Source organism: Zingiber officinale, chromosome 8A, assembly GCF_018446385.1.
Source record: "Zingiber officinale cultivar Zhangliang chromosome 8A, Zo_v1.1, whole genome shotgun sequence".
Lineage (NCBI taxonomy): Eukaryota > Viridiplantae > Streptophyta > Magnoliopsida > Zingiberales > Zingiberaceae > Zingiber > Zingiber officinale.
The window spans coordinates 132,470,573-132,614,751 of NC_056000.1; positions in this window are offsets into that span (position 1 = coordinate 132,470,573).

Here is a 144,179-nt window from a genome sequence, read left to right on the forward strand (position 1 = left end):
AGGATTCCCTGATTGAAAATCTAGGTCGGGTGAGATGATTAAGAAATTTAAAATTAAAATTCAAAATTATTTTAAAATTAAAATTCAAAATTATTTTAAACTTAAAATTCAAAATTATTTTAAACTTAAAATTCAAAATTATTTTAAACTTAAAATTCAAAATTATTTTAAACTTAAAATTCAAAATTATTTTAAAAACTTAAATTTCAAAATTATTTTAAACTTAAATTTCAAAATTATTTTTCAAAATTATTTTAAACTTAAAATTATTTTAAAAACTTAAATTTCAAAATTATTTTAAAACTAAATCTCGAAATTATTTTAAAAACTTAAATTTCAAAATTATTTTTTCAAAATTATTTTAAAAAATTATTTTAAAAACTTAAAATTATTTTAAACTTAAATTTCAAAACTTAAATTTCGAAATTATTTTGAAAAACTTAAATTTCAAAATTATTTTAAAACTAAATCTCGAAATTAAACTAAATTTCAAAATTATTCAAAACTCTTTCAAAAATTTATCTCTAACAAGTTTACTTCAATTTAACTATCATGAAATCCATTAAAACAATTCAACCACTTACTATGTAGGAATTGGATCAATGGATGCTGGATAGTGGCTGCTCCAGACACATGACTGGAGATAAATTGAAGTTTACTAAACTAACGTACAAGAACTTAGGATCAGTTGCATTCGGTAACGTGTAACGACCACCCTTCTTACTACTACTATTCTCTAAGGATGACCGTTACTTAACTACTAACTCTACTTAACCGGTGTGATTAAAAATCACGTGGAAACCCTACCGAAAAATTTCGGCGGAGTCTCCCCTGTACCGGTGACCATAATCATTAATACATAACATAATATACACAGCCACAGGCGGCTGGAACGCATATCAAGCACACAAAAGGAATAACATCCCACGCAGTTTAATGAAATCAAATCATGCAAGCAATGAATAGAGGAAACAAAATAAAAACATACAATTAATTAACAGCGGAAGACTAAATGACTCATCTAATACATTCTTAATAAATGACAATCTTAATAAATTCCTAAACTAAGTCCCAAGGCTTCCATAGTCCTGGCATCACACACCATCCGCGCCACCTTGTCGCCTTCCTTGCTAAATCTTCTCTTTTCCTTTATCTGCAGTAAGAGGAAGTGTAGTTTATAAGCAAAATTTGCTTAGTAAGCGCTATCTAACTCACAAAAACTCGATATGCATGTGTATAAATAAAAACATGCTAAAACTGAATGCTAACATGAAAAGCTACTCATGCTCATAAATAGCAAATAACAGTAAGCTAACTCATGCTCTTCTAATAGTAAAGAAACATACTGAAAGGCTAAACATGTAAGACAAGTCTATACTATCATGCTAGCATAAAGAATTTAACTTACTGAATTCTAAACAGTTTCTGATTCTTATTAAACTTACTTAAAAACTTATTCTTTTATTTCACTTATTTAAAACTTATTCTTTAATACCTGTAAACTTTTGTAAACACATTGTTTTATTAGTTCAAAAGCTTATACTTATAATACTTCAAAATAATAATCAACTTCTTCTTGGGCCCAGGCGTAGTACCATCTTATGCGCGTTCCCTAATAGGTTGGGGTAGCGAGCCACCAATCCTAAAAGATCAGACCTCGGTCTACCAGGGCCAAGACCTCGGAATTGGACACCTGGATTTGTTTAACGACAAGCTCTTGGATGTCGGGTACTAGCCTCTTCTTAAAAGTAAAATACTTATTAGCTTATTTACTTCTTCTTTAAATGCCTCGGCATTTTAATAGGCACCTTGTGTGCCAAAAATCCCTAAAGTCTCGACTTTGGGATCTACTTAAGGCCTCGGCCTTTTCTTTCTTTTCTTTATCTTTCTTATACTTTTCTTTATCTTTCTTATGCTTTTCTTAAACTCAAAATACTATTAGGGTATCTTTCGTATGCATTTATGAATGAAACTAACTATGTAACACATAATCATGCACAGAATACAAAAGAAATCTACCCATACAATGTTTATCAAAATCTGCACTAATGCTTAACAGAAATCTGCATACTAGCTTAATAAAAATCTGCATAATAACTTAACAGAAATCTGCATACTAGTTTAACAAAATCTGCATACTAAAAATTCTGCATATTCAAGCTAACAACAACTCTGCATTTAAGCTTAATAACAATCTGCTCTTGTAAAATCTGAAATGCTAATCTACAATGCTAACCATTCAAAATCTGCCATGCTAGACAATAAAAAATCTGCAATGCAAGCTCTAAAGCTAGGATAGGTTTAATGGGCTATCCTTGTTCAACTTATAGCACAAAAGGTTTACTCTTCTCCAAATCTAAATAACTAACTTTTGGTTTCATGGCAGCAAACTTCAAGATAAACCGAAACTAAGAAGGTAGGTACAGCTTAATCTGAATCAAAGAAGGAAACTAAAACTCAAACCTAAGCTTAAAATCTGAAAGCATCATTAAGGGTTCTAATCAACCGTGAATCCGATCCAACATTTGCTCAACCAACTCATGAACTGAACACATAAAAAAAACATCTCTAAGCACTTCAATCCTATCCAAAAAACTCCAAACCATTCATGCCCATTCCAAAGCACAAACCGAAACTTCCCAAAACTCCTGTTCAGTGCCACTGCCAGAAAACCAAAAAGGGACCGAGAATGCTAGGTCTCGGGAGTAAAGAAAGGATCAAATACAACAACGAATTCGATCTCAACAAGAACTCAGAACTAGCTTACTCATTCCTATCCGAAAAACCAAAATTCGAAGCTATTCTACAAGAACAGAATACAAGATCAAAACCAAACTGAAAACTAGGGTTCATGCATGCTTCGGATTGCAAAGAAAAGAAATAAAAACCCCGGAGCTACCCTTACCGCAGGTGAGTAGCGACTTACCTTGCTGTTCTTGAGCTTACTACCGAAGGAGAAGGGCAACTCTAGGGTTTCCGAGATACTTGAGTTCCCGGCCTCTTCCTCGTCCCTCCGAGCTCACCTCAACGAAAGGATCGAAATCATCAAGGTTTGCCGAAAGGAAATCTTCGCCGGCCGCCGGAGGGAGGAAAAACCTAGCTCGGCTTTGTCTTCGCCCGAGAGGAGAATCGCCGACGCTCGCGTGAGGTGAGGAAAGGAGAGAAAGGCTCGGGTAATTCCAATTATCCCACCCTAAGTTCCTCTTTTTATAACCTTAATATTCTGTTAATTAACTAATTCTTAAATAAATTTGCTACCAATTCTAAACAGAAAAATCCCTTTGCCCATCTGGTGAACCGGGTTTGGACCAAGTCAAAGGTCGTGGGTTCAATTCTCGGCTTGGATATTTTTTTGTCGAAACTTCCTTCGTCTAGTAAAAATACCAAACGACTTCCAAAAATTGCATAAAAATATTCTATAAATTCCTAAAAATCTCTAGAATTTTTCTAAAGTATTTCTAGATTTTAATAAGGTCTTTTAGGACTCCAAATCATAAAATTTGGGGTGTTACATAACGAAGGTCAACTTAAGGTAATCGGAAGAGGTAATATTGAACTCAACTCCGATTTTATTATTCGAAAAGTCCTGTTAGTTGAAAATTTCAAGTTTAATTTATTAAGTATAAGTCAATTGTGTGATAGCGGATACTTAGTAACTTTTGACAAAACCAGGTGTTTAGTTAAAAACATTGAAAATCCTGAAATCTTACTTAAGGGACTTAGGATAAATAATATGTATTCAATTAATCTACCGACATCCTCAAAAAGGTGTTTTCTAACACAAGAAGAGGAAACTGATTTGTGGCACAGAAGATTGTGTCACATTCACACTAGACTCATTTCAAAAATGAGTCATAATGGTTTGGTTAAAGGTTTACCAAAACTAAAATTCATTGAAAATTCTATCTGTAATGCGTGTCAACAGGGAAAACAAACTAAGTCAACACACAAATCAACAAATCTTGAAAGAACCAGCTCCTTCACCTTGACCTATTTGATTCACATGGAGCTAAGTCACTAAGCAAGAACCAGTATTGCTTAGTAATAATCGATGACTACTCTAGATTTTCATGGGTAAAATTCCTAAAAACTAAAGATGAAACCTATGAAATATTTAGTAACTTTTGTAAATTAATAGAAAATGAAAAAGATACTAAAATTAAAAGAATAAGAAGTGATCACGGAGGGGAATTTGAAAATCATAAATTTACCCAATTTTGTAAAATAAATGGATATCAACATGAATTTTCATGTCCTAGAACCCCCCAACAAAATGGTCTGGTGGAACGTAAAAATAGAACTCTACAAGAAGCCGCAAGAACCATGTTAAATGAATATAATTTAAATCACCAATTTTGGGCAGAAGCAATAAATACTGCAAATCATATTCAAAATCGAATCTTGATCAACAAATTTCACAAGAAAACCCCTTATGAACTATATTATCATAAAATTCCTAACTTAAATTATTTAAAAGTATTTGGATGTAAAGTTCACATTTTAAATACTAAAGATTATTTAAGAAAATTCACACCAAATCTAACAAAGGAATATTTTTAGGATATTCCTCAAACAGTCGAGCCTATAGAGTCTACAATCAAAACACCCTAAAAGTTGAAGAAACAACTAATTTAATATTTGATGAAGAATATAATCTACCAAATATAAATGAGAATGTTGAAGTTGACCCAAGAAATATAGAAGATGATGAAATTCAACCAAATCTTAATATATCAGAGGAACCAGCCCCTGACCCACTTATCAGACCAACTAGGGTCAGTACCTCTCACCCATCTGATCAAATTTTGGGTGATCCAAATCTAGGGGTAAGAACTAGATCCTCCTATAGAATTCACAGTCAGATTGCCCTAATTTCTAAAATCGAACCAAAAACAATAGAAGAAGCACTACCTGACCCGGACTGGATCATAGCTATGGAGGAAGAGTTAGCCCAATTTGAGAGAAATCAAGTCTGGGAACTTGTATCTAAACCCTCAAATAAGTCAATAATCGATACAAAATGGGTATTTAGAAACAAGCTAGATGATCAAGGCGAAATAATTAGAAATAAGGCTAGGCTTGTAGCTAAAGGATTCAGCCAAGTTGAAGGTTTGGACTATGATGAAACCTATGCCCCAGTAGCTAGACTAGAATCCATTAGAATGTTGTTAGCCTATGCAGCAAACAAAGGATTTAAACTATACCAAATGGATGTCAAGTCAGCATTCTTAAATGGATTTATTAAGGAGGAAGTATATGTAAGCCAACCCCAGGATTTGAGGACTTAGGATATCCTAATCATGTATTTAGGTTAAAAAAGGCCTTGTACGGACTTAAACAAGCCCCTAGGGCATGGTATGAACGATTGTCAAATCACTTAATATCCAAAGGTTTCAACCAAGGTCAAATAGATCCAACTCTATTTGTAAAAACTGTAGACAAAGACATCTTCATAGCTCAAATCTATGTTGATGATATAATTTTTGGATCAAATAACTCTAAATTTTTAAAAGAATTCACTAAATTAATGGAAAATGAATTCGAAATGAGTATGGTTGGTGAACTTAATTTTTTCTTAGGCTTACAAATAAAACAAACTAAAGATGGAATATATATTTATCAAACTAAATATGCAAAGGAATTAATTAAAAAATTCTGCATGGAAAATTCAAAAATAATAAATACACCAATGGCAACCAACATTAACATAGACTCTGACCCTGAAGGAAAACCAGTAGATCCAAAGTACTATAGGAGTGCCATAGGAAGCCTGCTTTATCTAACTGCAAGCCGACCCGACATATTATTTGCGGTTGGTATGTGCGCAAGATACCAATCTTGTGCAAAAGAGTCACATTTAACCTATGTTAAAAGAATACTTAGGTACATTAAAGGTACTCTAAATATAGGACTCTGGTACCCTAGAACTTGCACCTTTGACCTTCTTGGCTATTCTGACTCAGATTACGCCGGATGCAAGTTAGATAGAAAAAGCACAAGTGGTAGTTGTCAATTTCTAGGACAATGCCTAGTAAGTTGGTCAAGTAGAAAGCAACATTGTGTTGCTTTATCTACCACTGAAGCTAAATATATAGCCTTAGGTGAATGCACATCTCAATTGCTTTGGATGATGCACACTCTTAAAGACTATCAACTGAACTATCATAACACAAAAATCTCAATTGATAATATAAGTTCCATAAATTTAACAAAAAACCCAATTCATCACTCAAGGACTAAACATATAGAAGTGAAGCACCATTTTGTAAGGGATCATGTAGCTAAGGGTGATATTATACTCAACTATGTTGAGTCAAAATCAAATCTAGCTGACATCTTCACAAAACCCTTACCTGAACTTGAGTTCAGCTCACTTAGAAGACAAATAGGAATGTGTTGGGTAGAATAGACAATGTTTTTTGGTTATCATTTGCTTTTAAAATTCTAGGAAAAACAGTTTTCAAAACTCCAATTTTGTTAGATTTTTAAAATTTGGATTTAGCTTAGGTTTTCCCCTAAATATCATGTACCCCTAGATTAAAGCCAGAGCATCTCACAATCACCTAGGTATACCTTGCTTGTGTTTTGAAAAACTTAGAAAGGCGTGAGATGCATAGGGTATTGCCTGGACTCAAGAATGCTTATATCTGTGCATCAATATGAGTCTGGGCGTTAAATATGCAATAAACATTAATCAAGTTAAGTTCTCCAGCTCTAGTCAAGTCTACCTGGATCAAATTAACTCAACTTGACTAACCATGTGAAAGCTACTGCCCTCTAAGCAATCAGCAAGTAGCTAAAGGTTAGACAATTGGGAAAAGTGTGTTTCAATTTTTTTTAAGCATGATTGTACTTTAAGGTTCTAATCAAATTACTTTACCTGATTATTTCAAGGCTCTGATACTTAATCAAATTAAACTCAGTAATTTAATTTGACTCATGCTTGGACTAGAAAACAAACTACTACTACTCCCTGTGAACCAAAACTATATATTTTTTAATATCAAAGTTTCTTCAAAATGCATATTCAAAACTTAATTACAGTTTTTTTTAAAAACTTGCCCATGTAATTAAGTATTCAAATATTTTCAAAACTAGTCAACTTTTCATAACGTTTTAAAGTGACCTCATATCTTACAACTTCTAAGCAAATTCCTTTATTGAAAATTCAAATACTCATATTTTCAAACTCAGTTAATTTTAAAGACTATTTTAACTAGACTTAGTTAGATTGTACTCTAAACTTAGCTATTTGGCAAAATATTTTCTCAATACAAATCATTTTGAAGCTAAATATATAGCTAAGTATTTTCAAATTTGGCAATCTAAGAAGAAAATTCATTGTTATCCCTCTTTGAAAATATTCCTTCAGAAAAAATACAAATCTACTTTCAAACTGGTTTATTTTTGATATATGGCAAAGGGGGAGAGTAGGTAAATTAACGTTAAAAGAAAATTCAAAATATTTAATAAAAGGAGGGCTTTTATTAAGGGGGAGTCTAATATTACCAAGTTAAAAGTTTCCAGCTTAACTGTTATTGCATTTGAAGTTTATTTACTTAAGCTTGGTTAACTTTATGCATATGTTTTTTTTCTCTTAACTTTGAATTACGTATTGCCATAATCAAAAAGGGGGAGATTGTTGGTGCGGGAAGCATCCGACGATCGAACCTAAGTTTTGATAATGGCAAAGGATTCAAAGTTAAGGTGCTTTGTTTTCTGACAGCGTTTGCTGAGTGTTTCAGGAAAGCCCTAACTGCGGTTAGGCAAGGTAAAACCCTAGGGGGTGGTAACCCTAGGTCATAGGGGGTGGTAACCCTATGCGGAAAGCCTTGGCAGGTCGATGGCTTCAGGCAAAAGTCCTAGGGGGTGGTAACCCTAGGTGGAAAGTCCTGGTGTCGCGAACCAGGTGAAAGTCTGAACTGGCCGGTGAAGCGGATGTTCAGCAGAAAGTCCGGGAGCATCGAGTGCCGAGCAAAAGTCCAGTCGATCTGGAGGATCGTACTGGCAACAGGTAAATCTCCTGAGTGGAGTAGGTGAGGACGCGTTCCCCGTAGAGGGAACAGTAGGCGTCGGGTCGACCTAGGGTTTCCGGAAGGAAATCCGAAGTCAGACCCGGACAGTCCGGAGACTGTCATAATTTCATATTCATACTATTATTGTGTGTTAACTTTGTGTTGCAGGTATTTTTGGATTAACATACTTGCAGGTACCAAAAACACAAAGAAGAACTCGGATGAACAGTGTCCGAGGCGCCTCCATGGAGCTTGGAGGCGCCTCGGGTGCGAGCCAGGAAAAGGCCAGCGCAGCAAACTGGAGGCGCCTTGAAAGGAGTTCAAGGCGCCTTGGACCGGAGGTTGAAGGCGCCTTGAACCAGATAGAGTTTGACCAGGTCCGTGCTGATCCACGCGGGTGACTCGGCTCGTTCAAGGCGCCTTGATGAACAGTTAAGGCGCCTTGAACACCCTTTATAAGGGGTCTCGAGCAGTAGCACCAGAACAACAACTTCCAAGCTTCCATTCTGTAACGACCCACCTTCTACTGCTAGGCTGCAAGGCGGACCGCTACAGTTTCTTTGCTAACTGCAGCTAAATTTCTAATGCGGAAAAACTGGGCTGAATAAAAATTTTACTAAACTATTGTAGTTGCCTCTGTTAACTCTGTGAGAGTGAGATTTCATGTCCCACTACCTTCTAGATATTCATAGCTAGGCTGAGGAGGCAAAATTGGAGCTTTGGATCGGTCCGTGGAACGATCCATTGACCCCCACGCGAACACTGGCTGGATCGGTCTGGGGACCGATCCAGTATAGGCTGGATCGGTCGGCAGACCGATCCAGGTAATCCTGGGTTCGCTACTGTCCCGTGATGGATCGGTCGGCAGACCGATCCAGGTATGTCTGGATCGGTCGGTGACCGATCCAGGCACCTGGAATACCGGGATCGCTACTGTATCACGCTGGATCGGTCGGTGGCCGATCCGTGAGGATCTGATAACATATCAGGATCTCGGCGGATCGGTCCGACTGCTCCAGATCAGATCGTCCGGAGACCGATCGAGTCTGATTCACCGGAAGTTCGATTTCAGCACTTTGGCGTGCCAAAACCTCACACAGCAGTTCTAAATCAATTGAAGCTACTTCTAACATGCATTAACAAACATTCCCATAATGACTACTAACAATCTAACTCATTATTTCATAGTTTAGTACGTTCCAAAACTAAAGGTGCATAAAAATGAAAGTATTAAACCGTAAACTGTAAAGTGCTAAGGTAAACATGCTAAAGAGTCTAATGTTCATCCTGCTATGTCCCCTAAGGACCTTTGATTCCAGTTCCACACACACACACCATCTTCGCATTGTCCTCCAGCCTCCTCTGCTAGTCCATTTTCCTGAAACCATCTACCTCACAAAAACATGCAACGATGCAATCATGGATTTAAATCATGCTATTTGAAAACATGCACTGAAAAGCTAAACCATGGCATACTGAAATCTAATGGCATAACATATAAGCATGGCATATACACTGGAATCATGGCATAGCAAGTAATAACACTAAGCTAATCATAAGTTAAGCTAACTGGAACTAAAGCTGTAACTGAAACAAACTCCACTAGCATATCTGATTTTGAGTTTGAAACTAATACATAATAAGTGAAAATAATAAACATGCTGTAGGGCCCGGCAACCGTACTTTGCTGTGCGCGCATCCCTAACTAGACCCGGGTTTGCAAGTCCCGAATTTAGTAGGGTTAACTAGGTTATCTAAACCTAGGGACGACTGTGGGAGCCCAACCCAATGGATATCTAATCCAGTACAGTGCCAACTGAAAGTAAAATACTGAATAGCTAATCTGTTTTGCTGAAACTAGGTTATCTGAACCTAGGACTAGGTTATCTGAACCTAGAGGCGACTATGGGAGCCCACCCATTGGATATCTAATCCATATTAGCTGAAATAACTATTTTACTGGTTTAAATGCTTCTAATGCATTTATCTAAGCTGTTAAAATGCCTGAGTTGCATTTTAGCTGATCTAATCATTTTATCGAACACTTGGTGTGCCTAAACCCTCCTCTCCATTAGGGAATCGCTTCTAGGCACCCAACAGCGTCTATGATCCCCAACTGAAGGAGAACAGACGTATTCGGCCCATCTAAAAGCGCTAAACTAATCCCTAATTGGCGAAGAGAGCTAAATACACCCTAGGTATCGATAAAAATCTGCATACATCCTAACTAGAGCATAAAAATTCAAGCGGAAACTATTATACTGCAGGTGAGGGGTTTCTTACCTTCTAATCGTAATTTCTTACGATTCTATTCGCTAGAACTCCGGTGGAGGTGGTCCTCTCGACGATCCGCTCACGTCTTCGCGTTCCTCTCGCGGAGGAGAGCCTCTTTCGTGTAGGAGTCGTCGCCGGAAGATGGCCCTAGGGACCTTGGGGCTTGGTGTGCCGTGCGTGAGGGAGAGGAGAGGGTGGCGTCGGCGTTGAGGGTTTGGAGAGGGAGAAGGTTGTCGAACCAAGCAAAAATAAACCAAACCCACTTAAACCTTCTATTTATATTAAGTGGTTAATTCGGCTAAACCCAACTTAAATATAATCGTTCCCCTCCTCTTTCAGCACAGCCCTGCTGGGTCAACTGGTTATGACATTGTCCCTCTAAATCATAGGTCTCGGGTTCAATCCCCGCCTAGGCCGTTTTACGCTTATATTTCTTTTTGCTACTTCCGCTACTCGAAAAATTCCGGAAAAATATCTAAAAATTCCAGAAAAATCCTAGAATATTTCTAAAATAAATTTGGGAATTTTTTTCGGGCTTTACAATCCCCCATACCTTATAAAAAGTTCGTCCCCGAACTTAAAACAATTCTGGGTACTTCTGTCTCATGCTGGCCTCTGTCTCCCAAGTCGCCTCTGCTGCTGTGTGATTTTGCCAGCTGACTTTGACTAATGGTACTTCCTTGTTCCGTAATTTCTTTCTCGGTCTATTATCCGAATAGGCCGACTGTCATAGCTGAGATCATCACGGACCTGTACCAACTGGGGCTCAATCACCTGGGTGGCGTCTGGAATATGCTTCTTCAGCATGGAGACATGAAATACGTTGTGGACAGCTGACATCTCCTGAGGTAGCTCTAGCTCATATGCTACCTTGCCCACTCTCTTCGTGATAAGGTATGGTCCCACATATCTGGGAGCTAGCTTGCCCTTCTTCCCGAAACGCATAACTCCCTTCATGGGAGCTACTCGAGGAAAACCGTATCCCAACCGAGAACTCTAGGGTTGCGTGTATCGATAGCTCTTCCGACGGCCTGTCTCTATCCTCTGGCGAATCTGCTGTGGTAGCCGCTACTAGATCTGTCTGAAGTTCTAGTTCCTTCCATTCACCACTCTCATACCAGTAGGTGATCTGCACCTCCGCCCATAGAGTGCCTCATAAGGTGCCATGCCGATAGTGGCTCGATAACTGTTGTATGCAAATTCTGCTAGACTCGGATATTTGCACCAACTTCCTTGAAATCTAGGGCACAAGCTCGGAGCATATCTTGAGTACTGATTTACTCGCCCGTCTCGACCATCATGCTCGAGGATGGAAAGTCGAATTTTAATCGGGTGCCCATATCACACTTCCGGAAGTGTGATGTAAATCTCTTGTCTCAAATGATGGTTCGTGGGACTCCATGTAGTCCGACGATCTCCGGAGATACAACCGAGCTAGCTTCTCCATGGAGTAGGATATCTTGATAGCTAGAAAGTGGGCTGATTTAGTCAACCTGTCATTACCCGGATGGCATCAAAACCATTTGTGGTTCTGGTAGCCCCACTATGAAGTCCATCGAGATATCCTCCCACTTCCATTCTGGAATCAGATAGGCCGCAGAACTCCTCGGTCGCGATGTTACGCCTTGACCTCTGCGGGTGAGGCATATGCTAACATATCTGGCGATGTCTCGCTTCATCCCGCCACCAAAACGCTTCTTCGTGTCTTGATACATTTTGGTGGAGCCTGGATGCATCGTAGGGAGTCCTGTGAGCCTCATCTAAAATCTGTCTCCGTAGCTCCTCCCGATCTGGAACAGTCTGTCACCAAAATACAACACCCCACTGCGGACACTCAATTCTCCACTTTCTGGTTTCGCTAGCCCTTGCTTGATTTTCTGAATTCCTGATCCCGAGCTGACTGAATATCACCAAGCAAGGTAGACTCTAAGGTCATAGTAGAGCTGTCCCACGATGAGCTCGAGACCGAAATCCACGATCTCCTTCGTAGGGGCGGCGACATGGCTGTAAGAGACAATAAGGTAGCACCGGATTTCCTGCTAATGCATCGCTACCTTATTGGCTTTCCGATGGTAGAGGATGTCTATATCGTAGTCCTTGACCACTCAAGCCATCTGCCGCATATTCAGATCCTTCCGAGTGAAGAAGTACTTCAGACTTGATCTGTATACACTCTGCACCGAGCTCCATATAAGTAATGTCTCCAAATTTTGAGAGAGAAGACGACTGCGCAAGCTCAAGGTCATGAGTAGGGTAATTCTTCTCATAATCCTTGAGTTGTCTGGAGGCATAGGCGATCACCTTGCTGCTTTGCATCAGTATCGCTCCTAGTCCCAACTTAGAGGCATCACTATAGATGTCAAAGCCGCTGTGTCACCGCGAGCCAAAATAGAGCACCGGTCAATCTCTTTAGCTCACAGTCGCTCTCCCTCCGCCCACCGGAATTTCTGTTCTTTCCGTAAGAGCTGGGGAGGCTACCCGAGAAATCCTCTACAAACTTCCTGTAATATCCTCGCTAATCCCGTAAAGCTCACGATTTCACCGCGCTTTCTTCCGCTTCCAGCATTTATCGCTTCTATCTTGCGGATCCACCATAATACCATCCTTTGAGATGATGTGACCCGAAAGGACACCTGATCTAGCCAAAATTAGCATTTCGTGGCGTAAAGCTGGTTCTGCTGAAGTGTCTGCAATACTAGTTTCGGTGCTCTGCATGTTCTTCCCGAGTTCTGAGTAGATAAGAATGTCATCGATAAACACAATAACAAACTTATCTAAATACTCCCTGAATACTCTGCTCATGAGATCCATGAATGTAGCTGGAGCATTGGTCACGCCAAAGGGCATGACCACGAACTCGTAGTGTCCGTATCTGGTCCTAATTTGGTATATCCCCTTCTTTAACCTTTACTTGATGATAACCTGATCTGAGATCTACCTTAGAGAACACCGATGCCCCTTCAGCTGATCGAATAGGTCATCTATTCTGGGAAGAGGATACCTGTTTTTGATTGTGACCTGGTTCGGTGATCTGTAGTCTATTCACAGTCTCCTGCTTCCGCCCTCCCTCTTCACGAACAACACAAGCGCCCCCCATGGTGAGTGACTCGGGCGTATGAAACCCTTGTCAAGCGGCTCCTGTATTTGCTCCTGAAGTTCCTTCATTCTGCTGGAGCCATGCGGTATGGTGCCTTGGAAATTGGATTTGTGGAATAAGCTCTATCTCCCTGTCTGGTGCTAAGCCTGGTAGCTCTTCAGGAAGACTGCTGGGTAGTCACAAACGACTCGGACCTCTGCTAGCTGTTGGTCCCTGTCCTGACTGGTGCTGACTACGTGTGCTAGGAATCCCGTGCATCCTGAATCCAGTAACTTCTGTGCCTTCATAGCTGAGAGAAACCTCTTGGCCTTTCTCCTTGGTTCCCCGACGAATTCGAACTGTGCTTCCGCTTCAGGTTGGAACGTGACTTTCTGTTTACGACACTCGATAGAGGCACCGTATTTGACCAAAAAGTCCATTCAAGATAATGTCATAGTCGGTCATTTCTAGCACTATCGGATCGCAAAAGAGCTCCCTGTCTGCTATAACCCTGAGCCAGTGCGTGGACGCCATGATCTCTCCCGAAGGTAAAGCCGCTGAGTATCTCTGGAGGTACCTCTAATTTTTCGGAGAACATCCGGCTATATATGAATGGGTTGCTCCAATATCAAAACAGTAGCACTATACCGAAAAATGCTAATCGACCTGTGACAACCGTCGAGGCATTGGCTACGTCCTCTCCGGTGAGTAGATCCTCGCATTCGCTAAAGCTGGAGGGCTTCTAATCTGCCTGGCCGATAAGTGGACCTTCTAGAGCGGCCTGCATCCGATGTAATCGAGCTGGCTGCATACTGAATCTGTGTGGCGAGGAAGACGGTCTTGCTCACCGCTGCCATGTGCCCTTCTTGTCCACATTCAGCATCCTCGTGTGCCTTGCGACAAACCCCTGGGTGGAATTTCCACAAGTGACACACTTTGGATAGGTCGCTTGCTAGATGGTCCTCCTTTTGAGTCACTCCCGATTTGCGCTTGTTGTTGGAGTTCCTTCCATTGGGCCGTGGCCCTTGCTTCGAGTGTGAGCTTCCTTGGCCTTTGAACTCGAGGAGACTTGCTTCGCTTCATGCTCGTAATGCTCGTGGTCAAGGCATCGCCACTAGCTCCTCCGTGGTCTCGTGGCTCATGAATGCCCCACCACGTTCATCGCGATCTCGGCCTCGGATCTTGAGCATCAACCGACTCGTTCCTTCTCTCGGCCGACTAACTCGGACATAGACGAGCCAACTGTTGAATTTCTTCACGGCTTCCTCCACCGAAAGGTTGCCCTGACGAAACTCCGTGAACTCGTCGTAGTGGCGGTTTGTAACCCGCATGTGAAAGAACTCCTCAAAGAATTCCTTCTCGAAGTCCCCCCATGACATCTGATTCACTGGGCGCTTCGTTCTGATTCTTTCCCACCACATGCGTGCGTCTCCTGTCAGGCAGAAGGAGGCACACTTCACCTTCTCGTGTTCTGGCCAGTCCAGAAGCTCCATCGTGCTCTCCAGTGTTTTGAACCATGCTTGTGCATCCCATGGTTCACTAGTGCCTGAGAAGTTCTCTGGCTTGACTCGCTGCCACTGGATCAGATAGGCTTCCTTCCTTGGCTCAGCTGCTGGGACTGTTGGTGCTGGGGCTGGTGCTGCAGGCTGAGCTGGTGGAACCTCTAAAACTACTGGAGTCGTCAGGTTTGGCTCCGGGGTGACTGTGGGGGTGTTCTGCTGATTAGCCTTTAAGGTGGCTATTTCCTGTTGCTGTTCAGCTAGCTGCTGCTGTAACTGAGCCACTAATGCTGTAAGATCTGGAGGAGGCACTGAACTGCCTGCCTCTTGCTGGGGCTCACTGGCTAGTGCCCTTTTTGCTGGGCGTCCTCGTGCCATTTCTAATGACCTAGAGAACATATGTATAATTAATACTATCACAGTTATAAAATTTCTGATATCATGATTAAACTACCATGTACTAACAAGCACAAGCATATAACATGAACTGTAATTATAAGCAAGAAACATATAACATGAACTGTAGCTATAAACAAGAACATTAAGGAGAGTAGAGGTATCCTTACTTGGAAGCTGCAGGTACAATGCTGATGTGTGTGTAGGAAGTATGGAACACGGCTCTGATACCACTCTGTAACGACCCACCTTCTACTGCTAGGCTGCAAGGCGGACCGCTACAGTTTCTTTGCTAACTGCAGCTAAATTTCTAATGCGGAAAAACTGGGCTGAATAAAAATTTTACTAAACTATTGTAGTTGCCTCTGTTAACTCTGTGAGAGTGAGATTTCATGTCCCACTACCTTCTAGATATTCATAGCTAGGCTGAGGAGGCAAAATTGGAGCTTTGGATCGGTCCGTGGAACGATCCATTGACCCCCACGCGAACACTGGCTGGATCGGTCTGGGGACCGATCCAGTAGAGGCTGGATCGGTCGGCAGACCGATCCAGGTATTCCTGGATCGGTCGGCTGACCGATCCAGGAACCTGCAGAATCCTGGGTTCGCTACTGTCCCGTGATGGATCGGTCGGCAGACCGATCGGTCGGCTGACCGATCCAGGAGGATACAGTAGCATACTGTATCTCGCTGGATCGGTCGGCTGACCGTTCCAGTGGCACAGCTCAGACCCTGATCGGTCTGGAGACCGATCAGAGTCTGATTTCACCCGGAAGTTCTGATTTCAGCACTTTGGCGTGCCAAAACCTCACACAGCAGTTCTAAATCAATTGAAGCTACTTCTAACATGCATTAACAAACATTCCCATAATGACTACTAACAATCTAACTCATTCTTTCATAGTTTAGTACGTTCCAAAACTAAAGGTGCATAAAAATGAAAGTATTAAACCGTAAACTGTAAAGTGCTAAGGTAAACATGCTAAAGAGTCTAATGTTCATCCTGCTATGTCCCCTAAGGACCTTTGATTCCAGTTCCACACACACACACCATCTTCGCATTGTCCTCCAGCCTCCTCTGCTAGTCCATTTTCCTTTTACCTGTATCTGCAGTATAAGGAAAATAGTATCTGTAAGCTAAAAAGCTTAGTAAGAAACCATCTACCTCACTAAATCATGCATACGGTGCAAATATGCTTTTAAAACATGCTTTTGGAAAACATACTGAATATGCAAGCATGGCATATACACTGGAATCATGGCATAGCAAGTAATAACACTAAGCTAATCATAAGTTAAGCTAACTGGAACTAAAGCTGTAACTGAAACAAACTCCACTAGCATATCTGATTTTGAGTTTGAAACTAATACATAATAAGTGAAAATAATAAACATGCTGTAGGGCCCGGCAACCGTACTTTGCTGTGCGCGCATCCCTAACTAGACCCGGGTTTGCAAGTCCCGAATTTAGTAGGGTTAACTAGGTTATCTAAACCTAGGGACGACTGTGGGAGCCCAACCCAATGGATATCTAATCCAGTACAGTGCCAACTGAAAGTAAAATACTGAATAGCTAATCTGTTTTGCTGAAACTAGGTTATCTGAACCTAGGACTAGGTTATCTGAACCTAGAGGCGACTATGGGAGCCCACCCATTGGATATCTAATCCATATTAGCTGAAATAACTATTTTACTGGTTTAAATGCTTCTAATGCATTTATCTAAGCTGTTAAAATGCCTAAGTTGCATTTTAGCTGATCTAATCATTTTATCGAACACTTGGTGTGCCTAAACCCTCCTCTCCATTAGGGAATCGCTTCTAGGCACCCAACAGCGTCTATGATCCCCAACTGAAGGAGAATAGACGTATTCGGCCCATCTAAAAGCGCTAAACTAATCCCTAATTGGCGAAGAGAGCTAAATACACCCTAGGTATCGATAAAAATCTGCATACATCCTAACTAGAGCATAAAAATTCAAGCGGAAACTATTATACTGCAGGTGAGGGGTTTCTTACCTTCTAATCGTAATTTCTTACGATTCTATTCGCTAGAACTCCGGTGGAGGTGGTCCTCTCGACGATCCGCTCACGTCTTCGCGTTCCTCTCGCGGAGGAGAGCCTCTTTCGTGTAGGAGTCGTCGCCGGAAGATGGCCCTAGGGACCTTGGGGCTTGGTGTGCCGTGCGTGAGGGAGAGGAGAGGGTGGCGTCGGCGTTGAGGGTTTGGAGAGGGAGAAGGTTGTCGAACCAAGCAAAAATAAACCAAACCCACTTAAACCTTCTATTTATATTAAGTGGTTAATTCGGCTAAACCCAACTTAAATATAATCGTTCCCCTCCTCTTTCAGCACAGCCCTGCTGGGTCAACTGGTTATGACATTGTCCCTCTAAATCATAGGTCTCGGGTTCAATCCCCGCCTAGGCCGTTTTACGCTTATATTTCTTTTTGCTACTTCCGCTACTCGGAAAATTCCGGAAAAATATCTAAAAATTCCAGAAAAATCCTAGAATATTTCTAAAATAAATTTGGGAATTTTTTTCGGGCTTTACACATTCTGCTGTGTTCTGCTCAAGTGCTGCTTCCGAAGTACTGTTGCAACATTCCGACGACCCGAAGCTCAGATTCCCTTTCTACTACTGTTGTCGGTATAATTTTAATTGCAGTTACATTTTTGTAATTAATCTGTAATATTCATACGAAATTATAGTTGTTGCCCACGGAAAGCGATCAAGGATCGCGGGCCTTTGAGTAGGAGTCGACCTAGGCTCCGAACGAAGTAAACCACTGTGTTCTTGTGTTTGTTTCCTTTATTCCGCTGCTTTAATTACTCTACGAACGTTTTACGATTTCGATAATCGAACGAAATAGCCGCGAGCGCTATTCACCCCCCCTCTAGCGCGTCTCGATCCAACAGATATTAGTTTATCTTAACTATAAAATTACACTAGTACACTATGTGTGTATTGAACAGGACCATTTGAGGAGTTTCTCTTTATACTGACTACATAAAAGAACAAAATATCTGTTATTATGGATGTGCGCACTCTTAATCCCGATATAATAACAAGAACATATACTTAGTATGTATTTCTTTAATTTATCAATGGGTGAGATTTAGTTCGTTAAATCAAGAGGCCCGATAAGTTGGGAAATAATATTATTTATATGGTATGTTATTGATTATAAATGAAAACTGTGTCCTAGTAAATCTAGGTTAAAGATGTCCCCTTGAGGAGCTCATAAGGATTGTCATGTAAATCCTGCAGGTGAACTTAGTCCGACATAATAATAAAGTTGAGTGATACTACTCTTGGAGCTAGATATTAATTAAGTGAGTTGTAAGTAACTCATTTAATTAATGGACATTCGATATCTTAAACATAGAGAGATTAATGCACTCATAATAAGAAGGAGCCTATAATGTAACTTGGGATTAGTGCGGTAGTTCAATAATAACTCTTTAATGGTATGAGTTATTATTGATGAACTTGAGTTGGGTGTTCGGGGCGAACACAGGAAGCTCAAGCTCATCAGGAGACCAAAATCAATTTCTCTTCTCGGTCCTTGTTGTAGCCTCTATAAAGCCTTGTATCCAAAAAGTCCACTTCTTACCCAAGTAATGGGCCAGACACATCCTTGCTTGGAGCAAGGGGGGTCGGCCAAGCATAGTTTGGAGTCCAAAAGGTGGTCGGCCCAAGCATATCTTAGTGTCCAAGATGTGGTCGACCACTAGTGGAAGAGAAGGAAGTTTTGTTTTAAAATAAAATTTTGTTAAAATCTTTCCTTTTTTGTACTTATCTACAATGGTTAAAAGAAAGATTTTAATTTTATTTAAACTTTCCTTTTTAGCATCCACTAAACGAATAAAAGGAAGATTTTATTTTTGTTAAAATCTTTCCTTTTATAGCCATCCTCATGGTTTTAAAAAGAGAGTTTTAAAATTTTAAAATCTTTCCTTTTATAGCTATTTACAAAGTATTAAAGAGAGATTTTAATTATGTTAAAATCTTTACGTATTTGTAGTTATCTATAATGTTTAAAAGAGAAATTTTAATTTTTGATAAAACTTTCCTTTTTTGTAACCATGATTTAAAAGGAAAAGTTTTAATTAATCCTTCCTTTTTTGTAGTTGTCTACATGTTTTGAAAGAGAGAGATTAGTTTTAAAACTTTTCTTTATTGCCATGTACAATAGGAAATTTAGAAAGGAGAGATTTTAATTGTTGTTAAAATTTCCTTTTTTAAAAGGAGGTCACAAATAAGGAAGTTTTAATTATGTTTAAAACTTTCCTTTTTTGCCATGAGCGAGGATTATAAAAGAAGAGGAGGTGATGCCTTATGGTGTAACACATATTATTATTCTCCTCTTCTACTTGCTTGTGGCCGACCCTCTCCTTCTCTCTTCCCTTTAGGCCGGTGGCATCTATATTCCCTTCTTCCTCCTTTCTTCCTTCTAAGGCCGAAGCTTGAAGAAGAAGAAGGAGAAGACAAGAAGTACCTAGGTGGTCGGTTGCTTGGAGGGGAAGAAGAAGAGAAGGAGTTTCCTATTTTTGCATCCCTTGGTGGCTCAAGAGTCTTGGAGGAGAAGAAGTGGTTAGGGTGGATTCCATCTTGGTAGATCGTTGCCCACACAACGTCCAAGAGGAGGAGAGGATTACAATAGAAGATCAAGAGGTCTTTAGCTACAAAGAAAGGTATAACTAATTAATGGTTTCCGCTTCGAATTAATTAGTTAGTTTTCTTTGCATGGATTCTGAAACACCAACACAAGAGGGTAGTGATTTTATGTTTCGATTTCGTGCTATCGATTTTGTATTTAAATTTTGCGTTTTGATCTTATGTTTCTATTGTGGTTTCTGTAGTTAACCCTAGGGTTACTGTAAGAAGTTAAATATCCAATTTCTTTGAAAGACTTTGTCTAGGAAGTGGTGGATAATCCCATAACCAAGAAGGCCTAGTGTCTCGCCATGTTTAACCTGGAAGCCAATCTTTGAAATAGATATTTAATCAACTTCTGTAATATGATTTAACTTAGGAAGATCACATCGGTTAAACTTGGAGTAAAAATGTTAAGTATCGTTTCCAATCCAAGTTTAACTTCTAAAGAGCAACTTGGATTAATAATGTTAAGCATCGTTTGCAATCCAAGTTTAACTTCAGTAGAGCACATGGGTAGCTAGGTAAAGTTCTGTGCTTGTACAAATTTTTATACAGGGGAAACAGAACGGTGTTCTGAGTAGCAACCAACACGAGGGACGTTGGAAATAGGTTGTGCCACTAACAGACTTCATAGAGATTATAACTATTTAATTTATAGAGGTGTAGATCAAAGTCCTTTGCCGATTATCTTCTGCAAGAGAAAACCGGCAACTTCCTACAAAAACATATCAAATGAGGATATGAACTGGAGAACCATGATATATCAATGAATATCACAAAGCAACTGAATTCCTGTAATATTCAGAAAACCAAATACTTCATTTCATTTCCTATTTCTATTTCTAGTTGCTTACTTGGTACATTTCCTTACCTTGTTAATTGTTTAGCTAATTCTACGTGAGATGTCTCTGGTGCTTATAACCAATCCCTGTAGGATCGATAATCTTTTATTACTAATGACGAAACCATGCACTTGCAGTTGTGTAAGAAGTTTTTGGCGTCGTTATCAAGAATTACGTCTATAACATTAGAGATAATCATTTGAGTTAAACTAAACTTTTTCTTTTCTATTACATAGTTATAACTAGTCTTAGAAATTATGTTTTTTGAAATCCTACCTTGCATTTCTTATTACTTTTTCTGCAATTTTCCTTGCTACAATTCAAATTCTATATTTTATATTTTCAGCATTTCAGTTTAGTTTGTCTTTCAAGTAAAGAGAAAATTTTGAAAACTTGTGATCTTGTTTTTTTTTGTATGCGAAGATCTAACCTTGCATGTGATTTGTTACCTTTTGATCCTGAAATTGATAGAACCTTTCATAAAAGAAAAACCTCACAAAGACATCTAGAAGAACAAGAACACTCAAATATGGCAAACCAACCACTGAAAGATTATGCAGCACCGTATGCAAGAGGACTTCGTTCTAGCATCACAAGGCCATCTGTTGAAGCCAATAATTTTGAAATCAAGCCTGTGATAATCACTATAGTTCAACAAAATCAGTTTGGAGGCGAACCACACAAAGATCCTATTCAACATCTTGAAGTTTTCTATGAAATATATGGTACGATGAAAATGAATGGTGTTCCAGCAAAAGCAATGCGATTATTATTATTTGGATTTTTTTTGAGAGACAAAGTCAAACAGTGGCTAAATTCTTTGCCTTCAAATAGTATATCCACTTGGGAACAATGTGAGCAATAATTTCTGAACAAATTCTATCATCCAAGCAAAATTGCTCATATGAGAAATTTGACAGCAAGCTTCAGACAGTCAGACTCTGAATCATTATTCAAAGCATGGAATAGATACAACAATATTCTCAGACAATGCCCACACCATGGACTGGAAAAATGGCTAGTTCTATATACATTTTATAATGACATCAATTATCATACAAAGGTGTCTCTAGATTCTGTAGCCGGAGGGACACTTATAAACAAAAACCTAGATGAAGTCGAGAGCATTATTGAAAGTGTAGCACAAAACCATCATCAATGGGCAACAAAAAGGAGTGGAGGCTATTTATATACAAGCCCAATTAAAGCATCAGGAAAATTCGATGTAGATGCAATCACTTTGATGTCTGCAAAATTGGATGCTCTTACTAAAAAGAAGGAAAATATGGGAACAACTTCTAGCACGGTCAATGCCATAGTGTGTGTTTGTGAAACATGTGAAAGCACAAATCATGCTAAAGATTCATGCCCATTGGGAGCCATCTCTGTACAAATTAATCAACTTGAGAAGTGTGATGCTATCATGAGTTACAATCAGAAACAGAACAATCCATATTCCAACACATACAATCCTGGTTGGAAGAATCATCCAAACTTCTCTTATCATAATAATCAAGAACAAGGACCATCCACGGGGGCTAAACTAAGCTACCAGCCTGGGCAACAAAATTTTCAACAACAATCTTCTCAAGGCTATCAATTTTCTAAATTGGAGAAAATGCTTGAAGAAGTCATTTCTGGTCAAAATGAATTGAAGCAAGACATCAATATGTTAAATTAGAGAATGGATAATTTAGAGAAACACTAGAAAATGCAAGATATCCAAATTGCCAAGATAGCTTCTTCATCTTCAAGAGCATCAGGACGATTTCTTGGAAAACCTGATGTCAATCCAATGGAACACTACAACATAATTGAGATTAGGAGAGGACGAACCTTGGGAGATCCTCAAGTGACTGCTCCAAAAGGGATGAAAATTCAAGAAGAGCTCTCTCCTCAAACACTTGAACCAGTTCAGATTCAAGATGATGAGGAGAATACCAAAATGGTTGAAGAGACTTTTCCACTTTACCCTCAAAGCCAAGCAATCCCTTTTCCTCAAAGATGAGTCATGTTGAAGAAGGATGAAGGATTTGGTACATTTCTTGACAAGGTTAAAGATTTGTGTTGAGGTCCCTCTAATTGATGTAATTCAGCAAATGCCAAAGTTTGCCAAATTTCTGAAGGATATTATGTCCAACAAAAGAAGAAAAGGAGAGATTGAGACCGTAGCTCTAACTAAAGAATGTAGTGCTTTATTTGAAAAGAACACTTCCTCGAAGCTCCAAGATCCAAGAAGTTTTTATATTCCTTGCACTATAGGATCTAAATTTATTGAAAAAGCTTTTTGAGATTTGGGGGTAAATGTTAGGCTTATTCCATACTCAATTTGTAATAAGCTAGATCTCAAAAACTTTAAACTTACTACTGTGACACTGTAATTAGCTAGTACCCTATGAGTATAGCTGAAGATGTGCCATTAGAAGTGGGTGGGAGTATTATTCCCATAGATTTTGTTGTGCTTGACATGGAAGAAGACTCAAAGATTCCAATAATACTGGGAAGACCTTTTCTTGCAACAGCTGGAGCTATAATCGAAGTGAAAAACTATAAACTTCATTGGTAATCGGTAAGGAAATGTTGGAGTATGATCTATCTAATTCTTCTGACCGTGTCTCTTCTTTCTTAGTGAGCATTTACAGTGGGGCAGATGCCTACAAATTGGAGGATTGGGACTTCCATCCTCATGGGAGGTTGCCGGATGAGGAACATGATCCGACAAGTGTTGGGAGAAGACCCCCAATAAAAAATGAGAAGTACATCTACCCTCCGAGGGCAAGAATGAGGGAAGAAGAAGCACACTCAACCCTAGGAGAGAAATCCGTGTCTCCTTGGGTATAGTTGCGAAAACGGAGACGGGGTCGAGCTAACGACCTTAAACAAGTGCTTCTTGGGAGGCAACCCAAGGATTCCTTTAGTTAGATTCACTTGTAGCTTTCATTTTCATTAGTTAATGTTTTAAAATTATTTTTGTTTTTGTTTTCAGGTTGTACATTGCTTCCATGAGTAGGCCATGATGATTTCATGGGCATGGAGGCATTGGAGAAGTCGAAAAGGAGGAAATTTAGCAATACTGGACCAAACAGAGCCCGGTTGTATGCCATACACGACCGTGTGACACTTACAGAGGTAGAGAAGTAGCTGGCCGTGTGAGCTCACCCAAGAAGAAGAAGGTCAAGGCCTTGTGTGTAACGACCCGCCTTCTACTAACTAGGCTGTAAGGCCGGACCATCACATTATACTGTGCTAAGCTATATCCATGACCATCACTAAATCTAGATGCGGAAGTTGTACTAATTAAAACTTTGCTAAGCTCTCATCATTTCTTTATTCTATATGTGCTAAGGGGTGTAATCTAACTATTCATGACATATTTTACATCCCCCATGGTCAAGGAACTGAACTAAGGGTCTTCCGGCTGTTGTCAGGCCTCCCAATCGATCCATGGATCGATTGGAATGGTCTAATCGATCCAGTGATCGGCCCAGCATGCTACTGTATGCGGAACTTAGGTTGGATCGATCCAGTGATCAATCCAGCATGCTACTGTGCTTGGGGCAATATTCTGGATCGATCGGCTGATCGATCCAGACTGGCCAATCGATCCAGTGATCGATCCCAGGGCTTTCTGTTCGCGACAGAAGGCATCCGGATCGATCGGCTGATCAATCCAGGAGCTTACTATTCGCGGTACGAACTTCTCAATCGATCAGTCGTCGATTGAGAAGCCTCCAATCGATCGGCCGATCAATTGGGGTTTCTGATTTCGTACCTGAAGTCTGATTTCAGCACTGTTTCGTGCCTCAATCACACATACAAGTTCTAAAACAACTAGGAAACATACTAATAACACATAACTAGGATTATGAGCATAAATACTAACAATCTAAGCAAGTCTTTCATGAGTCAAGGCATTAAAATAACTAGAAATGCAGAAAATAACATTATATAAAAAACTAAAGTCTTAGTTTGCTAATTTCCCCAAGATCTTTATTCCAGGTTCCATCCACACACATCTTCACCGTTGCATTGACCTCCAGCCTCCGCTAGTCCATCTTCCCTTTACCTTTATCTGCAGTATAGGGAAAATAGTATCTGTAAGCTTGAGAGCTTAGTAAGAAACCATCTACCTCACTAAAACATGCATACGATGCAATTTATGTTTTTAAAACATGATATTTGAAACATACGAATACTGAACATGTAAGAGCATAGCATGGCATACAAACAAACTAGTCATGGCGATAAGTGCTAACATAAACTATCATATTGTATCAATAGAGAACTGAACTGATACAAAAACTTAACTAAGTTAATTCTAACCAATGCTAAAGCTGTACTGAATCCACATAACTATTTGTGAAGTTTTGAAAACTATTTTCATAAATAGATTAAAATAATAATCATGCTGCTGTTTGGGCCCGGCAACTGTAGGTGCTATGTGCGCATCCCTAACTAGACCCGGGTTTCCAAGTCCCGAATTTAGTGGGGTTACTAGGTTATCTGAACCTAAGGACGACTATGGGAGCCCAACCCAATGGATATCTAATCCAGTACAGTGCCATTACTAAAAGTAAAATACTGAACATAAGCTAATTTTCTTATCTTGCTATTTCTAGGTTATCTGAACCTAGAGGCGACTGTGGGAGCCCACCCATTGGACCGTAGTCCCATATCAGCTGTAGTAACACTGCATATACTAAATAAATGCTTCTATCGCACTTAGCTAACTATTAAAATGCCTAAGTCGCATTTTAATGGTGCTGAACATACTATCGGGCACTTGGTGTGCGCTGTTGCACACCTTATGTGCCACCACTCCATATACTACTTAACTAAAGCATGCAATCACACGAGAACTACTTATACTGCAGGTGAGGGGTTTCTTACCTCTTGTTCAGATTTTCTTACAAATCTTATCGCTAGGTTTTCCGGAGGAGAGATCTCTTCGACGATCTTCTCACGTCTATGCGTTCCTCTCGCGGAGGGGAGCGTCCTCGTGTCAGAGTCATCGCCGGAAGGTGCTCCTAGAGCCTAGGGGACAGAACCCTAGCCCTTGCTTGGTGCGCCGAGAGAAGGAGGAGGAGAGGGAGGGGGCGGCGTGAGGTTAGGGTGAGGGTGAGGAAAAGTTACGTTAAAAATAACTCTTCACTTATTAATTCCCTATTTATATTAAGTGGTTAATTTCGCCCAACTCTAATATAAATTTAATTGCCTCCCTTTTCTTTCAGCACGACCCTGCTGGGTTCACTTGGTTACTAGAGTCCGCTATAAGTCGTAGGACCCAATAGGTCTCGGGTTCAAAACCCGCGAAGGCTATTTTACGACTCCATTTATTTTTGCTACTTCTGCTACTCTAAAAATTCCCTAAAAATATTCTAAAATTCCAGAAAAATCATAGAATATTTCTAAAAATAATTTTGAGAATTTTCAGGTGTTACATTGTGATTTCACATGGCTGTGTGAAAAGTCCAGAGAAGAATAAGAAGGAGGTCGTGTGACACACACGACTGTGTGAGGCCAACCAAGAAGAACATGAACTCAATCGTGTGACACATATAGGCCATGTGAACCTAGCAGAGAAGGAGACATCACCGCTTGTGCCATTTGGCACGGCTGTTTGGATCTGACCGAGAGGAGGACTTTTTGGGATGTGTAGATCTACACAGCCGTGTGGAGCATCTTGACCTGACCGTGTCTATAAGACATGACCATGCCGAGGCCGTGTCGGCCACACCCCCAAGCCAAAGTTCTTCTCCAACTCTTCCTAATCTTCAACCTTTCTTCTTAAACTCTCAGATCTGGATCTCTTACTCATACTTCTCCATAAATCACATCTAGATTTAGATCTAGACAACAATTCTCCTCTCTTACATTCAAGATCTACAACCTCCTTCCCTAAGATCTTACTTCTTAAGATCTATTTTCTCAAGATCTCATCTCTCCAATTAAACAACACTTTTCCCCTCTCTGAACTTGACATCATGTCTAATCTTTTGAAAAAACTGTGAAAAGGAAGTGGGGGATCAAGCTGAGAAAAGGAAATACCAAAGGAAAAGGGCAAGGAGAAAGTCACATAAGGCAAAGGCAAACAGAGGGCACGCGATGAAGGTAACGATAATGAATTCAATATCATTTTAGAAATGATTATCATAAAACTAGATTTGATATTCTTATCTCAAGAAGGATAATGTGTACACGATACATGAACTCAACTATTTTGAATGTTTTAGGAATTAGAGATGATATAAATTGGATGATTAGTTATCTACATTGGGATGATATTATGCACACACATCTTCCTACTATTAGAGTGTATACTAAAAGCCTAGTTTTTGTAAACATTTATTTTTGAAATAAAAGAATCACATTGGTCAAATGTCTATATTTATTTGTTAAATATAGTTGTTCAATTAATTTATAAAGTAGATAACATGGTGTATAGTGTCACACACAGAAGATCATGTCATCAGCTTTTTATAAATTATAAACAGTTGCTCACGACTAAGATGGAAAGGAACAAACCATTGGTATAGTCATAGTGTAATTAGTTATTAGTTTATCTTGATTAATAAATTACACTAGTACACTCTAAGTGTATTGAGTAGGACCATTTTAGGTAAGTTTTTTTTATACTGACTTAATAAAAGAACTAGACCTTAGTTATTATGGAAGTGTGTACTCTTAATCCTAATATAATAACAAGCATATATATTTAGTATCTATTTCTTTAACTTATCAAAGGGGGAGATTTAGCTTGATAAATCAATAGGCCCGATAAGTTGAGAAATGATATTACTTATAGTGTGTGTTGTTGATTATAGTAGGAAATTATGTCCTAGTAATCTAGGTTGAGAATGCCCCCAAGAGGAGCTCATAAGGATTGTCATGTTAAACCCTACAGGTGGACTTAGTCCGACATGACAATGAGGTTGAGTGGTACTACTCTTGGATTTAGATATTAATTAAGTGAGTTGTCAGTAACTTACTTAATTAGTAGACATTCATTATCTTAAACACAGGGAGACTAACAGACTCATGATAAGAAGGAGCCCATAATGTAATTTGGGATTGGTGCGGTAGTGCAAAAATAACTCTCTAGTGGAATGAGTTATTATTGATGAACTTGAGTTGTGTGTTCGGGGCGAACACGAGATACTCAAGCTCATCGGAAGGCCAAAACTAATTTCTCCTCTAGGTCCCTGTTGTAGCCTCATTAGTGTCTTATAAACCACTCATTAAAAGCCCATCTTGGTGTCCAAGAAAGGGCCGGCCCAAGGCTTGGTGACCAAGCCAAGGGTTGGCCACCATATCCTCTTAAGGGGTCGACCCCTTGCTTGGTGCCCAGGCAAGAGGGGGCCGACCATATTAATTCAAATAAGGAGGGGTGTTTTGAATTTTTAAAATCTTCTCTTTGTAGAAAACTATAAGTTTTAAAAGAGAGATTTTAATTTTAAAAACTTTCCTTATTTGAATTATGCCACATGGTTTAATAGAGAGTTTTAAAAGTTTTAAAACTTTCCTTTTTTAACCATCCTCATGGTTTTAGAAGAAAAGGAAGAGAAGTTTTAAAATTAAAATTTTCTATTTTTTGTAACCATGTTAAAAAAGAAAATTTTTAGAAGAGAAGTTTTAAATTTTAAAACATGGTTTTAATTTTTAAAACTTTCCTTTTTAACATCCACTTTAGGAAAGAGAGCTTGTAAAATTTTATAAGAGGGTTTATTCTTGTAAAATTTTATAAAATTTTTTTTATTCTTTCCTATAAGTGGCCAGCCACCCTTGCTTGGTGCCCAAGCAAGGGGCCGACCAAGATTAAATCAAGCCAATCATTGATTTGGTGATTGATTCAATCAAGAGGAAAGAAAAGGAAAAATAAAAGGGAAAAAGAAAAATTAGAGGAAGATATAATTTTTATAAAAATTCTTCTCTTATTTGCCTTGGCCAAGTAATATAAAAGAAGGGGTGAGGAGGCCTCATGTGACACAACTCTTATTCTCTTGGTGGAGACTCTCTTGGTGGCCGGCCCCTCTCTCCCTCTCTTTTCCCTTTGCTCTCTTTTGCTCCTTGGTGGTAGTGGTGGCCAAATTCTAGAGGAGAAGGAAGAAGGCTTTGGGTGGTGTTCATCTTGGAGGATCGTCACCCATACGACGTCCAAGGCGAGGCGAGGAATATGCATGGCAGAAGATCTTGAGGTCATTAGCTTGCAAAGAAAAGAAATAATTAGCAATTATTTTCCGCATCATGCTAGTTATTTTTATTTGTATGAATTCCAAACACAAGAGGCATTAGATCTAGTTTTTCGAGTTTGTGCTTTTCTTTGTTTTTCAAATTTATGATTCGATTGTTCTTTTTGGTTAAACCTAGAGTTATATAAGGAAATTAAATATTAGCTTTCCTTAATTGGCTTTGTCTAGGCAGTGGTGGATGCTCCCATAACCAAGAAGGTCATGTGCTTTGCCATGCAGTCCTGGAAGCCAATTTTGGAAATTAATATTTAATTAAATTTATAATGTAGGTGGATTTGGATCAATAGTGTTAAGTTCCGCTTACGATCCAAGTCTAAACCATTAAGAACAGATAAGTTAAATTTGGAATCAATAATGTTCAGTTCCGTTTGCGATTCCTAATTTAACTTCTAACGAACAAAATAGGTTATTTAAGGAAAGGTTCGACACTTGTACAAAATTTTTGTACAGTGGAACCGGTACGATTTTCCTAGGACTAACCAACACCTACATATCCTTGTATTGTACTTGAATTCTTGAGCTCATTAGATGCCCACTATTCAAATGAAGATGATTATATTGACAAAATTTCCTTTAGATTAATGAATCAAGAGTTTCAATGGGCATTTAATGACTTCAACAGTTGTTTTGATTTTTATACTAGCGGCTCTCGCAGGTTTGACCCTAGATTTAATTGGAATAATTTTTGGAGTTTAATCACCAGATTGGATCAACCTTATGAGCCTTCTAGAGCTAAAGCTTCCCACATGAAAACCCCCATATTTAGATACTTACACCGAATCATGAGTAAAACTATTTTTAGTAGAGGGGAAAGCGATAGAGTCGTTAGAAAAGTGGAACTTTATGCTCTTTGGGTTATGTTACATAAGGTTAATTTTGATTTTGGTTTCCATTTCTTGCAAAACCTAGTGAGAGCTGAGAAGGCATCCTCGGGATTGATTGTCTTTGGTGGCTTGATCACCCAAATAGCTATAAATCTGGGTTGTGATCTAAATGAGTTAGAAATCATCCATGGCAATGACATGATCGATATCGATGCATGTCTTACCATGAAGATGATTTGTCGGGATGAGAATGCATTGCCTTTCCTAGGAATGATGGTTTTCCATTACCCCTTCCTTGTCCCGAGCGGACCTCTGTTCATAACCCCGCTAATTGGGTAATCACTGATATAGATCCCGAGAATGCCCCTTCCTTATCTAGAGACACCGAGCCCTACCTTGAGCTCTCATCATCTGGACACTCGTAGTCATCCAGACATCCGGAACCTTCTAGGCACTCTTTTTCCTATGGTACGGGTCACTCCAAATTTGATTTTCTGATTTCCGCGCCTCTCTAAACTCGCTTCATGATAAGCAAAATACCCAACGAGTAATGTTGGAGGGTCGCTTCACTTTGTCAGATGACCAATATAGAGAGGTGCGAGATTATTTTCAGTTCACGAGAAACTTTCAAGGTCAAGTGGTTGAGTGTGTCCAGGATTATGATACAGAACAAGCTAGAATGAGAGACTTCATAGAGGGCATGAGCGTTACACGTCAATAAGTTGACGACCTCTATGAATATCATAGGATCTTGAGCGAGACTCCTGGCTTTCCTAGTTTCCCTGTTGGCCGACCGCATAGACCTCCATTTCCCTGCCCTCCTCCACCACCACAACTATATTGATTTCATTTGGATGATGAAAAGTTGAAGTCTGTGGGGGGGGGGGGGGGGTTGTAACCTAAATTTTTTCATTTTCTTTTACATTTTTAGTTGTTCTGCATTTTGTTTTGTTTTGCTTGCATTCAGTTTTTGCTTTTGTCTTGTATTTTTCTTTTCTTTGTTTGCTATATTTGATTTTGACTGTCACTTGACTGTATTTTGAAACATTGTGGCATACTGAGAACATCATTCCTCACTACTGCTGACTTGTCTACAAGGAAAATTGTTTGCACGTTTATATCCTAATTCATGATGTTGTAGATATAATGCTAGTATGTTTAGTGTACCTCTTTTCTCTATCTTAAGTAACATGATATGAGCTAAGTATTGTACGGGAATAAACTTGAGTTTTGACTTAACCTTAAGGATTCTATTATCACTTTACGTAAGCTTGAATAGTTGACATCATTAGAATAGTCATGATTCATCCTATTTATTTAGTACTTAGTTCCTATGGTGATTTCTCAAACTACATCTTGGTTATTGGATGATGCTCGAGTCATGTAAACTCATTGGGAAAAATTAAAATATCCCAACATTTGCACTTATAAGTATTTGTGTTCAAGTGTTGCATCTTGCAATCACTAAATAAAAAAACAAAAATTGAATAAGGGATATAAAAAAACAGTTATCATGAGTAGAAACTAGCAAGTTACCCCTTTGAGACCAAGTTAGGTTACTGGGGAAATTACTCCTATGTTTCTCTTGATATTGAGTATGCTTTTGAGACCTTGGGTGGATTGAGAAATATGAACCAAGTGTGTGGCAGGTAAGTGCCTATCACCGGGAACATTAGGAACTCAATTAGATGACAACTTGACTAGGACAAAAATTGAGACTTGAAGATTTTGGGTCACTTATTGCATTGTGCACAAGAACCTTATGCTTAGGCCATACTTGAGTTATTTCCACGATCATGCTCATTAATGAAACTTGTAGATAGAGCTAGGAAAGTGCACTAGGGATTATGATGCATTATAGAGCACATGAGTTTAGATTGCAGCATTCTGCTTGAGGATAAGCAAAAGTTTAAGTCTGGGGATGTGATGTGCGTAGATTATATACACTTACTTAGCATGTTTTGACGCATATTCATATATTTTACACATGTTTTGTCTATGCACTTTCATACTCTTTGTCTTTCTTTTAGCATAATTACTTTTCTTTGTTCAGAGATCTACTCTTGTGTAGTTTCTATTTGCAGGAGTCAAATTCGGAGAAGAAATGATATTCGCAACGAATCTAGGCAACAAGCAAAGGAAAATAACACTAGCCATGTGAGCCACACGGCCATGCCAAAGGAGCAAGGAAGAAAATGACTTTGGTCGTGTGGTGCAGACAACCCATGTAGCTTCACCAGAGGAGGAACATGACATGGCCGTGTGGATCCACATGGCCGTGTCACCCCAGCAGCGCAACCAGAACATGGCTGTGTAGATCTACATGGCCCAAGCAACACTTCCACCTGGCCGTGCAACATTTCCAGAGAAGAGGCAAGCCTAGGTCGTATGTGCCACACAACCGTGCAAGGTTTCCAGCGGCCAAGATTGGCTAGGCCGTGTGAGCCACACGGTAGTGTGAGCCAGCCAGAGACAAAGCAGTACATATCCACGTGAGGGCCACACAGCCGTGTGACCTTGGCCAAGGGCAAAATGTTTGAGGCCGTGTGTGCCACACGACCGTGGCATGGGCCGTGTGGTGCCCGTGCCCAGCCCTATATAAGAGGATTCTTCCTCTTTTGAAAGGGGAGGAAGGCTCTCCCTTTGGGAAGATCAAGTTTGGGGTTGATCTTCACCTTCTCCAGCCTTGATCCATCATTCCAAAGCCATTTCCATCTCCGATTCAACTCCAGAAGCTAAGGATTGGTTCCGAAGATCACTCATCGTTGCTAGATAAGTATTTCTATTCTCTTCTCTTGATTGGGATTGAAATATTTGTGATCTCTTTATCTTCGGATCTCTATCTTTATATTATGAAGTAGATTCATTGTTCTAGGACTAAGGGAGTATTTGTGGTGTGATTTGATGTAAGAATCTCATGGATATGTCATTTTCCTATGTAGATGATGTTGGTGTGTTTTGTATCTATTTGATCTTGTATGGATTCTTGTGTTTGGGCCTAATTACCATGTTTGATGGGATGTTTGTGATGCTTATGGATCTCGTAGAGAGATTCCCTAGATCGTATGACCAAGGGGCGTCAGTGACAGGCTGCCCTACTAACAGACATCTAGGGGGTTACCTTGAGGGGTGAAGCTAGTCTCCACAAGAGGTGGGATAGTTGAATACGCTTAGTTCCTGCACCTTTATGTAGTTTGAATGGTGATGTGTTTCTGTGTCGTATGACCGAGGGACATTGGTGACAGGCTTTCCCGCTAACAGACTTCATAGGCATCATAACTATTTAATTGATGAGGTGTAGATCAAAGTCCCTTGCCGATTGTCTTCTGCAGGAGAAAACTGACAACTTCCTACAAAAGCATGTTAATTGAGGATATGAACTGGAGAACCATGATACATCAATGAATATCACAAAGAAACCGAATTCCTAGAATACTCACAAAACCAAATACTTCATTTCCTTTCCTATTTCTATTTCTAGTTGCTTACTTGGACATTTCCTTAACTTATTAATTGTTTAGCTAATTCTACGTGAGACGTCTCTAGTGCTTATAACCAATCCCTGTGGGATCAATAATCTTTTATTACTAACGACGAAACCGTGCACTTGTGGTTGTATAATAGGAAAGTGACTTTCATAGCCATGGAAGACGTCTTCTATGAACAGTATAAGGTGCCTTCACTGCTTGAAGGCACCTTTGGACATTGTTTATCCGACGGTAATTTTCTTCTTTTTGTCCTGTAAAATAATGTTTGTCCAAAAATACCCTGCAAAACAAGTATTAGGACAATTTGATAATAACACAGAGTAGTAATTAGTTCCTGTCCTTCCAAGACTAAGAACTACTCAAGGTTTCAGCTTAGGGATCCCAAATGGACCTAAACTGGACCAATGCCTACTGTCCCTTCAACCGGGACGCGTCCTCACTTGGTCACTCTCCTCCAGTGACTTACCTTAACTTACCAGTTTGTTAGACATCCGGTCAGTCCGTCGACCTGTCTAGACTTCATGTCAACTATCCGGTCGGCCCGTTGACTTAACTGATCTTCTTATCAGATATCCGATCAGTCCGTCGACCTATATAGACTTCGTACAAGCTATCCGGTCAGTCCGTCGACCGAGATGGATTTCCTGTGCACTTAATCAAGTGGTTAAATCACGACGGAACCTAACTTAACTTGTTATTCATCAAAATCCAAGTTAGACCGTTAGTGTGAATCACACTAACAATCTCCCCTTTTTTGATGCAATGACAACTTGGGTTAAGTTAGAGAAAAAAATGCAAGCATGAATAGACACATGATTTGATTTTTAAGTTATTCGGATTTTGATTTGTTTCAACTTAACCCTTTAACCATCCCCCTTTGGCATTCATAAAAAAACATGAATAGATAAAAAAATTTGCTAGGGAAAGTAAAAAAAACATTTAAAAAATATGTTGAAAGATAGTCTTGAAACCCCTTTAGTACTTCAAAATGATAAAGAAAACAACTTATTAACAAAAAATAAGTTTTGAAAAGAATCTTTTCAAAACCTTTTCCAAGGTGTTTTCAAGATATTTTGTAAAACAGATTTTTCAAAATGTTTTCAAAACCTTTAAAGCACTGTATATAAGTATTTCCACAAGGCTAATAAAGTTGAAAATACTTTAAAATCTACTAATTTTAGAAGCTTTAAAGTTTTAAAGAAAATGTTAAAAATGCTAAGTTTTTCAAACAAAACTTAAAGGATTTAAAGTTACAGTTCTGTAAAAGAAATTAAAATACTATGTGTTGTAACATTTAAAATTATTGTATTGAAAAAAATTAAAGGATTTAATTTTTTTAAAACATGTGATAATTTATTAAAAAATGAATTTGTTGACTTGTTAATCCTCCCCCTGAACCTGAGCTTATTTTTAAAATAATCTAGTCAACTATAAATTATCCTTAACTATCTAACCGTTAGTTACTATCTAACTATCAGAAGATAGCAGTGTTTACTTGGTTAGTCAGGTTAGGTCTTTGTATCCAATTAGTGTTTGACTGACTTGGATTACTTAACCTGATTGTTATAGATTTGGTATTTAATGCCCAGACTTATGTTGATGCACTGATATAAGCATCTTAAGGTTAGGCAATCTGCCTATGCATCTCACCCCTTTCTAAGTTTGGCAATCACAAGAAAGGTAACCCTAATGTATTGGTGAGATGCTCAAGTACTAGATCTATAGGAGCATGTTTTCTATGGGTTTGATCTAGACTAAGGCTAAAACTGATATTTAAAAGTCTAAAAATAAGGGAATTTTGAGAAAACTGTATAAAGAATTTACCCCTAGAATTTGAAAATAATTTTTGAAAATACAGATCCTAGTCTTTGAAACACATTCCTAATTTTAACAATCAGACTAAAGGACAATAAACTAAAAATAGTGAGTCAAGGCATATACAATGCATAATAATGTATGTAACACGATCAAGTCTGATCATCATCAGCAGGTGGCCATAAGGGTCGCTTAGGAGCACGCAGAGCCTGAAGAATCTGCTCAAATCTGGTGGTTATGTCATCTTAGAGGGAAGTAAACCAGTGGCCATCTCCCCCTAGAGTGTGCCGAATCCATCTGAGATTGATTGCCAAAGCTGAGCGGAGGACTCCTCAAGTCGAGTGAGTCGATCCTCGATAGATAGAGAAGTTGAGGGCTGGGTCGAGGCGAAGGCTGGTCCGAAGTCAGAGCATACCCAAACATCTCCTCAGGCATAAACTCTGGCTACTCCTCTCCCTTGGCTGGAATAAAAGGTGGGAACTCCTCCTCAGCCTCAGCTGGTATGGCTGGCTGAGGCGCACCTCTCCAAGCTAGAGTCCCCTGAGCGGTGATGTCTATATGCACTAATGCTAGCTGACGCTGATGAAACTCGTCATATGTACTAAGGGAAGTAGTCCTCCCTTGGGTCATATCTATCTCTAAGGTCGAAAATATGTATGTCAAAATATGACAATAGGGCATGTGGACCTCAAACCTAGTGATAAGACTGGATGCATGTTGACATTATGAAATATATGTAATGAAATGTCGATGTCTAGACACTGACAGAGGGCATACAAAAAGATGGAGTGGGAAGGTCGCATCATCACAACGTCACGAGATGTGATCGAAAAAATGCATGTAGTCAGGACTTGATACAGGATATAGTCTTGGACCCTGAGGGAGAGTGACCTAAATTCAGTCACTGTAGGTACTCTCTCCTCCCCCAAAAATATATATGCTGATAGTATCTAATGTAATATGGGAGTAGGGCTCACCAAATGACATATCCCTACTAGGGTAACACAAAAATGGACATACATATGTCCTGAGTCCTAGGCTAGTATATAATAAAGTAGGGGAAAAGTGAAAATCCTTTACACCAACTCTGGTGGTGTAGGTCAGGTCATCTATCTGTTCTAAGTTATTATTGAACTGAGCACATAAATCAAAATTTACTGCATGACTGTAGTAAACCAATTTTTCTAACTGGTAATGCTCAATGACCTGTGTAATAGGGGTGCAATACTGGGTAAAAAAAGTCCTATTCAAGTATCTATATTTCAATGGAACATATATATGCTTAATAAAATCTAGCCTAAGCCGTTCAGTGGGAAACCTAGCATTAGCAAATAGAGAATTACTAGTGCTAGGGGCAACATGTCATCTTTTCCTAATTTGATACACATATAGGCATAAATGGACAAGAAAAATGCATATAAACTAAGTATTGAAGATACATATTGAGGTAGGGTATACCTAGAAGGCATTTTTGAGACTTTGAGGATGAAGTTGTTAAGAAAACTGGGCTGGAAGGCCCCTTGTTGATGTCGAATTTGCGAACAGAACTCGGTTCTATTCGCTGAGAAAAAATTGTTGAAGGCACCTTCAAGCTTCATGGACGGTGCCTTCCACCGCTTAGGCGGGAATTTTCCCGCATCTCTTGAGGGCGCCTCCGATAGTGTCGGAGGTGCCTTCAGGATTTTGTTTTTTTAATCTTGAGTTTAATTTTATGGTTAAGTTAAATTTTGAGTTTAATTTTAATTTTAAGTTTATTTTATGATTTTAATTTTTAAAATTTAATTTTTAAGTTTAGTTTTAAATTTTTAAGTTTAATTTAAATTTTTAAGTTTAATTTATTATTTTAATTTTTAAAATTAAAATTTTAAGTTTATTTTTTATTTTTTAATCTTTAAGTTTAATTTATGATTTTAATTTTAAATATTTTAAGTTTAATTTTTATTTTTAAGTTTAATTTTTATTTTTATTTTTATTTTTAATTTTTAAGTTTAATTTACGTGGTAGTTAGTTAAGTATGAAGGTTAGACATTTCATTATAAAGACATTTTTCTAGTTTTTAAAATCATGCTTGGATTTTTAGATACTTATCAATTTTAGGAGAGCATTAATAATATTTTCTCAATTATTTTTCGAATTATTTTCAAAAATATCTTTTACATATTTTCAAAATTTTCAAACTTTATCTTTAAAAATATTTTCAAAATTTATTTTCAAATCTTTCTAAATTTTTAAACTCGCATTAAATCTTCAACTTAAATTGTATTCACTTTCATTTTTTTTCTCTCTTTATTTTCAACTTAAACTTTAACTTATCAATTTTTAAAATTTTTTAAAAACTTTTACCCTAAGAAATTTTAACTTATCAAATTTTTAAATTTTTTCCTTAACAAATTTTCAATTTTTTTTCATTAACTTATCAAATTACCCTACCAAATATTTAACTTAATGTTTAGCTTTACCAAATGTTCCTATTTTTTGGCTTTAGAAAATTTCAATCTTCCTTTCAAAATGGATCTTTCTATGTTTTCAAAGGTCTACTTTTCTTACTTAGATTTGTTTCAAAACCTTATTTTCAAAACCATATTTCAAAACTCTTAAGTTATGTTTCCCCTATTTTTGATGTATGTCAAAGGGGAAGAGATGGTGAATTCAGGGGGGAGTTGTTAAACTCAAGGGGAGTAAAAGTAACAAAAAATACTTGTTTACTTATATGTTTACATATGTTATTAACATCACTGTGAAACTTGATTGTCAAACATCAAAAGAGGAGATTATTGGTACAGGGTGTACCAGAATTGAACCTGAGTTTTGATGTTGTCAAAGGTTCAAGTTAAGTCTTGTTGTGATCTAATAAGTTGCCTGAGTGTGCAGGCTATTTTCTAAACTAGAAAGCCCTAGTCGTGACTACGCAGGAAAGACTTTGCATATCGTGAAAGCCAGGCAGAAAGATCAAGTGGGTCGAGAGGACCCGACACTTGGCAGGGAAGCTCAATAGGTTTGGAGGACCAAAAATCGAGGGAAAGTCCTGGTGGGCCGATCTGATACTAAGCGACAAAGTCCAAATAGGTCTGGAGGACCAAGGTTTGGTAGGTTAGTTGAGGTAAGCAACTGGAGGAGTGACAGTGAGGTCGTGTTCTAGGAAGGAACAAACCCTAGGTTACTGATCCAACTAAAGAAACCGGGAAGGTTTCTAAGTTGAGATCAAGACAGTGTTACTATCTTTTACTACTCATGCATCTCACTATATTACTGTGCTAAAATTTTCTTTGCAGGGAATTATCTAACTCTGTTTTATAGGGAACGACCTAATCGATCGATCGAACCAGAGGATCGATCAATTGAACAAGGCTAACTCAGACCAGAGACTAGTTCAGACCAAAGCAGAGCACAGTCCGATCAAAGCTTGATCGGTCGACCGAACCAGAGGATCGATCGACCGAACCTTCATGATGTGGCACAGATTAGACTAAGCCAAAGTAGAGAAGGAAACCTGGCTGATCGGTTGACCGAATCATAGGATCAGTCGACCAAAAGATCTCTCATTATTGGAGTATTAAGTGTGAATCTTGTCGAACAGAGAAAGTTCAATGTTTGGTCGATCGAACATGGTGATTGGTTGACCGAACCATTAAACATCATTAATGCTCGAAGATTGGATCTTAGTGAGGAAGGAAGGGAGCGGGTTCAGTCGACCGAACCTGAGGATCGGTTGATCGAACGTTAATGATTCTTATAAAAAGGAGCTCGAGGTCCAAGGAAAAATATCAAGTTTTCAATTCACCTCTGTGCAAAGGCTCTGTTCGTGCTATTGTTCTACGACGCACCTTCAAGCAAGCTACTGCTCCAACACAGTGCCGACAAACTTCATCAATATTCCTTGTTCGATATAATTATTATTTATTAGCTTGCATAGTACTTAGATTAAAATAAGATAGTAGATTGTTATTATCTTATACTTTGCATCTGTATGAATTGCTTCTCTCTAAAGGATTTCGGAAAGAATAGTTTTAGTGGATTGCCCAACGGTGTGATCAAAGATCACGGGTCTTGGAGTAGGAGTCGACCTAGGCTCCGAATTAAGTAACCAAAATAAGTCGTTTATTTTCCGCTGCACTGCTCTTGCTATTATGTTACGAAAAGAAAATTTCTTTTTATGAGCAATATCCCCCCCCCCCCCTTCTATCGCATTCTTCGATCCTTGAATTTGAATCTTTTGATTTACTTTTGTGTTATACTGTTAGTTATGATGGTTTAATTTTTATATGAATGCATCTCAGTTTTCTAAACATGTTCATTAGTGGGAAGTTCGTATTATTTTATATTAATCAAGTTACTTGCAATTTTGAGTTTATAAGAAATAAGTTGTCATTTTTATTTATTTATCTAATTATCTATTGTTAATTATGTATATTGAAAATTAGGTAATATTATTATGTTTACTAAAAACAATTAATTATAGTGTTAGTTTCATAATCTCATTTGTTTTTCAGGTTGGTTGTTTTTTTTTTACAAGAAACTTGCAAAAGAGTGTTTCCTTTTATCAAAGAATGGTATATCGTTTCATTTTAAGTTCTAATATTTTATTTATGTAAAATTCTGAATGTTGTTTTAATGTAGAAAAAAATATATGTTGTATTTGTAGGATATAATCTAGGTATTTATGAAATGTTGATAGAAGCATCAAGCCAAATTATTGGCTTTAAGGGCATCATGCATCAATCATTCAAAAGTAGACAGGAGGCAAAAAAAAGTTTTTCAAGCACACTTAGATAAAAAATTTACACCAACTCCATTTCATCACGTGCAACTTCAAATTCAATTTCGAGTTCAAATTCAAATTCAGACAAAAAACTTTCAAAGTCTAAACAAAACTAAGTTGAAGGATACATTGAGAAAAATAGCGCATTTTTTTATTCTTTAGAAATAGTGATAGTGATTAGACATGTTATATTGTTTCAAGTTGTTTGAGTTGAAATTCAAACACAAATATTATCTGAGTTCAGGTTAAAACAATAGTATTGAAAGTGGTGTATCAAATTTAAAACATATGTTATCTTAATATATTGTAAAACATTTGTTATGTTTGCAATTAGATTATCTTGTTAATATGATATTTATGATATCTTTTGATTTTCACAGTATGTTTTCCCATCTGAGTCGTGGAACTCCTACTTCTCTACTTTCTATTTTCTTTTATTTTTTTCCTTTTCTGGGGATTGTGGGAAGACAATAGTAGAACGTCAGTCATGTAGATAGTGTTGGTCCCCATGATTGTTTTGGTGTGATCAACCAAGTTAAAGTTAGGTCTTGTTTTATTTTGATCTCTGTGTCTAAGAGTGTAGGAGCTTAGAAGCATAGGAAGTCGAGCGGAAGACGTAGCTATCAAGAAGGATGACACGAGAAGACAATAGTAGAACGTCAGTCATGTAGATAGTGTTGGTCCCCATGGTTGTTTTGGTGTGATCAACCAAGTTAAAGTTAGGTCTTGTTTTATTTTGATCTCTGTGTCTAAGAGTGTAGGAGCTTAGGAGCCCTATTTCGGTTGGCCGCAATCACCCAGGCGATTGGAGCAGCGGAAGAGTGAAAGAAGCTGATGAAGATTAGTGGAGCCGCCCTCAACAAGGGTTGAAGGCGCCTTCGAGGCGCTCTCGCGCCTCTGCCACCTTCATGTGGAAGGCGCCCTCCATAAGCATGGAGGGCACCCTCCATGAGTATGGAAGGCACCTTCAGCTAGTTAAAGTAGCCATTCGCAGTCGATAAGGCTTTATCCACTGCGCCTCGCTTGTAACACCCATAAATTTCCTTTCTTCCAAAAAGAACAAAAAGAAATAGAAGAAGAGAAAAAAATATATATATTCATGAATGACCCGGGCTAGGATTTGAACCTGAGACCTCTTAGTTGAGATTGGATTAAGTAGCCATTAGGTGGTGGTAAAACATCACATGAGCAATATGAAACAATTCATTATATGTAGATTATGTGTGAAGAGATGCTTCAACTTCCACTAAGTATAAAAGGGGATGGATGAGATTAAAAATCTAATTTTCATTTCCTCTTCTCCTCTATCCGAAATTTCTCCTTCGTCCTTTCAAGTTTCGGCCAAGAGCCCTAGGGCTCCAAGTCTTAAGGCTTTTCAAGAGGAGAATCTAAGTGGAGGGTCTCTCCCAAGGAGGTAGTTCGCGCGAGGAAGGGTGGCTTGGAGATTTAAAGCGTGCAAGAGAAAGGATTGTCTTCCCTACACCTTATAATAGTAAGATCTAGCGAAAAGAGGTAAGTGTGACTCACCTGCAGTATAAGTTGCTTCGAAGATGCATTTTGTAATGTCTTTTATGCACGATTTAGAAGATACATGTTGAGATATGCTTTAGACATGTTAATAAGGATGCATGTCATGTTATGTAAGATGCCTCTAAAGTTTTGGGGATTAAGAGCTTGTGTAGGGACTCTTGAATTGCTTCCCATTTAAGTTTGGGGCTAAGAAGCAGATTCAAGTGCCCTAAAAGGCTTCCCTATAAGTCTGAGGAGATTTAAGCACATATAAGGTGTTTTCTTAAATGACAAGCAAGTGCAAGTACAAGAAATCAATAGTTAAAAGAAAGTATTTTACATTAGAAAGGCATGTACTAGACACAAGGTCCATGGGTGGGCTCCTAGATCGCCCCTAGGCTCCTAGACCGCCTAGTAGTACCTTAATGGATTCGAGATTAGCTACCTCGGATCTTATTAAGGATGTGCACAAAGTGGTACAATGTCGAGCCCAAAGCAAGTTATTTACTATTTTCACTAGTTATGTAATATAAAGATTTCCAAACTTCATGGTTTGTCTTAGTAGAAGTTTCCTAAGGTTGAGAATTTGGGTTATAAAGTACAACATTGATGAACTCGATAATATGCTAAGATTCCTGTTTTTAATTCATTACTAGCATGTTTGAGGTTGATGTTTTGCATGATAAAACTGTTCAAAAATACATGGCATGCATATATTCTGAATTATGCATTTTAGCGTGACTTATCGCCAAGCATGAGTTTTGTATTTTCCCAAAAAGATTTGAAAAGACTATTCTAGTTTTAAAATGCATCGTTTTGTGAGTAAATGGTACTTACTAAGCATTCACTTATAGATTTACATTTTCCTTATACTGCAAATAAAGGTAAAGGAGTAGAAGGAGGCAGCAGGAGCGGTGCATTGTGTGTGTGTGTGTGTGACGGAACAATGGAAGAAGATTTGGGAACTTGTGAACAACTGAATATGTTAGAACTGATGTTAAAGTATCTTTCTCTTTTTTGCTTTACATGAAATGTTATCATTAGTTTCTTAGGATAAATTTAGCGATTTGGTAGTAATTGGAGTCACAATGATAAGTACAAAGGGGAGGACAAACCTTTTGTAGGGTGGGGTGTTGATAGATCGTTTGAAGCGATAAAGGGGGGGGTGAATATCGCTCATTTTAAAAACTATTTCTTTTCTTTTATATCAAAGTCGTGCAGCGGAAATAATAAATGAGACAAGGTTATTTACTTCGTTCGGAGTCTAGCTCGACTCTTACTCGAAGGCTCGCAGTCCTTGACCGCACCGGTGAGCAAGGCACTATAATCCTTCTTTCCAAAATTCTCGGAAAGAAGTGAATCGTACAATGGAGCAAGATAGTAACACACTACTATCTTGCTTTAAAAGAAATTACAATGCAAGCTTTAATTAAAATATACCGACAACGAAATTGTAGATGGAGCTTAGGTCGGTGCTTTAGGATGCAGTAGCTTGCTGAGCTGATGAAGGTGAGTTGTTCGCAGAGCAGGAATTTCTGATCAGATCGTTGTTCTATTAGCTTCTGACTTCGAGCACATTTTATAAGAATCTTGGACGTTCGGTCGACCGATCCCTCTGTTCGGTCGAGCGAACCTGCTCCCTTCCATTCTGGCTGAAGTCCGAAGCTGGCTTGATCTTTTGCATTTACTGATCTTTAATGGTTCGGTCGACCGAACCCCTTTTTCGGTCGACCGAACAGTCAATTTCCCTGTTCGTCGAAATCTACAGAAATCTTCATTAATGGTGCAATTAACTTTGATTGGATCGGTCGACCGATCCCTGAGTTCGGTCGATCGATCAACCCTTCTCTCCTTTGCTGCTGATCGGTGCTGATGAACTGGCTAGGCTGAATCATCATGGTTCGGTCGACCGATCTTATGGTTCGGTCGACCGATCTTACGGTTCGGTCGACCGATCAAGCTTTGATCTGACTTGGACTCAGTTTGAACTAAACTGATCTCTGGTCTGAGTTAAGCTGGTTCGGTCGACCCATCCTCCTGTTCGGTCGACCGATCAGGCAAAATATGTAAAATAGAGTTTAAACAATATTCCTGCAAAATAAGTGTTAGCACAGTAATATAATGCATGAGTAATATAGACAGTAGAACTGTCTTGATCTCAACTTGGAAACCTTCACGGTTTCTTCGGTTGGATCAGCGACCTAATGTTGTTCCCTTCGGGAACCCGACCTCACTATCGCTACTCCAGTTTGTTTACCTCAACCCACCTGCCAAACTCTGATCCTCCAGATCTAGTTTGGACTTTTCACTTAGCCTTGATTGGCTCCCCAAGACTTTCCTTCGATCTTCGGCCCTCCAGACCTCTCAATCATACCACCAAGCATTGAGTCCCCTTGACCTGCTTGAATTTGCACCTGGGTTCCACAATCTGCTAAGACTTTTCTGCCTAGCCTCCAGCTAGGGCTTTTCCAGTTGAGTAAACATCCTGCACACTCAGTTAACTTGTTAGATCATAACAAGACTTAACTTGAACCTTTGACAACATCAAAACTCAGGTTTGATTCTGGTGCAGCTTGCACCAATAATCTCCCCCTTTTTGATGTTTGGCAACCAAGGTTCAAAGTTAAGTTTAAATTAATTTATAAAAGTATGCAACAAGTAAATAAACAAGCAATTTAACTTTTAATTCACCCTTTGAATTAACTAACTCCCCCTGAATTCACTATCTCTCCCCCTTTGACACACATCAAAAATAGGGGCAGAACCAAAAAACCAAGTAAATTTGAATAGACTTATCAAAGAATTTACTAATATATTGAAAAACATTACTAAAAATATACTAAGTCAAGAAATTGAAAACATTTACTAATGTTTTAAATTTGAAAGATATTTAAAATTATAACATTTTATATTTTTAAAAGAATAAATTTGTGAACAACATTATGAAAAATTATACTTTGAATTTTGAAAAATAATTTAAAAAATATATTGAAAAATGAATTATAAAAAAATCTTTTAGAAAAACATTTTGAAAATAACATTTTAAAATAGTTTGAAAATAACATTTTGAAAAATAAAGAGATTTTTTTTTAATATTTTGAAAAAGGATGAATGTTGAAAAACATAAAAAAATTTTGAATTTTGAATAACATTTTAAAATGTTTTGAAAAGAATGAATTTAAAAAAAAATATTTTGAAAAGAATGATTTTTTTTAATATATTTTGAAAATGATTACTAAGTAAAAATAATATAAGCTTAAAAAATCTTGTTTTGAAGCTCCCCCTAAAATTGACAAATTCCTAAAGTCCAAGCATGAGTATAGAAAAACTAAGGAAAAATTGTCCTTATGATGAAATGTCCAACCCTTGTCCAAGACTAGCTATCACAAGATAGTAGTAATTTGACTCAGGTTGGTCAATTTGAGCATTTATAACTAGCAAGGTTTTACTTACTAGTCAACTCAAATTGATCAATGTTTGTTATTTAAAGCTTAGATTTATAGCGATGCACTGACATAAGCATCTGAAATCTAGGGCTAGGACCTAAGCATCTCACCCATTCTAAGTTATCAAATAAGGGATCCTACTGTGCTTGTGAGATGCTGGCTCCTAGAACTATAGGATCATGCAATTCTATGGTAAGACCTATGCTATTCCAGAAAGTGAAAAATAATTTCAAAGAATTTTGAAAAAATTTAAAATGGGGATTTCTACAAAAATACATTTGAAAAATAAACTAAGTAGTAATTTTCGAAATCAAAAAACCTATTCTACAAAACATAACCCTAATTGTCTTCGTAGATTACTAAATTCCGCTTCAGGTAAAGGTTTAGTAAAAATGTCTGCCAAGTTAGATTTGGATTCAATATAATTAAGTTCAATATTCCCTTTAGACACATGATCTCTAATGAAGTGATGCTTAACCTCTATGTGTTTAGTTCTAGAGTGATGTACTGGATTTTTAGTAAGATTTATAGAACTTATATTATCAATGTAGGTTTTTACATTTTTATAATCTAGATTAAAATCTTTTAATGTATGAGTCATCCACAACAATTGAGCTACACATTCACCCATTGCTATGTATTCGGCTTCAGTGGTAGATAAGGCAACACATTGTTTCTTATGGCTAAACCAACTGACTAAAGATGAACCTAATAGTTGACAACCTCCACTTGTACTCTTCCTATCTAACTTACACCCAGCATAATCCGAATCCGAGTATCCGACTAAGTCAAAATGTGAGGTTCTTGAGTACCAAATTCCTACATTAATAGTGCCTTTTAAATATTTGATAATTCTTTTAACTAATGAAAGATGGGTTTCTTTTGCACAAGTTTGATATCGGGCACACATACTAACTGCAAATAAAATGTCAGGTCGGCTTGCAGTTAGATAAAGTAAACTCCCTATCATGCTTCTGTAATACTTTAAGTCAACAGGTATACCATTTTCATCATTATCAAGGGTTAGGTTACTTGTCATTGGTGTTTTAAGCCCTTTACAGTTTTCCATACCAAATTTTTTAAGAAGTTCTTTTGTATACTTAGTTTGAAGTACATAATTACCATCTTTAGTTTGTTTACTTTGGAGACCTAAAAAATAATTTAATTCACCAACTAAACTCATTTCAAATTCATTTTCCATTAAGGTTACAAATTCTTTTAAAAATTTTGAATTGGTTGAATCAAATACAATATCGTCTACATAAACCTGGGCTATAAAAATGTCTAAGTTAAAGGTTTTAATAAAAAGTGTAGGATCAATTTGGCCTTCTTTAAAACCCTTGGATTTTAGAAAACTAGATAGACGTTCATACCAAGCCCTAGGTGCTTGTTTTAATCCATATAAAGCTTTTTTAAATTTAAAGACATAGGTTGGATTTTCTAGATCTTCAAAATCGGGTGGTTGACTAACGTAGACTTCCTCCTTAATAACGCCATTTAGAAAAGCGAATTTAACATACATTTGGTACAACTTGAACCCTTTAAATGCAACATAGGCTAGCAACATTCTAATTGATTCAAGTCTAGCTACTGGGGCATAAGTCTCGTCGTAATCTAGTCCTTCGACTTGACTAAACCCTTTCGCTACTAAACGAGCTTTATTTCTTAAAATATAACCTTGATCATCTAATTTGTTTCTAAATACCCATTTAGTATCAATGACCGTTTTATTTATTGGTGGAGGTACTAAGTCCCAAACCTGATTCCGTTCAAATTGGTTTAACTCTTCTTGCATTGCAATTACCCAGTCAGGTTCTATTAATGCATCATTTATATTTTTAGGTTCAATTTTAGATATTAATACTATTTGACTTAGATTTCTAAAAGCAGATCTTGTTTGAACCCTTAATTCAGGATTTCCTATGATTTGATTAACTGGATGGTGAGGGTTAGATTTTAATAATTTTGAATTTTCAGATTCTTTAAGGTTGGGCAATTCTTCATCGTCTTCTTGATTACCGTTTGAATGAGGTTGAGTAGTAGAAACGTTATCAATTTCATCAAATGTTACATTTGTCGTTTCCTCAATTTTCAAAGTAAATTTATTATAAACTCTATAGGCCCTACTTGTAGATGAATACCCTAGAAAAATTCCTAGGTTAGTTTTTGAAGTGAATTTGCCTAAGTGATCTTTAAGATTTAAAATATGTACACTACAACCAAAAACTTTAAAATATTTTATGTTAGGGATTTTGTTGAAATAAATTTCATAGGATGTTTTATTTTGATCTTTATTAATTATGATTCGATTTTGAACATAACAAGCTGTGTTAACAGCTTCAACCCAAAAGTATTTTGGTGTATTATATTTATTTAACATGGTTCGGGCAACTTCTTGTAAGGTTCTATTCTTACGTTCTACTAAGCCATTTTGTTGTGGTGTTTTAGGGCATGAAAACTCATGGCGATAACCATTTTCTAAACAAAAATTATTAAAATTATGATTTCTGAATTCTCCTCCATTATCACTTCTTATTTTTTTTATTTTAATATCTCTATCATTTTCTACTTGTTTACAAAAATGCTTGAATATTTCAAATGTTTCATTTTTATTAGATAAAAATTTTACCCAAGTATATCTAGAGTAGTCATCAATGATTACTAAGCAATATAGATTTCCATTAAAAGATTTTATTACATGAGAATCAAATAAATCCAAATGTATTAGTTCAAGCTTTTATTCGTTCTATTTTGATTTGTAAGTTTATGAGTTGATTTAATTTGTTTACCTTGTTGACAGGAATTACAAAATTTATTTAAAGGATTTCCTAATTTTGGCAAACCTTTAACTAAACCATTTTTGCTTAATTTTAATAAATTTCTAAGGTGAGTATGAGCTAATCTCCTATGCCATAACCAAGTTTCATCATTATTTGCTAGAAGACATTTAGATATTGTTTTAGGTAGATTAATGGAGTATATATTTTTGTCTCTAAAACCTTTCAGTAAAATATTAGTTGAGTCATTGTAACTTATTAAGCATTTAGAAGACAAAAATTGAACCTTAAAATCTGAATCACAAAGTTGACTTATACTAAGTAAATTATAATTAAAATGTTCAACAAGTAAAACCTTTTTAATTGAAATGTTTGACTATAATTGAATTTCACCTGTACCGATTACCTTTAACTTGCCATTGTTTCCAAAGGCAACGGACCCTAAATTTTTGAATTCAATGTTGATAAATTTGTGTTGATCCCCAATCATGTGTCTGGAACACCCGCTATCCAAGATCCATTTATCCAGAGCTTTGGAATCCTACAAAATGTAGGATGAGACCAAAGTGTGGTTAAAGGATTAAGTAAGTAGTTTTGAACTTTAGTTGATTTACATGAATTTAATATGTATTATTTATTGTTCGAATCAAGTAAAGTGATTAAGTTTTAAATTAGTTTAAAATGATTTTTAATAAGTTTAAAATGATTTTTAATAAGTTTAAAATAATTTTTAATATGTTTAAAATGATTTTTAATAAGTTTAAAATAATTTTCTTTAATACGTTTAAAGTAATTTTTAATAAGTTTAAAATAATTTTTTAATAAGTTTAAAATAATTTTTAATAAGTTTAAAATGATTTTTAATAAGTTTAAAATAATTTTTTTTAATAAGTTTAAAGTAATTTTAATAAGTATAAAATAATTTTTTAATAATTTTGAAGTAATTTTTAATAAGTTTAAAATAATTTTTTAATAATTTTTAATAAGTTTAAAATGATTTTTAATAAGTTTAAAATAATTTTTTAATAAGTTTTAATAAGTTTAAAATGATTTTAATAAGTTTAAAATAATTTTTAATAAGTTTAAACTAATTTTTAATAAGTTTTAAATGATTTTTTAATAAGTTTAAAGTAATTTTTAATAAGTTTAAAATGATTTTTTAATAAGTTTAAAGTAATATTTAATAAGTTTAAAATGATTTTTTAATAAGTTTAAAATAACTTTTTTTAATAAGTTTAAAATAATTTTTAAAACGATTTTTTTTAACAAGTTTAAAATAATTTTTAATAAAAATAATTTTTAATAAGTTTAAAGTAATTTTTAATAAGTTTAAAATAATTTGGTTTGAATTAGATTTGAATTAGGTTTGAATTAAGTTAGAATAGAGTTCGGTTTGAATTAAGTTTGAATAGAGTTAGGTTTGAATTAAGTTTGAATAGAGTTAGGCTTGAATTGAGTTAGGTTTGAATTAAGTTTTATCTTGAATTAGTTTTGAATTAAAATTAATTTAGTTTGAATTAGAATTAATTTAGTTTGAAAGAGGTTATTGAACCCATGTTAGATTCAAACTTAGCTTTGTGTTAATCAAGCAGGCGTCCTAAGGATAAGTTTCAGTTCAGTGGCGAGGCATATGACCTACTTGAATATCATTAGACTACTTGCTGAAGACTTTCCAAATTGTTCCTGCCCAAAAAAACTTAATACTAAATTTTGGTCTAACTAGCCCATGTTTGACTGGGGTAGCTTCGGTCATATCCACTAAGTCTAGTGCACCAGGTAGAATTCCATATTCAACCTAGACATGCCTTCGACAGAGTTTCCTTGACGTACTATCATCCCAATCCATTCCGGTGCTATGTTATAGGGTTTGGTAAACCTTTTTCATCTAACCGTTCTAATAATCCTAATCCTAAGTATTGAGTTTGTTTTAATTAAGTTGGTTGGATTGTTTTTCTAGTTGCTCCCCCTGAGTCATGGCTTAGATAAGGTCTATCTAAGTAATGGACTTGACTCTTAGGAACCAAGTAGAAATTTGGTTTAATTGGTTTGATTAACTGTTTTGTTTGAACCCATGCTTGGACTTGCCTTCTAGTATTTTGACTGATTAAGGATAAGTATGATTTGTTTGTTTGTTTTGGTTTGTAACCGAGTCCCGATTTGTTGTACATGGCTCGTTGCGATCCAAGTACCATATTTAGACACTTGGATCCCATTTCGAACCTTTCCAACGTTTTCTTGAGTCGCTCGACTTGACCTTTCAAATCAGAATTTTCTTCCTCAAGTTTTTCAACTTGAGTTGAAGTTCCGACTTGAACTCGGTTAGTCGAGTCACTCAAGTTAACTTGTTGCTTAAGGTGGTATATTTTCTTAAGTAACAAGTTATTTTGTTTTTTCGATTTTGCTAATTTTTTAAACAAACATTTAACTACTTTAAGTAAATTTGACTTTGAATAAATCGTTACCATATTCGGATCTTCCGATCCGGGGCTTCTCTCGGAATCGAGGTCGATCTCGGACTCATATTCTTCATCAGACTCGGACTCAGAATCTTCGTTTCTTGCCATAAATGCAAGGTGACTCGAGTGCTTCATTTGCTTCGCGTCGGATTCGTCGGAAGAAGTTTCGTCCCATGTCGCTTGAAGAGCCTTCTTCCGTCTTGGCGATTTGGGTCTTTCTTCTTTTTGATTTGGGCATTCATTTTTAAAATGCCCTTTCTTGTTGCATCCATAACAAATCATTTCTGATTTGTTTTGGATCTGGTTTGGTGGAATCTTTTTGGAGCTTCTTCTAAACTTCTTCTTAGTCAACAGTCTACGGACCATGTTGACTAATTCTTCTTCATTGGTTGAGTCAGGGTCTGATTCGCTTTCTAACTCGATCTTCGTTTTTGATTTTGTCTCCTTGCTCGACCCTGCATATAAAGCAACACCTTTCTCGCCATGGCTCATGTTAGATTGCTCGTGTAGTTCTAATTCACAGAATAACTCATCTAACTTAAGAATTGAAAGATCCTTAGAAACTTTGTAAGCATCTACAATTGATGCCCACAAAGTATTCCTCGGAAAGGCGTTCAAAGCATACCTTATTGTGTCACGATTTTCGAGATTGTGTTCGATCAGGTGAAGACCATTGAGGATGTCCTTCAGTCGGGCGTGTAGTTGCGAGGTCGTCTCTCCAGGAAACATTTTTATATTTAACAAATTGTTTAAAAGTAGATCTCGTTTGTTTACCTTCGAGTCGTCCGTTCCTTCGTGTAGTTTGACTATCGAGTCTGACAATTCTTTGGTGTTGTCGTAGGGACCAACTCTATTCAACTCCTTCATCGTGAGCCCGCACTGAATGGTATTGATTGCTTTGTAGTTCAGTTGTGCCTTCTTGATCATCTAAGGTGTCCATTCTTCTGGTTCTAGGATTGTCCGTCCTTCATTGGAGGAGTATAGCCTTTCAAGACCGTGAACCAGAGCTCAATGTCGGACTTTAAGTAGCACTCCATCCTATTCTTCCAGTAACTGAAATTCTCTCCTTTGAATAGTGGAGGTCGAACCGTACTATAGCCTTCTTGATATGAGTTCGACATCTTTACAAAACAAAATTAAAGAATAAAAATATTTCCAAGACTTTCGTCTTGGGATTAGTAGTGTTTGAATAAAAAATATTCTAAAAGAAAATAAATTGAAGAAAAGAGAAAAAGTTTTTTAAAAAATGCTTTGAAAAATGGTTAAAAAATTTCAGAGCTAACCTGGCTCTGATACCAATTGATAGATCGTTTGAAGCGATAGAGGGGGGGGGGTGAATATCGCTCCTTTTAAAAACTATTTCTTTTCTTTTATATCAAAGTCGTTCAGCGGAAATAATAAATGAGACAAGGTTATTTACTTCGTTCGGAGTCTAGCTCGACTCTTACTCGAAGGCTCGCGGTCCTTGACCGCACCGGTGAGCAAGACACTATAATCCTTCTTTTCGAAATTCTCGGAAAAAAGTGAATCGTACAATGGAGCAAGATAGTAACACACTACTATCTTGCTTTAAAAGGAATTACAATGCAAGCTTTAATTAAAATATACCGACAACGAAATTGTAGATGGAGCTTAGGTCGGCGCTTTAGGATGCAGTAGCTTGCTGAGCTGATGAAGACGAGTTGTTCGCAGAGCAGGAATTTCTGATCAGATCGTTGTTCTATTAGCTTCTGACTTCGAGCACATTTTATAAGAATCTTGGACATTCGGTCGACCGATCCCTCTATTCGGTCGACCGAACCTGCTCCCTTCCATTCTGGCTGAAGTCCGAAGCTGGCTCGATCTTTTGCATTTACTGATCTTTAATGGTTCGGTCGACCGACCCCCTTTTTCGGTCGACCGAATAGTCAATTTCCCTGTTCGTCGAAATCTACAGAAATCTTCATTAATGGTGCAATTAACTTTGATTGGATCGGTTGACCGATCCCTGAGTTCGGTCGACCAATCAACCCTTCTTTCCTTTGCTGCTGATCGGTGTTGATGAACTGGCTAGGCTGAATCATCATGGTTCGGTCGACCGATCTTACGGTTCGGTCGACCGATCAAGCTTTGATCTGACTTGGACTCAGTTTGATCTAAACTGATCTCTGGTCTGAGTTAAGCTGGTTCGGTCGACCCATCCTCCTGTTCGGTCAACCGATCAGGCCGAATTTGCAAAACAGAGTTTAAATAATATTCCTGCAAAACAAGTGTTAGCACAGTAATGTAATGCATGAGTAATATAGACAGTAGAACTGTCTTGATCTCAACTTGGAAACCTTCACGGTTTCTTCGGTTGGATCAGCGACCTAAGGTTGTTCCCTTCAGGAACCCGACCTCACTATCGCTCCTCCAGTTTGTTTACCTCAACCCACCTGCCAAACTCTGATCCTCCAGATCTAGTTTGGACTTTTCACTTAGCCTTGATTGGCTCCCCAGGACTTTCCTTCGATCTTCGGCCCTCCAGACCTCTCGATCATACCACCAAGCATTGAGTCCCCTTGACGTGCTTGGATTTGCACCTGGGTTCCACAATCTGCTAAGACTTTTCTGCCTAGCCTCCAGCTGGGGCTTTTTCGGTTGAGTAAACATCTTGCACACTTAGTCAACTTGTTAGATCATAACAAGACTTAACTTGAACCTTTGACAACATCAAAACTCAGGTTTGATTCTGGTGCAGCTTGCACCAACAGGTGTGACCTCTACACGGTCCGTGTCACGGTTGTGCAGATTCACACAGCCCCCTACCTCCTTCTCTCGGCTAAGATGACACGATCGTGTGGATCACACGGTCGTGCACCTCCTCCTCTCGGCTAAGGGGACACAGCCGTGTGGATTCACACGGCCGTGTGGATTCATATGGTCGTGCACTTCTTCTCCTCGGCCAAGGTTACACGGTCGTGTGGATTCACACATCCATGCACTTCTTACCCTCGGCCAAGGGGGCACGACCGTGTGGATTCACACGGTCGTGTACCTCTCTCTCTCAGCCAAGGGGGAACGACCGTGTGGATTCACATGGCCATGCAGCTTTGGCTTGGCTTCAGGTCATGTCCTAATAGTCAAACAAGTTAGAGTACACCTATGGGCTGAGCAGTACATAAAGTGTAAGAATCAAATAATTTAAGATGTACAGCTAAGGGTAACGTCTGTACCATATGAGGTAAGGGTAGAAGGGCGGACGTTACAGTTTGGTATCAGAGCCAAGTTCCATCCTTCCGTCACACACATCGAGCATTGATCCTACAACTTCCAAGTAAGAAAGTACCTTCTCACAACTTTTATGCATTTTATTTCTGTTATGATTAGTAAGAACTATTTGTTAAGATTAAGCATGCCTATACATGTAAGTATTAAGGGCAGTAAGTAGGAATGAAGATAGGTTGGCGCATTGTCTCACTGGTTGGTTTGTGAATATGTAGATGGTCAGAGGATGGCCTACTAGACAGCCAAGAGTTAATGAACCTCAACCAGAGACGAATGAATATGCACCATCGCCCAACCTTTTAGAAGTAGTAGCTCAACTGTAGAGACAAGTGGTAGAATAGCAGCAGATTATAGCCACCTTGATGGCTAACCATTAAGATTCTACTGTAGTCCCACCGGAAGCCAATGTGGTGGCACCAGTTACGACTAAGGTTCCACCAGTTACACCTGTAGCCCCAGCAAAGGTAGTGAGGCAAGAAGCATACCTCATCTAGTGGCAGAAACTGAAATCAGAGAATTTCTTTGGTACCAATGAACCATGGGATGCTCAGGCATGGTTCAAAACCCTGGAGAGCATAATGGAGCTACTGGACTGGACGGAGGTAGAAAAGATAAGGTGTGCCTCCTTCCGCCTCACTGGAGATGTAAGAATGTGGTGGGAACGGGTCAAGGCAAAAAGAATAGTGAATCAAATGACCTGGTCTGACTTCGAGACTGAGTTCTTTGAAGAATTCTTTCATATGCGAGTCACGAACAAACATTACGATGAGTTCACGGAATTCCGTCAGGGAAGTTTATCAGTTGACGAAGCCGTGAAGAAATTCAATAGGTTGGCTCACCTATGCCCTGAACTGGTCAGCACAAAACGAGAGAGGGTAAGGCTAATGCTTAAGATGTTGAGGCCAGATATAGCTCTGAATGTGGTTGACGGAATAAATAGACTGCAGACTGCAGAAGAGCTGGTTAGTAGTGCCCTGATCACGAAACATTACTTAAACAGTATCAAGTAGCAGAAGCCAGTACTAATTGAGAATAAAAGTCAAGGGAGTTCTGGCACTCAGAAACCCCCGAGCCATGGTTCAACCTGGAAAGAGAGCTCTAAGAGAAAGCAGTGGAGCAATAAAAAGGGAGGATCCGTAAGCAAGCAACCTAAGTATGCTATGTGTCCCACGTGTGGAAAGATGCATCCTGGAATCTGTCGCAAGGGTACTAGTGGTTTTTATATGTGTGGTCAAGAGGGGCATATATCCAAGTATTGCCCTGACAAAGATCCACCTACCTCCAGCACAACCTGTTCAGTATGAAGACAAGCAGGCACAGTTACACAGATGCAGGCCGCGTTGGAGGGTCCTCATATAAGCCAAGGCAGACTGGAGGCCCCACCAAGTTCTACGAATGCTCGAGTTTTTTCCCTTACCATAGAGGATGTAGCAAATGCCACTACTGTCGTCATAGGTCAGATACGCATTTTTAGTCATTATGCAATCGTGCTATTTGATACTAGGGCAACCTATTCGTTTGTCTCCATGGCATTTGCTGAAAGAATAGGTATACCCCCGGAGGTCCTACACGGACAATTCTTAACGACACAACCCTCGGGAGAGATAATGACATTCACACACTGGCTACGTGCTGTGCCAGTCAAAATTTTAGACAAAGAACTGTACAGTGATTTGATAATGTTGAATATGTCTGATTATGATATTATTTTTGGGATGGACTTTCTGAGCAAGTATGGTGCTTCCATCGAGTGCCGTAAGCGAAGAGTCCTATTCCAACCTGAGGTAGAGTCTAAGTTTGAGTTCATCGGAGAATCAAGGAAGAGAACCCATAAATTCTTATCAGCCATAAAAGCTTAGAAAATGTTAGCCGATGGATGTGTCGGATTTCTAGCTCATGTGGTTAATACCCAGCAAGAGAGAGACCAAAAGCTAGAGAAATTTAGAGTCGTATGTGACTACCCAGAGGTGTTTCCGGATGAGTTGCCAGGCTTAGCTCCGGATAGGGAAATTGAATTTGAGATTGAACTCATCCCCGGTACCCATCCAATCTCAAAAGCACCCTACCGCATGACTCCGACAGAATTGAAAGAACTTTAGGGACAACTATAGGAGCTTCTTGACAAGGGTTTTATTCTCCCTAGTCACTCACCATGGGGAGCTCCGGTGTTGTTTGTAAAGAAGAAGGGCAGGTCCATGCGAATGTGTGTGGACTACCGAGGGCTGAACAAAGTAACCATCAAAAATAGATATCCCCTACCGAGAATTGATGATCTATTTGATCAGTTAAAAGCAGCCACAGTCTTTTTCAAGATAGATTTGTGGTCCGGATATAATCAAGTGAAAGTGAAAACGGATAATGTACTAAAGACGACATTCTGAACGAGGTATGGGCACTACGAGTTTGTAGTTATGCCTTTTGGAGTGACGAACGCTCCTACTATGTTTATGGATCCGATGAACAGAGTATTCAAAGCATATTTGGGCAAGTTCATAATCGTCTTCATAGACGATATCCTTATATACTCCAGAACTCAGGAAGAACATGCTGAACATCTGAAGACAATATTATAGATTCTTCAATAGAGACAGTTGTACGCGAAGTTCTTCAAGTGCGAGTATTGGCTCGATCAAGTGTCCTTCCTAGGTCACATTATTTCCAAAGATGGGGTTATGATAGACCCGACAAAAATAGAAGCTGTGAGTAATTGGAATAGACCCAAGAATGTCAATGAAATCAGAAGTTTCCTTGGGCTAGCAGGATACTATAGGAAATTTGTAGAGAACTTCTCAAGGATCGCCTCTCCGTTGACAGTACTTACTAGAAAGAATAAAAAATTTGAGTGGACAGGGATTGTGAGAAGAGTTTCATTGAACTGAAAAGGAGACTAACCAGTGCTCCAATCCTAACTCTTCCAGAACATGGTGGGAGCTTTGATATTTACAGCGATGCTTCTAAATTGGGACTCAGAGTTGTACTGATGCAGAATGGCAAAGCGATTGCCTACGTCTCAAGACAACTCAAGGATTATGAGAAGAACTATCCTACTCATGACCTTGAGTTAGTGGTGGTAGTCTTCGCTCTCAAGATTTGGAGGCATTACTTATAAGGAGCTCAGTGCAAGATTTACATAGATCACTAGAGTCTTAGATATTTCTTCATTCAGAAAGACTTGAACATGAGACAACGGAGATGGCTGGAGCTGGTCAAAGACTATGACTATGAAATCCTCTATCATCCAGGGAAAGCGAACAAAGTGGCAGATGCACTAAGTAGGAAATCTTATGCAATGTTATTGTCTATATTTGCTTTATCCCATCCCCTACAGAAAGAAATAGTAAATTTTGGGCTTGAAAATATTACCGGGCAGCTTTCCACTTTGACACTAGTGTCAACCCTGCTTGACGAGATACAGAAAAGGCAAGAGAAAGATCCTAATATTCAGAAGATCGAGCAGGGAATATAGGAAGGAGAAAATGAGGAGTTCGAGTATCAGATGGTGGGATACTATATTATGGTAATCGCCTCTATGTCCCTAATCAAGAAGAGCTGCGATAGAAAATTCTAGATGAAGCCCATGGAACGCCCTACGCTATGCATCCTGGTTCCACCAAGATGTACCATGCTTCTGGTGGTCTAGAATGAAAAGATATATTGCAAGATATGTTAGTACCTGCCTGACATGCCAACAGGTTAAAGCAGAACATCAGAGACCGGGCAGAGTTCTGCAGCCTATCCATATTCCAGAGTGGAAGTGGGAGGATATATCTATGGACTTCATAGTAGGACTACCCAGAACCACGAATGGTTATGATGCTATCTGGGTAATACCTGGACAAATTGACCAAGTCTGCTCATTTTCTAGCTATCAGAACATCTTACTCCATAGAACAACTAGCGCAAATGTATGTTAAAGAGGTTATCAGATTGCATGGAGTTCCCAAAATCATAATTTCTGATAGAGATGGTCTCTTTACTTCACACTTCTGGGAGTGTATTCAGAGAGCTCTTGGCACTAAGCTACGGTTTAACACAGCATTTCATCCTCAAACAGATGGGCAGACAGAACGAGTAAATCAAGTTCTGGAGGATATGCTACGGGCTTGTGCCTTAGATTTCAAAGGGAGCTGGTGTCAATACCTATGTTTAGCAGAATTTGTATATAATAATAGCTATCAAGCTACTATCGGAATGTCACCCTATGAGGCTCTATATGGGAGGAGATGTAGATCTCCTATCTGCTGGTATGAAGGTGGTGAAAAGAAGGAAATGGGACTCCAGACAGATCTTATCGAGGGCACCACCAAAGCCATTCAGAGCATTCTCCAGAGAATAGAAATTGCTAAGAGCCGGCAGAAGAGCTATGCGGACGTGCGCCGTAGACCGTTGGAATTTGAGGTTGGGGACTCAGTGTTTCTCAAAGTAGCGCCTATGAAAGGAGTGATGCGGTTTGGAAAGAAAGGAAAGTTGAGTCGACGTTATGTGGGACTATACTGGATTACTAGAAGGGTTGGCAAGGTAGCTTATAAGCTGGAACTACCTCAGGAGATGTCGACCATCCATAATGTATTTCATGTCTCAATGCTGAAGAAGCATGTTCCTAATGCAAAGTAAGTGATTGAGCCACAAACGGTACAGGTTCAAGAGGATCTCAGTTATGAAAGTCAACCTATTCAGATAATAGTTCGAGAAGTTAAGAAGCTGAGAAACAAAGAGATACTGTTAGTGAAAGTACTGTGGCAAAGTCAATAGTATGAAGAGGCAACATGGGAACACGAGGATGATATGGGACGGAAGTATCCACAATTGTTCTAAGTTAGAGGATGAACTTTTTATAAGGTATGGGGATTGTAATACCCGTAAATTTCCTTTCTTCCAAAAAGAACAAAAATAAATAGAAGAAGAGAAAAGAAATAAAAATATATTCATGAATGGCCCGGGCTAGGATTTGAACCCGAGACCTCTTAGTTGAGATTGGTTTAAGTAGCCATTAGGTGGTGGTAAAGCATCACATGAGCAATATGAAACAATTCATTATATGTAGATTATGTGTGAAGAGATGCTTCAACTTCCACTTAGTATAAAAGGGGATGGATGAGATTAAAAACCTAATTTCATTTCCTCTTCTCCTCTAGCCAAAAATTCTCCTTCCTCCTTTCAAGTTTCGACCAAGAGCCCTAGGGCTCCAAGTCTTAAGGCTTTTCAAGGGGAGAATCTAAGGGGAGGGTCTCTCCCAAGGAGGTAGTTCGCGTGAGGAAGGGTGACTTGGAGATTTAAAGCGTGCAAGAGAGAGGATTGTCTTCCCTACACCTTATAATAGAAAGATCTAGCGAAAAGAGGTAAGTGCCACTCACCTGCAGTATAAGTTGCTTCGAAGATACATTTGTAATGTCTTTTATGCATGATTTAGAAGATACATGTTGAGATATGCTTTAGACATGTTAATAAGGATGCATGTCATGTTATGGAAGATGCCCTTCAAAGTTTTGGGGATTAAGAGCCTGTGTAGGGACTCTTGAATTGCTTCCCATTTAGGTTTGGGGCTAAGAAGCAGATTCAAGTGCCCTAAAAGGCTTCCCTATAAGTGTGAGGAGATTTAAGCGCACATAAGGTGTTTGCTTAAATGACAAGTATGTGCAAGTACAAGAAATCAATAGTTAAAAGAAAGTATTTTACTTTAGGAAGACATGTACTGGACACAAGTTCCATGGGTGGGCTCCTAGATCGCCCCTAGGCTCCTAGACTGCCTAGTAGTACCTTAATGGGTTCGAAATTAGCTACCTCGGATCTTATTAAGGATGCGCGTAAAGTGGTACAATGTCTGGCCCAAAGCAAGTTGTTTACTATTTTCACTAGTTATGTAATATGAAGATTTCCAAACTTCATGGTTTGTCTTAGTAGAAGTTTCCTAAGGTTGAGAATTTGGGTTATAAAGTGCAGCATTGATAAACTCGATAATATGCTAAGATTCCTATTTTTAATTCATTACTATCATGGTTTAGGTTGATGTTTTGCATGATAAACCTATTTAAAAATACATGTCATGCACATATTCTGAATTATGCGTTTTAGCGTGACTTATCGCCAAGCATGAGTTGTGTTTTCCCAAACAAATTTGAAAAGGTTATTCTTGTTTTAAAATGCATCGTTTTGTGAGTAGATGATACTTACTAAGCATTCACTTATAGATTTGCATTTTCCTTATACTGCAGATAAAGGTAAAGGAAAGCTCGAGTAGAAGGAGGTAGCAGGAGCAGTGCATTGTCTGTGTGTGACAGAACAATGGAAGAAGATTTGGGAATTTGTGAACAACTGAATTTGTTAGAACTGATGTTAAAGTATCTTTCTCTTTTCCTCTTTACATGAAATGCTATCATTAGTTGGTTAGGATAAATTTAGCGGTTTGGTAGTAATTGGAGTGACAACGATAAGTACAAAGAGGAGGAAAAACCTTTTGTAGGGTGGGGTGTGACCTCCGCACAGCATGTGTCACGATCGTGCGAATTCACACGACCCCCTACCTCCTCCTCTCGGCCAAGGTGACACTGCCGTGTGGATTCATACGGTCGTGCACCTCCTCCTCTCGGCTAAGGGGGCATGACCATGTGGATTCACACGGCCGTGTGGATTGATATGGAGCTCGAGTGTCGTGCTACGGGAGCTTATCAAATTACAATTAAAGTTACCGAACCCCTATACACTAAAGTAGTATAGAAATGACTCGGGTCGTCTCCCAAAAAATGTAACGATAGGATGACAACTTCAGGATTGGTTATGACTTTTGGATTTTTGATATGAAACTGGAGGTTTGGGTTTTGAATTCTGAGCCTACAATATGAAATAACAAAACAAGTATGAAATTAAACCTAAGGAACAAAAGAGCAATGCAAGTATGAAATCTAATCCTAATTAATAAAAGACAATGCAAGTAAGAAAACCTAGTCTAACTTAAACTATGATTGCAAGGAAATTAAAGACATAAAGTAAGCTTTGAATGAAATCTAGAGCATAAAAGAAATCTAATCCTAATTGCATCCAAACGAAGAACAAAACTTATAGCAATTGAAAGAGACAAGACAAGTAAACATTAAGTAAAATAAAGTGCATGAATTTAAACCTAACTATTGGAAGAAACATTTTGTCGAACACTTCACGAGAATGAATCAAAATAACATAAGTACGTGCACTAAAACATGGGAGAACTACTTAATACAAGCATCAAAAATCAACCACAAAAATCAACATATCTATACGAATCAAGTGAAGAAATGCAACAATCCAAAACTATCCGAAATCTGATGAAGAACTACTGATGAAGGTGGAGTTGTGGCTGGCCAAATCTGGAGAAGAGCTGCTGCTGAAATATGATGAAGGAAGAAGTTCTACTCGGACTGATGTGGAATGGGTACAAACTTCTCCTCTTCTAACCCTCCCTGTAGTCACACAAAACGCTCAGCTCCAGAACCCCCGGAACTGATGAACAACAGCCAAGATACCGGCTGTGAGAAGGCGTTGTGAATGGGAATGAACCGCCGCCGCTCCTCTGCCTCTGCTGCCTGAACCCCAGTAGGAAGAAGTGAACGGTGCGCTGATGGATGTCTTGCCGGAGAAACCCTCTCCAACGAGGTGAAGATGGTTGATGCTGAAGCTTGCTGCCGCCTCTGTCGAGTGTGCTTCTATCGTACCGATTGGAATCTAAGAAGGAGAAGTGGTGGGTTGTGGATGGCCGGCCGGCGGCAGTAAAGGTAAGGGAAGAAGTAGGGCCACAAGCCGGAGAGAAAAAGGAGAGGGAAAGGTGCCAGCGGTCGTGTGCCCTACCTCTATCGCCGTTGGAAATCGCGAACATAGAGGAGATGCTCTTCTGTTCATCCCGTGAGAAAGAAAGGGGAGTTTCTTAGTGGGTTTTGGGTCTTGGATTTTGGGTTGAAAGGTTTGAGTGAGATCCGGATCCGGATCCAATAACAGAAGGAAATTGGGGTTTTTGAAATTGGGCTTGAAGAGTGGGCTTTTATATTGGGTTTGAATTAGAGCTCCACTTCTTGGATGAACCCTTGATGCCTTGATCTTTATGAACGGTCCATATCACTTTAAATTAGGATGAAGGGCTGGATCACTTAGATCTGAATGAAGGAACAGGATCTCACTGATCTGGATCAATGGTTCACACTGATTCAACTTGATCTCCTTCGTTTTACCTCCAAATCAAGACAAATTTGATCCAACTCAATCCTAATCCTTGGCTCTTTGAATTTTCTATAAAACTAGATAAAATTATGAAATTAAATTCCACAATTTATCAGAAATTTATAATTAAGTCCAAAATAGGTCTCTATTCGCAAATCATGATATAAACACAACATTAAGTATGCGAGAAGGTAGAAAATGCTAAATATAAGAGCCAAAATAATACATAAAAATGCTAGTTATCAACTCCCCCACACTTATTCTTGCTCGTCTCGGGCAAATGAAATAAAAACTATGAATCAACCAAAAAACTTATCTCCCTATCAATTCCCTAACAATACTATGAAAATAGTAAAAGAAAGTTACTTAGGATCATCAAGTTTTAAGAATCAAGGTATTCATGGTTCCAATTCTCACATAAGTCAACAAGCATGGTAATTTCTATCAACTTGAATAGACTAAGCATGATAAAGCCTCACAAGGTGGGTATATGCACTAATACTCACATAAATAATAGACATGAAAGTGGAGCTCTCTCCAAAGCAACTCATGATATTGCACTACCATATGCTTGCTTATTTTCTAATTCTCCAGTAATGTAAACATAAGTACACATAAATCAAGAGGACTTATCATGAATAATTATGAAACCACACATGTAAACAATATAACAAGAAGGATAGACAATAAAGGAATTCAAAGAGAATATGAGAGCATTAGGGTAATCAACATGAAGAATACAATCAAATAATGTATAAAAAATTCACCCAAATATCCAACACTCAACTCTCCTTAAACATTCTCAATATGATATACATCAACCACTATAACATCTTCAAATTACATGTATGTATTAACAACTTAACTCATGAGAATCTCTCAATAACATTGTCAAATGAGTATACATCAATCTTTCCATGGAGATATTTCTTCTTGTTCATCACTAACAAAATAACAAATGCTTGAGAATTTTTTTTCCTCTCTTTTTATTTTTTTTCAACTTTTTTTTATGTTTTTTTTCTTCTTTGTTTTTTTGTACATAGAGAGATTTTTTTTTTTAACAAGCATTCGTCCATACATATTTGCCTCCCCCCACACTTAAACTTGTCCGTCTCGGACAATATAACAAATCATGATATCATCTAAAACTCAACAATAGGGGGCTTAAAAAAACAATAAAGATGTGACAATGAAAATATAACTCATCATGCAATCACCCAATGTTCTCATCAAAGGACTAAAGAATGAATGAATCGATAAAGATATGCTAGTGAAAATATAACGACAATGAGAAAATATGACAAGGAAAGTACAATGATAATGATAATGAAAAAATAATGGCAATGAGAAGATATAACAAGGGAAGTACAATGAAACATGAAAGCAATAGGTGAAATGCTTACTAGTAAGAACAACAAAGTATAGGAACAACTAAGAGATCAATAAGAAAATTTGCCTCTATCATATTCATGCAAGCTTATGTTACCATAATTTCAAAAAGAATCAAAGCAAGTTCTAGAGTGTCAAGTATCACAAGTGCTATCACACACAAGAGGATTAAGGATAAGCGTGGAAACAACCTTACTAGGTGAATAACAAAATGTAATGCATAATTTAACAAGATAGAGTCCATCACCACAACAAATGACTAATGCAATTAATGTACCCAACCATACCAAGGAAACCAAAACTTGATAGTCAAACTTAACTGTCTTTTTCGATTCTCAAAGCATTATAAAGGGACATCTAGGGAGATATGACTCAAAATCAAGCAAGGTATAAACAAGGCCAAACAAAATGCAAAACAAGAAAACAAAGTATGAAAACAAAGTAAGGAAGCAAACAAACATACAAGTATAAAGATAAAGGAAAGCAAGATAAGGAAAGGAAAGGAACAAACTCCCTTTTATTCCTGGCGGCTGAAGACGATTCAGAAGTAGAAGCCACGCCGGTAGTGAAATGATCCTTCCCAGTGGTTGAAAAAGATTCAATTTGAGCATCCAACCCGGAAATGGAGTGATCCGAGCTAAGGAGAGAATTGTTTCTTCTACCATTTTCACTTTAGGTCTTGGCGGCTGGAGGCGGTTTAGTAAAAGTATCCAATCCAGGGGCCTGTAAAAACCTGCAAGGCCAAGGACAGAACGCACCTTCCACACGCATGTGGGGTAAAGAAGAGATGAAACAATATCAAACTTAAACAAGCATGAATCCAAATATGAGTCACATCCAATAAAATCAATATTAGGAACCTCTATGGAATTCTCTTAAAGATTGCATGAAATACTAACATTGCTGTACTGAAATGTACCTGGAGGTTCTAGAATAATCGATGTGACTTCCTCTTCATCAAGTAATATCTTGGACTCTGGTTCTGGCTTAGGTTCTGGTGGTGCATCAAAAAGAAGTGATTCTTGGGGCTCTGCCTCCATAACACAAGTTCCTACACTCTTATCATCAAGTAGTCGTGCATCAAAAATAGGTGATTCTTGGGGCATTGCTTCCACCATGCAAGTCCCTACACTTTCCTTATCGATAGATGTATAATCAAGCTCAGCTAGCTCCTCAACATCACCAACAACACTTGCATCAACAATATCTGTAGCAACAATATCATCAGAATTAAAATAATCTATAATTGCAACATCATCACACAAAAGGCTAGAGGAGTCTTGTATAGGAGTAGTGTAACGCCCGAAAATTCTCAAACTTGCATTAGAATTATTCTAAGATAATTTTGGAATTTTTAGATATTTTTCCGGAATTTTCCGAGTAGCGGAAGTAGCAAAAATAATTAAAAGGATAAAAAGGGCTTAAGCGGGAATCGAACCCGGAACCTCTCGGGTCCGCTAAAGCTTTAGTTAGCCTTAGTAACCGGTGAACCCAGCAGGGTCGTGCTGAGAGAAAGGAGAATCATATATATTTATAATTGAGTTTGGCGGAATTAATTACTTAATATAAATAGGAAGACATAAATTGGTTTGGTTTATTTTAGAGGTTGGTTCGACAACTTTCTTCTCCTCACCCTAACTCACGCTGATCCCCTCTTCTCCTCCCTCTCTCGGCGCCAACCACAAGGAGACCTAGGGTTCTCTCCCTAGGGTCCCAAGGTCACTTTCTGGCGACAATTTCAGCACAAGGATGTTCCCCTCCGCGAGTAGAGCACGTGGACGCGAGCGAATCGTCGAGAAGTCGTCTCCACCGGAATTTCTAGCGATTAGATTTGTAAGAAATCTAGCACACAAGGTAAGAAACCCCTCACCTGCAGTATAAGTAGCTTCCATTTGGTTTCTATGCTCTAGTTTAGTTATATGCAGATTTTTCGACATATAGGGTGTATTAAACCTCCTCGCAGGTTTAGGGATTTAGTGAGTACCTTTACATGGGCCGGACACGTCTTTTCCCCTTCAGTTGGAGGTTTAGATGCTGTTGGGTGCCTAAAGGTAGTCTCCCTAATAGAGAGGGGAGTTAAAGCACACTAGGTATTCGATAAATTAGCTAGTTAAGTAAAAATGCAAATTAGGCATTTTAACAGTTCAGTTGAATGTATTAGAAGCATCTAAATCAGTAAATCAGTTTATTATAGCTTATATGGGACTACGGTCCAATGGGTGGGCTCCCACAGTCGCCTCTAGGTTCAGACAACCTAGCTCTAGGTTCAGATAACCTAGAAACAGCAAGTTAAAACAGTTAGCTATATTCAGTATTTTATTTTCAGTGGCACTGTACTGGATCAGATATCCATTGGGTTGGACTCCCACAGTCGTCCCTACGTTTAGATAACCTAGTTAACCCTACTAAATTCGGGACTTGCAAATCTAGATCTAGCTAGGGATGCGCGCACAGCAAGTACAGTTGCCGGGCCCAAACAACATGATTATGTATTTTCACTTATTATGAATTAGTTTTCAAAGCTCAAATTAGTTATGTTAGTTGAGTTGGAATTAAGTATCAGTTTAGCTACAGTTTAGCCTATTATATGTTCAGTTTAGTGATCTTTATTGATTCATATGATTAGTTGCAATGCCATGTTCAGTATGCATGTTCAGTTATTTCAGTTTATGCTTGCAACCATAGTATGTCATGCCAGTACATGTTTTCAAATAGCATTCTTTAAAAGCATGTTTGCATCGTTGCATGTTTTAGTGAGGTAGTTGGTTTCTTACTAAGCGAAAGCTTACAGATACTTTTTCCTTATACTGCAGATAAAGGTAAAGAAAAGATGGACTAGCAGAGGTTGGAGGACAATGCGAGGAAGATGTGTGTGGATGGAACTTAGAATAGAGATCTTAGGAAATTTCAGCAAGCTTGTTTAAGCACTAGAACATTTTAGCATTTTGTTATTTTGCACCTTAGCATGTTAAATGTTATGAACTAGTTAATCAAGCATCTTATCATGTTTAGAATACTATTTTTGTGATGTTAGAATGTTTGGCATTTAGTTTAGAAATGTTATAAGTAGTTTGGCACGAGCAAGTGCTGAAATCAGACAATTGGTCGAAATCAGAAACTCGAATCGATCAGCTGATCGATTTGAGGGTTTCCAATCGATCAGTTGATCGATTGGGCCAGTTGTTCCGCGAACAGTAGGCTTCTGGATCAATCAGCCGATCGATCCAGCAATTTCTGTCGCGAACAGAAGGCTCTGGAATCGATCACTGGATCAATTGGCCAATTTGGATCGATCAGCCGATCGATCCAGAATATCGTCCCGAGCACAGTAGCGTGCTGGATCGATCACTGGATCGATCCAACCTATGTTCCGCATACAGTAGCCGGCTGGATCGATCACTGGATCGATCCGACTATTCCAATCGATCCGTGGATCGATTGGGAGGTCTGGTGTCAGTGGGGGAGTGTCTAAGTTCAGTTCCTTGGCCATGGGGAAGGTAAAACATGTTATGAGTAGTTAGTTTACCTCCCTTAGCATGTATAGAACCAAGAAATGTCAGTAGTTTAGTAAAACTTTAATTAGTCCAGCTTCCGCATATGTCTTTAGTAATGGTCAGGGAATAGTTTAGCATAATGTGACGATCGGCCTTATAGCCTAGTAGTAGAAGGCGGGTCGTTACAGAGTGGTATCAGAGCAGTGTTCCATACTTCCTACACACACATCAGCATTGAACCTGCAGCTTCCAAGTAAGAATACCTCTACTTTATTTATGCTCCTTGTTTTGTTATTAAAGTTCATGTTTATATGCCTACTGCTTGTTAGTATGTGATAGTTTTTAAACATGACATCAGTAGTTATATAACTGTGATTACATTAGTTATGTTATGTCCTCCATGTCTTTAGAAATGGCACGAGGACGCCCAGCTAGAAAGGCACTAGCTACTGAGCCCCAGCAAGAGGCAGGTAGTTCAGTGCCTCCTCCTGACCTTACAGCATTAGTGGCTCAGTTACAGCAGCAACTAGCTGAACAGCAACAGGAAATAGCCAACTTAAAGGCTAATCAGCAGAGTACCCCCACAGTCACCCCGGAACCGAATTTGACGACTCCAGTAGTCTTAGAGGTTCCACCAGCCCACGCAGCAGCTGAGCCAAGAAAGGAAGCCTATCTGATCCAGTGGCAGCGAGTCAAGCCAGAGAACTTCTCAGGCACTAGTGAACCATGGGATGCACAAGCCTGGTTCAAAACACTGGAGAGCACGATGGAGCTTCTGGACTGGCCAGAACACGAGAAGGTGAAGTGTGCCTCCTTCTGCCTGACAGGAGACGCACGCATGTGGTGGGAAAGAATCAGAACAAAGCGCCCAGTGAACCAGATGTCATGGGCTGACTTCGAGAAAGAGTTCTTCGAGGAGTTCTTTCACATACGGGTTACGAACCGCCACTACGACGAGTTCACTGAGTTTCGTCAGGGCAACCTTTCAGTTGAGGAAGCCGTGAAGAAATTCAACAGGTTGGCTCGTCTATGCCCAGAGCTAGTCAGCATAGAGAAGGAACGAATCCGGTTGATGCTCAAGATGCTGAGGCCAGAAATAGCAGTGAACGTGGCTGGTGGCATACATAGGCCACAAACCACAGAGGAGTTAGTGAGCAGTGCCTTGACCACAGAGCATTACCAGAACAGCATAAAGCAGCAGAAGCAAGTCTCCTCAGAGTCCAAAGGCCAAGGAAACTCTCACACTCAAAAACAGCAAGGCCACAGCTCTAACTGGAAAGGGAACTCCAACAGCAAGCGCAAATCAGGAAGTGACCCAAAAGGAGGACCATCTAGCAAGCGACCCAGTTATCCAAAGTGTGCTACTTGTGGGAAATTCCACCCAGGGGTTTGTCGCAAGGGCACACGAAGATGCTTTGAATGTGGACAAGAAGGGCACATGGCCAAGCAGTCAACCACAGCAGATTCAGTATGCAGGCCAGCCAGCTCAGTTATATCAGATGCAGGCCGCTCTAGAAGGTCCACTTATCAGCCAGGGCAGATTAGAAGCCCCTCCAGCTACGGCGAATGCGAGGATCTACTCACTCACCAGGGAGGACGTAGCCAATGCCTCGACAGTTGTCACAGGTCAGATTAGCATTTTACAGTATAGTGCTACTGTTCTATTTGATACTGGGGTAACCCATTCATATATAGCCAGGATGTTTTCCGAAAAGTTAGAAATACCCTCAGAAGTACTCAGTGGTCAGTTTTTGACGGCATTACCTTCAGGAGAGATCATGGCATCCACGCACTGGCTCAGAGCAGTGCCGGTCATTATAGCAGACAGAGAGCTCTTTTGTGATCTGATGGTGCTAGAGATGACCGACTATGACGTGATCTTTGGAATGGACTTTCTGATCAGATACGGTGCTACCATAGAGTGCCGTAAACAGAAAGTCATCTTCCAACCTGAAGCGGCAGTGCAGTTTGAATACAGCGGAGAACCGAAGAGAAAGGCCAAGAAGTTTCTCTCAGCTATGAAAGCACAGAAGCTACTGGATTCAGGATGTACAGGATTCCTAGCACACGTAGTCAACGCCATCCAGGACAAGAACCAACAACTAGCAGAGGTTCGAGTCGTATGTGACTACCCAGCAGTCTTCCCTGAAGAGTTACCAGGCTTAGCACCAGACAGGGAGATTGACTTTGAGATAGAGCTCATTCCCGGTACGAATCCTATCTCCAAAGCGCCTTATCGCATGGCTCCAGCAGAACTGAAGGAACTTCAGGAGCAATTACAGGAGCTGCTCGACAAGGGTTTCATACGCCCGAGTCACTCGCCATGGGGAGCGCCTGTATTGTTCGTGAAGAAGAAGGATGGAAGCATGCGACTGTGCATAGATCACCGAACCAAGTCACGATCAAGAACAGTATCCCTTCCCGGAATCGATGACTGACCAGCTAAAGGGAGCAGAAGTGTTCTCTAAGATAGATCTTAGATCGTTATCATCGGTGAAGGTTAAAGAAGGATATACCCAAGACAAGATTCGTAACCGGATACGGACACTCACGAGTTCGTAATCATGCCCTTTGGCGTGACCAATGCTCCTACATTCATGGATCTCATGAGCAGTATGGGAGTATTTAGATAAGTTTGTTATTGTGTTTATCGATGACATTCTTATCTATTCAGGAACTCAGGAAGAACATTCAGAGCACCTGAAACTAGTATTGCAGACCCTTCAGCAGCACCAGCTATACGCCAAGTTCACGAAATGTGAATTTTGGTTAGATCAGGTGTCCTTCCTGGGTCACATCATCTCAAAGGATGGTATCATGGTAGATCCCAGCAAGATAGAAGCAGTGAGTAACTGGAAGAGACCTAAGAACGCCAGCGAAATCAGGAGCTTTCTGGGATTAGCAGGATATTACAGAAAGTTTGTAGAGGACTTCTCCAGGATAGCCTCCCCACTGACAGCTCTTACCAGAAAGAATAAAAAGTATCAGTGGACAGAGGACTGTGAGAACAGTTTCAGCGAGCTGAAAAGGAGATTGACCAGTGCTCCCATTTTGGCTCTACCAGACAACACAGAGCAGCTTTGACATCTATAGTGATGCCTCTAAGTTGGGACTAGGAGCAGTGCTGATGCAAAACGGCAAGGTGATCGCCTATGCCTCCAGACAACTCAAGGATTATGAGAAGAATTATCCTACTCATGACCTTGAGCTTGCAGCAGTAGTGTTCGCTCTCAAAATTTGGAGACATTACTTATATGGAGCTCAGTGCAGAGTGTTTATAGATCATCAGAGTCTGAAGTACTTCTTCACTCAGAAGGATCTGAACATGCGACAGCGCAGATGGCTTGAGCTAGTCAAAGACTACGATATAGACATCCTCTACCATCCAGGGAAAGCCAATAAGGTAACCGACGCACTTAGCAGAAAATCCAGTGCTACCTTATTATCTCTTACAGCCATGTCACCGCCCCTACAGAAGGAGATCGTAGATTTCGGTCTCGAGCTCATCGTTGGACAGCTCTCTACTATGACCTTAGAGTCTACCTTGCTTGGTGATATTCAGTCAGCTCAGGAGCAGGACCCTGAAATTCAGAAAATCAAGCAAGGGCTAGCAGAATCAGAAAGTAGAGAATTCAGAGTGTCCGATAGGAGGGTGTTGTATTTTGGTGACAGATTCTGTGTTCCAGATCAGGAGGAGCTACGGAGATAGATTTTAGATGAGGCTCACAAGACTCCCTATGCGATGCATCCAGGTTCCACCAAAATGTATCAAGACCTGAAGAACCGTTTTTGGTGGCCCGGGATGAAGCGAGACATCGTCATATATGTTAGCATCTGCCTCACCTGTCAGAGGGTCAAGGCAGAACATCAGCGACCAGGAGGAGTTCTGCAGCCTATACAGATTCCAGAATGGAAGTGGGAGGATATCTCTATGGATTTCATAGTGGGACTACCCAGAACCACGAATGGTTTTGACGCCATCTGGGTAATAGTCGACAGGTTGACTAAATCAGCCCACTTCTTAGCTATCAAGATATCCTACTCCATGGAGAAGCTAGCTCAGTTGTATCTCCAGGAGATCGTCAGACTACATGGAGTTCCACGAACTATCATTTCAGACAGAGACGGCAGATTCACATCACACTTCTGGGAGTGTGTACAGTCAGCGTTGGGCACTAATTTAAAGTTCAGCACAGCATTCCATCCTCAGACAGATGGTCAGACGGAGCGAGTAAATCAGGTACTCGAAGATATGCTTCGAGCGTGTGCCCTAGATTTCAAGGGAAGTTGGTGCAAATATCTGAGCTTAGCAGAATTTGCATACAACAACAGCTATCAGGCCACTATCGGCATGGCACCTTACGAGGCTCTCTATGGGCGGAGGTGTAGATCTCCAATCTGCTGGTATGAGAGTGGTGAACAGAAAGAACTAGAGCTTCAGACAGATCTAGTAGCAGATACCACAGCAGCTATACAGCAGATCCGCCAGAGGATAGAGACAGCTCAGAGCCGCCAGAAAAGCTATGCTGATACACGGCGCAGACCCTTAGAGTTTTCAGTTGGGGATTCAGTGTTCCTCAGAGTAGCTCCCATGAAGGGAGTAATGCGTTTTGGGAAGAAGGGCAAGCTAAGTCCCAGATATGTGGGACCATACCTTATTAGCAGAAGAGTGGGCAAGGTAGCATATGAGCTAGAGCTACCCCAGGAAATGTCAGCTGTCCACAACGTATTTCATGTCTCTATGCTGAAGAAGCATACCCCAGATGCCACCCAGTCAGTACAGATCCGCGAAGACCTCAGCTATGATAGTCAGCCTATTCAGATAATAGACCGAGCAGTTAAGAAATTGCGGAACAAGGAAGTACCATTAGTCAAAGTCATTTGGCACAGTCACACAGCAGAAGAGGCAACTTGGGAGACAGAAGCCAGCATGAGACAGAAGTACCCAGAATTGTTCTAAGTTCGAGGATGAACTTTTTATAAGGTATGGGGGATTGTAACGTCCGAAAATTCTCAAACTTGCATTAGAATTATTCTAAGATAATTCTGGAATTTTTAGATATTTTTCCGGAATTTTCCGAGTAGCGGAAGTAGCAAAAATAATTAAAAGGATAAAAAGGGCTTAAGCGGGAATCGAACCCGGAACCTCTCGGGTCCGCTAAACCTTTAGTTAGCCTTAGTAATCGGTGAACCCAGCAGGGCCGTGCTGAGAGAAAGGAGAATCATATATATTTATAATTGAGTTTGGCGGAATTAATTACTTAATATAAATAGGAAGACATAAGTTGGTTTGGTTTATTTTAGAGGTTGGTTCGGCAACTTTCTTCTCCTCACCCTAACTCACGTCGATCCCCTCTTCTCCTCCCTCTCTCGGCGCCAACCACAAGGAGACCTAGGGTTCTCTCCCTAGGGTCCCAAGGTCACTTTTCGGCGACGATTTCAGCACAAGGACGTTCCCCTCCGCGAGTAAAACACGTAGACGCGAGCGAATCGTCGAGAAGTCGTCTCCACCAGAATTTCTAGCGATTAGATTTGTAAGAAATCTAGCACACAAGGTAAGAAACCTCTCACCTGCAGTATAAGTAGCTTCCGTTTGGTTTCTATGCTCTAGTTTAGTTATATGCAGATTTTTCGACATATAGGGTGTATTTAACCCTCCTCGCAGGTTTAGGGATTTAGTGAATACCTTTAGATGGGCCGGACACGTCTTTTCCCCTTCAGTTGGAGGTTTAGATGTTGTTGGGTGCCTAAAGGTAGTCTCCCTAATAGAGAGGGGAGTTAAAGCACACTAGGTGTTCGATAAATTAGCTAGTTAAGTAAAAATGCAAATTAGGCATTTTAACAGTTCAGTTGAATACATTAGAAGCATCTAAATCAGTAAATCAGTTTATTCTAGCTTATATGGGACTACGATCCAATGGGTGGGCTCCCACAGTCGCCTCTAGGTTCAGACAACCTAGCTCTAGGTTCAGATAACCTAGAAACAGCAAGTTAAAACAGTTAGCTATATTCAGTATTTTATTTTCAGTGGCACTGTACTGGATCAGATATCCATTGGGTTGGACTCCCACAGTCGTCCCTAGGTTTAGATAACCTAGTTAACCCTACTAAATTCGAGACTTGCAAACCCGGATCTAGCTAGGGATGCGCGCACAACAAGTACAGTTGCCGGGCCCAAACAGCATGATTATGTATTTTCACTTATTATGAATTAGTTTTCAAAGCTCAAATTAGTTATGTTAGTTGAGTTGGAATTAAGTATCAGTTTAGCTACAGTTTAGCCTATTATATGTTCAGTTCAGTGATCTTGATTGATTCATATGATTAGTTGCAATGCCATGTTCAGTATGCATGTTCAGTTATTTCAGTTTATGCTTGCAACCATAGTATGTCATGCCAGTACATGTTTTCAAATAGCATTCTTTAAAAGCATGTTTGCATCGTTGCATGTTTTAGTGAGGTAGTTGGTTTCTTACTAAGCGAAAGCTTACAGATACTTTTTCCTTATACTGCAGATAAAGGTAAAGGAAAGATGGACTAGCGGAGGCTGGAGGACAATGCGAGGAAGATGTGTGTGGATGGAACTTGGAATAGAGATCTTAGGAAATTTCAGCAAGCTTGTTTAAGCACTAGAACCTTTTAGCACTTTGTTATTTTGCACCTTAGCATATTAAATGTTATAAACTAGTTAATCAAGCATCTTATCATGTTTAGAATACTATTTTTGTGATGTTAGAATGTTTGGCATTTAGTTTAGAAATGTTATAAGTAGTTTGGCACGAGCAAGTGCTGAAATCAGACAATTGGTCGAAATCAGAAACTTGAATCGATCAGCTGATCGATTCGAGGGTTTCCAATCGATCAGTTGATCGATTGGGCCAGTTGTTCCGCGAACAGTAGGCTTCCGGATCGATCAGCCGATCGATCCAGCAATTTCTGTCGCGAACAGAAGGCTCTAGAATCGATCACTGGATCGATTGGCCAATTTGGATCGATCAGTCGATCGATCCAGAATATCGTCCCGAGCACAGTAGCGTGCTGGATCGATCACTGGATCGATCCAACCTATGTCCCGCATACAGTAGCCGGCTGGATCGATCACTGGATCGATCCGACTATTCTAATCGATCCGTGGATCGATTGGGAGGTCTGGTGTTAGTGGGGGAGTGTCTAAGTTCAGTTCCTTGGCCATGGGGAAGGTAAAACATGTTATGAGTAGTTAGTTTACCTCCCTTAGCATGTATAGAACCAAGAAATGTCAGTAGTTTATTAAAACTTTAATTAGTCCAGCTTCCGCATATGTCTTTAGTAATGGTCAGGGAATAGTTTAGCACAGCATAACTGTAGCGATCGGCCTTACAGCTCAGTTAGTAGAAGGCGGGTCGTTACAATTAGAATCAGGGTCAGGTCTATGACATTCTCTGGAATCCATCTCCTCACTAGATAATTGGGTTTGTCGTTGGCTGATGGATGTTGCAATTTGATCTAGATACATCTGACAATTTTGTAGTGATGCTTCATTTCTTTGTTGAGATTGGATTTATGCCTCTTGTTGTTGCTACATCTGCTGCATTACATCCTTCATATCTTGAAATATTGATTGACTAGGGGCATGAACTTCTTTAGTACTCTCTTGAAATGTCCCCCAAGGAGCTGGTTTAGTCTGATTGAATGGATGTGAATAGGTAGACATATAATCATCATGAAATCCATGTGACCTCTGAGATGGAAAAGATTGATCCAATTGTTGTTGCTCATTCCAATATTGCTCAAGAATTTGTTGAGGTTGATAGCATTAGGATTAGAATTATCCATGTTGCTCTGTAATCTAGGGTTGAAAGTACTGAGTCGAATAATTGCCCTAGTCATGACTATAGGTACTAGGAGCTGGATCATATGCATGTGGATATTGATGTTGAAAATATTGGGGTTCCATAGGAAATCTAGCAGTCTTTTGAATGAGATGACATATAGCAACTGGATGTGATGGACTGCCACAATTAGTACATATATGTCTCACTTTTCCAGTATCCAAATTGTGATATTCATTGAAACCTCCAAATTGCAGAGAATAAAGTTCCATGTTGAACTGAAAGAATTGTCCTGGTCTTACACTAAAACACTAACAGAAAAGATTAGAAGACACAGGAGTATATGATATCAACACATGAATCTATGAACATGAAAGCATTTAACAATTTTTTTTAAAAAAAAAATAAGAAGCAATCCTAGAATTATCAAACACCACTACACTTTTCCGGCAACGGCGCCAAAATTTGATGTGGAGCTCGAGTGTCATGCTACGGGAGTTTATTAAATTACAATTAAAGTTACCGAACCCCTCTACACTAAAGTAGTATTGAAATGACTCTAGTCGTCTCCCAAAGAATGTAACGATAGGATGACAACTTCAGGATTGGTTATAACTTTTGGATTTTTGATATGAAACTGGGGGTTTGGGTTTTGAATTCTGAGCCTACAATATGAAATAACAAAACAAGTATGAAATTAAACCTATGGAACAAAAGAGCAATGCAAGTATGAAATCTAATCCTAATTAATAAAAGACAATGCAAGTAAGAAAACCTAGTCTAACTTAAACTATGATTGAAAGGAAATTAAAGACATAAAGTAAGCTTTGAATGAAATCTAGAGCATAAAAGAAATCTAATCCTAATTGCATCCAAACGAAGAACAAAACTTATAGAAATTGAAAGAGACAAGACAAGTAAACATTAAGTAAAATAAAGTGCATGAATTTAAACCTAACTATTGGAAGAAACATTTTGTCGAACACTTCACGAGCATGAATCAAAATAACATGAGTACGTGCAATAAACATGGGATAACTACTTAATACAAGCATCAAACAATCAACCACACAAATCAACATATCTATACGAATCAAGTGAAGAAATGCAACAATCCAAAACTGTCTGAAATCTGATGAAGAACTGATGATGAAGGCGGAGCTATGTCTTGGAGGGGTAAAGAAATTTATTCTGGGAAGGTCATGACAAACTCAGGATCCGAGTTAGTACTCTGAATTGGAGGGTCCTCCTATGGCTGGATAGATGGTGAAGCAAGAATAAGATATAAGGTTGATAAGGTAGGTTCAAGAGAAGTGGCTTGAACATCTCCTTTGACTATATCTTCAGGAATAGAAATAGCTCTTCTCTTGGGCAGGGGCGCTAAGGTCAATCTATGCCCAGGGTGTTTCCCTTAGGAGTAGCTTCTGGCATTTGCTCTTGTGTTTCCAAAGGAGTGTCTTCTAGCAATGAAGGTGAATTTGTAGGTGTTTCCTCGGGAATGGTTTGAGAGCTAGAAGCGATCGCCTGCTGGATGGAGGGTTCAAGCAAAGGAACAGTAGAGGGTTGATCTTGCTCAACATTAAGCTCGACATTCAGTTCTTGTTCCTTAGCAGAGAACACCTCCTCTTCTAAACCGATTTCCTTGTCGACCAAGGCTTCAAATACAGCATCCACTACAACAAATAAAGAGTATTTTAGTTAGTAAAAAAGTAATAGTAAAATGTCACAACGAGTGTGTTAGGATCGACGGTTGCGGCTAGAGAGGGGGGGTGTGAATAGCCGACCCCAAATTCGCGTTTCTTCCTACAATTTTAGTTAACGCAGCGGAAATACAATGTAGAAATGAAACAAAGAATAGCAAACCTTAAACTCGACGATGTAACGAGGTTCAGAGATGAAACTCCTACTCCTCGGCGTGTCCGTAAGGTGGACGAATCCTCTCAATCCATCGGTGGATGAGACCCCGAAAAACTGGCTAATAAAAACTCCTTCTGGGTGGAGAAACCTCGCCACAAACTTCTTGCAACAGCAAGAGAGGAGTACAAAGATACAGCACAATACAAAGGCAGTAAGAATGTAAAAACACAGCTTGCCTTCTCGTCGACTGGATGAAGCAGCAACTTCACGAAACACCTACAACAGCAGGAACCAGCCGAAGGAAGCTTCCACGAAGCTTCAGGAAAATGAGAGCTCAGCAAAGCTCTGATTGCAGTAAGTTCAGCAAGAAAAGAGAGGCGACCTGAAATCCTGTAGCCCTCGACCTGTTATATAACCTGCGAAGAAGAAGACACATAAACTAGCCGTTGTGTCGCAACGGCTAGGGCCTGGACCGATCAGGCACACTCCTGATCGGTCTAGGAGTGTTCTGATCGGTCTTGGGGACCGATCAGGACCTAGGCTGATCGGTCCCCAGACCGATCAGCCATCTCACAGAGCCGCACTGATCGGACTCTGATCGGTCTGTGGATCGATCAGGCCTTAGGCTGATCGGTCCCCAGACCGATCAGCCAACTCTCTGTGAGAGTTGGCCTCGTCTCTGATCGGTCTCCAGACCGATCAGTAACTCTCACAGAAAGCTACTGATCGGTTACTGATCGGTCACCAAACCGATCAGATAACTCAGTGTATCACTGGATCGATCCACTGATCGATCCAGCTCTTGGTTTTTACCCAAACCAAGTCCCAAGTCTCCCACACCAACATCCGGTCAACCTTGACTTGTTGGTACATCATGCTTAGCATCCGGTCACTCCCTTGACCTGCTAAGACTCCCCACCAAGTGTCCGGTAAATCCCTTTGACCCACTTGGACTTTTCTCTTCGTGCCAAGTATCCGGTCACTCCCTTGACCTACTTGACCTTCTCAACACCAGATGTCCGATCATCCTTGATCCATCTGGATTTTTCCTTGCCCGGCTTCACTCACCAGGACTTTCACCTAGCTTCACTCACTAGGGTTTTCACCTGGCTTCACTCACCAGGATTTCCAATCTGCTTCACTCACTAGGACTTTTACCTGGCTTCACTCACCAGGATTTCTCCGTCTGCCTGGCTTCACTCACCAGGACTTTCACCTGGCTTCACTCACCAGGATTTTCTATCTGCCTTCCTGGTCTAGAGAACGAGCTACCGAGCCCTCTCTGACCTAGTCCGGAGAACGAGCTACCGAGCCCTCTCCGACTTCCACATCCGGTCCAGAGAACGAGCTACCGAGCCCTCTCTGACCATAGTCCGGAGAACGAGCTACCGAGCCCTCTCCGACTCCATCAGGTCCAGAGAACGAGCTACCGATCCCTCTCTGACCACAGTCCGGAGAACGAGCTACCAAGCCCTCTCCGACTTCCACATGCCAAGCTTCCATACTTGGACTTCTCCGTGCCAAGTCCCTGCTTGGACTTTTCCCCATGCCAAGCTCCCTGCTTGGACTTTTCCGTGCCAAGTCTCCATACTTGGACTTTTCCCGTGCCAAGCTCCCTGCTTGGACTTCTCGAAATAGATCAACTCAAGTCGGGTCAACCAGGTCAACCTTGACCAAGGGTTGCACCCACAACCTCCCAAGTTTTCCAATATTCTTGTCAAACATCAAGATACAATTCTTCTATTCTCGTCAAACATCAGAATAGAACTTTTCTATTCTCATCAAACATCAAAATACAACTCGAGTCAGGTCAACTCGAGTCAGGTCAACCAGGTCAACCTTGACCTAAGGTTGCACCAACAATCTCCCAAGTTTGTATCAGAATACAACTCTTCTACTCTCGTCAAACATCAGAATAGAACTTTTCTATTCTCGTCAAACATCAAAATACAACTCGAGTCAGGTCAACTCGAGTCAGGTCAACCAGGTCAACCTTGACCTAAGGTTGCACCAACAATCTCCCCCTTTTTGATGTTTGACAAAACCATAAACAAGTTAGGTTAACCCGATAACCTAATTTAGGTTTTCCAATGTTCTTCCTTGACATTCTCCCATTCTCCCCCTTTTTGACACACATCAAAAAAAGAGTGAATCAAGGTCAAGAGTTTCTTCCTAATGGAGTCCCATAGCTTTCATTGAAACCCTTAATTTCCCCCTTGATACTAAAGTCAACAATCAACTTAGTGATAATTCCATATCACTCAAGTCTTTAGAGTAAAAACTCCCCCTAACAGTCAACTCCCCCTTAACTAATAGGTAAACCTCCCCCTAAAGGTCAACTCCCCCTTGACCATTGCACCAACAATGTCTTGGAGAGTTTCAAACCTTTAGAAATCCAAAACACAAACTGTGTTTTAACTTTCAGCTGAAATTTCAGACAACACAGTCGAAAATCAGCATTTTGGCACGCCCGATCGGTCACCAGACCGATCAGGAGCTCCCTGGATCGGTCCAGTGACCGATCCAGCATCCCCTGGACCGATCAGGGAACCTCCTGATCGGTCACACATGAGTGATTTCTGATTTCTGAATTTCTTCCTCCCGAAATTCAGAAACCCCTACAAAATTACAAAAAATTCCAATAATTATAAAATTTTGAGGATACATTCATCATAACATATACTATCATGGAAAAATAGTTTTCTATGAAAATAACTTCCATTTTCAAATCTTGATACAAAGTTTAAAAACTTTGAAATAGTTCAAGTTTACCTCAACTTTGTATCAACTTGCTCAATGATGAATGCTATCACTAGAAAAGCTTCATCAAGGTTTTTCAAATCAATTTTGAAATGATTTTAAACCATTCAATTTAGGATCACAATCTTAGGGCTAAATGTACATGACTTGTACACAAGCTTTCCCTATGATCCTCAATTTAGAATTAGGCTCATCTAGGTACAAGAGCTATGTACCTTGATCCTAACTCATGATTCTAATATCTCACACACATCTAAGGTGTATCAAACACATCCAAGTCAATTTTGATGTGAGATATGGTTTAGGTCATCTTAATCTAAGTTCTCATGTATTTTCTAAACAACAATTTGATTTCCATATCAAATTGTGTTTTTGTCCTTAAATCAAATTAATTGATTATAAATGCAAAAGATGATGACATGGCATTTAATGATATCATAAGTAAAAACAAGTGCCAATGTCATGATGTCATGTCATAAGGTATGAAACTTAAATAAGGCATGACATATAGCTAACCTAAGTATTATCATGACATTTCAAATGATAATAAATTAAATATGATGTCATGACATGGCATATGACAACAATATATGACAAATAACATATAAAGGTATAGAAGATACCTAATTCTAGCCTTAGTTGTCATTTTTGATAGTTTTGATCATTTTGCCATAGGTTCTATATTCCTAAGTGTAATAGACCTTGCATCTTATACCAAAGATTTTTAGATCACTATGTGCCAATTAGATTGACTCTAGACAACTCCTCAAATGTGATTGGCACATCCTAATCACCTTAGGAATAACTTTCCATTTCATTTTCAAGGCTTGATTACACCTAAAAAATTCCTAAAGTGCCACCTTTTGCCATGATTAGGTTAACTACCTATTCAAGTAAGGTTGACACACTCTAAACCATCTAGTGTGATGGAATCACGCTCTTAGGAACCCAAAACCTATTGGAGCTCATTGGGTTCACTAAATATTCACTAGGGATGACTTCCCTAGCAACCCTCCTAATGACCCTCCTAGGCTTTAAAACCTTGGTCATTTGAGACTCATCAAGATCAACTCTAGGGGTGACTCCCCTTGTGACCTTGGTGATGGTCTTTCTAGCCCTAGGTCTTGTTCCATAATCGAATGGAACATTATGATAAGTGGGCTTGACCACTTGAGTCTTAGGTTTGTGACCCAAACCTCTCATGTTCTTGGGCTTTGTTTTTGACCCTTAGACCCTGAGTTGATTTCTCTAAATTCTTAAGGGCCTTTTCTAAATTGTCAAGTCTTGACCTTAAGACTTGATTTTCCTTTTCTAATACCTCAAGTTTTAATTTGTCATTTATCTTTGAGGTATTCCTAGGCAAATGTCTAGTTGTTTTGGGATTTCTACCTAGGTTCTCCTTAGCCTTAGATGAGTTAATTCTAGGGTTAGCATTTCTAGAATTGTCCTTACCTAGGCTAACATGTTTGGCACCTAAGCACATGTATTGATTTCTATTGTTATCATGCCTATCTTTATTGACAATTGCAACAAAACTACTATTAACATGTGTCTTATTCAAATTACAAGAATGTGCCTTAAAGGTTACCTTAGGGTTTGCCTTAGCTCCCCCTATCGATGTGCTCGGTCTCTTGTCCTTGTGAGGTTGCCTCCCCCTCGGACACTGGCTCCTATAGTGTCCCCTTTGCTTGCATTGGAAACACACCACGTGCTCCTTGCCCTTGCGTATCGGGACTCCGACTTCCTTGACCTTTGGCGCCGGTGGAGTCTTCCTAATCCTCTTTGGACATTTACTCTTGTAATGCCCAAATTCCCTACACTCAAAGCACATTATATGTAATTTACTTGAAAGTAAATTGCTTGAGTTACCTAGGGTTGAGGATGATTGTATGCTTTCTTCTTCATCCCTTCCGGAAGTAGAGGCTTCTTCTTCTTGCTCCAATCTTGAAGAAGAACTCTCCTCCTCTTCTTCCTTAGATGTTGAGTAGCCCTCAACTTCTAATTCCTTACATCCATGAAGTGAGCTACTTGACTCACTTGATTCCTCTTCATGACTTGAATTGGAGCTTCCCTCATGGAACTTGGCCAAGTTGTTCCACAATTCCTTGGCATTGTTGTAACCACCTATCTTACACAAGATATCGTTAGGTAATGAGAATTCAAAATTTTTCATTACCTCGTCGTTGATTACGGATTGGTGGATTTGTTCCTTCGTCCACCTCTTCTTCTCAAGAATTTCTCCTTCTTCATCCCTTGGAGGAACAAAACCTACTTGTACACACTTCCAATTAACTAAGTTAGTCATAAGAAAGTACTTCATTCTTACCTTCCAAAACGCGAAGTCGTCGCGATCGTAGAAGGGTGGAATCGTGATGTCTTCTCCAAGTTGATCCATTCTCTAGCTTGTGCTCTTCAGGGTGTTAATCCGACGAAGAGCGACCTAGCTCTGATACCACTTGTTAGGATCGACGGTCGCGGCTAGAGAGGGGGGGTGTGAATAGCCGACCCCAAATTCGCATTTCTTCCTACAATTTTAGTTAGCGCAACGGAAATACAATGTAGAAATGAAACAAAGAATAGCAAACCTTAAACTCGACGATGTAACGAGGTTCGGAGATGAAACTCCTACTCCTCGGCGTGTCCGTAAGGTGGACGAATCCTCTCAATCCGTCGGTGGATAAGACCCCGGAAAATCGGCTAATAGAAACTCCTTCTGGGTGGAGAAACCTCGCCACAAACTTCTTGCAACAGCAAGATAGGAGTACAAAGATACAACACAATACAAAGGCAGTAAGAATGTAAAAACACAGCTTGCCTTCTCGTCGACTGGATGAAGCAGCAACTTCACGAAACACCTACAACAGCAGGAACCAGCCGAAGGAAGCTTCCACGAAGCTTCAGGAAAATGAGAGCTCAGCAAAGCTCTGATTGCAGTAAGTTCAGCAAGAAAAGAGAGGCGACCTGAAATCCTGTAGCCCTCGACCTGTTATATAACCTGCGAAGAAGAAGACACATAAACTAGCCGTTGTGTCGCAACGGCTAGGGCCTGGACCGATCAGGCACACTCCTGATCGGTCCAGGAGTGTTCTGATCGGTCTTGGGGACCGATCAAGACCTAGGCTGATCGGTCCCCAGACCGATCAGCCATCTCACAGAGCCGCACTGATCGGACTCTGATCGGTCTGTGGACCGATCAGGCCTTAAGCTGATCAGCCAACTCTCTGTGAGAGTTGGCCTCGTCTCTGATCGGTCTCCACACTGATCAGTAACTCTCACAGAAAGCTACTGATCGGTCACCAAACCGATCAGATAACTCAGTGTATCACTGGATCGATCCACTGATCGATCCAGCTCTTGGTTTTTACCCAAACCAAGTCCCAAGTCTCCCACACCAACATCCGGTCAACCTTGACTTGTTGGTACATCATGCTTAGCATCCGGTCACTCCCTTGACCTGCTAAGACTCCCCACCAAGTGTCCGGTCAATCCCTTTGACCCACTTGGACTTTTCTCTTCGTGCCAAGTATCCGGTCACTCCCTTGACCGACTTGACCTTCTCAACACCAGATGTCCGATCATCCTTGATCCATCTAGATTTTTCCTTGCCTGGCTTCACTCACCAGGACTTTCACCTAGCTTCACTCACTAGGGTTTTCACCTGGCTTCACTCACCAGGATTTCCAATCTGCCTGGCTTCACTCACTAGGACTTTTACCTGGCTTCACTCACCAGGATTTCTCCGTCTGCCTGGCTTCACTCACCAGGACTTTCACCTGGCTTCACTCACCAGGATTTTCTATCTGCCTTCCTGGTCTAGAGAACGAGCTACCGAGCCCTCTCTGACCTAGTCCGGAGAACGAGCTACCGAGCTCTCTTCGACTTCCACATCCGGTCCAGAGAACGAGCTACCGAGCCCTCTCTGACCATAGTCTGGAGAACGAGCTACCGAGCCCTCTCCGACTCCATCAGGTCCAGAGAACAAGCTACCGAGCCCTCTCTGACCACAGTCCAGAGAACGAGCTACCAAGCCCTCTCCGACTTCCACATGCCAAGCTTCCATACTTGGACTTCTCCGTGCCAAGTCCCTGCTTGGACTTTTCCCCATGCCAAGCTCCCTTCTTGGACTTTTCCGTGCCAAGTCTCCATACTTGGACTTTTCCCGTGCCAAGCTCCCTGCTTGGACTTCTCGAAATAGATCAACTCAAGTCGGGTCAACCAGGTCAACCTTGACCAAGGGTTGCACCCATAACCTCCCAAGTTTTCCAATATTCTTGTCAAACATCAAGATACAACTCTTCTATTCTCATCAAACATCAGAATAGAACTTTTCTATTCTCATCAAACATCAAAATACAACTCGAGTTAGGTCAACTCGAGTCAGGTCAACCAGGTCAACCTTGACCTAAGGTTGCACCAACAATCTCCCAAGTTTGTATCAGAATACAACTCTTCTACTCTCGTCAAACATCAGAATAGAACTTTTCTATTCTCGTCAAACATCAAAATACAACTCGAGTCAGGTCAACTCGAGTCAGGTCAACCAGGTCAACCTTGACCTGAGATTGCACCAACAGAGTGAAGGTCGAGCGAGCACCAATGTGCTCACATGTGCTCAATCAGACAAAGCTCCACCAAGCATAAAGGTATTTAGCCTTATACAACTTTTAGTATATTATCGATCGAGTGAAGTTTGAGCGGGCACTAATGTGCTTATATGTGCTCGGCCGGACAAAGCTCGACCGAGCGTAAAGGTAATTAGCTTTATAAAGCTTTTAGTATATTATCAGCCAGGCGAAGGACGAGTGGGCACCAATGTGCTTACATGTTCTCGGTTGGACAAAGGTCGACCCAGCATAAAGGTATTTAGCCTTATACAACATTTTGTATGTTACCGAGCGAGTGAAGGTTGAGCGAGCACCAATGTACTTATATGCAATCAGCCGGACGAAGCCCGACCGAGCGTAAAGGTATTTAGCCTTATAAAGCTTTTAGTATATTACCGGTCGAGTGAAGGCAGAGTGAGCACCAATGTGCTTACACATGCTCGGTCGAACAAAACCCGACTAAGCATAAAGGTATTTAGCCTTATACAACTTTTAGTATGTTATCGGCTGAGTGAAAGCCGAGCGAGCACCAATGTGCTTATATGTGCTCGGCCGAATGAAACCCAATCGAGCATAAAGGTGCTCAACCTTATAAAGCTTATAGTACATTCTCGGCTAGAACATGCTTAACAAAATGTATTCTCAATTTTTATGCGACCGGCTTGAATGACCGGTCGAGACATGCTTAACAGAAGGTATTCTCAATATATATGCGACAAGCTTGAATGAACAGTCGAGACATGCTCAGTAGAAGGTATTCTTAATATATATATGACCGGCTTGAATAACTGGTCGAGATGTGTTTAACAGAGGGTATTCTCAATATATATATGCAACTAGCTTGAACAACCGACGAAAACATGTTTAATAGAAGATAGCACACAAGTATGAAAACTTGCCAAATTTGGCGGAAAATATTCTTTAGAAGTTTCTTCAATTATAGTGGCATGTTCCTATGCATACTTCATTAGGAATATGAGTCACAAATGACAAAAGAGGTACATTTGAGATAAAAACAAGATTCCTTAAAGGATTATTGCACGAAGCCTAAAGTATGATTTCATCTTCTAATAAACTCTAACAAATCGGGGACCATCTCATGACTACGGAAGTTATATGAGCTAGTATAAAAAGGGGGATCCTCTCCGTTGGCAAGGTAAGCAAGTTTTAGTATTCAAAACTCTGTTTCTAAGTACTTTAGTTACAGTACTTCTTCTTCTACTACTTCTTCTTCTTCCACCTTCAAGAGAGGAACTGACTTGAGTGTTAGAGGGCCTAGCCAGGGATCCCCACCCCGATCCTAGGTCACTAACGCTTTGTTGGCTCATCTCACTATGCACAGGATTGTTGAGGAATTCTTCCAGATCTTCAAGAGTTTGTCTTCATCAGAAATCACCATTCACTGAAGCCAGCGCACCACCTAGCAGATTTCATATAAGATCACGGTCCATAAGGTAATTCATCACAACTATGAATAACTATTAGGCAAACTGTGTAAAATTAAATCAATGTTTAATTTATCATCCATCATAAAATTAAGTGCTCCTAACCACTTGATATAGTCATTCATTTTCAATACATATTACACCACAGATGAACCATCTTGTATTCGTGAGCAAAAGAGAAGCTTGGAGAAGTTGAATCATTCGAATCACACTTGCTCATGTTATTTTTGTAATTCGGAAGACATCGAGGCTAGTGTGATGCAGCTAACTAGATCTGAGTCAACCGAGTGTTTTTGATAGACTATCCTTTGGTCATCACTAGAATCATCTACAAGAGGTTTGAGAAGTGGCTCTTTAAGGACATAGGCCTTATTTTCATACTTAAGAACGATTCTCAAATTCCTATATCAATCAAGGAAGTACGGCCAGTTAATTTATTTGTGTCCAAAATTGAGAGCAAATTTAAAGACATCATGAGTAAATTAATTACCTAGAAATACACAATCGAGTAAACATGAGAGAAATGCTTCACAATGTAAATGTAAATAATTTACATGCATTTAAGAATTCTGCTTATTTATCAAGTTCAAGAGCACTTACTTTAGATTCGGGAGATCGTAGGTTTTCTCCAAGTGGATTGATATCCACCATAAATAGGAACAATTGGTGCAGGTTGCACCAATGGTTAAACTTAAGTTTTGATGAATGATAAATAAATTAAAGTTAGGTGGTGTATTATCTAACCTTATTACCAAGTATGCAGGACTTGACGGGTTTAGAGGACCTAAAACCAAGCAGAAATCCGGCTAGGTTTGTTGGACCTAATAGCTGGTGTGGATGTCTAGATAGGTCAAGGAGTGACCCAATAATTTTTAAAATAATTTTTAAGTTAAATTAATTTTTAAAAATAATTTTTAAATTAAAATAATCTTTAAAATAATTTTTTAAGAAAATTTTAAGTTAAAATAATTTTTAGAATAATTTTTAAGTTAAATTATTTTTAAAAAATAATTTTTAAATTAATTTAATTCAATTTTAAATTAAGTTAAAATAATTTAAAAGAAAATTTTAATTTAAAATAATTTTTAAGATAAAATTAATTTAATTTTAATTTAATTTAATTTAGTTTAAAATAATTTAATTTAATATAATTTAAATTTAAATTTAAATTTATTTTATAATAATTTAATTCAATTCAATTCAATTCAATTCAATCTAATTTAATGTAATTTAATTTGATTTGATTTGATTTAATTTTAATTTTAATTTGATTTGATTTAATTTAATTTTAATTTAGTTTTAAAATAATTTATTTTAATTTATTTTAATTTTTAATTTAGTTTTAAAATAATTTAATTTTAAAATAATTTAATTTTAAAATAATTTAATTTTAAAATAATTTAATTTAATTTAATTTTAAAATAATTTAATTTATTTTAATTTTAATTTTGTTCTTTAGTCATCTCACCCGATCTAAGTTTTCAATTAGGGAATCCTATAATCTTTGTGAGATGAGTCAAGTTCAATTTCAGGGTTTGGTTTAACTTTGTGTTAGATTCAGATTTAGCTTTGGGCTCAACAAATAGACATTCTTTGGATAAACTTCTGGGCTATGGTGAGTCACTTGGACATCATTAGAGTAATCATGCCTTCGAGGTTTTCCAAATAGTCTCATCCGCTGAACTTAGTACAAAATCTTGGTCTAACTAGTTAGGATCCGTAAGGGGTAGCTTCAGTTCGTTCCACTCAGCCAAATGTACTAGGTTGAAGCCATATGTAATACCCGTAAATTGCCACTTTTAAAAAAAATACATATATGACCCGGCTAAGATTGGAACCCTAGAACTTTAATTTGAAATTGGTTAAAATTGCCATTAGGGTGATGGTAAAGCATCACATTGGGAATAGGGAACTATTCATTATATGTAGGATATGCATGATGAGATGCTTCAACTTAAACTTAGTACAAAAAGGAAATGGAAGAGACAAAACACAACTTCTCATTTTCCTTTCTCCTTCTCCATCCGAAACTCTTCCTCCCCTTTTCTCATGTTTGACCAAGAACCCTAGGGTTCCACCTTTTGAAGTTTTTCAGGAGGAGATTCTAAGAGGGGGTTCTCATAAGGATTAGTACGCACGTGAAGAGTTACTTAGAGATTAAGGCATACAAGAGGGGCTTTGTTCTTTCCTAAACCCTAGTGGTATAATAGTAAGATATAGTGAAAGGATGTAAGTACTGCTCACCTGCAGTATAAGTTGCTTTGATTATACATGGGTAAACGTTCTTGTAGTAATTTTAGTATGATTTTATGCATGTTTAAAGAAGATACATGATATGGAATGTAAGATGCTCCCTATCTAAGTTTTTGTGATTAAAAGCATGTCTAGAGTATCTTGAATTGCTTTCCATTTAGTTTTGGGGCTAAGAAGCATATTCAAGTGCCCTAAAGTGCTTCCCTATAAGTGTGGGATTAAGAGCACACAAAGTACTTGTTTAAATGACAATATTTAAAAAGGAAGTATTTTACTTTAAATTGGCATGTACTGGACACAAGGTCCAAGGGTGGGCTCCTAGATCGCCCCTAGGCCCTAGATCACCTAGTAGTACCTTAGTAGGTTCGGGATTAGCTACCTCGGATCTTATTAAGGATGTGGCCAAAGTGGTACAATGTCAGACCCAAAGCAAGTTGTTTATTATTTTCAATAGTTATCTATTATAAAGTTTCAAAAATTCGTTGTTTGTTAAGTGAAAGCTGTTGGTGCGGGAAGCATCGACAATCGAACCTATGTTTTGATTATGTCAAAGGGATTCAAAGTTAAGATTGTTTGTTATCTAACATACTTAAATGAGATTTTCAGGAAAGTCCTAATTGCGGTTAGGCAGGTGAAAACCCTAGGGGGTGGTAATCCTAGGTCCTAGGGGGTGGTAACCCTAGGTGAAGAAAAAGTCCTAACTACGATTAGGCAAAGGTAAAACCCTAGGGGGCGGTAACCCTAGGTCATAGGGGGTGATAACCCTATGCGGAAAATCTTGGGAGGTCGAAGCTTCGGGCAAAAATCCTAGGGGGAAATAACCCTAGGTTGAAATCCTGGTGTCGTGAACTAGGAAGAAGTCTGGACGGGTCATGGACCGGAAGCCCAACATGAAGATCGGAAGCATCGAACGTTGAGCAAAAGTCCAGTCGGTCTGGAGTGTTGGTGCGGGAAGCATCAGATGATCGAACCCAAGTTTTGATAATGGAAAAGGGTTCAAAGTTAAGTAGTGTTGTGATCTAACAAGTTCATGGAGCTTGCAGGAAAGTCCTAAGTGGTACGTAGGCAAAAGTCCTAGCTGTGGTTAGGCAGGTGGAAAACCCTAGGGGGTGGTAACCCTAGGTCATAGGGGGTGGTAACCCTATGCGGAAAGTCTTGGTGGGTCGAGAGCTTCAGGCAAAGGTCCTAGGGGGGTAACCCTAGGTGGAAAGTCTGGTGTCGCGAACCAGGTGAAAGACTGGACGGGCCGGGAAGCGGAAGTCCAGCAGAAAGTCCGGAAGCTTCGAACACTGAGAAAAAGCCCAGTCAATCTGGAGGATCGCACTGGCAATAGGTAAATCTCCTAAGTGGAGTAGGTGAGGATGCGTTCCCCGTAGAGGGAACAGTAGGCGTCGGGTCGACCTAGGGTTTTCGGTTGGAAATTCGAAGTCAGACCCGGACAGTCCGTTGACTGTCGATATCATTTATCATATTTCTGTGCTAACTTTGTTTTGCAGGGTTTGTGTTTGGGACTAACACATTTTGTAGGAACAAAGGAGCACATTTAACCTCAGATGAACAATATCTGAGGTGCCTCCATGGGGCTTGGAGGCGCCTCGGGTGCTAACCGAAGCCAGTTGCCCAGAGGTGTTGTAGGCGCCTCAGAGGAAGCTGAAGGCGCCTTGGACCAGGCGTTGGAGGCGCCTTGGACCAGCTTGGAGGCGCCTTCAATAGGATAAGGCGCGACCAGATCAGAGCTGATCCACGCGTGCGACTCAGCGGCCTGGAGGTGCCTCGGACAGGCTTGGAGGCGCCTCCAGCACTGTGTAACGACCCGACCCTCTTGGCCCATTTGGCGGCCCATTTGCCGACCCTCGGGTCGTCGACCGTCGGCCCTTATGTCGTCGGCCCATTTGGCGACGACCCTTGGCCGTGTCGTTACTCACTAGGACTTTCCACCCCTGGCAGTGGATTTTTGCCTCCCCCAGGATTCGAATTCTAAACCTCCAGGCTAAGTAGTAGAGTTTATGAGTCCTGGTAACCAAGTGAGATCATCTCACTTGGTTACCAAGACTCATAAACTCTACTACTTATCCTGGAGGTTTAGAGTTCGAATCCTGGGGGAAGGCAAAAATCCACTGCCACGGGTGGAAAGTCCTAGTGAGTAACGACACGGCCAAGGGTCGTCAGTCGACGACATGAGAGGTCGCCAAATGGGCCGACGACATAAGGGCCGACGGTCGACGACCCGAGGGTCGCCAAATGGGCCGCTAAATGGGCCAAGAGGGTCGGGTCGTTACAATAAATGTTGGGTTCTTCGAGCCGCGAAAACCGCTTTTTCGCGTCGCGGAAACCCCGAAGGACCCAAAGCCGTAGATCCGTGCAAAGATTCGTATAAAAAAATTCGAAAAACTATTTCTTGTACGAGTTCAAAAACTGATCTACTACTTAGATCTATGAGGAAAAAGTGTTTACCCTTGATGCGATGCCCTTCGCGTTCCCGCTCGTCCAAATGATGCCGGATCTCAAGACCGTCAAGCGCCGGTCCTCTAGAAGTATCCACACGGACACACTAGATGGAGATGACCAAAAACCAAGGTGTGCTAGCACCTATGTGGTTCGGCCAAGGGAGGAGAGGGAGAGGGAGAGCTTGAGAGGGAGAAGGAGGAAGATGCACACATGAATGAAAAATCAAAATTCTCATTCACAAAACCAAGTGGCCGGCCACATTTCAAAATTCACATTAATTGCATTAATTGCAATTAATATGAAACCATAAAATCACATTAATTGCATTAATTGCAATTAATATGAAACCATTAAGAGAGTGGCTTTGTTACTTCCATGAGGTGGCACCCATGATGATGTGGAACATCATTATTGGTCCACCTAATGCCAACTCACCAATGAGGTGGCAAAAAGGTCAAGTCAAAATTGACCTTTGGTCTTCCTTCTCAAGTCAAGTCAAACTTGACTCAATTTCTACCATGGTGGATCTAATCCAACCATTTGATTCGAGCCAACTTAATATAATGAATCTAATTCATTAAATTAAATTGATTCAATGAGTCAAAATCTAAATTAGACTCATTTAACACATGAATCAACTTGAGTCGAACTCAAGTTAGCCCAATTAGGATTACTCTTAATCCAATTTGATTCATCAAATGAATCTAATCCTCTTGGTTCATCATATGAACCTAATCTCCACCTAATTGTCCTAAGTGTGTGACCTATAGGTTCTTGTAGCGTTGGCAATGCCTAAACCCATTTAGGAGCATAAGTAATGAGCGGTATCTAGCAACACATCATTACTACCCAAGTTACAAGAATGTCGAGATCCGACATCACCTTGTGACTACCAATTGTGACTACTCACAAAATAATGACAAGTGTCCTTCTATCCTAGACATCTAGATTGATCAATATGAGGCATAGACCGTGTCATCCTCTAATCAATCTAAATCTTGAACTCCAAGTTAGACTCACTCGATCAAATGAGCTCAACATCTAATGTTGACTCATTTGGGCATGACCATGCACTTAGTGGTCTCACTCTATCAAGAATACAGATGTCGCTCCCGTCATATGGGAGGGATAGATTCCATCTACATCACTCACATCCCTCTACATAATTCATTATATACCCAGTAATCGCCTTTATAGTCCACCCAGTTACGGGTGACGTTTGACGAAACTAAAGTACATAACTCCTTATGTAGGGATCCATGGTGACTTCAGGTCTAAGGACTAATAGTCATACTAATAGCCACATGAGAAAGTATATGACACTCATATAACGATCCATGATACTTTCTCATGGCGGGTCATTCAGTATACATTCTCTAATGCATACCCATGTGTCAGCTTGATATCTCTATATCCATGACTTGTGAGATCAAGTCATCGAGCTGACCTACATGCTAGTCTTATTGTATTAACATTGTCCCTGAATGTTAATACTCGACTAGGAATGATTTAGAGTAGTGTTCCCTATATCATCTCACTATCGATTCAACTAATCGATTGATATAGGTATGAACCTTCTACTCAAGGACGCTATTATACTTAGTCAATTTGACACTAATATAAATAAGTATAATAACCAAACAAATGCCTTTATTAATATACAAGAATATGATATACATGAGTCCGTACAATCATCAAATGATTGGCTCTAGGGCTCTAACTAACAATCTCCCACTAGCACTAGTGCCAATCAGTATAGGCTCTAAGGCCTAAAGACCTAGTGTGGCCATCATGCTTCCTTTGTGCCAAAGCCTTGGTCAAGGGATCTGCGATGTTAGCCTCTGTAGGTACTCTGCAAATCTTCACATCTCCTCTATCGATAATCTCTCGAATGAGATGGAAGCACCGTAGTATGTGCTTGGTCCGCTGGTGCGAGCGAGGTTCCTTCGCTATAGCTCCATTGTTGTCACAATAGAGCTCAACTGGTCGCGATGCTAGGAACCACCCCAAGTTCGGTGATGAACTTGCGGATCCAAACACCTCCTTTCGCCTCGATGCGAATATACTCTTTGTAGAATCACCATCGTATCTCTTGAACTCTTCCGACAAGACCACCATTAATGCAAAATACGAACCCCGATCGCGATCGGTAATCATCCTGATCGGTCTGAAAGCTGGCATCACTGTAACCCTTTACAGTTAGCTCATCATTGCCTCCATATATCAAGAAATATTCTTTAGTCCTTCGTAAGTACTTAAGAATATTCTTGACCGCTATCCAGTGACTTTCACCTGGATCTGACTGGTATCTGCTCGTCATGCTCAAAGCATACGAGACATCAGGTCGAGTACACAACATGGCGTACATGATCGATCCTATGGCTGAGGCATAAGGGATCTGATCCATGCGATCTCTCTCCTCTCTAGAAGAGGGACCTTGAGTCTTCGAAAGACTCACGCCATGTGACATCGGCAGAAATCCCTTCTTGGAATTCTGCATGGCAAACCGAAGGAGTACCTTGTCAATATATGTACTCTGACTTAGGCCAAGCAATCTCTTAAATCTATCTCTATAGATCTGCATCCCTAGAATACGGGATGCCTCACCTAAGTCCTTCATTGAGAAGCAACTCCCTAGCCAGGTCTTGACAGACTGAAGCATAGGGATGTCCTTCCCAATGAGTAGTATGTCATCCACATATAATATGAGGAAGACAACTATGTCCCCTACAACGTTCTTATAGACACAAGGCTCATCTTCGTTCTTGATGAAACCAAACTGTTTGATCGCATCATCAAATCGAAGATTCCAGCTCCGAGAAGCTTGCTTTAGTCCATAAATGGACCTATGCAGCTTGCATACTCTACTAGTATGCTGTGGATCTACAAAACCCTCAGGTTGTGTCATGTACACATCCTAGAGTAGGTTTCCATTCAGAAACACGGTTTTGACATCCATCTGCCATATCTCATAGTCATGGTAGGCTGCAATAGCAAGCATGATCCGAATGGACTTAAACATCGCCACTGGAGAAAAGGTTTCATCATAGTCAATACCATGAATCTGCTTGAAACCTTTAGCTACCAAGCGACCCTTATAGATAAGTCCATCCATGTCAGTCTTTCTCTTAAAGACCCACTTGCACCCAATGGGTTTTACCCCTTCAGGTGGATCAACCAAAGTCCATACTTGGTTGGTGTACATGGATTCTATCTCGGATCTCATGGCTTCTAGCCATTTCTCAGAATCTGGTCTCATCACAGCTTCTTGATAGGTGGTAGGCTCATCCTCTATGAGCACAATGTCATCATGGTCAGACAAGAGAAATGAGTATCTCTCAGGCTGACGACGTACCCTATCAGACCTGCGAAGAGGTATGTCTACTTGAACTGGTTGTTGTTCCTCAACTCCTTGTGGAACAACATCATTCACAACACTTTGTGGTTCCAGTTCAATTTCCATCGAGGCATCAGTGCTATTGTTCGCATCTTGAACTTCTTCAAGATCGAACGTGCTCCCACTAGTCTTTCTAGAAACAAAATCCCTTTCTAGAAAGACCCCAGTCTTTGCCACAACTATCTTGTGCTGACTGGGAATGTAGAAGTAATATCCCTTAGTTTCCTTGGGATATCCGATGAAATAGCACTTGTCGGATTTGGGTCCTAACTTGTCTGAGACTTGACGTCTAACGTAAGCCTCACAACCCCAAATCCTCATGAAAGACACCTGGGCATCTCTCCCAATCCATATCCTATATGGTGTCTTTATCACGACCTTTGATGGAACTCGGTTGAGTATGAAAGCTGCCGTGTCTAGAGCATATCCCCATAGATATGTCGGAAGATCTGTGTGACTCATCATAGATCGTACCATATCTAATAAGGTACGATTCCTCCTTTCGGACACACCATTCCATTGTGGTGTTCCAGGAGGAGTGTGTTGAGATAAAATCCCACACTCAGCTAAGTAGTCACGAAACTCATGGCTTAAGTATTCACCACCTCGATCTGATCGAAGTACCTTAATACTCTTGCCAAGCTGGTTCTGTACTTCATTCTTGAATTCTTTGAACTTTTCAAAGGATTCAGACTTATGTGTCATCAAGTATACATAACCGTATCTACTAAAATCATCAGTAAATGTGATGAAGTATCTATAACCGCCTCTAGCAGCAACATTGAAAGGGCCACATACATCACTATGTATGAGTCCTAACAAATCAGTTGCTCTCTCGCTATGCCCGCTCTCTCGCTATGCCCACTAAAGGGGGTCTTGGTCATCTTGCCTCGTAGGCATGACTCGCATATCTCATATAATTCTAAATCAAATGAGTCCAGCAAACCATCCTTATGGAGCTGGGATAAGCGCTTGTCATTTATATGACCTAAGCGACAGTGCCAGAGGTATGTTTGGTTCATGTCATTTGACTTGAACCTATTGGTACTAATGTTATAGATAGGGCTCTCAAGGTCTAGAATATAGAGTCCATTTATTAGTGGTGCACTACAATAGAACATATCTTTCAAATAAACAGAACAACATTTGTCTTTTATTATAAAAGAGTATCCTTTCTTGTCTAAACAAGAAACTGAAACTATGTTCTTAGTAAGAGCAGGCACATAACAACAATCATCTAAATCTAGTACAAGCCCAGAGGGCAGAGATAGCTGATAAGTTCCTACAGCAACAGCAGCAACCCGTGCTCCATTGCCTACTCGTAGGTCTATCTCACCCTTCGTCAATGCCCTGCTATTCCTCAGCGCTTGTACATTAGTACAAATGTGCGAAGCACATCTGGTATCTAATACCCACGATGAAGAAATAGAGAGGTTGACTTCTATAACATTTATACCTGAAGTAGAAATCTTATTTCTCTTCTTCTTAAGATCTTCCAGGTATTCTTTGGAGTTCCTCTTCCAGTGCCTTGCTTGTCCTTGATATAGGTGACAAAGATGTTCAACCATATCGTAAGCGCTCATCAACTCATGTTGCTTCTGAAGCTCAGAGTTCATGGTTGCGAGCATAAGACAAGACACATCTAATGCGTCATCTTGATGCTTCTTGTAAGCATCTCGGTCTGCTCGCGTGGCAGTGGCAGGAGGGGCCTCCGGAATGGGCTGCTCCAGAACGTACAGTTTACGTTCTTGGGTGAGAACTATTCTCAGATTCCTGTACCAGTTTGCTCCGTTGAGCTTGTCCTTCTTGAGGACATATCGCAGGGAGAAAATGTTCGTATTCGACATCATGGCAATTCTACAACAGAAATAAATGCAGAAATAAGTATCATATTCTTTAAAAATCATTTAATTAGGCCTTTTAATTAAATGATGCTCCCACTGAATTCTATAATTCTTGTGGGACAAGATCCACATCATACTAACCCTTGAGTTAGCTTTGGCTAATACGCCCAAGGCTTAGTATGATCGGTAGGTAACGATTACCAATTACATCTCTATGCAACTCTTGTTTATAGAATCAATATCCGCATTTATATTAAAACTCGAGTTAGCTTTGGCTAATACGCCCGAGAGTTAATATAGATGTGATTTTGACCTATCTTTCCAACTATTGGAAGAATGCCTATAGTTGACTCGATCCAACCGAGTAACTATGAATACTCAATCTAATTGAGTTTTTATTCACCCATGCGTTGATAGACGGGACCAAGATTGTCCCTCCGTACCCTACCAAGATAATATGTATTGCTCGGCAGATTCAACAATACATGTGATCGAGGTAGTGATAGGTATCACGGCACGGTTAGGCATTTTAGAGTTGGTTCGATCTAGATCTAATCTAATCGAGAAGAATGCATCTTGTGCACGACTTAGATCTAATCTAATCGCAAGGGTGCATCATGTGCACGACTTAGATCTAATCTAATCGTTAAGGCACTAATTAATTAATTAATTATTAAACATGCATCAAATACATAATAATTAATTAATTAATCTATTTGTGATTTAGTCATGGCCCTACTACGATCTTCTCAAGCCAATGAGAAGATCGATTGGTCAACCTAGGGTCAACAGCTTCTCCAAGCGCCTCCCTTTGACCACCTTGTGTTGCTCGTGCCTGCCTCGGAACTCCGTCTCGTGTGGACCCTCCACCGCTCCAATTTGTACATTACAATTTGAAACTCGAGTTACATTCGAGTCTAAATCTAATTTACAACAAGAATAAAAGACGAGGCACGACGCGCAGGTCGTGAATAATAAAATAAATACAACACGCGAAAACACATCACGGCACGCAGGCCGTATTATGAATTACAACACAACCAATCATATTGGGCTTTGGGCCATGACTATCACAAATTAATATATATAATTCAAAATTATATATTTTCATAATTTTCTATAATTTTAAAATTAATTTTTACAATTTTACAAGTAAAATTTCCCGGCGGTCCCGTTTAGCGGTTTCGGGCGCAATCGCGGAACGGATCCCCTTGCGGGGCCCAGGGGCAGCGCCCCTACCCGCGATCTAACCATCGCGAGGGTTCCTTTGCGATCCAATAGTGCCTAAACCCGCTGTCTCAAAATGATTTGGGCCGAGACATTACCGTTTCGGAAAAATCTTCCCGACGGGTTCGTTTTTAGCGATTTCGGGTGCGATCGCGGAGCAAATCCCCTTGCGGGGTTAGGGGCAGCGCCCCTACCCACGATCTAACCATCGTGAGTTGCTCCGTTGCGATCTAAAGGCACCCGAGTCCGCTATCCCAAAAGATTTTGGGTCGAAACGAAGCCGTTTGGGAAAATTCTTCCCGATAGCCGAAGCCTACAAGTGCCGAGACACTTGTGCTTATAAAATTACCCATAAAAACATAAAAATTGAATTTTTACAGAAAATCACAGAAGCTTTTTGTTTTCCAAAAACCAAAAACTAACTCGTACAAGTCTTTGCACGTGGCTCTGATACCACTGTTGGGTTCTTCGAGCCGCGAAAACCGCTTTTTCGCGTCGCGGAAACCCCGAAGGACCCAAAGCCGTAGATCCGTGCAAAGATTCGTATAAAAAATCGAAAAACTATTTCTTGTACGAGTTCAAAAACTGATCTACTACTTAGATCTATGAGGAAAAAGTGTTTACCCTTGATGCGATGCCCTTCGCGTTCCCGCTCGTCCAAATGATGCCGGATCTCAAGACCGTCAAGCGCCGGTCCTCTAGAAGTATCCACACGGACACACTAGATGGAGATGACCAAAAACCAAGGTGTGCTAGTACCTATGTGGTTCGGCCAAGGGAGGAGAGGGAGAGGGAGAGCTTGAGAGGGAGAAGGAGGAAGATGCACACAAGTGAATGAAAAATGAATTTTTTCACCCAAAAACCAAGTGGCCGGCCACATTTCAAAATTCACATTAATTGCATTAATTGCAATTAATATGAAACCATAAAATCACATTAATTGCATTAATTGCAATTAATATGAAACCATTAAGAGAGTGGCTTTGTTACTTCCATGAGGTGGCACCCATGATGATGTGGAACATCGTTATTGGTCCACCTAATGTAACTTACCAATGAGGTGGCAAAAGGTCAAGTCAAAATTGACCTTTGGTCTTCCTTCTCAAGTCAAGTCAAACTTGACTCAATCTCTACCATGGTGGATCTAATCCAACCATTTGATTCGAGCCAACTTAATATAATGAATCTAATTCATTAAATTAAATTGATTCAATGAGTCAAAATCTAAATTAGACTCATTTAACACATGAATCAACTTGAGTCGAACTCAAGTTAGCCCAATTAGGATTACTCTTAATCCAATTTGATTCATCAAATGAATCTAATCCTCTTGGTTCGTCATATGAACCTAATCTCCACCTAATTGTCCTAAGTGTGTGACCCTATAGGTTCTTGTAACGTTGGCAATGCCCTAAACCCATTTAGGAGCATAAGTAATGAGCGGTATCTAGCAACACATCATTACTACCTAAGTTACAAGAATGTCGAGATCCGACATCACCTTGTGACTACCAATTGTGACTACTCACAAAATAATGACAAGTGTCCTTCTATCCTAGACATCTAGATTGATCAATATGAGGCATAGACCGTGTCATCCTCTAATCAATCTAAATCTTGAACTCCAAGTTAGACTCACTCGATCAAATGAGCTCAACATCTAATGTTGACTCATTTGGGCATGGCCATGCACTTAGTGGTCTCACTCTATCAAGAATACAGATGTCGCTCCCGTCATATGGGAGGGATAGATTCCATCTACATCACTCACATCCCTCTACATAATTCATTATATACCCAGTAATCGCCTTTATAGTCCACCCAGTTACGGGTGACGTTTGATGAAACTAAAGTACATAACTCCTTATGTAGGGATCCATGGTGACTTCAGGTCTAAGGACTAATAGTCATACTAATAGCCACATGAGAAAGTATATGACACTCATATAACGATCCATGATACTTTCTCATGGCGGGTCATTCAGTATACATTCTCTAATGCATACCCATGTGTCAGCTTGATATCTCTATATCCATGACTTGTGAGATCAAGTCATCGAGCTGACCTACATGCTAGTCTTATTGTATTAACATTGTCCCTGAATGCTAATACTCGACTAGGAATGATTTAGAGTAGTGTTCCCTATATCATCTCACTATCGATTCAACTAATCGATTGATATAGGTATGAACCTTCTACTCAAGGACGCTATTATACTTAGTCTATTTGGCACTAATATAAATAAGTATAATAACCAAACAAATGCCTTTATTAATATACAAGAATATGATATACATGATTCCGTACAATCATCAAATGATTGGCTCTAGGGCTCTAACTAACAATAAAAAGGCGCCTTTTTATTGTAACTACTTAAGCCTGGAGGTTTAGAGTTCGAATCCTGAAGGAGGCAAAAATCCACTGACTAGGGGTGGAAAGTCCTAGTGAGTAACGACACGACCAAGGGTCGTCGGTCGACGACATTAGAGGTCGCCAAATGGGCCGACGGTCGACGACATGAGAGGTCGCCAAATGGGCCGCCAAATGGGCCAAGAGGGTCGGGTCGTTACACACTGTTTAAAAGGGGGTTCGAGGCAGAGGCTCAGAGCAGAAAATCTAAATCAATCTTTCATCGACCTACTGCTTACGTGACGACCTTGAAGTGCTATTTCAAGTCCCCGATGACCCGGAGCTCCGATATTGTTTTATTCTATCGTCGGTATAAGTTTTCTTTAATTACTGCACTTATTGTAACTTACATTTGTACAAACTCTTTGCGCGATATAGTTGTTGCCCACAGTAAACGATCAACGATCGCGAGCCTTGGAGTAGGAGTCATCACAGGCTCCAAACCAAATAAACGACCTCCGTCTTCTGTGTTTTTATGATTCTTTCTATTTATTCTGCTGCTTTATTACTCGAATGATTTACGATTCTGAAACGTAAATAGCCATGAGTACTATTCACCCCCCCCTCTAGCGCTTCTCGTGTAAAATATGACATTCAAATAATAATTAAATAATTAAGGTTATTGGAGAAATAGCCTTATTGGATTTTTTCAAAATTTTTAGAAATTTTTCGGGATTTAAATGGAGTCCGTATGCTCCGTTTTGAGGGGATAGATTCTGGGTACAGTGGAGGCCTAGTTGGGATATCCAATTTAAGTGGGAGTTGATTGAGGAGTGAACTTACAGATTGATTAAGTTAACCCTAAGTATTAAATTAATAATAAATCCCTAATTGCTTTCCCTTTCTTGCTGGATCCGATTCTTCTCCCCCTTCTCACGCGGCTTCCTTCTTCCCGTGTTCTTCTGGCGATTCCACCTCGCCCGATCGCCGGCCACCGCAAGTTCACCGCCGGTGGTAGTCCTTCCCTTCGCGTGCTCGACCAACGCCCTCTCTTTCTTTCCTCTCTCTGGTGGCTCTGCTCTAGATCGTCGACGGGGGAGCCTACTCCACCTGCGATACCGACTTCGTCGCATCATCGGAGGGTAAAGGTCATCGGATCTCAACGGGAATCGGCCGTCTCCGGTTGAGCGGTCGTCTCCTTGGCCGTTCTTATGCATGATCAGCATCTGCTCAGCGACTAGGGCATTGCGGGTGGCTCTAATCAAGAAGGGAAACCAACCCTAGTTTCAATTCGATGTTGTTTTCTCCTTCTTGGTTTGATCCTGCTGTGAGTATTACCCGACCGCCATCTGATCTCTCATTACTCCACCTGATTGCGTCGCCACTTTGCTAGGATAGCTCGACGGTAGCCAGGTATCATAGTGCGAACCTATACTATTCCAGTAAGATCAAGAGGTTGATTTAAGGTATGATCTCTGGATTAAGAAGATTATTGATCAATAATTAACCTTGGTTTCTAATGTGGAGTGTTCTCCGTGGATTAGGAGGTTGGAATAAAGGGGGCAGCGGGTTTACTAAGGTTTCATCCATGAGTTTCCAGCAGGATACCACTTCAGCTCTTCAATTGTGGGTCAACAGCAATTCATCTGGTTTTAGGTGAGTTTTTGAAGATTAATTACATGTCTATGTTTGAGGATATTGGGGTGATGTTGGTTGCATTGATTATGGATTTGATTAGTTGAAATGGAAGAATTATGTGAGATTGATTCATGGTTAGGGAATTGGAATCCGGCTGTGATATATTGATCTGGATTGAATCTTGGACTGATTAGTGGATTTAAAAGGATTTATGATGAGTTTAAATTAGTGTTTGATGATAATGAGTTATGTGAGTTGGATTTAAGATGTGTTGATTAGTGAGTTTTGGATGGATTATTAGATTTTGGATTATGTTTGGATCTAGAAAGAGCTGGATTAAGGAATTAGGTGAACTATGTTGATTAGGGTTTTCCTTAATTAGATTGAAGAGTTTATTTAGCTATTTGCTACCTATGTAATTAGTTAAATATTTATCATGTGATCGCAGGACTTGGTTTCGAGGCGAGCGTCTCGACGTGGGATTTATCTTATCACGCTTGACAGAATTAAGGCAGGTATTTCTTCCTCGACCTCTATGTATATTTTCTCGTACTTAGTGCATGGTTTTTACTGGATGAATTAGGCTGCTTTATCTTCTATCATGATCGGTTGCTATTTTTCCTGCATGATACTTATGCTTGACCCTTGTGATGATCTATTTAATTCATATACAGTCTCCACTCTTGATATCTACTCTATTGTGATTACACGTATATAGTATGTCTTGTAGGGATTGTCGGGTTGTTGGTATTACCATGCTGATTGGGTATATGTTGTTGACTGTACATAGGTGGTATGTATTATAGGAGTTATCTTGTTGACCGTGCATTTACATGTGGTGTGTACATACGTATTTGTCATGTACTTTTGGAGGAGTTGTGTTGATTGTATGTTTGGGGTATATACACCTGTCTGTTGTGTTTTACTGGAGGATACATGTTGATTGTACTTATATTTTGTGTACATGTGTCTGGTGGGATCATTGGAGATTTTTGGTTGATGATAGATGTGTAAGGTGTACATATGTTTGGTGGGATACGTAGAGGTGTCATGACGATTATATTCATGTTGGAGGTATTTATGAGGTTTGGGGTGTTGCATGGATGATGATTATATATATATATATCATGTTCATCATTCATTGCATCTGATGACCATTATCTCCCTTGTGGTTGAGAGAGTCATCAGTTGGTTTGGGAATAGCACCGCACACTCGGCCACTCATGGGTAGTGCTAGCTGAAGCAGTTGCTGCTAGTCCTGTTGTGCCACCCGGTCACGAGGTTTTGTGAGATCCGGCGTTGTGAGCAGTCAGGGACCCTGATACTATGTAGCTAGATAGTTACTAGTGGACTGTCCGCCTCAACCATTATATAGTGGGTTGGAGGGTAGTACAGTCGTCACAGACCCAAGCCTCTCGACCATACAGGGGTCGTGGTGTCTGGAGAGGTGGCGGGGTTGACCATGGAGCATGCATGCACTTTTACATATGATGCGCGGTGCATCTGGGGGTTTATATTTACATACATGCCTAGTAGATACTAGTTGCATGTGATTGTCGTTGTTGCATTTGTTTGAGATATGATTGTTGCATATGGTTGTCATACTGCATACATGTCATTTATTTTACATGTATATGCAGTCGTATTTATATTGCACAGGTGTCACGGGTATATCTGTTGCAGATCCGGTGAGTTTACTGATCATTATATCATGTGTCGATTCCAGATTGGGTATGTATCTGTCATTATATTAGTTGTGGTTTGTACAGTTTATATGTCAGGTTATTATGTCAGATATGTTTAGGTGCATTGATTATGACAATATGATCATGTTCTTTATTCCCTACTGAGACTGTATACTTGTGATCTCCATGCTTGTTTATGGACCATGCACTATCTTGTCTATTACCCGCTGAGTTACCTATACTCACCACCGCATGTATACATTTATGTTTTCAGGTAGCTTGTAGATGGTTGGTGTCGCTCGGAGTATCCTGTCTGTCGGGTCCTACGTCACATCCGAAGATCGTGCTTGTTTTCTTTTGTATATTCCTTTCTTATTTTTGGCATTGTATTTGTGTATAGCCATGTGACTATCTTATGGTTTTGGTGTTGTATTTGTGTTTAAGCCGTGTCGGCATACATTGTATTTATTTGGTTTCTGTGGGCTTTCCTTTATTTTTTCCGCTGTGTTTTAGTACAGCCGTGTGGGCTGTTTTATATATAACTGCGTGGTTGTGATTATTTCATTCCAACCGAGTGGGCTGTTATTATAACTGCGTGGTTGTGTATATAAATGTTCCAGTCGCATGTGGCTGATGTATTTTGTTTGTAGTGATGCTTCATATTGTCACCGGTACAGGGAAGATGCTGTCGAATTTTTGTCTGACAGGGACTCCTTTGGGGGCGTGACAATTTAGTGGTATCAGAGCAGGTATACGGTACTTGCTATGTGTTTTGGATTTTCGAGATTTATCTTATACCAATGTAGTGGTATCAGAGCAGGTTCGATGCCTGTTATTCTTGTTTTGGATTTCGTGATTTCATTTTCTTGATGTGACTTTTCGGGTTTTGGGACCAGGCAGCAACAGGACATCTCCAGGCTTTAGGAGGTATGTTTGCATTTTGTTATCTTGCAGTTTGTTAGTATATATGCATGGTTGTTCTGATCGTTATGACATACTCTTTTGTTAGTGTCTGCCTAGTTGATTGTATCATGCATTTCATGTGTTGGGTCAATCACTGATCACGGTTGACCTAATGGAGATCAAGGTTTTACAGTCTCAGGTAATTCTTCATATCATACTACTAGTAGTTTTAGTGTCTGTTGCTACTAGTTGGTTGAGAGTCAAAGTCACATACTAGTCTCTATTATTATTAGCTGAGTAGTGGATGATATCTGTATACTCATGATGACATAGTTAGTAGAGTACTGGTGTACTCTTATTGGTTTGTTTAGTTTTGGGATTGATTTACCTGTTTGACTTGTGCAGTGTGGTTTGACTTATCTTAGTTGGTTTTGTGATCCTATTAGTTCGGTTGGTAGAGGATCGATTTACCCTTGTTGACTTGGGTAGTGGTGTATCGATTTACCTTAGTTAGTTTCATCTGTGGATGATTGATTTACTCTTATTGGATCAGTTAGGAGATGATCGATTTATTTTGTTGGTTCGATCATGAGGGATCGACTTACCCTATTTTATAGAGATTCTGATCCTTAGGATACTCATGCTTGGTTAGGTATTTTGGGAGACATACTTGAGTACGTGACTTGTGCCGTCATGGGGAGGACTGAGTTAGCCGTATACCATTGTCGGCTTAGTCAGTCTATAGAGGATTGATGTATCCTATTCCATGGGGACTTGGACCATGGACTGTCTGCACCTAGTTGATTGACTTTGAAGGTACATTCGGATAGGATACCTCCACTAATGTGGAAAAGTGTAAAGCTACCTGCTTAACACTTATGAGATACATCCATTATTATGGTGTATGAGTTGGAGAGTACTTTCGGACATATGATTTGTTCTGGCGGGAGAGAGTTGAAGTTAGCTGCTTAACCTTTACGTGACCCGGTACCATGTGAAGGAAGGAGCAGAGAATGCTTTTTGAGGATCATGTCATCACTTAGCGATTTCCTTGAGGTGTTTGGAGAGAGAGTAATTCTCTACTTCTTTTGATAGCAGGATGGGTTTTAAGGCGATGACTAGTAGACTCGCCTAAAGTGTCTCCATGGGAGATCCCGACTCATAGACCTATCGGATGTAGTTAGATATCCTTGATGTATCTAGTGATCTACGACTTGTAATGATACGGAGGAAGTGGTATTAATTGAGTAATACCTAGGAGTTCCGATCGTAACTAGGTATGATTTCAGAGGATGATCTTCGAGGAGCAGAGCGTCGATTGACAATTATTTCGACTACCTATTTGGTGATAGTGCTTCTTTACCTTTGTGTGCATTGCTCGATACTGGAGGTTGTTGAACCTCAGGGTGGAGCAATCACAGTATGATGGGGTACAAGACAATGGTTAGACGACTCAGCTAACATTGTCTATATCAGGTGACTCAATGACCCTGACCACATGATCATTTTACCAGATATTGTAGTTTATATCGCAGATTAGAGGGTTTGACCTTTTATCGATATTTGTCGAGGGACATATATGGGATGATTATGAGAGTTGCGGAGATACTTTCTTGATGGGTAGATTCTTAGTCAGGAGATTGTGTGACCCTTTGACTTTGGATTGATATTCTTTTACTATGGATATTTGATTATCAGAAAGGATGAGATGATGAGATTTGGCAAACTTTATGGATACATTTAGTTTGTTGGCAATAGGTGTTGAGGGTTGGATGCTTTCGTTTTTCTCTATCTTTGTGTAGGAGACTATCCGGTATGATTGATTGATGTTGAAGATAATTAGGATTGGTGGATATTGGGAGATCAGGTGTGATGATATGTTATTTGTTGATGATCTATTGGTGGATATTTGGTTTGATGATCTACTATTTGGTGATTTGTAGTTGGTGATTAGATTACAGACTTGTTGTTGGGGATCTTACAGTTGAGTGAGCCTGTCGTGCGTACATTATGAGTCATTGGTGTTATCATTTAGGCATATCGTGCCCTAGATGTTTTTAAGTGCTTGATGTATTTGGTATTCCTAGGGCGTTTGGATTAGATTTCATTATCTTCATTGACGATGTTGTGATTTATTCCTGATCCGAGGTTGATCACGTGCACTAGCTTCGCATAGTTTTAGAGATGTTTCGATGGGAACATCTATATGTGAAGTTTAGTAGTGCGTATTATAATTGTCTTCTGTGAGATTACTAGGACACGTGGTGATCAGTAGGAGTATACCGTAGATCTGCAAGAGATAGAGATTGTTATCAGTTGGGAGTAGTCGTAGTCTATACACGAGACTCTCAGTTTTCTTGGTCTGGTTGGATATTACCGGAGATTGGTTGTGAGTTTATTCAGCATTATGTCATTGATTGGACTGTTTAGGAAAGGAATAGAACTTTCCTGGGTAGATGCTTACGAGATTAGTTTTAGGAGTTGAAATGAAAAGTTGTTAACTGCACTGTCTTAGTTGTACTTTCTAGTGTAGATGGATTTGTACTCTACACAGATGTATCGCATCTGGGGTTTGGTGCAGTTCCGATATAGCATAAGCGAAGAAGTTTTATGCTAGTATATCGAATTATCTTGTAATGAGAACGAGATTCTTTATTTTCATGGGAGATCATGTGTGTTCTCGAGTCACTTCTTATCCGGGAGAAGTGACCATCAGAAATACATTGATCTGGATTTGCGATACATTCGGGTGACATCTGATGTATGGAGACATTGGAGCACTATTATTGGTGGAACGATATGAAGAAAGACATCGCGGATTTTGTAGCTTGATGTCTATTATGTCAGCAAGAGAAGGCTGAACATCAGAGTTTAGTAGGATTGTCTCCGTTGATTTGGATATTAGAACGGAGTTGGGAGCATGTTTTAATGGATTTTGTTGTGGGATTATCCAGGACATGGAGAGGATATGATGGTTTAGGTAATCATTATTGGGTGACGACTTTGCTCCCTAGCTATCGGTTTGTAGGACGGATTCTTTTGGATCGAGTAGCAGGATTATATTGTAGAGGGATTACCGGACCTCATGGTATATCTCTGAGTATTGTATTGGATGGAGATCAGTGATTTCACATCATGGTTGTGACTGTGCTTACAACAGACTTTGGATTAGGAGTTTCAGTTCAGTGTAGATTTTCATCCTTAGACTGATGGATAGTTTGACCGCCCTATACAGTTGTTGGAGGATCTGATGATAATGGATTTTTAGATTTCAGAGTTAGTTGATTTATCCACAGTTGGTTAAGGTACAGTGTGAGAGTAGCAGAAGTAGGGTGAGCTCATAACCACAGAGTCATACTTTAGAGTTGGAGATTTGTTCATGATACTTGGAAGGAGCAGTATATGAGCATGTTGCTAGGTGGTTACCCATGGACGAGGATCCTTGAGTTGACCAGTAAATTTGGGGACCAAATTTTTGTTAGTGGGGGAGAATATAAAATACGACATTCAAATAATAATTAAATAATTAAGGTTATTGGAGAAATAGCCTTATTGGATTTTTTTGAAATTTTTCGGGATTTAAATGGAGTCCGTATTTTCCGTTTTGAGGGGATAGATTCTGGGTACAGTGGAGGCCTAGTTGGGATATCCAATTTAAGTTGGAGTTGATTGAGGAGTGAACTTACAATTTGATTAAGTTAACCCTAAGTATTAAATTAATATTAAATCCCTAATTGCTTTCCCTTTCTTGTCGGATCCGATTCTTCTCCCCCTTCTCACGCGGCTTCCTTCTTCCCGTGTTCTTCTGGCGATTCCTCCTCGCCCGATCGCCGGCCACCGCGAGTTCACCGCCGGTGGTAGTCCTTCCCTTCGCGTGCTCTACCAACGCCCTCTCTTTCTTTCCTCTCTCTGGTGGCTCTGCTCAAGATCGTCGACGAGGGAGCCTACTCCACCTGCGATCCCGACTTCGTCGCATCATCGGAGGGTAAAGGTCATCGGATCTCAACGGGAATCGACCGTCTTCGGTTGAGCGATCGTCTCCTTGGCCGTTCTTATGCATGATCGGCATCTGCTCGGCGACTAGGGAATTGCGGGTGGCTCTAATCAAGAAGGGAAACCAACCCTAGCTTCAATTCGATGTTGTTTTCTCCTTCTTGGGTTGATCCTGCTGTGAGTATTACCCGACCGCCATCTGATCTCTCATTACTCCACCTGATTGTGTCGCCTCTTTGCTAGGATAGCTCGACGGTAGCCAGGTATCATAGTGCGAACCTCTACTATTCTAGTAAGATCAAGAGGTTGATTTAAGGTATGATCTCTGGATTAAGAAGATTATTGATCAATAATTAACCTTGGTTTCTAATGTGGAGTGTTCTCCGTGGATTAGGAGGTTGGAAAAAAGGGGGCAGCGGGTTTACTAGGGTTTCATCCATGAGTTTCCAGCAGGATACCACTTCAGCTCTTCAATTGTGGGTCAACAACAATTCATCTGGTTTTAGGTGAGTTTTTGAATATTAATTACATGTCTATGTTTGAGGATATTGGGGTGATGCTGGTTGCATTGATTATGGATTTTATTAGTTGAAATGGAAGAATTATGTGAGATTTATTCATGGTTAGGGAATTGGAATCCGGCTGTGATATATTGATCTGGATTGAATCTTGGACTGATTAGTGGATTTAAAAGGATTTATGATGAGTTTAGATTATTGTTTAATGATAATGAGTTATGTGAGTTGGATTTAAGATGTGTTGATTAGTGAGTTTTGGATGGATTATTAGATTTTGGATTATGTTTGGATCTAGAAAGAGTTGGATTAAGGAATTAGGTGAACTATGTTGATTAGGGTTTTCCTTAATTAGATTGAAGAGTTTATTTAGTTATTTGCTACCTATGTAATTAGTTAAATATTTATCATGTGATCGCAGGACTTGGTTTCGAGGCGAGCGTCTCGACGTGGGATTTATCTTATCACGCTCGACAGAATTAAGGCGGTTATTTCTTCCTTGACCTCTATGTGGATTTTCTCGTACTTAGTGCATGGTTTTTACTGGATGAATTAGGCTGCTTTATCTTCTATCATGATTGGTTGCTGTTTTTCCTACATGATACTTATGCTTGACCCTTGTGATGATCTATTTAATTCATATACAGTTTCCACTCTTGATATCCACTCTATTGTGATTACACGTATATAGTATGTCTTGTAAAGATTGTCGAGTTGTTGGTATTACCATGCTGATTGGGTATATGATGTGGACTGTACATAGGTGGTATGCGTTATAGGAGTTATCTTGTTGACCGTGCATTTACATGTGGTGTGTACATACGTATTTGTCATGTACTTTTGGAGGAGTTGTGTTGATTGTATGTTTGGGGTATATACACCTGTCTGTTGTGTTTTACTGGATGATACATGTTGATTGTACTTATATTTTGTGTACATGTGTCTGGTGGGATCATTGGAGATTTTTGGTTGATGATACATGTGTAGTGTGTGCATATGTTTGGTGGGATACGTAGAGGTATCATGACGATTATATTCATGTTGGAGGTATTTATGAGGTTTGGGGTGTTGCATGGATGATGATTATATATATATATATATATCATGTTCATCATTCATTGCATCTGATGACCATTATCTCCCTTGTGGTTGAGAGAGTCATCAGTTGGTTTGGGAATAGCACCGCACACTCGGCCACTCATGGGTAGTGGTAGCTGGAGCAGTTGCTGCTAGTCCTATCGTGCCACCCGGTCACGAGGTTTTGTGAGATCCGGCGTTGTGAGCAGTCAGGGACCCTGATACTATGTAGCTAGATAGTTACTAGTGGACTTTCCGCCTCGACCACTATATAGTGGGTTGGAGGGTAGTACAGTCGTCACAGACCCAAGCCTCTCGACCATACAGGGGTCGTGGTGTCTAGAGAGGTGGCGGGGTTGACCATGGAGCATGCATGCACTTTTGCATATGATGCGCGGTGCATCTGGGGGTTTATATTTGCATACATGCCTAGTAGATACTAGTTGCATGTGATTATCGTTGTTGCATTTGTTTGAGATATGATTGTTGCATATGGTTGTCATATTGCATACATGTCATTTATTTTACATGTATATGCAGTCGTATTTATATTGCACAGGTGTCACAGATATATCTGTTGCAGATCCGGTGAGTTTACTGATCATTATATCATGTGTCGATTCCATATTGGGTATGTATCTGTCATTATATTAGTTGTGGTTTGTACAGTTTATATGTCAGGTTATTATGTCAGATATGTTTAGGTGCATTGATTATGACAGTATGATCATGTTCTTTATTCCCTACTGAGACTGTATACTTGTGATCTCCATGTTTGTTTATGGACCATGCACTATCTTGTCTATTACCCGCTGAGTTACCTATACTCACCACCGCATGTATACATTTATGTTTTCAGGTAGCTTGTAGATGGTTGGTGTCGCTCGGAGTATCCTGTCTGCCGGGTCCTACGTCACATCCGAAGATCGTGCTTGTTTTCTTTTGTATATTCCTTTCTTATTTTTGGCATTGTATTTGTGTATAGCCATGTGGCTATCTTATGGTTTTGGTGTTGTGTTTGTGTTTAATTCGTGCCGGCATGCATTGTATTTATTTGGTTTGTATGGGCTTTCCTTTGTTTTTTCCGCTGTGTTTTAGTACCGTCGTGTGGGTTGTTTTATATATAAATGTGTGGTTGTGATTGTTTCATTCCAGCCGAGTGGGCTGTTATTATAACTGCGTGGTTGTGTATATAAATGTTCCAGCCGCATGTGGCTGATGTATTTTGTTTGTAGTGATGCTTCATATTGTCACCGGTACAGGGAAGATGCTGTCGGATTTTTGTCTGACAGGGACTCCTTTGGGGACGTGACATCTCGATCCAACAATTGGTATCAGAGCGGGGTCGCGTTGATCTGGTGCAACCACCAATCACGCAAATTTTTTTCGTGGTATTTTCAATTTTTTTTCGGAGTCAATTAGAATATAGCTTAATAGCTACCTTCTAATTAGTTTTTCCGAATAGGTTTTTGCTCGAAGTTGGTGCAACACCACTCGAGCTCGTGATATTAATTTTATTTCCCGCACTGCTAATCCAAGACCTAGTCTTGGGACACTTCTGTCTTTTAACTTTTGCATATTATAAATGGCCCAACAAGAGGGATTCAACACCATTCGTCCCCCACTCTTCACCGGAGAAGACTTCGGATATTGGAAGGGATGAATGGAAACCTTCCTCAAGATCCTGTTCGATACCTAGATGATTATCAAGAATGGAATACAACTGCCAACCGACGAAGACAGCATGCCGACACCCTGCGAAAAATGGGAACCGACCCTAATCAAGAAGGTGGAAGCTGATGCCAGAGCGATCTGCCCCCTCTAGTTCGGACTGACCAAGGAGGAGCTCAACAGAGTTAGACCGTTCTCCAGCGCAAAAGAGCTTTGGGAGAAGCTGATCGAACTCCACGAGGGCACCTTCGACACCAAGGTTAGTAAAAGAGATCTTTTATTTAATAAATTATATAACCTGAAAATGCAGGACGGAGAGACCGCAAGTCAACTCCATGCTCGCATACAAGACATTCTCAACTCCCTCCATGCGATCGGGCAAAGAGTCGAGAATCGGGACATCATAAGGTACGCTCTAAAAGCTTTTCCGAGGAGTACATTGTGGGCATCGATGGTAGATGCCTACAAAGTCTCCAAGGACTTATCTTCCATTAGATTAGATCAATTGTTTTCGGAATTCGAACTACATGAACAGACTAATACACTGCCAATCGAGAAGGGTATTGATTTGGTTGCAGGTATCAGTCGAACACGCGCACCAAGATCACGGTGAAGGATTGAACCAGAGGAGGAAGACGAACCCGATTTAGACGATGAAGACGACGAATTAACCTCCGAGCTCGTGAACCTAGTGAAGAAGCTTTACAAGAAAAAGAAAGGCTTCAACAAGAGAGATCTAAAGAAGGCAGTACAATCCAAGGAGGTTCAATCCAGTTCAAAAGTCAAGCTTGAAGTGATCTGCTACGGATGCAACCAGAAAGGACACATCAAGGCCAATTGCCCTAATCAGAAGGATGCAAAGAAGCAGAGGAAAAGAAGGTGCTAAAAGCGACATGGGACGAATCCTCAGAAGAAGATACTGATGACGAACTCGATCAAACAAGTCTACTTGCACTAATGGCCCGGCACCAGATCAATCTGTCCGAGAGCGAGAGAAAGTCGGAAGCCGAGTCCGAGCAAAGCCACAGATCCGTATCTGTTTCCGAAGGGCCTGACACCGCTGTAAGTGTACCTCGCTTAAAAAATTTAGTTAATTACTTATTACGCAAATTCGCTAAATCAAACCTTAAGGTCAAGTCACTTCTAAAGGAAGTAGCAGTCCTTAAAGAAGTGACTAACTCCAAAACCTTGCCTGACCCAGTTCAGACTGGAAATTCAACTCAAGTTCAAAAACTTGAGAAAGAAAATTCCAATCTGAAAACTCAGGTCAAGGATTTGAAAAAAAACATTGGAACGGTTCTCTTTGGGCTCCAAAAAGCTTGACTTGATTCTTGGGACACAAAGAGTCGTTTACAACAAAACTGAGCTAGGTTATAAAACTTAAAGAAAATATAGATCTTACCTGTCCTTAGTAAATAGACAAAATAATAAATCAGTCCAAGCATGGGTACCCAAGTCCAACTTGGTTAATCAAGTTGGACTTGGTCAATATTGGGTCCCAAAGGATCAAATACATTACCTCGATAGACCATATCGAGGCTATAATCCAGGGGGAGCTAGAAGAAAAACAATAAACATAAAATCAAATTAAATTCAAATTAAATCAAATTAAATCAAATTAAATCAAATTAAATTGAATTAACTTAAAATCCAAATTAAAATATAAATTAAATTAATCCAAATTCAAATTTATGAAATTAAATTCTTAAAAAATCTTAAAAATCCAAAGGAAGACTCCAGAATAGCTGACACCTCCAAACTTAATCCACCCGACAAGGGTAACCAAGAGTAGATTACCCGGCAGGGTAATTAAGGTTAGATTAAACTGGGCTAGATTTAACTTGACTCACGGTACTGGTGAAGTATTGGATGATAGTACGTTGGGGAAGCTTAGTCATCGCATGTCTAGGAAGATATGGCTTCGACCTGGTGCATTTGGCTAAGTGGAACTGACCGAAGCTATCCTTTATGGATCCTAACCAATTAGACCAAGGTTTTGTACTAAGTTCAATGGGTAGGACTATTTGGAAAACCTCGAAGGCCTGATTACTTTAATGATGTGCCTTGTGACTCACCATAGCCCAGAAGTTTATCCAAAAAATGCCTACTTGTTGAACCCAAAGCTAAACCTGAATTTAACACAAAGTTAAACAAAACCCTAAAATTGAACCATAATTCATCTCACAAAAATTATAGGATTCCCTGATTGAAAATTTAGATCGGGTGAAATGACAAAGAAATAGAAATTAAAATAAAATCAAATTAAAATTAAAATACGCAATTAAAATTAATTCAAATTCAAATTCGGAATTCAAATTTCGAAATTCAAAATTAAAATTCATAATTAAAATTGAAATTAAAATTAATTCAAATTCAAATTTGAAATTAAAAATTAAAATTAAAATTAAAATTAAATTAATTCAAATTAATTATTTTTCAAAATATAATTAACTTAATTATTTTTCAAAATTTAATTAACTATCCGTCAAAATTAAATTAACCTAATTATCTTTCAAAATTTAATGAACTTAATTATTTTTCAAAATTTAATTAACTTAAAACATTTTTCAAAAATTTAATTAACCTAAAATATTTTTCAAAAATTTTATTAACTTAAAATATTTTTTCAAAAATTTAATTAACTTAAAATATTTTTCAAAAATTTAATTAACTTAAATTATGTTTCTAAAATTTAATTAACTTAAAATATCTTTCAAAATTTAATTAACTTAATTATTTTTCAAAATTTAATTAAATATCCTTCAAAATTAAATTAACTTAATTATCTTTTAAAATTTAATGAACTTAATTATTTTTCAAAATTTAATTAACTGTCTTTCAAAATTAAATTAACTTAATTATCTTTCAAATTTTAATGAACTTAATTATGTTTCAAAAATTTAATTAACTTAAAATATTTTTTAAAAAAAATTAATTAACCTAAAATATTTTTCAAAAATTTAATTAACTTAAAATATTTTTTAAAAATTTAATTAACTTAAATTATGTTTCAAAAATTTAATTAACTTAAAATATGTTTCAAAAATTTAATTAACTTAATTATTTTTCAACATTTAATTAACTTTCACAATCCTAATATTTACTCAATCACTTCACTTTCTTATCATCAAATAGAGTCCAATTCAAAAACTTTATGTGTAGGAACATAAAGAATTGGATCAGTGGATGTTGGATAGTGGATGCTCCAGATATATGACTGGAGATAAGTTAATGTTCACAAAGCTCAAATTAAAGAGTGTAGGGTCTGTTGCATTCGGCAACGACGACAAACTTAAGGTAATCGGAAGAGGTAACATCGAGTTCAAATATGATTTTACTATTCAAAAAGTGTTGCTAGTTGAAAACTTTAACTTTAATTTACTCAGTATAAGCCAATTGTGTGATAGTTGTTATTCAGTTCACTTTACAAAATCTGAATGTATAGTTAAAAATGTTGAGAATCCTAAAATCATACTTAAGGGCACTAGAAAAGATAATGTCTACACCATTAACCTACCAACATCCTCAATAAAATGTTTTCTAATACAACAAGAGGAAACTGAGTTGTGGCACAGAAGACTGGGACACACTCACACTAGACTCATTACAAAAATGAGTCAAAATGGTCTAGTTAGAGGTTTGCCCAAATTAAAATTTATTGAAAACTCAACCTGTAATGCTTGTCAACAAGGTAAACAAACTAAGGCAAACCATAAATTAACCAACCTTAATAGAACAAGCTCAATACTTGAGTTCCTTCACCTAGACTTATTTGATTCACATGGAGCCAAGTCACTAAGTAAAAAATCAATATTGCTTAGTGATAATCGACAATTACTCAAGATTTACGTGGGTAAAATTTATAAAAAATAAAAGTGAAACCTTTGAAGTATTTAAAATCTTCTGTAAACTAATAGAAAATGAAAAATACACCCAAATAAAAAGAATTAGAAGTGACCACGGGGGAGAATTTGAAAATCACAACTTTACTGAATTTTGTGAAATTAATGGGTATCAACATGAATACTCTTGCCCTAGGACCCCCCAACAAAATGGCCTAGTAGAACGTAAAAACTGAACCCTACAAGAAGCTGCTAGGACTATGTTAAATGAATACAAACTATGCAACCAATTCTAGGCTGAAGCAATAAATACATCATGTTATATCCAAAATAGAATCTTAATTAACAAATCCCATAATAAAACGCCCTGTGAAATATATTACAATAAAATTCCTAATCTAAATTACTTAAAAGTTTTTAGATGTAAAGTACACATTTTAAATACTAAAGACTACTTAGGAAAATTTTCATCAAAAACAACTCTACGAATATTTTTAGGGTATTCAACAACCAGTAGGGCATATAGGGTGTATAACAAACATACTCTAAAAATCGAAGAAACAATAAATGTAATATTTGATGAAGATAATAAAATAACAAATGAAAATAATACATAAAATCTTAACCCAAGAATTATTGAAGATTATGAAATTCAATCTAACTCTAATAAACCAGAGGAACAAACCTCTGACCCAAATATAAGACCAACAAGAGTAAGTCCTTCTCACCCACTTGACCAAATTTTGGATGATCCAAACTTAGGAGTCAGAACAAGATCTTCCTATAGAAATCATAGTCAGATTACCCTTATTTCTAAAATTAAACCTAAGACCATTGAAGAAGCCCTACCTGACCCAGACTGGATCATTGCCATGCAGGAAGAATTAACCCAATTTGATAGAAATCAAGTCTGGGAACTTGTACCTAAACCCGTAGATAAGTCCATAATTGACACCAAATGGGTATTTAGGAACAAATTAGATGATCAAGGTGATATAGTGAGAAATAAGGCAAGACTAGTAGCCAAAGGGTTCTGCCAGATTGAAGGTTTGGACTATGACGAAACCTATGCACCAGTAGCTAGACTCGAATCCATTAGGATGCTACTGGCTTATGCAGCACATAAAGGGTTTAGATTATATCAAATGGATGTCAAGTCAGCCTTTTTGAATGAGTTTATTAAGGAAGAAGTATATGTAAGTGTCACGCCCCCAGAGGAGTCCTTACCGAAAAATTTCGGCAGCATCTCCCCTGTACGGGTGACAATCTGAGACATACATACATACAAAATACATCAGCCACATACGGCTGGAATATATCTACACAACCACGCAGTTATATAATCAGCCTACTCGGCTGGAACATAAATAAACACAACCACGCAGATATATAAATATATTAATCAGCCCACACAGCTGTACTAAAAATCAACGCAGCAGAAATCACAAACAACGATCACAAAACATAAAGCAACTAACTGCGAGCCGGCTCGGCTTGACACAATAATATCGAACCAAATACAAGAGAACTCAAATACATAAACAAGTACAAAACCCAAAATACAAATAGCGTAAGAAATACCAAAATCGTAAGGTCGTCCTCGAATGTGACGTGGAACTGGCGGATAGGATCTCCAAGCGACTCCATAAATCCTTTACCTGCTACCTGGTGAAATTACCAATATACGGGGTGGTGAGTATAAAGACTCAGCGGGTAATAGACAGATAGTGCATGAGTATAGTAAATCAAACTAAAGATGCAAAGGTATACAGTCTCGTATGGAGATAGCAGATACTACAGTGATATCATAATAAGTGTCCATACCTGAAACAATATCCTAGGCTAGTAGTAAAAGGTAAAGTGTAGCAAAGTCCTGCTACAGTACTGCTCATAACTACATGGTATCGTGTGAGGTATATACATGTCAACAGTAAGCAAGTCAGTGTCTAAACACATATCACAGGTATAAATCTCAACCTATGTAAGCATAACAGCATAAATAAACAATAACAGCATAAACTAGTAACACCAGCATAAGTAAACAACCAGCAGATATAATAACAACAGCGTATGTACGGATGGTCACCCCGCCCACCTCTCTGCACCATGACCCTTGTATGGTCGAGAGGCCGAATCGATGACAACTGTACCACCCAAAGGTCGTCACTACTCTCGAGTGACCGGATGGACAGGTGCATAGTAGCTGAATAGCTACGTCTGCGACGGGGGTCCCTGCTGCCCGCAACTCCAGCAATCACTACCCATGAGTGTGCGAGTGGGACACGACAGGACATGCGACACGCTCCAGCTACCACTACCCATGAGTGGCCGAGCGTGCGGCCCAGGCCAACGACCGCCTCAACCACAAGGGAGACAGGATCGTCGGCAATGCGTGAAATGACATGATGCGAACAATGCAATAGTCATCATATATATATAAACAGAAATAGGTATGCTACATGAAGCCAGCATGCTCAGTAAGGTGTGTAAATAAACAGCAATCAAAGCATGTACACATGGTATCAGGTGTCTATGTATAACCAATACCTAATATCTAATGTCTGGCATCTGATATCTGATACCTAGTAATATAGTATCTGCTAAATATCATCGATAGCAACGAGAGACTGTATAGATACAGAAACGAGTAGCTCAAAGATTGAGTGGAAGTATCAAATGCAGGAAAAATAAGAGTGGAGTCAAGATAGATACAACAACTATCTGAACATAAAGCTCATGCACTAGGATCAAAATACTAAAGAGATAAAGCAAGAAATACCCGCCTTAATACGTAGATCGTGTCCGAAAATCCCACATCGAGACGCTCGTCCCGAATCCAAGTCTTGTGATCATATAATATATTTAGCTAATTACATAAGTAGCAAATAGCTAAATAAACTTCCCAATTTAATTAGGGAAAAACATAATCGAAATAATTAACCTAATCCCTTACTCCAATTAGGTTTAGCTAAATCCACAATCCTTCACTTCAATCCAAACAACCACATATCACAAAGGCTCCAATATAATATGATACAAATCTTTATTCACTCATCTATCATACAATGAAACCCCACACCATCACAATACTTCCCAATTCGCTAATTATCTAATCAACCTATCATAAAATCAAATCTCTATCATAAATGCACAGCAATCTAACATGATCATCTACAACTAACCAAACCACCACATCTAATAATCCAACCAACAAGCAATCCAATGATCTCAAGAATGATCACCTAACAATCTACATCAACCAATCATCATATCCACAAATTTCAACCCAATACAAACCTCAATCAATCCAACACATACCAATAATGATCATGTATCCACCTGATTAATCTCATCCTCAATTTAATGATTCAACTAATCACAATTTCATTTCATCTAACAAATCCAATGCTAGTAAATCCACACATCCCAACTGAATTCCAACTTCTAATCATTAATTCATTAACTCAACTATCAAGCTAAGTATCATAAATCCAACGCAACTATCCATCATAGAAACTATAGTTTCTAAGTTATTCGGAATCAATGGAATTCGATTAATCTATTTTTAACAACCCACCAACCATTCCACTTACTGAATGTTAATCAACATATTTCAACCATTCGATTCCAACAACATCATCAAACCAATACTACTATCTATCATAGAAAATAGATCTTCCAAGTTATTCAGAATCAATCGAATTAAATTACACCCTTTCAACAATCCACCCATAAACCTACTAATATGATAACCCATTACAACCACATTGGATCAGATATCCTTAAGCATTCCACCAAGCAAAATAGACTAAATAACCATATTCAATCCACTATCCGAAATCTAGAATCAAACTCCCTTCAACCACACATGAACAAACCGGTTACAATACTCAAATCAACCCATGATTACAACTAAACACAACCTAATCCTTTCAAATTCCAATTCTAAAATCACCCCTTTTTATCGACTAGTTAATCAAGTTTAAATAAAAAAAAAATGAATTCAGATATGTATCCAACTGAAACTGAACGGAGCTTACCTTACTCCAATCTGTAAATCTACGGTAGCTTGATGAAGCATCCGGACGCAGCCATGAAGAAATGGAACTCACCGCTTTAGATCTGATGGAGAGAACCAGATAAAGTCTGGCGAAGTGATCCAATCCGCCCTCTCATCACCAACCGATCGAGTGCTCCAAATCCAGCAAAGCAAGGGCTCGGATTCTCCACCTTATCGCTGAAGATCGGCCGGTGCGAAGCAGAGATCTGAATGGGAGAGTAGGAGGCAGGGTTATAGGCAAGGGAAGATGGGTTAGGATGCTTCGGCGAGCGGCAGCTGGTTCTACGTCGGGAAATCGGCTGTGAGTGTGCGTCGATGCTGAGACCGTCGGCGCAATCGGGTGAAATGATGAGCAGAGCTCATCGGCATTGAAGCTCGAGGGGTCCGTGGCTAGGTTTGGAAAGATGATGGCCGGATCGAATCTTGAGTGGTTCGCGCCGATGATCTGAAGATGGTCGGCGTCAATGGACTGGAAGAGGTGGAAGGCGTCGGCGCGTGAGAAGAGAGGGTAGAAAGGATCGGGCAGAGTGAGGAAAAGAATAGAGAGAAGGGACCGACTTATAACTTGATTAATTAAAACTTAGGTTAATTTAATTAAATGCTAAGTTAATTCCTCAATCAACTCCCACCTCCGGGTATTTCCAAACAGGCTTTTATCAACCACATAAATACATCCCCCCTAAATACATTATACAAGCTCCGATTAAATCCCAGAAAATTCCTAAAAATTCCTGAAAAATCAAATAAGATTATCTATCAAATAACCTTATTATTTAATTACTATTTGGGTGTTGTATTTTACAGTAAGTCAACCTCCAGGGTTTGAGGACCTAGACAACCCAAATCATGTATTTAGACTTTAAAATGCATTATATGGATTAAAGCAAGCACCTAGGGCATGGTATGAACGGTTATCCAATCACTCGATATCCAAAGGCTTTAACCAAGGTCAAATAGATCCGACCCTATTTGTAAAAACCGTAGAAAAAAACATCTTCATAGCCCAAATCTATGTTGATGATATAATTTTTGGCTCAACCAACTCTAAACTTTTAAAAGAATTTATTAAACTAATGGAAAATGAATTTGAAATGAGTTTGGTTGGGGAACTTATCTTTTTCTTAGGCTTACAAATCAAACAAACCAAAGATGGAATCTATATTTATCAAACTAAATATGCTAAAGAATTAATTAAAAAATTTGGCATGGAAAATTTAAAAATTATAAATACTTCAATGACAACCAATATCAACATTGACTCTGACCCAGAAAGAAAACCTGTCGACCCAAAGTACTATAGAAGTGCAATAGGTAGCTTACTCTACCTAACTGCAAGTCGACCCGATATATTATTTGCAGTAGGTATGTACGCAAGATACTAATCTTGTGCAAAAGAGTCGCACCTAACATATGTTAAAAGGATACTTAGGTACATTAAAGGTACCCTAAATGTAGGACTTTGGTACCCTAGAACTTGCACCTTTGATCTTTTTGGCTATTCTGATTCAGACTATGCCGGGTGTAAACTAGACAGAAAAAGCACAAGTGGTAGCTGCCAAATTCTAGGTCAGTGCCTAGTAAGTTGGTCAAACAAAAAGCAACACTGTGCTGCTCTATTCACCATTGAAGCTGAATACATAACCCTAGGAGAGTGTACCTCTCAACTCTTGTGGATGATGCATACATTAAAAGACTATAAACTAGAATACAAAAATAAAAAAATTTTAATTGACAATATGAGCTCAATTAATCTAACCAAAAATCTAATTCACCACTCAAGGACTAAACACATAGAGGTAAAACACCATCTTGTAAGGGATGATGTAGCCAAGGGTGAAATTGTACTCAACTATGTTGAGTCCAAATCAAACCTAGCTGACATTTTCACAAAACCCTTACCTGAACTTGAGTTCAGTGCATTTAGAAGGCAAATAGGAATGTGTTGGGTAGAATAGGTATTGATTTTCAAATCAGTTTCCTACCTTTACTCTTAAATGTTTTACAAAATCTGCTAAAGTTTAAAGTTATATTTCTAAATTCTAGGCAAAAGTTTGTTTTCAAAATCCCAATTTTTCTTAGACTTTCAAAATATGGACTTAGCCTAGGCTCTACCCTAGAAATCATGCTCCCCTAGAATTAAGTCAGAGCATCTCACAAACACCTAGGCTTACCTTAATTGTGCTTGAAAAACATAGAATTATGTGAGATGCATAGGGTACAGCCTGAACTCAAGAATGCTTATATCTATGCATCAATATGAGTCTGTGCGTTAAATACCTAATACACAGTAATCAAGCCAAGTCATCCAGCCCTAGTCAAATCTAACTGTATCTATTAACTTAACTTGACTAACCAAGTGAAAGTTGTTGTCCTCTAGACAATCAGCTAGTAGCTAAATGGTTAGACATGTGGCCAAGTAATTAAGTATTTGATTTGTTAGGGTTACTCAACTTACACATTAGGGCTCTGATACCTTACTAAAAGAACCTAACATGCTTGGACATTAAGGTTTAAACTTATTGCTCCTCCTTGGCCGTTAAGTATTTTGGAATTCATTATTCATTTTTTTTTCAAATTTTCTTAAAATTTTTTAAAATCCTTTGAAAAATTTAGAAAAGTTTATTTTGTTCTTTTCAAACTATTATTTAAAAACTTGTTCAAAATTTACCAATAAAGCCTTTAAAATCTATTTAACAGAGTTTGAAAAATGTATTTTTCCCTAAAGATTTCAACTAAGTTTCAAAATTTGCTAAAGTTACTTTTCAAAGTAAACCTTCTATTAGCTTAATTGAAACAAAATTATCTCTTTAGACATTTAGCTTTTCAATAAAAATAATTATAAAAAACTAAGTGTTTGAAAAGTTTTTTTTAGCCAAACATCCTTTCTTTAAAGCTAAGGGTTTTCTATAAAAAAATTTTCAAAACTTAATTCAATTTTTGTACTTAAGAAAATCCCTTTTAAAAAGACTTTTAAAAGTTTAATGAAAAATCTTTAAATAAAATCTTTAAAAGCTTCAGTTTTCAAAATTTTGGCTAAACATAATTGTTTTGCACTTAAACTATTTTTACTTAGCCAAATTTCACTAAGTTTTTTTTCCTACAAAGTTTTAAAAGCCAGGTCTTTAAAATGTTATTTTTGGGCTTCAACATTTTTTTCTCTACAAAGTTTTTGATATATGGCAAAGGGGGAGAGTAGGACAAAAAATTCAAAATTCAAACTAAGGATAAGAGTTCTCTTATTAAGGGGGAGCCTTAACTTTGGAAACTTTAAGTTTACCTTAAATTTTAATCCTTTTTGCTTGTACTTAACCCGTTACTTAAGTATGCTTACGCTTGTACTTTAACTCCTTATTTAAAAGCATGCTTATGTTTATTTATGCATTTTGTTTTACTTAACTTTGAATTTGAGTTGCCATAATCAAAAAGGGAGAGATTGTTGGTGCGGGAAGTATCAGACGATCGAACCCAAGTTTTGATAATGGCAAAGGGTTCAAAGTTAAGTAGTATTGTGATCTAGCAAGTTCATGGATCTTGCAGGAAAGTCCTAAGTGGTACTTAGGCAAAAGTCCTAGCTGCGGTTAGGCAGGTGGAAAACCCTAAGGGGTGGTAACCCTTGGTCATAGGGGTGGTAACCCTATGCGGAAAGTCTTGGCGGGTCGAGAGCTTCAGGCAAAGGTCCTAGGAGGGGGGAGTAATCCTAGGTGGAAAGTCCTGGTGTCGCGAACCAGGTGAAAGATTGGACGGGCCGGGAAGCAGAAGTCCAATAGAAAGTCCAGAAGCTTCGAACGCTGAGCAAAAGCCCAGTCGATCTGGAGGATCGCACTGGCAACAGGTAAATCTCCTGAGTGGAGCAAGTGAGGACGCGTTCCTCGTAGAGGGAACAGTAGGCGTTGGGTCGACCTAGGGTTTCCGGTTGGAAATCCGAAGTTAGACCCGGACAGTCCGTTGACTGTCGATATCATTTATCATATTTCTGTGCTAACTTTATTTTGCAGGGTTTGTGTTTGGGACTAACACATTTTGCAAGAACAAAGGAGCACATTTAACCTCGGATGAACAGTGTCTGAGGCGCCTCCATGGGGCTTGGAGGCGCCTCGGGTGCTAGCCGAAGCCAGCTGTCCAGAGGCGCTGGAGGCGCCTCGAAGGAAGCTGAAGGCGCCTTGGACCAAGCGTTAGAGGCGCCTTGGACCAGCTTGGAGGTGCCTTCAATGGGATAAGGCGCGACCAGATCAGAGTTGATCCATGCGTGCGACTCGGCGGCCTGGAGGCGCCTCGGACATGCTTGGAGGTGCCTCCAGCACTGTTTAAAAGGGGGTTCGAGGCAGAGGCTCAGAACAGAAATTCTAAATCAATCTTTCATCAACCTACTACCTACGTGACGACCTTGAAGTGCTATTTCAAGTTCCTGATGGCCCGGAGCTCCGATATTGTTTGATTCTGTCGTCGGTATAAGTTTTCTTTAATTACTACACTTATTGTAACTTACATTTGTACAAACTCTTTGCGTGATATAGTTGTTGCCCACAGTAAGTGATCAACGATCGTGGGCCTTGGAGTAGGAGTCGCCACAGGCTCCGAACCAAGTAAACGACCAGTGCCTTCTGTGTTTGTGTGATTCTTTCTATTTATTCCGCTGCTTTATTACTCGAACGATTTACGATTCCGAAACGCAAAATAGCCACGAGCGCTATTCACCCCCCCCCTCTAGCGCTTCTCGATCCAACATGGAGGATTGCACTGGCAACAGGTAGCTCTCCTGAGAGGAGCAGGTGAGGACACGTTCCCCATAGAGGGAACAGTAGGCGTCGGGTCGACTTAGGGTTTCCGGTAGAAAATCCGAAGTCAAATTCGGACAGTCTAGAGAGTGTCAAACACCTTTCTTATCATATCTATGTGTACTAACCTTGTCTTGCAGGGTATATGTTTATTTTGTGGACTAACATGTTGTGCAGGGACAAAAGAGCACACTTGGCCTCGGATGAACAGTGTCCGAGGCGCCTCCATGGAGCTTGGAGGCACCTCGGGTGCAAGCCAGAAGAAGTCAGCGCAGTAGAGCTGGAGGCGCCTTGGATGAATCTAAAGGCGCCTTGGAGTGGATTGAAGGCGTCTTCAAGTGGATGAGGTGCGACCGAATCAGTGCTGATCCACGCGGCTGACTCGGCGTGTTGGAGGTGCCTCGGATGGGCTTTAAGGCGCATTCAGCAGTGTATAAAAGGAGGTCTCGAGCAACAGTTTAGAATATCTTCTTCCAAGCAATCTTTCTGCATCCAACTGCTAACGAGATAGTCTGACAAAGCTATAACTCGACGCCGATGACCTGGAGCTTCAGATTTAGTATTTTAGTTGTCAGTATAAAATTTATTTACAGCTTTTTCTGTACTTAGCTTGTAATAACTTTATGAAATATAGTTGTTGCCCACTGGAAGCGATCAACGATCGCGGGCCTTGGAGTAGGAGTCGCCACAGGCTCTGAACCAAGTAACCAACTTGTGTTAGCGTGTGTTTGTGTTTAATTTCCACTGCGTTTTACTCGATACGTTTTAATCGAACGAAATAGCCACGAGCGCTATTCACCCCCCCTCTAGCGCTTCTCGATCCAATAATTGGTATCAGAGCGGGGTTGCTCTGAATTGGTACAACTACCGTTCGAGCATTTTTTCGTCACTTTTTCGTTCGTTTAGGGTAAAAATAAAACCTTACGCCTTTCATTTTTTTTCCTCCAAAATTAATTTCGAAAAATTTATTACATCTTTTCACCACCAGTCCGTATTAGCGAAGTATCGCATTTTCAAAATTTTGTGGTAATTTTTTTTAATATTATTTTAATAATATTTTTTTTATTTTATTATTTTTTCTCAAAATTCCTAAATTACAACTTTTATCATACATCCCGCACTGCTAATTCAAGATCAAGACTTGGGATTTGTTTTTCATTTTATTGTGTGCTAGATTCTTTAATGGCTCTCCAAGAAGGTTTCAGCATAGTCCACCCGCCACTCTTTTCCGGCAAGGACTTTGGATATTGGAAGAACCAGATAGAATACCACCTCAAGACACAAGTCGAGATGTGGATTATTATCCAGACCGATCTCAAACTTCCATGTGACGACGCTGGAGAACTAGTTTCATGCATCAACTGGGATACCAGCATAAAGAAGAAGGTTGAAGCCAATGTCAAAGCAACTTGCATGCTACAATGCGGGTTAACAAAAGAAGAACTAAACAGAGTCGGCCCATTCTCAAGCGCAAAAGAGCTATGGGAAAAGCTAATTGAGCTGCACAAGGGCACTCCCAACGCTAAGGTAAAAAAACGTGACTTAATTTTAAATAAATTATATAACATCAAAATGCAAGAAAGTGAGATGGCAAGCTAGCTGCATGCGCGCATCCAGGACCTCCTTAACGGTCTTCACGCGATTGACCAGAGAATAGAAAATCGCGACGTAATAAGGTACGCGCTTAATGCCTTTTCGAGGAATACATTATGGGCATCAATGGTAGATGCCTACAAAGTTTCCAAAGATTTATCTTTAATTAAACTTGATGAACTTTTTTTTTATTTTGAATTGCATGAGCAGACTAATGCACACCCGGTCGAAAAAGGTGTTGCTTTGGTTGCAGGTACAAGTAGAACCCGGGAAACTAAAGCAAAGCACAAAACCAAACCCGAAACCAAAGACGAGTCGGAAGATGACGACGAGATTGTTTCCGAGCTATTAAGGCTCGTACGAAGGATCTGCAGAAATAAGAAGGCGACTTAAACGAACCCGAAGGACAAATCTGGAGTCATCTGCTACGGCTGTAATTAGAAGGGGCACTACAAGCCAGATTGCCCAAACAAAAAGCAACGGAGAAAGAGGGCATTGAAAGCAACTTGGTCCGAGTCATCAGATGAATCTGAGACTGATGAAGAAGAACCTTCGAGTTTCCTCGCGTTTCCAATGCAAGTAAACATCATCGAAACCGAGTCCGACTTCGAGTCTAAAACCGAGAGCGAGTCAGACACTGAGTTCGAGCAAAGCCACGGATCCGCATCCATTTTCGAAGGACCAAACCCCACTGTAAGTTCGCTACTCGCCGAAACTCAATTAGATGAATTAAAGAATTTAGTTTCATATTTATTAAAGAAGTTGGCTAAATCCAACATCCGGGTCAAGTCACCTCTAAAGGAGGTAACAACCCTTAAGGAAACAACTGACTTGAGTTTCTTAACTGAGCCAATTCAAATTGGAAACTCAACTCAAGTCCAACAACTTGAGGAAGAGAATTCCAATTTAAAAACTCAAATTAAAGAACTCAAGGACACGTTGGAACGGTTCACTCTAGGTCCCAAGAATCTTGATCTGATTATTGGAAAACAACGAGCCATTTACAACAAAACCGGACTTGGATTTAAAACTAAAATAAAATACAAATCATATTTATCGCTAGTTAATAGAAATAATAGAAAAATTATCCAAGTATGAGTGCCAAAGTCCAACTTGGTTAATTAAGTTGGACCTGGTCACTATTGGGTCCTCAAGGATCAGATCCATTTCCTTGATAGACCATATCGAGGGGGAGCAAATAGAGAAATTATCTCAATAAATAGATAAAATTAATTAATACTTGTTTATTTATTTTCCTTGCAATATACATGCTTAGACTATGATAACTTAAGGATCTAGGCGTAATTTACACTTGCTAGTTAAATCTAGGAGTTTCAAAAAGAAAATTAAATATATATTTTCTTTGAACGGTTATATCTAGGAAGGGATGGATGATCTCATACCCAAGAAGGCCCAGAGTCTCGCCCTGACCTGGGAACCAATCATGAAAATATAAATTTAATTGACTAATTGAAAAACCTAAGTTTAATTCAAATGTAAATTAATCCTTAGAAATAATCTAAATTCAAGATAACCATCTTACAAAATTACTTAAGATTACCTGATTGACAACTTAGAATTGGGTGAGATGGATCTAGGTTGAATCAACAGTATTAATCTTAAAATAAATTCAAGTTAATTGAATAAATTCAATATTAATCAAATGAATCAACTTAATTAATTTTTAAAAAAAATTTAAACAATAAAAATTATTTAAAAATCTTTTAAACTCTTTTAAAAATCTTTTAAACTCATTTTAAAAATCATTTGAAAAATTATTTTAAAATCATTTTAAAAATATTTTAAACTCTTTTAAAAATCATTTTAAAAATTATTTGAAAAATTATTTAAAAATCATTTGAAAAATTATTTAAAAATCAATTTAAAAATTATTTGAAAAATTATTTAAAAAAAAATTTAAGGATCTTTTAAACTCTTTTAAAAATCATTTTAAAAATTCTTTAAAAAACATTTTAAAAATTATTTGAAAAATTATTTAAAAATCATTTTAAAAATCTTTTAAACTCTTTTAAAAATAATTTTAAAAATTATTTAAAAATCATTTTAAAAATTTTTTAAACTCTTTTAAAAATTATTTGAAAAATCATTTTAAAAATCATTTGAAAAATTATTTAAAAATAATTTTAAAAATATTTTAAACTCTTTTAAAAATCATTTGAAAAATTATTTAAAAATCATTTAAAAAATATTTTAAACTCTTTTAAAAATCATTTGAAAAATTATTTAAAAATCATTTTAATTTTTTTTTGAAAAATTATTTAAAAATCATTTTAAAAATATTTTAAACTCTTTTAGAAATCATTTTAAAAATTATTTAAAAATCATTTTAAAAATTAATTGGAAAATTATTTAAAAATTATTTGAAAAATTATTTAAAAATTATTTAAAAATCTTTTAAACTCTTTTAAAAATTATTTGAAAAATTATTTTAAAATCATTTTAAAAATCCTTTAAAAAACTCTTTTAAAAATCATTTTAAAAATTATTTAAAAATCATTTTAAAAATTATTTTAAAAATTATTTAAAAATCATTTAAAAAATCCTCTAAAAAACTCTTTTAAAAATAATTTTAAAAATTTTTTAAAAATAATTTTTAAAATTATTTAAAAATCATTATAAAAATTATTTGAAAAATTATTTAAAATTTATTTTTAAAATCATTTTAAATTTTTTTTTGAAAAATTATTTATAAATCCTTTGAGAATTATTTCAAAATTATTTAAAAATCCTTTGAAAATTATTTAAAATCCTTGAAAATTATTTCAAAATCTTTAAGTTCTTATGATTGGACTATTGGACCCCAAAGAATTTATTAAAGCGTCAATTAAGGGGGAGCGAAGGGAGTCAAGTTAATATTTAAAGTTTTTAATATATATATATATATATTCTTTCAACATAGACTTAGCTTAAATTTTGAAAATAGTTTGATAAATTTAATCTTCAAATTTGATAAACTTAAATTTTGAAGCTTTCTTTTTCAATATTTCTATATTGAAAAAGAAAGCTTCAAAATTTAAGTTTATCAAATTTGAAGATTAAATTTATCAAACTATTTTCAAAATTTAAGCTAAGTCTATGTTGAAAGAATATATATATATATATATATATATATATATATATATATGTATATATATATATATATATATATATATGAAAATTTTCTTTAACTAATCAAGTTTTCTTTAACTAAACTTAATCACATCTTGTTCTAAACTCAGCTACTTGACAAAGTGATTTTTACAACTCAATCATTTTAAAAGCTAAAAATATAGCTAAGTTGGTTTTTAAAAAAATATGAAAATTTGAAAAACAAGTACTAGCCTTCAGTGGGAGCTTTCACTTAAATAGAATATTTGTTTTTCCCTCTTCTTGGTGTTCTTTTTGATTTATGTCAATGGGGGAGAGAGATCAAAGTTAAGTAAGGGGGGAATATAAGGAAAATTTTTTTACGTTATTTCATTTTTTTCCTTTGCTTAAAATTCCTCATATTACTGTTATATTTCTCTTAACTTTGAACTGTGTTGTCATAATCAAAAAGGGAAAGATTGTTGGTGCGAGAAGCATCGACGATTAAACCTATGTTTTGATTATGTCAAAAGGATTCAAAGTTAAGATTGTTTGTTATCTAACATACTTGAATGAGCTTTTCAGGAAAATCCTTACTGCGGTTAGGCAAGTGAAAAACCCTAGGGGGTGGTAACCCTAGGTCATAGGGGGTGGTAACCCTAGGTCCTAGGGGGTGGTAACCCTAGGTGAAGAAAAGTCCTAGCTGCGGTTAGGCAATCCTTCTAGAGTATAATCCTGCTACTCAATTCAAAAGAATCCGCCTTACAAATCGACAGCTAGGGAGCCAAGTTGTCATCCAATAATGATTACCCAAACCATCATATCCTCTCCATGTCCTGGGTAATCCTACAACAAAATCCATCAAACATGCTCCCAACTGCACTCTAGTACTTGAATCAACAGAGACAATCCTGCTAGTCTCTGATATTCAGCCTCCACGTGCTGACACACTAGACATCAAGCTACAAAATCCGCGATGTCTTTCTTCATGTCATTCCACAAATAAGAATGGTCCAAGTCTCCATACATCAGGTGCCCCCCGGATCTATCACAAATCCAGATCAATGTGTTTCCTGCAGTAACTCCTCCCGGATAAGAAGTGACTCGGGAACACACATGATCTCCCACGAAAATAAAGAATCTCATTCTCATTACACGAAAATTCTCACTACTAACACGAGACTACTCTGCTCATGCTATATCGAAATTGCACCGACTCCCAGATATGATACATCTGTGTAGAGTACAAATCCGTCTACACTAGAAAGTACAACTAAGACAGTGCAGTTAATAACTTCTCATTTCAACTCCTGAAACTGATCTCGTAAGCGTCTATCCAGGAGAATTCCATACTCATCCTGAACAGTCCCGTCCACGGCATAAATGCTGGAGAAACCCTCAACTAATCTCCGATAATGTCCATCCAGACCATGAAAGGAACATCGAATCTCCGGTATAGACTACGCCTACTCCCAACTGATAACAACCTCTATCTCCTGTGAATCCACCGATATCCCTCTACCAGAGACAATGTGTCCCAAAAATCCCACACAAGACAATTAAAATACGCACCACTGAACTTCACATATAGATGTTCCCGTCGAAACATCTCTAGAACTATGTGAAGCTAGTGTACGTGATCCACCTCGGATCGGGAATAGATCACAACATCATCAATGAAGATAATGAAATCTAATCCAAACGCCCTAGGAATACCAAATACATCAAGTCCTTAAAAATGTCTAGGGCACGGTATGCCTAAATGATAACACCAAGGACTCATAATGTACGCACGACAGGCTCACTCAACTGTAAGATCCCCAACAACAAGTCTGTAATCTAATCACCAACTACAAATAACCAAATAGTAGATCATCAAACCAAATATCCACCAATAGATCATCAATAAATAACATATCATCACACCTGATCTCCCAATATCCATCAATCAAAAATTGTCCTCAACATCAATCAAACTGGATAACTTCACGTACAATGATAGCGAAAAAGAAAATCATCCAACCATATAACACTCACTGCCGATAAACTAGATGTATCTAAAATGTCTGTCAAATCTCATCATCTTAGATACTCAAATATCCACAGTAAGAGGATGCCAATCCAAAGTCAAAGGGTCACACAATCTCCTGACTAAGAGTCTACCCATCAAGAAGATATCTCCACAACTCTCATAATTATACTATATATGTCCCTCGACAAATATCGATAAAAGGTAAAACCCTCTAATCTGAGATATAAACTACAAGACCTGGTAAATGATCATCGGGTCAAGGTCTTGAGTTACTTGATAGAGACAATGTTAGCTGAGTCATCTAACCATTGTCTTGTTTCCCCATCTTACTGTGATTGCTCCATCTGAGGTTCAGTAACCTCCAGTATCGAGCAATGAACACAAAGATAGAGGACCACTAGAACTAAATAGCTGATCCAAATATCTATCAATCGACGCTCTACCTATCGAGATCATCATCTGAAATCATACCTAGTTACAGTCGAAACTCCTAGTCTCAACTAATACCACTTCCTCCGTATCATTACGGGGTATATATCCCTAAGTACATCATGAATATCTAATCATATCTAATAGTTCCATGAGTCAGGATCTCCCATGGAACAACGTTAGACGAGTCGACTGATCATCGCCTTATAAACCATCACGCTACCGAAGGAAGAAGAGAACTACTCTCTCTCCAAACCCTCAAGGAAATCACTAAGTGATAACCTGATCTCCAAAAAGCATTCTCTGCTTCTTCCTTCACGTGGTACCGGGTCACGTAAAGGTTAAGCAGCTAACTTCAACTCTCTCACATCAGTACAAATCATATATCCAAATGTACTCTCCAACTCATACACCCTAGTAATGGATGTATCTCATAAGTGTTAAGCAGGTAGCTTTACACTTTTCCACATCAGTGGAGGTATCCTATCCGAATGTACCTTCTAAGTCAATCAACTAGGTGCAGACAGTCCATGGTCCAAGTCCCCATGGAATAGGATACGACAATCCTCTACAGGCTGACCAAGCCGACAATGGTATACGACTAACTCAGTCCTCCCCATGGTGGTACATGTCATGTACTCAAGTATGTCTCCCAAAATATCTAACAAAGCATGGAATAACCCAAAGATAGGAATCTCTAAAAATAGAATATGTTAGTCCCACTAGTCGGACCAACAAAATAAATCGGTCAACTATTATCCAATCCAACAAGAGTAAATCAATCATCCACTGCTGAAACTAAGGTAAATCGATACCCAACTACAAATGTCAACCAGGGTAAATCGGTCCTCTACAAACCTAAAAAAAAATCTAAAATAATCCTCCACTAACCGAACTAACAGGAGCACAAAGCCAACTAAGGTAAGTCAAACCATAATTACACAAGTCAACCAAGTAAATCAATCATAGACTGACTGAACACACAGAAGTAAACTGATACTCTACCAACAGAGTCAACATGAGTATATAGATACCCCCTACTACCCAGCTAATAATAATAAAGACAGGTATGTGACTCTAAACCTCAACCAAATAGTAATAGCATACACCAAAACCACTGATAGTATGATATGACCAATCCTCTGAGACTGTAAATCCTTGATCTCCAATAGGGTCAACCATGATCAGTGATTGACCCAACATATGCAATGCATGCTGCAAACAAATAGGCATGCACTAACCAGAGAGTACTAACACATGTCATAAGTAACTATCATGGGCAACGATACATACACCAACAGAAATGTATGATAACAATATGCAAACATACCTCCTATAGCCTGGAGATGTCCTGTAGCTGCCTGGTCCCAAAGCCCGAAAGTCACATCAAGAAAATCGAAATACAAAACCCAAAAACACGAATAACAGGCATCGTACCTACTCTGATACTACTAATTGGTATCATATAAATCTCGAAAATCCAAAACACATAGTAAGTACCGTATACCTGCTCTGATACCACTAAATTGTCACGCCCCCAAAGGAGTCGCTGCTAGACAAAAATCCGGCAGCATCTCCCCTGTACCGGTGACAATCTGAAGCATCAATACAAGCAAAATACATTAGCCACATGCGGCTGGAATATTTATATACACAACCACGTAGTTATAATAACAGCCCACACGACTGGAATGAAACAATCACAACCACGCAGTTATATATAAAATAGCCCACACGGCTGTTCTAAAAACCAACACAGCGGAAAACGAAAACAGAAAGCCCAATACAACACAATCAACACACTGCTAGCCGGCTAGGCTTTATACAACAACCACAACAACAAATACAACAACCCACCAAATACAACAAATACAAATAAATCATATACAAAACCAGAAACGACCTTCGGATGTGACGTAGGACCCGGCAGACAGGATACTCCTAGCGACACCAACCATCTACAAGCTACCTAAAAACATAAATGTATACATGCGGTGGTGAGTATAGGTAACTCAGCGGGTAATAGACAAGATAGTGCATGGTCCATAAACAAACATGGAGATCACAAGTATACAGTCTGAGTAGGGAATAAAGAACATGATCATACTGTCATAATCAATGCACCTAAACATATCTGACATAATAACCTGACATATAAACTGTACAAACCACAACTAACATAATGACAGATACATACCCAATCTGGAATCGACACATGGTACAATGATTAGTAAACTCACCGGATCTGCAACAGATATACCCGTGACTCCTGTGCAATATAAATACGACTGCATATACATGTAAGATAAATGACATGTATGCAGCATGACAACCATATGCAACAATCATATCTCAATCAAGTGCAACAACGATAATCACATGCAACTAGTATCTACTAGGCATGTATGCAAATGTAGATGCACCGCGCATCAAATGCAAGAATAATAACTGCGTATGCATGCTCCATGGTCACCCCGACACATCTCCAAACACCACGACCCCAGTATGGCCGAGAGGCTTGGGTCCGTGACAACCGTACAAGCCTCATACTCCAAACTGCTATAAAGCAGCTGAGGCAGACGGAATGCTAAGTAGTTATCTAACTACATAGCATCAGGGTCCCTGACTGCTCACAACGCCGGATCTCACTAAACCTCGTGACCGGGTGGCACGACAGGACGAGCGGCAACTGCTCCAGCTACCACTACCCATGATTGGCCGAGTGTGCGGCGCTAAACCAAACCGATGACTCTCTCAGCCACAAGGGAGACAATAGTCATCAGATGCAATGAATGATGAACATGATATATATATATATATATATATATATATATATATATATATATATATATATATATATATATATATATATATATATATATAATCATCATCCATGCAACACCTCAAACCTCATAAATACCTCCAACATGAATATAATCGTCATGATACCTCCACGTATCCTACCAAACATATGTACACACTACACATGTATAATCAACCAAAAATCTCCAATAATCCCACCAGACACATGTACACAAAATATAAGTACAATCGACATGTATCCTCTAGTAAAAACACAACAGACCTGTGTATATACCTCAAACATACAATCAACATAACTCCTCCAAAAGTACGTGACAAATATGTATGTACACATCACATGTAAATGCACGGTCAACAAGATGACTCCTATAACACATACCCACCTATGTACAGTCCACATCATATACCCAATCAGCATGGTAATACCAACAACCCAACAATCCCTACACGACATACTCTACACGTGAAATCACAACAAAGTAGATATCAAGAGTGGAGACTGTATATGAATTAAATAGATCATCACAAGGATCAAGCATAAGTATCATGCAAGAAAAACAGCAACCGATCATGATATAAGATAAAGCAGCCTAATTCATCTAATAATAACCATGCACTAAGTACAAGAAGATCTACATAGAGGCCAAGGAAGAAATACCCGCCTTTATCTGTTGACCGTATCAGATAAACCAATCCCCCGTCGAGACGCTCGCCTCGAAACAAAATCCTGTGATCACATAATATACTTAGCTAATTACATGTGTAGCAAATAGCTAAATAAACTCCCAAATCTAATTAGAATAACCCTAATCCAACATGATCATGGATTAATCCTCCAACTCACCTTAACCATAATACAACCTAATTAGATTAGGTTATACATGCTACTGTTGGGTTTTCGGGCCGCGAAAACCGCTTTTCCGCGTCGCGGAAACCCCGAAACCCCCTAGCCACTGGATCTCGTGCGAAGAAAAACATTCGAAAAATACGAGTACGAGTTTAAACGTTGATCTACAGTAGATCTACATAAGGATAAACCTTTTATACCTTTGTAGCGAAGCCCTTCGCAATCCCGCTTGTCCTCGGTTCACCGGATCTCGAAAGTGTCAAAGTAGACACTTCTCTATGTGTTTCCACACAAGCAAGAGATGGAGAAGAAACCTTTAGAGTGTGCTAGCACTCAAGCAAGGTCTCGGCAAGAAGGAGGAGAGGGAGAGAAGAATTGTGAGCAAGAGGAAGAAGATGAAATCAATTAGCCTTGAATGAAAATAAAACTTTCACCCACACTAAAAGTGGCCGGCAACATTAAGACTTGTAACCCCCATGGAATATCAAGAGTCACAACTCTTGGTAACTCCCATGAGGTGGCATTTGGTCAAGTCAAACTTGACCAAATGAAGAAGCCTTGATGATGTGGCATTGGTCAAGTCAAAGTCAAGTCAAAAACTTGACTCTTCATCTTCCTACTTAAGTCAAGTCAAACTTGACCACTTCTATCCCTTGGTTGATCTAATCTAACCATTGGTTCAAGCCAATTTTAATTTAATGAATCTCTATTCATTGAATTAAATTAATTAAATGAGTCTAAGTCCAAATTAGACTCACTTAACACATGAACCAACTTGAGTCCAACTCAATTAACCTACTTTGGATTACTCTTAATCCAATTTGGTTCATCATATGAACCTAATCATTTAGGTTCATCAAATGAACCTAGTCTCCATCTAATTGCCCTTAGTGTGTGACCCTATAGGTTCTTGTAACGTTAGCAATGCCCCTAAACCCATTTAGGAGCATAAGTAAAGAGCGGTATCTAGCAACATATCATTACTACCCAAGTTACAAGAATGTTGAGATCCAACATCACCTTGTGACTACTAATTGTGACTCCTCACAATATATGACATTGTCCTTCTATCCTAGACATCTAGATTGATCAATGTGAGGCATAGACCGTGTCATCCTCTAATCAATCTAAATCTTGAACTCCAAGTAGACTCACTAAATCAAATGAGCTCAATATCCTATATTGACTCATTTGGGTATGGCCATGCACTTCGTGGTCTCACTCTATCAAGAATACCAATGTCTCTCCCGTCATATAGGAGGGATAGATCCCATCTACATTACTCACATCCCTCCGCATAATTTGTTACATACCCAGTAATCGCCTTTATAGTCCACCTAGTTACGGGTGACGTTTGACGAAACCAAAGTACATAACTCCTTATGTAGGGAACCATGGTGACTTCAGGTCTAAGGACTAGTAGTCATACTAATAGCCACATGAGAAAGTATATGACACTCATATAACGATCCATGATACTTTCTCATGGCGGGTCATTCAGTATACATTCTCCAATGCATACCCATGTATCAACTTTATATCTCCATATCCATGACTTGTGAGATCAAGTCATCGAGTTGACCTACATGCTAGTCTTATTGCATTAACATTGTCCCTGAATGTTAATACTCGACTAGGAATGATTAAGAGTAGTGTTCCCTATATCATCTCACTATCGGTTCAGCTAACCAATTGATATAGGTAAGAACCTTCTACTCAAGGACGTTATTATACTTAGTTTATTTGGCACCAATACAAGTAAGTATAACAACCAAAAACCAAATACCTTTATTTATATATAGAATATGATACATCAAGTCCAAAAATACAATCATCAAATGATTGGCTCTAGGGCTCTAGCTAACAATCTCCCGCTAGCACTAGTGCCAATCAGTGTAGGCTCTAAGCCCCAATGACCTAGTGTGACCATCATGCTTCCTCTGTGCCAAAGCCTTGGTCAAGGGATCTGCGATGTTAGCCTCTGTAGGTACTCTGCAAATCTTCACATCTCCTCTCTCGATGATCTCTCGAATGAGATGGAAGCGCCGTAGTATGTGTTTGGTCCGCTGGTGTGAGCGAGGTTCCTTCGCCTGTGCTATAGCTCCATTGTTGTCACAATAGAGCTCAATAGGGTCAGCAATGCTAGGAACCACCCCAAGTTCAGTGATGAACTTGCGGATCCAAACTGCCTCCTATGCTGCCTCTGATGCAGCTGTTGTAGAATCAGCTACTGTATCCTGCTTCAAACTCTTCCCGCTGACAGCACCACCATTAATGCAAAATACGAACCCCGACTGCGATCTATAGTCATCCTGGTCGGTCTGGAAGCTAACATCACTGTAACCCTTTACAGCTAGCTCATCATCGCCTCCATATATCAACAAATATTCTTTAGTCCTTCTTAAGTACTTAAGAATATTCTTGACCGCTATCCAATGACTTTCACCTGGATCTGACTGGTATCTGCTCGTCATGCTCAAAGCATACGAGACATCAGGTCGAGTACATAGCATGACGTACATGATCGATCCTATGGCTGAGGCATAAGGGATCTGATCCATGCAGTCTCTCTCCTCTCTAGAAGAGGGACCTTGAGTCTTCGAAAGACTCACGCCATGTGACATCGACAGAAATCCCTTCTTGGAGTTCTGCATGGCAAACCGTAAGAGTACATTGTCAATGTATGTACTCTGACTTAGGCCAAGCAATCTCTTAGATCTATCTCTATAGATCTGAATCCCTAGAATGCGGGATGCCTCACCTAAGTCCTTCATTAAGAAGCAACTCCCTAGCCAGGTCTTGACAGACTGAAGCATAGGGATGTCCTTCCCAATGAGTAATATGTCATCCACATACAATATGAGGAAGACAACTATATCCCTTACAACCTTCTTGTAGACACAAGGCTCATCTTCATTCTTGATGAAACCAAACTGTTTGATTGCATCATCGAATCGAAGATTCCAGCTCCGAGAAGCTTGCTTTAGTCCATAAATGGACCTATGCAGCTTGCATACTCTGCTAGTATTGTTACAGTGTATACTAAAAGCCTAGCTTTTGGTATGAACATTTATCTAGAAATAAGAATCACATTGGTCAAATGTCTACATTTGTGATAAATGTAGTTGCTCAATTAATTTATATTGTAGATAACATGGTGTGTGGTGTCACACACAGAAGATCAGGTTATCGGTTCCTTATAAATTATAAACAGTGGCTCACGACCATGATGGAAAGGAACAAACCATTGGAAGGTCGTAGTGTAATTAGGTGTTAGTTTATCTTAACTATATAATTACACTAGTACACTTAGAGTGTATTGAGTAGGACCATTTGAGGTCGTTTCTTTTATACTGACTTTATAAAGAAACAAAGACCTCGGTTATTATGGAAGTGTGTGCTCTTAATCCTAATATAATAACAAGCACATATATTTGATATTTATTTCTTTAATTTATCAATGGGTGAGATTTAGTTCGATGAATCAATAAGCTCGATAAATTGGGAAATGATATCACTTATAGTGTGTGTTGTTGATTATAGAAGGAAACTGTGTCCTAGTAATCTAGGTTGAGAATGTCCCCAAGAGGAGCTCATAAGGATTGTCATGTTAAACCCTGCAGGTGGACTTAGTCCGACATGACGATGAAGTTGAGTGGTACTACTCTTGGAGCTAGATATTAATTAAGTGAGTTGTCAATTTACTTAATTAGTGGACATTCGATATCTTAAACATAGGGAGACTAACACACTCATAATAAGAAGGAGCCCAAAATGTAATTTGGGATTGGTGCGGTAGTTCAATAATAGTTCTTTAGTGGAATGAATTATTATTGATGAAATTAAGTTGTGTGTTCGGGGCGAACACGGGATGCTTAATTTCATCGGGAGACCAAAACCAATTCCTCCTCTCGGTCCCTATCGTAGCCTCTTAATTATAGAGTACTATACCCACCTATACCCACCTTCTTACCCATCCTATAGGGGCCGGCCAAGCTAGCTTGGAGACCAAGCTAGGGCCGGCCATGGGTATGTTCATGGGTGAATTCATGTGGCCGGCCCTATTAAAATAAAAAGGAATTTTAATTTTAAAATTTTTCTTATGTGGATAATATAATTTAAAAGAGAGTTTAAAAATTTAAATCCTTCCTTTTATAAGATTCTAAAAAGATTAAGAGAAGAGTTAAAATCTCTTTCCTTATTTGTAGATTAAAAGGTTGATTTTAATTTTGGTAAAAACTTTCCTTTTAATTATATTCATGATTTAAAAGAAAGTTTAAAAATTAAAAATTCTCTTTTATTAGTTTCTACAAAAGATTAAGAAAAGATTTAATATCTTTCCTTATTTGTAGATTGAAAGGAGATTTTAATTTTTAGAGATAACTTTCATTTTTGAAAATTATCCACATGTTTAAAAGAAAGATTTTAATTTATAAAATTTCTTTTTATTAACCAATCATGAAGGGATTAAAATTATTGGAGAAATTTTTATAAATTTCTAGAAACAAATTAGGAAGTTTTAATTTTTGTTTTAATTAAAACTCTCCTTGTTTTGGGGAGAAGAGTGGCCGGCCATTATAATTTGAAAAGATAAAATTATTTTAATTAAATAAATTTTCCTTTTCAATGGAAAAAGAATTAAGGAAGTTTTTATTAAATTTTCCTTATTTGCCAAGACCAAGGATTATAAAAGAGGGGGTAGAGGAGGCTTCAAGGCTAACAACTCTATTCTATTTTTCCTCTCTTTTCTCCTTGGGTGTGGCCGGCCCTTTCTTTCCTCTCCTCTCCATTGTGTGGCCGAAACCTTCTCATGGTGGAGATAGCTTTGGTGGCCGGATCTAAGAAGGAGAAGAAGGAGAGAAAAGAAGCCTCTTTTCTAGCATCCCTTGGAGCATGGTGGTGGTGGCCGAACCTCTTCATCCTAGGAGAAGTTTTGATGGCCGAAACTTGTAAGGAAGAAGAAGGTGCTTGGTGGTTCTCATCTCGGAAGATCGTTGCCCACACAACATCCAAGGTTAGAAGAGGAATACGGTAGAAGATCAAGAGGTCTTTCTAAAAGGTATAACTAGTAATTTTTGTTTCCGCATCATACTAGTTATTTTTGGAAATAATACTAAATACAAGAGGCATACGATTCTAGAGTTTCGAATTTGTTTTCGATATAGTGTTCTTTTGTTTTTCTTTCCCTTGTGATTTGATTGTTCTTTTTGGTTAACCTAAAGTTATTTTAGGAAATTAAATATTAGCTTTCCATAAAAGGTTTTGTCTAGTCGGTGGTGGTTGCTCCCATATCCAAGAAGGTCATGTGCCTCGCCACGTCAGTACTGGGAACCAATTATGGAAATTAATATTTAATGGAATTAATAACTTAAGGTGATTTGGGTCGAACGTGTTAAGTTCCGCAGGAGACCCAAGTCAAAACCTAAAAGAACGAATAGATTAAGTTTTGGATCAAACGTGTTAAGTTCCGCAGGCGATCCAAAATTTAATTTAAAAGAACACATGGTAGCTAGGAAAAGGTTCAGACCTTTGTACAAAATTTTTGTACAGTGAAACCTCTAGGTTTTCCGAGTAGCAACCAACAATTGGTATCAGAGCTAGGGTTTTGCCTCTGTGTATTTGGTATTAGTTTAATTATGCACATGTCATACATAATTTAGGCAGGATAATAGTAGGATGTGCTAACTTTGTGGATGCAGGATCCAACTATTATGGCTTTTAGTTATTATGTGTGATTGGACCCTTGGACATGTCAAGGGCATTTATATGTGTGTGCATGATTGTATTATAAAATACTGTATTTAGTTTTATTAGGATTTTATTTTTGATCTAGATACATGTACATTCCTTTTATGGAATATAGGATCAAAAATGTAAAATTCTATTTATGTCGCGGATCGAATCTTGCAAAGCGTGGAACCTTCTAAGGACCAGAGGCGCAGCGGAACTAGGAGCAAGATGGATGCGACAGCTAGACCCGGTAGCGGTGGCCAAATATGGCAGCAGCTTGGGATGACAACACACGGAGGACAACTAGAGATAAAAGCCATAATAGTTGAAAATTGGATTTTCTATTTATTGCTTTTATATTGTGCTGTGTGTGCATGTTGGTTTACATATTTAGTAGGATAGCATAGTTAAAATTCCTCATTTATAAATAACTAAGTGGGAGAGGGATTTTTAAGTAAATCCCATGGTCTCCATTACTGGTTTGTAAGTGATGCAAATAAGCTTGCGCGTTGGCTCTGAGTGCCTTCCTCCATAACGGATGAGCTTGTTTGTGGATCATTAGAACAGACTTCCATTTTTGGATGACTATAGGAAGTTAATTAAGAGCGTGTGATCTTCCCCAACGGAAGGGGCATAATCTTATTAATAGACTTAGTGTCAAGTAATGGTATACACTTAGACACATTTAATAGTATCCTCCCCAGTCACTACTATCACTTGTGTGACCAAAGGGAAACCAACTATTGATTTGTCATAAAACTAGATTGGCAATATAATAAAATTAATAAACCCCCTCTTACAAATGTTTGAATTTGTATACGTCCACACTAACATGGCATACAAGATTCATGGTGTTTGAGGTAATTTTATTTGTCAAAAAGTTATATTGACAAGATAGTCAATGGGTAAAACCCTCCTCTTACAAATGATGAATTTGTATACGTCCACACTAACGTGGCATGCAAAATTCACGGTGTTTGAGGTGTTGGTGAATTTAAATAATATTGTTTGAGGAATCAATGTTATTTTAAATTCAAAGAGTTTTGACCAAATATTTGATCAAAGACAGATCAACTATTAATTTTATTCATCATAAAGTAAAGTTGACGAGATAATAAAATTAATGAATAAAATCTCCTCTTCGATTTTGTATACGTCCACACTAACGTGGCATACAAAATTTATGGGGATTTTTAAGGAGTTGATCTTGACCAAGTATTTTTGTGATTCTTAGGATTTAAAATGTTTGTCAATCCCCTAGTAGTCATACTATAAGAAAGACTTAGTAATCCCAATTGTAATGATTGGAAATAGGACTTGGACATTAAGGTAGACTGTCTTCTTAGAACTAAGAACAATATAGGTGTATTTAATTCATTAGTTGAAACATTTTTAGTGGTGTTATCTATCAGAACCTGGAGTATAGATACAGATGCCATTAATCATGTCCGCAATTTATTGCAAGGTTTCAGGAAACCCGGCAACTAAATGAAAATTAAAACACCGTCTACATGGGCACTACTGTAAAAATGGTAGCATGGGAGATGTTTATCTTTTGAAAAGAATAAAACATGGATTTTTGAGTAATTGTCTTTACGCACCAAGTTTAGAAAGAACTAGTTTTCAGTTTCTAAACTATTCAAAGAACTTGATATTCTGCCTCTTTTAAATAACAAAGTTGTTATTAAGAAAAAGAGGGAAGTTATCTATTCTGGTACGTTGGTTGGCAATTTATAAATCCAATAACTCTCACGATGCAACAAATGGAAATTAGTAACACATCTTCTAAATTTAAGAGAAAGTAACCTTCGAAAATGAACCAATTATATCTTTGGCTTCTAAGGCTAGGTTATATTAACTTGAGTAGGATTCATTGGTAGCTGATGAACTTTTGGGTTCATTAGTAGTGGAAATCTTTCCAACCTACGAGTCTTACTTGGAAGGAAAAATAACCAAGAAGCTTTTAAGTCTAAGGGGTATGAAGTCAAAGATATATTGGAATTGGTTCATTCTAATTTGTGTGATCCTATGAGCATCCAGGCAAGAGGTTGTTTCAAATATTTCTTCTATTTTATAGACAACTATTTGAGATACGGATATATTTACTTGATGTGCCGCAAGTCTAAGTGCTTTGATTAGTTCAAAGAGTACGAGGCTGATGTGGAGAAACGACAAAGTAAAAGTATTAAGACACTACGGTAAGATCGTAGTGGCAAGTACCTCTTGGGAGAATTTAGGAGTCATTTATCAGAAGTAGGGATTCAATCCCAACTAACTGCACCTGGTACACCCCAAACAGAATGGTGTAGGAAAAGGAAGGTATAGGACTCTTATGGAAATAAGTAGATTGATGAGTTATTAAGAATATTATCAAAATCATTTTATGGATATACTCTGGAAACGGGAGTGAATATAGTACCTTCCAAAGTCAGAACTCTCTACTCATATAGAATTGCTGAATAGGTGTAAGCCTATTTTGAAGCATATTCGGATTTGGGTAGTCCAGCACATATGCTGAAGAGAGACAATGATAAGTTGGACAGGAATTCACTTGTTTGTGGGTTATCCTAGAGAAATGAAAGTAGGTTTATAGTCTTAAAAATCAGAAGGTCATTGTTAGCATCAATGACCGATTTTTAGAAAAGGACTATGTAATAAACCATGTGCCATAAGAAAATTTGTTCTTAAGGAAATAATAAAAGACATGTCTAATCTAGTATCAATTGTATAAGATGAGATACCACAAGGAAACTGCAACACGTATCACAAATGATACATAATTACAGAAAGTGCCTTGTCGTAGTGGGAGGGTTGTTAGGCAACCTAAAAAGATTCATGTTTTGGGGAGAGTTTTTGGACTCGATCCCTGGAGGACATGAACCTGATCTCCGGACATATGACGAAGCACTCCAAGATAAAGATGCAATATCTTGGCAAAGAGTAATGAATAACAGAATTAGAATATATGTATTCTAATAAAATCTGGAAACTTGTAGAACCACCAAATGGTGTAAAAGCCTTTGGATATAAAAAGGTCTATAATAGGAAAAGAGGGTTAGATAGGAAGGTAGAAACTTTCAAAGCAAGGCTAGATGAAAAAGGAAACTTTTTCACTGGTAGCCATGCTTAAGTCTATCCGGATTCTTTTATCTATTTGGTAAGTGGATGTCAAGACAGCATTCCTTAATGGAAGTCTTGAAGAAAACATCCATATAAAGCAATCAGAAGGGTTCATTGCAAAGGGCTAAGAGCATCTTGTGTGCAAGCTCAATCAGTCTATGGACTGATACAAAGCTTCAAGGTCTTGGAACATCCAGTTTATCAAAGTAATCCAGACCTTTGGATTCATTTAGTAACTGGATAAGTCTTGTGTATACAAAAGGTGTGATGGAAGCGTGGTGGTATTTCTTGTACTATACGTAGATAACATTTTTGGTAGTTGGAAACAATATCAAAATATTGTCAAAAGTAAGGGTATGGTTGTCCAAACAATTCGATATAAAGGACTTGGAAGAATGTATATATTCTTGAGATCAAAGTAATAAGGGATCGCAAGAAAAGAATATTTTACTTATTCCAAGCTTCATACATCGGAAAAATCCTTGCTCGTTTTAAGCATGCAAAACTCCAAGAAAGGTTTCTTACTTTTTAGGATGGAGTAACTTTATCTAAAGATATGTCTCTGTAGACATCAAAGGAGATAAAGGAAATAAAGGCAGTTCTTTATGCTTCGGCTATCGGAAGCCTAATGTATGCTATGCACGAGATCAGAAATCTGTTTTACCAAGGGCATAGTTAGCAGATATCAAAGTAACCCTAGACAAGGACATTGGACTGCAGTAAAGCATATATTAAAGTACCTTAGAGGCGCTAGAGATTATATGCTAGCTTACAAGGCAGTTAATTTGGTCCCTATGGGTTACACGGATTTTGACTTCCAATCGGATAGGGACAATAATAAGTCGACCTCGGGGTTTTGTGTTTACTTTAGGAGGAAAAGTCATAACTATGGAAGAGTGATAAGCATAGGTGTTTTTTTCTGGACTCCACCATAGAAGCTGAGTATATGGCAAGTCTCTTAGGTAGCCATAAAAGCTGAATGACTTAATTACCTCAAGATAGACTTAGATATGATTTCTAGTTTATCCAAAGATTATTACAATTTATTGTAATAATAATGGTGCAGTAACAAACTCGAAGAAACCATGAGTCTATAAGGCAAGAAAACACAATAGAGCGCAAGTACTACCCAATACAAGAAATTGTATAACGAGGAGAAGTTGTTGCCGCCTAGATTGCATCAAATGATAACCTAAGGTCCTTAAGGCAAGAGCTTTTTGAAAGGCTTGGGAATCAGATGTATGGCAGCAGATATGACAGCTTAGTCTTTTAGTATAAGTGGGAGATTGTTAGAGTGTATACTAAAAGTCTAGCTTTTGGTATGAACATTTATCTAGAAATAAGAATCACATTGGTCAAATGTCTATATTTGTGATAAATGTAGTTGCTCAATTAATTTATATTGTAGATAACATGGTGTGTGGTGTCACACACAGAAGATCAGGTTATCGGTTCCTTATAAATTATAAACAGTGGCTCATGACCATGATGGAAAGGAACAAACCATTGGAAGGTTGTAGTGTAATTAGGTGTTAGTTTATCTTAACTATATAATTACACTAGTACACTTAGAGTGTATTGAGTAGGACCATTTGAGGTCGTTTCTTTTATACTGACTTTATAAAGAAACAAAGACCTCGGTTATTATGGAAGTGTGTGCTCTTAATCATAATATAATAACAAGCACATATATTTGATATTTATTTCTTTAATTTATCAATGGGTGAGATTTTGTTCGATGAATCAATAAGCTCGATAAGTTCGGAAATGATATCACTTATAATGTGTGTTGTTGATTATAGAAGGAAACTGTGTCCTAGTAATCTAGGTTGAGAATGTCCCCAAGAGGAGCTCATAAGGATTGTCATGTTAAACCCTGCAGGTGGACTTAGTCCGACATGACGATGAAGTTGAGTGGTACTACTCTTGGAGCTAGATATTAATTAAGTGAGTTGTCAGTAACTTA